The sequence below is a fragment of the Megascapheus bottae genome, chromosome 11 (assembly GCF_031878675.1).
Source record: "Megascapheus bottae isolate mThoBot1 chromosome 11, mThoBot2.hap1, whole genome shotgun sequence".
NCBI lineage: Eukaryota > Metazoa > Chordata > Mammalia > Rodentia > Geomyidae > Megascapheus > Megascapheus bottae.
This window is the reverse complement of record NC_143519.1, coordinates 3,242,671-3,385,754: the sequence shown is the minus strand read 5'-3', so window position 1 is coordinate 3,385,754 and position 143,084 is coordinate 3,242,671. Positions and strand designations below refer to the sequence as shown.

At 45.6% G+C, this 143,084-nt stretch overlaps 3 protein-coding genes and 1 long non-coding RNA gene across 8 annotated transcripts; 3 read left to right on the top strand and 1 right to left on the bottom strand.

Moving 5' to 3' along the window:
- Positions 1-46,600: 46,600 nt before the first annotated feature.
- Positions 46,601-83,740, bottom strand: Lig4 (DNA ligase 4). 5 transcript variants are annotated; one of them, XM_090341890.1, is made up of 3 exons: positions 81,201-83,740; positions 72,128-72,294; positions 46,601-46,947 (listed from the first exon to the last, which is right to left on the bottom strand). In XM_090341890.1, exons 1-2 carry the CDS (start codon positions 83,708-83,710, stop codon positions 72,288-72,290), a joined length of 2,517 nt encoding a protein of 838 aa, XP_090198016.1. In that variant the 5' UTR covers positions 83,711-83,740; the 3' UTR covers positions 46,601-46,947; positions 72,128-72,287. The 5 variants fall into 5 exon arrangements, with proteins under 5 accessions (XP_090198016.1, XP_090198015.1, XP_090198018.1 ...); XM_090341889.1 differs by lacking the exon at positions 46,601-46,947 and adding an exon at positions 68,203-68,323; XM_090341892.1 differs by lacking the exon at positions 46,601-46,947 and adding an exon at positions 68,203-68,323 and having other exon boundaries at positions 82,672-83,740.
- On the top strand, positions 47,909-52,765 carry LOC150056690 (uncharacterized). Its single transcript, XR_016536969.1, has 3 exons — positions 47,909-48,001; positions 51,024-51,107; positions 52,679-52,765. It is a non-coding gene; the product is annotated as an uncharacterized LOC150056690 (long non-coding RNA).
- A 6,049-nt stretch (positions 83,741-89,789) lies between the features above and the next one.
- Positions 89,790-107,435, top strand: Abhd13 (abhydrolase domain containing 13). The gene is made up of 2 exons (XM_090341888.1): positions 89,790-90,061; positions 101,705-107,435. Exon 2 carries the CDS (start codon positions 101,725-101,727, stop codon positions 102,736-102,738), a length of 1,014 nt encoding a protein of 337 aa, XP_090198014.1. The 5' UTR covers positions 89,790-90,061; positions 101,705-101,724; the 3' UTR covers positions 102,739-107,435.
- An 8,356-nt stretch (positions 107,436-115,791) lies between these two features.
- On the top strand, positions 115,792-137,702 carry Tnfsf13b (TNF superfamily member 13b; the record flags this gene model as incomplete). Its single annotated transcript, XM_090342451.1, has 6 exons — positions 115,792-115,989; positions 116,064-116,151; positions 122,716-122,772; positions 132,650-132,762; positions 132,851-133,001; positions 136,957-137,702. Coding segments are annotated over 6 exons (720 nt in total), but the record flags the coding sequence as incomplete, so codon positions are not given.
- Positions 137,703-143,084: the final 5,382 nt, after the last annotated feature.

The window sequence follows — 143,084 nt, the reverse complement described above, 5'->3', positions numbered from 1 at the left end:
CCTGCCCCAGCCCCAAGCTCTACCCCAACCCCTGTCCCAGCCCCAGACTTTTGGCCTCTTTCTGGAGTTATTTTAAGTCCCTTCCCTGCCCATTTGTCCGGAACCTATGCTGGCCTTCTGATTCAGCAAACCCACCTCTTTACAGATTCCTGGCCTTTACGTTGGCCCTGGTTTCTCTCGTGGCCCAAATGGTGTGATGCCTCTTCGTTTGGCTCCTTGCTTGAGCCTTGTCCAATGCCCCAGCCCCTGTCCCTGCCCCTGCCCCAGTCCCAGCCCCAGCACCAGCCCCAGCCCCAGCCCCAGCCCCAAACCAGCCCTGCCCCTGCCCCAGCCCCAGGCCAAACCCAGCTCCAGCCCCAGCCCCAAACACAAGCTCTGCCCCAATCCCTGTCCCAACCCCAGATTTTGGCCTTGTTTCTGGACTCATTTTAAGTCCCTTCCCTGCCCATTTGTCCAGAGCCTAAGCTGGCCTTCTGATTCAGCAAACCCACCTCTTTACAGATTCCTGGCCTTTACCTTGGCCCTTGTTCCTCCCGTGGCCCAAATGGTGTGATGACTCTTCCTTTGGCTCCTTGCTTGAGCCTTGTCCAATGCCCCAGCCCCAGCCCCTGTCCCTGTCCCTGCCCCAGCCCCAGCCCCAGCCCCATTTCAGCCCTTGCCCCTGCCACAGCCCCAGTCTCAGCCCCAGACTTTGGCCTTGTTTCTGGACTCATTTTAAGTCCCTTCCCTGCCCATTTGTCCGGAACCTCACCTAGGCTTCTGATTCAGCAAACCTACCTCTTTACAGATTCCTGGCCTTTACCTTGGCCCTTGTTTCTCTCGTGGCCCAAATGGTGTGATGCCTCTTCGTTTGGCTCCTTGCTTGAGCCTTGTCCAATGCCCCAGCCCCTGTCCCTGCCCGTGCCCCTGCCCCAGTCCCAGCCCCAGCCCCAGCCCCAGCCCAAGCCCCAAAGCAGCCCTTGCCCCTGCCCCAGCCCCAAGCTCTACCCCAACCCCTGTCCCAGCCCCAGACTTTTGGCCTCTTTCTGGAGTTATTTTAAGTCCCTTCCCTGCCCATTTGTCCGGAACCTATGCTGGCCTTCTGATTCAGCAAACCCACCTCTTTACAGATTCCTGGCCTTTACGTTGGCCCTTGTTTCTCCCGCGGCCCAAATGCTGTGATGACTCTTCCTTTTGCTCCTTGCTTGAGCCTTGTCCAATGCCCCTGCCCCTGCCCCTGCCCCTGCCCCTGCCCCTGCCCCTGCCCCAGCCCCAGCCCCATTCCAGCCCTTGCCCCTGCCCCAGCCCCAGTCCAAGCCCAGCCCCAGCCCCAGCCCCAAGCTCTGCCCAACCCCTGTCCCAGCCCCAGACTTTTGGCCTTGTTTCCGGACTCATTTTAAGTCCCTTCCCTGCCCATTTGTCCAGAGCCTAAGCTGGCCTTCTGATTCAGCAAACCCACCTCTTTACAGACTCCTGGCCTTTACGTTGGCCCTTGTTTCTCCCGTGGCCCAAATGCTGTGATGACTCTTCCTTTGGCTCCTTGCTTGAGCCTTGTCCAATGCTCCAGCCCCAGTCCCTGTCCCTGTCCCTGCCCCAGCCCCAGCCCCAGCCCCAGCTCCATTTCAGCCCTTGCCCTGCCCCAGCCCTAGTGCCAGCCCCAGACTTTGGCCTTGTTTCTGGACTCATTTTAAGTCCCTTCCCTGCCCATTTGTCCGAAACCTCAGCTGGGCTTCTGATTCAGCAAACCTACCTCTTTACAGATTCCTGGCCTTTACCTTGGCCCTTGTTTCTCTCGTGGCCCAAATGGTGTGATGCCTCTTCGTTTGGCTCCTTGCTTGAGCCTTGTCCAATGCCCCAGCCCCTGTCCCTGCCCCTGCCCCAGTCCCAGCCCCAGCACCAGCCCCAGCCCCAGCCCCAGCCCCAAACCAGCCCTGCCCCTGCCCCAGCCCCAGGCCAAACCCAGCTCCAGCCCCAGCCCCAAACACAAGCTCTGCCCCAATCCCTGTCCCAACCCCAGATTTTGGCCTTGTTTCTGGACTCATTTTAAGTCCCTTCCCTGCCCATTTGTCCGGACCCTAAGCTGGCCTTCTGATTCAGCAAACCCACCTCTTTACAGATTCCTGGCCTTTACGTTGGCCCTTTTTTCTCCCGTGGCCCAAATGCTGTGATGACTCTTCCTTTGGCTCCTTGCTTGAGCCTTGTCCAATGCCCCTGCCCCTGCCCCTGCCCCAGCCCCAGCCCCATTCCAGCCCTTGCCCCTGCCCCAGCCCCAGTCCAAGCCCAGCCCCAGCCCCAGCCCAAAGCTCTGCCCCAACCCCTGTCCCAGCCCCAGACGTTTGGCCTTGTTTCTGGACTCATTTTAAGTCCCTTCCCTGCCCATTTGTCCGGAACCTAAGCTTGCCTTCTGATTCAGCAAACCCACCTCTTTACAGATTCCTGGCCTTTACGTTGGCCCTTGTTTCTCCCGTGGCCCAAATGGTGTGATGACTCTTCCTTTGGCTCCTTGCTTGAGCCTTGTCCAATGCCCCAGCTCCAGCCCCTGTCCCTATCCATGCCCCAGCCCCAGCCCCAGCCCCATTTCAGCCCTTGCCCCTGCCCCAGCCCCAGTCTCAGCCCCAGACTTTGGCCTTGTTTCTGGACTGATTTTAAGTCCCTTCCCTGCCCATTTGTCCGGAACCTCACCTGGGCTTCTGATTCAGCAAACCTACCTCTTTAGAGATTCCCGGCCTTTACCTTGGCCCTTGTTTCTCTCGTGGCCCAAATGGTGTGATGCCTCTTCGTTTGGCTCCTTGCTTGAGCCTTGTCCAATGCCCCAGCCCCTGTCCCTGCCCCTGCCCCAGTCCCAGCCCCAGCCCCAGCCCCAGCCCCAGCCCCAAACCAGCCCTTGCCCCTACCCCAGCCCCAGGCCAAACCCAGCCCCAACCCCAAGCTCTGCCCCAATCCCTGTCCCAGCCCCAGATTTTGGCCTTGTTTCTGGAGTTATTTTAAGTCCCTTCCCTGCCCATTTGTCCAGACCCTAAGCTGGCCTTCTGATTCAGCAAACCCACCTCTTTACAGATTCCTGGCCTTTACGTTGGCCCTTGTTTCTCCCGTGGCCCAAATGCTGTGATGACTCTTCCTTTGGCTCCTTGCTTGAGCCTTGGCCAATGCCCCTGCCCCTGCCCCTGCCCCAGCCCCAGCCCCATTCCAGCCCTTGCCCCTGCCCCAGCCCCAGTCCAAGCCCAGCCCCAGCCCCAGCCCCAGCCCCAAGCTCTGCCCCAACACCTGTCCCATCCCCAGACTTTTGGCCTTGTTTCTGGACTCATTTTAAGTCCCTTCCCTGCCCATTTGTCCGGAACCTAAGCTGGCCTTCTGATTCAGCAAACCCACCTCTTTACAAATTCCTGGCCTTTACCTTGGCCCTTGTTTCTCCCGTGGCCCAAATGGTGTTATGACTCTTCCTTTGGCTCCTTGCTTGAGCCTTGTCCAATGCCCCAGCCCTTGACACTGTCCCTGCCCCTGCCACTGCCCCAGCCCCATTCCATCCCTTGCCCCTGCCCCAGCCCCAGTCCAACCCCAGCCCCAGCCCCAGTCCCAAGCCCTGTCCCAGCCCCTGACTTTTGGCCTTGTTTCTGGACTCATTTTAAGTCCCTTCCCTGGCCACTTGTCCAGACCCTACTCTGGCCTTCTTATCAGCTAAACCACCTCTTTACAGATTCCTGGCCTTTACCTTGGCACTTGTTTCTCCCGTGGCCCAAGTGGTGTGATGCCTCTTTGTTTGGTTCCTTGCTTGAGCCTTGTCCAATGCCCCAGCCACTGCCCCACCCCAGCCCCATTCCAGCCCTTGCCCCATTCCAGCCCCAGTCCAAGCCCAGCCCCAGCCCCATCTCCAAGCTCTGCCCCAACCCCTGTCGCAGCCCCAGACGTTTGGCCTTGTTTCTGGACTCATTTTAAGTCCCTTCCCTGCCCATTTGTCCAGAGCCTAAGCTGGCCTTCTGATTCAGCAAACCCACCTCTTTACAGATTCCTGGCCTTTACCTTGGCCCTTGTTCCTCCCGTGGCCCAAATGGTGTGATGACTCTTCCTTTGGCTCCTTGCTTGAGCCTTGTCCAATGCCCCAGCCCCAGCCCCTGTCCCTGTCCCTGCCCCAGCCCCAGCCCCAGCCCCATTTCAGCCCTTGCCCCTGCCACAGCCCCAGTCTCAGCCCCAGACTTTGGCCTTGTTTCTGGACTCATTTTAAGTCCCTTCCCTGCCCATTTGTCCGGAACCTCACCTAGGCTTCTGATTCAGCAAACCTACCTCTTTACAGATTCCTGGCCTTTACCTTGGCCCTTGTTTCTCTCGTGGCCCAAATGGTGTGATGCCTCTTCGTTTGGCTCCTTGCTTGAGCCTTGTCCAATGCCCCAGCCCCTGTCCCTGCCCGTGCCCCTGCCCCAGTCCCAGCCCCAGCCCCAGCCCCAGCCCAAGCCCCAAAGCAGCCCTTGCCCCTGCCCCAGCCCCAAGCTCTACCCCAACCCCTGTCCCAGCCCCAGACTTTTGGCCTCTTTCTGGAGTTATTTTAAGTCCCTTCCCTGCCCATTTGTCCGGAACCTATGCTGGCCTTCTGATTCAGCAAACCCACCTCTTTACAGATTCCTGGCCTTTACGTTGGCCCTTGTTTCTCCCGCGGCCCAAATGCTGTGATGACTCTTCCTTTTGCTCCTTGCTTGAGCCTTGTCCAATGCCCCTGCCCCTGCCCCTGCCCCTGCCCCTGCCCCAGCCCCATTCCAGCCCTTGCCCCTGCCCCAGCCCCAGTCCAAGCCCAGCCCCAGCCCCAGCCCCAGCCCCAAGCTCTGCCCAACCCCTGTCCCAGCCCAAGACTTTTGGCCTTGTTTCCGGACTCATTTTAAGTCCCTTCCCTGCCCATTTGTCCAGAGCCTAAGCTGGCCTTCTGATTCAGCAAACCCACCTCTTTACAGACTCCTGGCCTTTACGTTGGCCCTTGTTTCTCCCGTGGCCCAAATGCTGTGATGACTCTTCCTTTGGCTCCTTGCTTGAGCCTTGTCCAATGCCCCAGCCCCTGTCCCTGCCCCTGCCCCAGTCCCAGCCCCAGCCCCAGCCCCAGCCCCAGCCCCAGCCCCAAACCAGCCCTGCCCCTGCCCCAGCCCCAGGCCAAACCCAGCTCCAGCCCCAGCCCCAAACACAAGCTCTGCCCCAATCCCTGTCCCAACCCCAGATTTTGGCCTTGTTTCTGGACTCATTTTAAGTCCCTACCCTGCCCATTTGTCCAGAGCCTAAGCTGGCCTTCTGATTCAGCAAACCCACCTCTTTACAGATTCCTGGCCTTTACCTTGGCCCTTGTTCCTCCCGTGGCCCAAATGGTGTGATGACTCTTCCTTTGGCTCCTTGCTTGAGCCTTGTCCAATGCCCCAGCCCCAGCCCCTGTCCCTGTCCCTGCCCCAGCCCCAGCCCCAGCCCCATTTCAGCCCTTGCCCCTGCCACAGCCCCAGTCTCAGCCCCAGACTTTGGCCTTGTTTCTGGACTCATTTTAAGTCCCTTCCCTGCCCATTTGTCCGGAACCTCACCTAGGCTTCTGATTCAGCAAACCTACCTCTTTACAGATTCCTGGCCTTTACCTTGGCCCTTGTTTCTCTCGTGGCCCAAATGGTGTGATGCCTCTTCGTTTGGCTCCTTGCTTGAGCCTTGTCCAATGCCCCAGCCCCTGTCCCTGCCCGTGCCCCTGCCCCAGTCCCAGCCCCAGCCCCAGCCCCAGCCCAAGCCCCAAAGCAGCCCTTGCCCCTGCCCCAGCCCCAAGCTCTACCCCAACCCCTGTCCCAGCCCCAGACTTTTGGCCTCTTTCTGGAGTTATTTTAAGTCCCTTCCCTGCCCATTTGTCCGGAACCTATGCTGGCCTTCTGATTCAGCAAACCCACCTCTTTACAGATTCCTGGCCTTTACGTTGGCCCTTGTTTCTCCCGCGGCCCAAATGCTGTGATGACTCTTCCTTTTGCTCCTTGCTTGAGCCTTGTCCAATGCCCCTGCCCCTGCCCCTGCCCCTGCCCCTGCCCCTGCCCCTGCCCCAGCCCCAGCCCCATTCCAGCCCTTGCCCCTGCCCCAGCCCCAGTCCAAGCCCAGCCCCAGCCCCAGCCCCAAGCTCTGCCCAACCCCTGTCCCAGCCCCAGACTTTTGGCCTTGTTTCCGGACTCATTTTAAGTCCCTTCCCTGCCCATTTGTCCAGAGCCTAAGCTGGCCTTCTGATTCAGCAAACCCACCTCTTTACAGACTCCTGGCCTTTACGTTGGCCCTTGTTTCTCCCGTGGCCCAAATGCTGTGATGACTCTTTCTTTGGCTCCTTGCTTGAGCCTTGTCCAATGCCCCTGCCCCTGCCCCTACCCCTGCCCCTGCCCCAGCCCCAGCACCATTCCAGCCCTTGCCCCTGCCCCAGCCCCAGTCCAAGCCCAGCCCCAGCCCCAGCCCCAGCCCCAAGCTCTGCCCAACCCCTGTCCCAGCCCAAGACTTTTGGCCTTGTTTCCGGACTCATTTTAAGTCCCTTCCCTGCCCATTTGTCCAGAGCCTAAGCTGGCCTTCTGATTCAGCAAACCCACCTCTTTACAGATTCCTGGCCTTTACGTTGGCCCTTGTTTCTCCCGTGGCCCAAATGGTGTGATGACTCTTCCTTTGGCTCCTTGCTTGAGCCTTGTCCAATGCCCCAGCTCCAGCCCCTGTCCCTATCCATGCCCCAGCCCCAGCCCCAGCCCCATTTCAGCCCTTGCCCCTGCCCCAGCCCCAGTCTCAGCCCCAGACTTTGGCCTTGTTTCTGGACTGATTTTAAGTCCCTTCCCTGCCCATTTGTCCGGAACCTCACCTGGGCTTCTGATTCAGCAAACCTACCTCTTTAGAGATTCCCGGCCTTTACCTTGGCCCTTGTTTCTCTCGTGGCCCAAATGGTGTGATGCCTCTTCGTTTGGCTCCTTGCTTGAGCCTTGTCCAATGCCCCAGCCCCTGTCCCTGCCCCTGCCCCAGTCCCAGCCCCAGCCCCAGCCCCAGCCCCAGCCCCAAACCAGCCCTTGCCCCTACCCCAGCCCCAGGCCAAACCCAGCCCCAACCCCAAGCTCTGCCCCAATCCCTGTCCCAGCCCCAGATTTTGGCCTTGTTTCTGGAGTTATTTTAAGTCCCTTCCCTGCCCATTTGTCCAGACCCTAAGCTGGCCTTCTGATTCAGCAAACCCACCTCTTTACAGATTCCTGGCCTTTACGTTGGCCCTTGTTTCTCCCGTGGCCCAAATGCTGTGATGACTCTTCCTTTGGCTCCTTGCTTGAGCCTTGGCCAATGCCCCTGCCCCTGCCCCTGCCCCAGCCCCAGCCCCATTCCAGCCCTTGCCCCTGCCCCAGCCCCAGTCCAAGCCCAGCCCCAGCCCCAGCCCCAAGCTCTGCCCAACCCCTGTCCCAGCCCCAGACTTTTGGCCTTGTTTCCGGACTCATTTTAAGTCCCTTCCCTGCCCATTTGTCCAGAGCCTAAGCTGGCCTTCTGATTCAGCAAACCCACCTCTTTACAGACTCCTGGCCTTTACGTTGGCCCTTGTTTCTCCCGTGGCCCAAATGCTGTGATGACTCTTTCTTTGGCTCCTTGCTTGAGCCTTGTCCAATGCCCCTGCCCCTGCCCCTACCCCTGCCCCTGCCCCAGCCCCAGCACCATTCCAGCCCTTGCCCCTGCCCCAGCCCCAGTCCAAGCCCAGCCCCAGCCCCAGCCCCAGCCCCAAGCTCTGCCCAACCCCTGTCCCAGCCCAAGACTTTTGGCCTTGTTTCCGGACTCACTTTAAGTCCCTTCCCTGCCCATTTGTCCAGAGCCTAAGCTGGCCTTCTGATTCAGCAAACCCACCTCTTTACAGATTCCTGGCCTTTACGTTGGCCCTTGTTTCTCCCGTGGCCCAAATGGTGTGATGACTCTTCCTTTGGCTCCTTGCTTGAGCCTTGTCCAATGCCCCAGCTCCAGCCCCTGTCCCTATCCATGCCCCAGCCCCAGCCCCAGCCCCATTTCAGCCCTTGCCCCTGCCCCAGCCCCAGTCTCAGCCCCAGACTTTGGCCTTGTTTCTGGACTGATTTTAAGTCCCTTCCCTGCCCATTTGTCCGGAACCTCACCTGGGCTTCTGATTCAGCAAACCTACCTCTTTAGAGATTCCCGGCCTTTACCTTGGCCCTTGTTTCTCTCGTGGCCCAAATGGTGTGATGCCTCTTCGTTTGGCTCCTTGCTTGAGCCTTGTCCAATGCCCCAGCCCCTGTCCCTGCCCCTGCCCCAGTCCCAGCCCCAGCCCCAGCCCCAGCCCCAGCCCCAAACCAGCCCTTGCCCCTACCCCAGCCCCAGGCCAAACCCAGCCCCAACCCCAAGCTCTGCCCCAATCCCTGTCCCAGCCCCAGATTTTGGCCTTGTTTCTGGAGTTATTTTAAGTCCCTTCCCTGCCCATTTGTCCAGACCCTAAGCTGGCCTTCTGATTCAGCAAACCCACCTCTTTACAGATTCCTGGCCTTTACGTTGGCCCTTGTTTCTCCCGTGGCCCAAATGCTGTGATGACTCTTCCTTTGGCTCCTTGCTTGAGCCTTGGCCAATGCCCCTGCCCCTGCCCCTGCCCCAGCCCCAGCCCCATTCCAGCCCTTGCCCCTGCCCCAGCCCCAGTCCAAGCCCAGCCCCAGCCCCAGCCCCAGCCCCAAGCTCTGCCCCAACACCTGTCCCAGCCCCAGACTTTTGGCCTTGTTTCTGGACTCATTTTAAGTCCCTTCCCTGCCCATTTGTCCGGAACCTAAGCTGGCCTTCTGATTCAGCAAACCCACCTCTTTACAAATTCCTGGCCTTTACCTTGGCCCTTGTTTCTCCCGTGGCCCAAATGGTGTTATGACTCTTCCTTTGGCTCCTTGCTTGAGCCTTGTCCAATGCCCCAGCCCTTGACACTGTCCCTGCCCCTGCCACTGCCCCAGCCCCATTCCATCCCTTGCCCCTGCCCCAGCCCCAGTCCAACCCCAGCCCCAGCCCCAGTCCCAAGCCCTGTCCCAGCCCCTGACTTTTGGCCTTGTTTCTGGACTCATTTTAAGTCCCTTCCCTGGCCACTTGTCCAGACCCTACTCTGGCCTTCTTATCAGCTAAACCACCTCTTTACAGATTCCTGGCCTTTACCTTGGCACTTGTTTCTCCCGTGGCCCAAGTGGTGTGATGCCTCTTTGTTTGGTTCCTTGCTTGAGCCTTGTCCAATGCCCCAGCCACTGCCCCACCCCAGCCCCATTCCAGCCCTTGCCCCATTCCAGCCCCAGTCCAAGCCCAGCCCCAGCCCCATCTCCAAGCTCTGCCCCAACCCCTGTCGCAGCCCCAGACGTTTGGCCTTGTTTCTGGACTCATTTTAAGTCCCTTCCCTGCCCATTTGTCCAGAGCCTAAGCTGGCCTTCTGATTCAGCAAACCCACCTCTTTACAGATTCCTGGCCTTTACCTTGGCCCTTGTTCCTCCCGTGGCCCAAATGGTGTGATGACTCTTCCTTTGGCTCCTTGCTTGAGCCTTGTCCAATGCCCCAGCCCCAGCCCCTGTCCCTGTCCCTGCCCCAGCCCCAGCCCCAGCCCCATTTCAGCCCTTGCCCCTGCCACAGCCCCAGTCTCAGCCCCAGACTTTGGCCTTGTTTCTGGACTCATTTTAAGTCCCTTCCCTGCCCATTTGTCCGGAACCTCACCTAGGCTTCTGATTCAGCAAACCTACCTCTTTACAGATTCCTGGCCTTTACCTTGGCCCTTGTTTCTCTCGTGGCCCAAATGGTGTGATGCCTCTTCGTTTGGCTCCTTGCTTGAGCCTTGTCCAATGCCCCAGCCCCTGTCCCTGCCCGTGCCCCTGCCCCAGTCCCAGCCCCAGCCCCAGCCCCAGCCCAAGCCCCAAAGCAGCCCTTGCCCCTGCCCCAGCCCCAAGCTCTACCCCAACCCCTGTCCCAGCCCCAGACTTTTGGCCTCTTTCTGGAGTTATTTTAAGTCCCTTCCCTGCCCATTTGTCCGGAACCTATGCTGGCCTTCTGATTCAGCAAACCCACCTCTTTACAGATTCCTGGCCTTTACGTTGGCCCTTGTTTCTCCCGCGGCCCAAATGCTGTGATGACTCTTCCTTTTGCTCCTTGCTTGAGCCTTGTCCAATGCCCCTGCCCCTGCCCCTGCCCCTGCCCCTGCCCCAGCCCCATTCCAGCCCTTGCCCCTGCCCCAGCCCCAGTCCAAGCCCAGCCCCAGCCCCAGCCCCAGCCCCAAGCTCTGCCCAACCCCTGTCCCAGCCCAAGACTTTTGGCCTTGTTTCCGGACTCATTTTAAGTCCCTTCCCTGCCCATTTGTCCAGAGCCTAAGCTGGCCTTCTGATTCAGCAAACCCACCTCTTTACAGACTCCTGGCCTTTACGTTGGCCCTTGTTTCTCCCGTGGCCCAAATGCTGTGATGACTCTTCCTTTGGCTCCTTGCTTGAGCCTTGTCCAATGCCCCAGCCCCTGTCCCTGCCCCTGCCCCAGTCCCAGCCCCAGCCCCAGCCCCAGCCCCAGCCCCAGCCCCAAACCAGCCCTGCCCCTGCCCCAGCCCCAGGCCAAACCCAGCTCCAGCCCCAGCCCCAAACACAAGCTCTGCCCCAATCCCTGTCCCAACCCCAGATTTTGGCCTTGTTTCTGGACTCATTTTAAGTCCCTACCCTGCCCATTTGTCCAGAGCCTAAGCTGGCCTTCTGATTCAGCAAACCCACCTCTTTACAGATTCCTGGCCTTTACCTTGGCCCTTGTTCCTCCCGTGGCCCAAATGGTGTGATGACTCTTCCTTTGGCTCCTTGCTTGAGCCTTGTCCAATGCCCCAGCCCCAGCCCCTGTCCCTGTCCCTGCCCCAGCCCCAGCCCCAGCCCCATTTCAGCCCTTGCCCCTGCCACAGCCCCAGTCTCAGCCCCAGACTTTGGCCTTGTTTCTGGACTCATTTTAAGTCCCTTCCCTGCCCATTTGTCCGGAACCTCACCTAGGCTTCTGATTCAGCAAACCTACCTCTTTACAGATTCCTGGCCTTTACCTTGGCCCTTGTTTCTCTCGTGGCCCAAATGGTGTGATGCCTCTTCGTTTGGCTCCTTGCTTGAGCCTTGTCCAATGCCCCAGCCCCTGTCCCTGCCCGTGCCCCTGCCCCAGTCCCAGCCCCAGCCCCAGCCCCAGCCCAAGCCCCAAAGCAGCCCTTGCCCCTGCCCCAGCCCCAAGCTCTACCCCAACCCCTGTCCCAGCCCCAGACTTTTGGCCTCTTTCTGGAGTTATTTTAAGTCCCTTCCCTGCCCATTTGTCCGGAACCTATGCTGGCCTTCTGATTCAGCAAACCCACCTCTTTACAGATTCCTGGCCTTTACGTTGGCCCTTGTTTCTCCCGCGGCCCAAATGCTGTGATGACTCTTCCTTTTGCTCCTTGCTTGAGCCTTGTCCAATGCCCCTGCCCCTGCCCCTGCCCCTGCCCCTGCCCCTGCCCCTGCCCCAGCCCCAGCCCCATTCCAGCCCTTGCCCCTGCCCCAGCCCCAGTCCAAGCCCAGCCCCAGCCCCAGCCCCAAGCTCTGCCCAACCCCTGTCCCAGCCCCAGACTTTTGGCCTTGTTTCCGGACTCATTTTAAGTCCCTTCCCTGCCCATTTGTCCAGAGCCTAAGCTGGCCTTCTGATTCAGCAAACCCACCTCTTTACAGACTCCTGGCCTTTACGTTGGCCCTTGTTTCTCCCGTGGCCCAAATGCTGTGATGACTCTTTCTTTGGCTCCTTGCTTGAGCCTTGTCCAATGCCCCTGCCCCTGCCCCTACCCCTGCCCCTGCCCCAGCCCCAGCACCATTCCAGCCCTTGCCCCTGCCCCAGCCCCAGTCCAAGCCCAGCCCCAGCCCCAGCCCCAAGCTCTGCCCAACCCCTGTCCCAGCCCCAGACTTTTGGCCTTGTTTCCGGACTCATTTTAAGTCCCTTCCCTGCCCATTTGTCCAGAGCCTAAGCTGGCCTTCTGATTCAGCAAACCCACCTCTTTACAGACTCCTGGCCTTTACGTTGGCCCTTGTTTCTCCCGTGGCCCAAATGCTGTGATGACTCTTCCTTTGGCTCCTTGCTTGAGCCTTGTCCAATGCTACAGCCCCAGCCCCTGTCCCTGTCCCTGCCCCAGCCCCAGCCCCAGCCCCAGCCCCAGCCCCATTTCAACCCTTGCCCTGCCCCAGCCCCAGTGCCAGCCCCAGACTTTGGCCTTGTTTCTGGACTCATTTTAAGTCCCTTCCCTGCCCATTTCTCCGAAACCTCAGCTGGGCTTCTGATTCAGCAAACGTACCTCTTTACAGATTCCTGGCCTTTACCTTGGCCCTTGTTGCTCTCGTGGCCCAAATGGTGTGATGCCTCTTCGTTTGGCTCCTTGCTTGAGCCTTGTCCAATGCCCCAGCCCCTGTCCCTGCCCCTGCCCCAGTCCCAGCCCCAGCCCCAGCCCCAGCCCCAAACCAGCCCTTGCCCCTACCCCAGCCCCAGGCCAAACCCAGCCCCAACCCCAAGCTCTGCCCCAATCCCTGTCCCAGCCCCAGATTTTGGCCTTGTTTCTGGAGTTATTTTAAGTCCCTTCCCTGCCCATTTGTCCAGACCCTAAGCTGGCCTTCTGATTCAGCAAACCCACCTCTTTACAGATTCCTGGCCTTTACGTTGGCCCTTGTTTCTCCCGTGGCCCAAATGCTGTGATGACTCTTCCTTTGGCTCCTTGCTTGAGCCTTGGCCAATGCCCCTGCCCCTGCCCCTGCCCCAGCCCCAGCCCCATTCCAGCCCTTGCCCCTGCCCCAGCCCCAGTCCAAGCCCAGCCCCAGCCCCAGCCCCAGCCCCAAGCTCTGCCCCAACACCTGTCCCAGCCCCAGACTTTTGGCCTTGTTTCTGGACTCATTTTAAGTCCCTTCCCTGCCCATTTGTCCGGAACCTAAGCTGGCCTTCTGATTCAGCAAACCCACCTCTTTACAAATTCCTGGCCTTTACCTTGGCCCTTGTTTCTCCCGTGGCCCAAATGGTGTTATGACTCTTCCTTTGGCTCCTTGCTTGAGCCTTGTCCAATGCCCCAGCCCTTGACACTGTCCCTGCCCCTGCCACTGCCCCAGCCCCATTCCATCCCTTGCCCCTGCCCCAGCCCCAGTCCAACCCCAGCCCCAGCCCCAGTCCCAAGCCCTGTCCCAGCCCCTGACTTTTGGCCTTGTTTCTGGACTCATTTTAAGTCCCTTCCCTGGCCACTTGTCCAGACCCTACTCTGGCCTTCTTATCAGCTAAACCACCTCTTTACAGATTCCTGGCCTTTACCTTGGCACTTGTTTCTCCCGTGGCCCAAGTGGTGTGATGCCTCTTTGTTTGGTTCCTTGCTTGAGCCTTGTCCAATGCCCCAGCCACTGCCCCACCCCAGCCCCATTCCAGCCCTTGCCCCATTCCAGCCCCAGTCCAAGCCCAGCCCCAGCCCCATCTCCAAGCTCTGCCCCAACCCCTGTCGCAGCCCCAGACGTTTGGCCTTGTTTCTGGACTCATTTTAAGTCCCTTCCCTGCCCATTTGTCCAGAGCCTAAGCTGGCCTTCTGATTCAGCAAACCCACCTCTTTACAGATTCCTGGCCTTTACCTTGGCCCTTGTTCCTCCCGTGGCCCAAATGGTGTGATGACTCTTCCTTTGGCTCCTTGCTTGAGCCTTGTCCAATGCCCCAGCCCCAGCCCCTGTCCCTGTCCCTGCCCCAGCCCCAGCCCCAGCCCCATTTCAGCCCTTGCCCCTGCCACAGCCCCAGTCTCAGCCCCAGACTTTGGCCTTGTTTCTGGACTCATTTTAAGTCCCTTCCCTGCCCATTTGTCCGGAACCTCACCTAGGCTTCTGATTCAGCAAACCTACCTCTTTACAGATTCCTGGCCTTTACCTTGGCCCTTGTTTCTCTCGTGGCCCAAATGGTGTGATGCCTCTTCGTTTGGCTCCTTGCTTGAGCCTTGTCCAATGCCCCAGCCCCTGTCCCTGCCCGTGCCCCTGCCCCAGTCCCAGCCCCAGCCCCAGCCCCAGCCCAAGCCCCAAAGCAGCCCTTGCCCCTGCCCCAGCCCCAAGCTCTACCCCAACCCCTGTCCCAGCCCCAGACTTTTGGCCTCTTTCTGGAGTTATTTTAAGTCCCTTCCCTGCCCATTTGTCCGGAACCTATGCTGGCCTTCTGATTCAGCAAACCCACCTCTTTACAGATTCCTGGCCTTTACGTTGGCCCTTGTTTCTCCCGCGGCCCAAATGCTGTGATGACTCTTCCTTTTGCTCCTTGCTTGAGCCTTGTCCAATGCCCCTGCCCCTGCCCCTGCCCCTGCCCCTGCCCCAGCCCCATTCCAGCCCTTGCCCCTGCCCCAGCCCCAGTCCAAGCCCAGCCCCAGCCCCAGCCCCAGCCCCAAGCTCTGCCCAACCCCTGTCCCAGCCCAAGACTTTTGGCCTTGTTTCCGGACTCATTTTAAGTCCCTTCCCTGCCCATTTGTCCAGAGCCTAAGCTGGCCTTCTGATTCAGCAAACCCACCTCTTTACAGACTCCTGGCCTTTACGTTGGCCCTTGTTTCTCCCGTGGCCCAAATGCTGTGATGACTCTTCCTTTGGCTCCTTGCTTGAGCCTTGTCCAATGCCCCAGCCCCTGTCCCTGCCCCTGCCCCAGTCCCAGCCCCAGCCCCAGCCCCAGCCCCAGCCCCAGCCCCAAACCAGCCCTGCCCCTGCCCCAGCCCCAGGCCAAACCCAGCTCCAGCCCCAGCCCCAAACACAAGCTCTGCCCCAATCCCTGTCCCAACCCCAGATTTTGGCCTTGTTTCTGGACTCATTTTAAGTCCCTACCCTGCCCATTTGTCCAGAGCCTAAGCTGGCCTTCTGATTCAGCAAACCCACCTCTTTACAGATTCCTGGCCTTTACCTTGGCCCTTGTTCCTCCCGTGGCCCAAATGGTGTGATGACTCTTCCTTTGGCTCCTTGCTTGAGCCTTGTCCAATGCCCCAGCCCCAGCCCCTGTCCCTGTCCCTGCCCCAGCCCCAGCCCCAGCCCCATTTCAGCCCTTGCCCCTGCCACAGCCCCAGTCTCAGCCCCAGACTTTGGCCTTGTTTCTGGACTCATTTTAAGTCCCTTCCCTGCCCATTTGTCCGGAACCTCACCTAGGCTTCTGATTCAGCAAACCTACCTCTTTACAGATTCCTGGCCTTTACCTTGGCCCTTGTTTCTCTCGTGGCCCAAATGGTGTGATGCCTCTTCGTTTGGCTCCTTGCTTGAGCCTTGTCCAATGCCCCAGCCCCTGTCCCTGCCCGTGCCCCTGCCCCAGTCCCAGCCCCAGCCCCAGCCCCAGCCCAAGCCCCAAAGCAGCCCTTGCCCCTGCCCCAGCCCCAAGCTCTACCCCAACCCCTGTCCCAGCCCCAGACTTTTGGCCTCTTTCTGGAGTTATTTTAAGTCCCTTCCCTGCCCATTTGTCCGGAACCTATGCTGGCCTTCTGATTCAGCAAACCCACCTCTTTACAGATTCCTGGCCTTTACGTTGGCCCTTGTTTCTCCCGCGGCCCAAATGCTGTGATGACTCTTCCTTTTGCTCCTTGCTTGAGCCTTGTCCAATGCCCCTGCCCCTGCCCCTGCCCCTGCCCCTGCCCCTGCCCCTGCCCCAGCCCCAGCCCCATTCCAGCCCTTGCCCCTGCCCCAGCCCCAGTCCAAGCCCAGCCCCAGCCCCAGCCCCAAGCTCTGCCCAACCCCTGTCCCAGCCCCAGACTTTTGGCCTTGTTTCCGGACTCATTTTAAGTCCCTTCCCTGCCCATTTGTCCAGAGCCTAAGCTGGCCTTCTGATTCAGCAAACCCACCTCTTTACAGACTCCTGGCCTTTACGTTGGCCCTTGTTTCTCCCGTGGCCCAAATGCTGTGATGACTCTTTCTTTGGCTCCTTGCTTGAGCCTTGTCCAATGCCCCTGCCCCTGCCCCTACCCCTGCCCCTGCCCCAGCCCCAGCACCATTCCAGCCCTTGCCCCTGCCCCAGCCCCAGTCCAAGCCCAGCCCCAGCCCCAGCCCCAAGCTCTGCCCAACCCCTGTCCCAGCCCCAGACTTTTGGCCTTGTTTCCGGACTCATTTTAAGTCCCTTCCCTGCCCATTTGTCCAGAGCCTAAGCTGGCCTTCTGATTCAGCAAACCCACCTCTTTACAGACTCCTGGCCTTTACGTTGGCCCTTTTTTCTCCCGTGGCCCAAATGCTGTGATGACTCTTCCTTTGGCTCCTTGCTTGAGCCTTGTCCAATGCTACAGCCCCAGCCCCTGTCCCTGTCCCTGCCCCAGCCCCAGCCCCAGCCCCAGCCCCAGCCCCATTTCAACCCTTGCCCTGCCCCAGCCCCAGTGCCAGCCCCAGACTTTGGCCTTGTTTCTGGACTCATTTTAAGTCCCTTCCCTGCCCATTTCTCCGAAACCTCAGCTGGGCTTCTGATTCAGCAAACGTACCTCTTTACAGATTCCTGGCCTTTACCTTGGCCCTTGTTGCTCTCGTGGCCCAAATGGTGTGATGCCTCTTCGTTTGGCTCCTTGCTTGAGCCTTGTCCAATGCCCCAGCCCCTGTCCCTGCCCCTGCCCCAGTCCCAGCCCCAGCCCCAGCCCCAGCCCCAAACCAGCCCTTGCCCCTACCCCAGCCCCAGGCCAAACCCAGCCCCAACCCCAAGCTCTGCCCCAATCCCTGTCCCAGCCCCAGATTTTGGCCTTGTTTCTGGAGTTATTTTAAGTCCCTTCCCTGCCCATTTGTCCAGACCCTAAGCTGGCCTTCTGATTCAGCAAACCCACCTCTTTACAGATTCCTGGCCTTTACGTTGGCCCTTGTTTCTCCCGTGGCCCAAATGCTGTGATGACTCTTCCTTTGGCTCCTTGCTTGAGCCTTGGCCAATGCCCCTGCCCCTGCCCCTGCCCCAGCCCCAGCCCCATTCCAGCCCTTGCCCCTGCCCCAGCCCCAGTCCAAGCCCAGCCCCAGCCCCAGCCCCAGCCCCAAGCTCTGCCCCAACACCTGTCCCAGCCCCAGACTTTTGGCCTTGTTTCTGGACTCATTTTAAGTCCCTTCCCTGCCCATTTGTCCGGAACCTAAGCTGGCCTTCTGATTCAGCAAACCCACCTCTTTACAAATTCCTGGCCTTTACCTTGGCCCTTGTTTCTCCCGTGGCCCAAATGGTGTTATGACTCTTCCTTTGGCTCCTTGCTTGAGCCTTGTCCAATGCCCCAGCCCTTGACACTGTCCCTGCCCCTGCCACTGCCCCAGCCCCATTCCATCCCTTGCCCCTGCCCCAGCCCCAGTCCAACCCCAGCCCCAGCCCCAGTCCCAAGCCCTGTCCCAGCCCCTGACTTTTGGCCTTGTTTCTGGACTCATTTTAAGTCCCTTCCCTGGCCACTTGTCCAGACCCTACTCTGGCCTTCTTATCAGCTAAACCACCTCTTTACAGATTCCTGGCCTTTACCTTGGCACTTGTTTCTCCCGTGGCCCAAGTGGTGTGATGCCTCTTTGTTTGGTTCCTTGCTTGAGCCTTGTCCAATGCCCCAGCCACTGCCCCACCCCAGCCCCATTCCAGCCCTTGCCCCATTCCAGCCCCAGTCCAAGCCCAGCCCCAGCCCCATCTCCAAGCTCTGCCCCAACCCCTGTCGCAGCCCCAGACGTTTGGCCTTGTTTCTGGACTCATTTTAAGTCCCTTCCCTGCCCATTTGTCCAGAGCCTAAGCTGGCCTTCTGATTCAGCAAACCCACCTCTTTACAGATTCCTGGCCTTTACCTTGGCCCTTGTTCCTCCCGTGGCCCAAATGGTGTGATGACTCTTCCTTTGGCTCCTTGCTTGAGCCTTGTCCAATGCCCCAGCCCCAGCCCCTGTCCCTGTCCCTGCCCCAGCCCCAGCCCCAGCCCCATTTCAGCCCTTGCCCCTGCCACAGCCCCAGTCTCAGCCCCAGACTTTGGCCTTGTTTCTGGACTCATTTTAAGTCCCTTCCCTGCCCATTTGTCCGGAACCTCACCTAGGCTTCTGATTCAGCAAACCTACCTCTTTACAGATTCCTGGCCTTTACCTTGGCCCTTGTTTCTCTCGTGGCCCAAATGGTGTGATGCCTCTTCGTTTGGCTCCTTGCTTGAGCCTTGTCCAATGCCCCAGCCCCTGTCCCTGCCCGTGCCCCTGCCCCAGTCCCAGCCCCAGCCCCAGCCCCAGCCCAAGCCCCAAAGCAGCCCTTGCCCCTGCCCCAGCCCCAAGCTCTACCCCAACCCCTGTCCCAGCCCCAGACTTTTGGCCTCTTTCTGGAGTTATTTTAAGTCCCTTCCCTGCCCATTTGTCCGGAACCTATGCTGGCCTTCTGATTCAGCAAACCCACCTCTTTACAGATTCCTGGCCTTTACGTTGGCCCTTGTTTCTCCCGCGGCCCAAATGCTGTGATGACTCTTCCTTTTGCTCCTTGCTTGAGCCTTGTCCAATGCCCCTGCCCCTGCCCCTGCCCCTGCCCCTGCCCCAGCCCCATTCCAGCCCTTGCCCCTGCCCCAGCCCCAGTCCAAGCCCAGCCCCAGCCCCAGCCCCAGCCCCAAGCTCTGCCCAACCCCTGTCCCAGCCCAAGACTTTTGGCCTTGTTTCCGGACTCATTTTAAGTCCCTTCCCTGCCCATTTGTCCAGAGCCTAAGCTGGCCTTCTGATTCAGCAAACCCACCTCTTTACAGACTCCTGGCCTTTACGTTGGCCCTTGTTTCTCCCGTGGCCCAAATGCTGTGATGACTCTTCCTTTGGCTCCTTGCTTGAGCCTTGTCCAATGCCCCAGCCCCTGTCCCTGCCCCTGCCCCAGTCCCAGCCCCAGCCCCAGCCCCAGCCCCAGCCCCAGCCCCAAACCAGCCCTGCCCCTGCCCCAGCCCCAGGCCAAACCCAGCTCCAGCCCCAGCCCCAAACACAAGCTCTGCCCCAATCCCTGTCCCAACCCCAGATTTTGGCCTTGTTTCTGGACTCATTTTAAGTCCCTACCCTGCCCATTTGTCCAGAGCCTAAGCTGGCCTTCTGATTCAGCAAACCCACCTCTTTACAGATTCCTGGCCTTTACCTTGGCCCTTGTTCCTCCCGTGGCCCAAATGGTGTGATGACTCTTCCTTTGGCTCCTTGCTTGAGCCTTGTCCAATGCCCCAGCCCCAGCCCCTGTCCCTGTCCCTGCCCCAGCCCCAGCCCCAGCCCCATTTCAGCCCTTGCCCCTGCCACAGCCCCAGTCTCAGCCCCAGACTTTGGCCTTGTTTCTGGACTCATTTTAAGTCCCTTCCCTGCCCATTTGTCCGGAACCTCACCTAGGCTTCTGATTCAGCAAACCTACCTCTTTACAGATTCCTGGCCTTTACCTTGGCCCTTGTTTCTCTCGTGGCCCAAATGGTGTGATGCCTCTTCGTTTGGCTCCTTGCTTGAGCCTTGTCCAATGCCCCAGCCCCTGTCCCTGCCCGTGCCCCTGCCCCAGTCCCAGCCCCAGCCCCAGCCCCAGCCCAAGCCCCAAAGCAGCCCTTGCCCCTGCCCCAGCCCCAAGCTCTACCCCAACCCCTGTCCCAGCCCCAGACTTTTGGCCTCTTTCTGGAGTTATTTTAAGTCCCTTCCCTGCCCATTTGTCCGGAACCTATGCTGGCCTTCTGATTCAGCAAACCCACCTCTTTACAGATTCCTGGCCTTTACGTTGGCCCTTGTTTCTCCCGCGGCCCAAATGCTGTGATGACTCTTCCTTTTGCTCCTTGCTTGAGCCTTGTCCAATGCCCCTGCCCCTGCCCCTGCCCCTGCCCCTGCCCCTGCCCCTGCCCCAGCCCCAGCCCCATTCCAGCCCTTGCCCCTGCCCCAGCCCCAGTCCAAGCCCAGCCCCAGCCCCAGCCCCAAGCTCTGCCCAACCCCTGTCCCAGCCCCAGACTTTTGGCCTTGTTTCCGGACTCATTTTAAGTCCCTTCCCTGCCCATTTGTCCAGAGCCTAAGCTGGCCTTCTGATTCAGCAAACCCACCTCTTTACAGACTCCTGGCCTTTACGTTGGCCCTTGTTTCTCCCGTGGCCCAAATGCTGTGATGACTCTTTCTTTGGCTCCTTGCTTGAGCCTTGTCCAATGCCCCTGCCCCTGCCCCTACCCCTGCCCCTGCCCCAGCCCCAGCACCATTCCAGCCCTTGCCCCTGCCCCAGCCCCAGTCCAAGCCCAGCCCCAGCCCCAGCCCCAAGCTCTGCCCAACCCCTGTCCCAGCCCCAGACTTTTGGCCTTGTTTCCGGACTCATTTTAAGTCCCTTCCCTGCCCATTTGTCCAGAGCCTAAGCTGGCCTTCTGATTCAGCAAACCCACCTCTTTACAGACTCCTGGCCTTTACGTTGGCCCTTGTTTCTCCCGTGGCCCAAATGCTGTGATGACTCTTCCTTTGGCTCCTTGCTTGAGCCTTGTCCAATGCTACAGCCCCAGCCCCTGTCCCTGTCCCTGCCCCAGCCCCAGCCCCAGCCCCAGCCCCAGCCCCATTTCAACCCTTGCCCTGCCCCAGCCCCAGTGCCAGCCCCAGACTTTGGCCTTGTTTCTGGACTCATTTTAAGTCCCTTCCCTGCCCATTTCTCCGAAACCTCAGCTGGGCTTCTGATTCAGCAAACGTACCTCTTTACAGATTCCTGGCCTTTACCTTGGCCCTTGTTGCTCTCGTGGCCCAAATGGTGTGATGCCTCTTCGTTTGGCTCCTTGCTTGAGCCTTGTCCAATGCCCCAGCCCCTGTCCCTGCCCCTGCCCCAGTCCCAGCCCCAGCCCCAGCCCCAGCCCCAAACCAGCCCTTGCCCCTACCCCAGCCCCAGGCCAAACCCAGCCCCAACCCCAAGCTCTGCCCCAATCCCTGTCCCAGCCCCAGATTTTGGCCTTGTTTCTGGAGTTATTTTAAGTCCCTTCCCTGCCCATTTGTCCAGACCCTAAGCTGGCCTTCTGATTCAGCAAACCCACCTCTTTACAGATTCCTGGCCTTTACGTTGGCCCTTGTTTCTCCCGTGGCCCAAATGCTGTGATGACTCTTCCTTTGGCTCCTTGCTTGAGCCTTGGCCAATGCCCCTGCCCCTGCCCCTGCCCCAGCCCCAGCCCCATTCCAGCCCTTGCCCCTGCCCCAGCCCCAGTCCAAGCCCAGCCCCAGCCCCAGCCCCAGCCCCAAGCTCTGCCCCAACACCTGTCCCAGCCCCAGACTTTTGGCCTTGTTTCTGGACTCATTTTAAGTCCCTTCCCTGCCCATTTGTCCGGAACCTAAGCTGGCCTTCTGATTCAGCAAACCCACCTCTTTACAAATTCCTGGCCTTTACCTTGGCCCTTGTTTCTCCCGTGGCCCAAATGGTGTTATGACTCTTCCTTTGGCTCCTTGCTTGAGCCTTGTCCAATGCCCCAGCCCTTGACACTGTCCCTGCCCCTGCCACTGCCCCAGCCCCATTCCATCCCTTGCCCCTGCCCCAGCCCCAGTCCAACCCCAGCCCCAGCCCCAGTCCCAAGCCCTGTCCCAGCCCCTGACTTTTGGCCTTGTTTCTGGACTCATTTTAAGTCCCTTCCCTGGCCACTTGTCCAGACCCTACTCTGGCCTTCTTATCAGCTAAACCACCTCTTTACAGATTCCTGGCCTTTACCTTGGCACTTGTTTCTCCCGTGGCCCAAGTGGTGTGATGCCTCTTTGTTTGGTTCCTTGCTTGAGCCTTGTCCAATGCCCCAGCCACTGCCCCACCCCAGCCCCATTCCAGCCCTTGCCCCATTCCAGCCCCAGTCCAAGCCCAGCCCCAGCCCCATCTCCAAGCTCTGCCCCAACCCCTGTCGCAGCCCCAGACGTTTGGCCTTGTTTCTGGACTCATTTTAAGTCCCTTCCCTGCCCATTTGTCCAGAGCCTAAGCTGGCCTTCTGATTCAGCAAACCCACCTCTTTACAGACTCCTGGCCTTTACGTTGGCCCTTGTTTCTCCCGTGGCCCAAATGCTGTGATGACTCTTCCTTTGGCTCCTTGCTTGAGCCTTGTCCAATGCTCCAGCCCCAGTCCCTGTCCCTGTCCCTGCCCCAGCCCCAGCCCCAGCCCCAGCTCCATTTCAGCCCTTGCCCTGCCCCAGCCCTAGTGCCAGCCCCAGACTTTGGCCTTGTTTCTGGACTCATTTTAAGTCCCTTCCCTGCCCATTTGTCCGAAACCTCAGCTGGGCTTCTGATTCAGCAAACCTACCTCTTTACAGATTCCTGGCCTTTACCTTGGCCCTTGTTTCTCTCGTGGCCCAAATGGTGTGATGCCTCTTCGTTTGGCTCCTTGCTTGAGCCTTGTCCAATGCCCCAGCCCCTGTCCCTGCCCCTGCCCCAGTCCCAGCCCCAGCACCAGCCCCAGCCCCAGCCCCAGCCCCAAACCAGCCCTGCCCCTGCCCCAGCCCCAGGCCAAACCCAGCTCCAGCCCCAGCCCCAAACACAAGCTCTGCCCCAATCCCTGTCCCAACCCCAGATTTTGGCCTTGTTTCTGGACTCATTTTAAGTCCCTTCCCTGCCCATTTGTCCAGAGCCTAAGCTGGCCTTCTGATTCAGCAAACCCACCTCTTTACAGATTCCTGGCCTTTACCTTGGCCCTTGTTCCTCCCGTGGCCCAAATGGTGTGATGACTCTTCCTTTGGCTCCTTGCTTGAGCCTTGTCCAATGCCCCAGCCCCAGCCCCTGTCCCTGTCCCTGCCCCAGCCCCAGCCCCATTTCAGCCCTTGCCCCTGCCACAGCCCCAGTCTCAGCCCCAGACTTTGGCCTTGTTTCTGGACTCATGTTAAGTTCCTTCCCTGCCCATTTGTCCGGAACCTCACCTAGGCTTCTGATTCAGCAAACCTACCTCTTTACATATTCCTGGCCTTTACCTTGGCCCTTGTTTCTCTCGTGGCCCAAATGGTGTGATGCCTCTTCGTTTGGCTCCTTGCTTGAGCCTTGTCCAATGCCCCAGCCCCTGCCCCTGCCCGTGCCCCTGCCCCAGTCCCAGCCCCAGCCCCAGCCCCAGCCCAAGCCCCAAAGCAGCCCTTGCCCCTGCCCCAGCCCCAAGCTCTACCCCAACCCCTGTCCCAGCCCCAGACTTTTGGCCTCTTTCTGGAGTTATTTTAAGTCCCTTCCCTGCCCATTTGTCCGGAACCTATGCTGGCCTTCTGATTCAGCAAACCCACCTCTTTACAGATTCCTGGCCTTTACGTTGGCCCTTGTTTCTCCCGCGGCCCAAATGCTGTGATGACTCTTCCTTTTGCTCCTTGCTTGAGCCTTGTCCAATGCCCCTGCCCCTGCCCCTGCCCCTGCCCCTGCCCCTGCCCCAGCCCCAGCCCCATTCCAGCCCTTGCCCCTGCCCCAGCCCCAGTCCAAGCCCAGCCCCAGCCCCAGCCCCAAGCTCTGCCCAACCCCTGTCCCAGCCCCAGACTTTTGGCCTTGTTTCCGGACTCATTTTAAGTCCCTTCCCTGCCCATTTGTCCAGAGCCTAAGCTGGCCTTCTGATTCAGCAAACCCACCTCTTTACAGACTCCTGGCCTTTACGTTGGCCCTTGTTTCTCCCGTGGCCCAAATGCTGTGATGACTCTTCCTTTGGCTCCTTGCTTGAGCCTTGTCCAATGCTCCAGCCCCAGTCCCTGTCCCTGTCCCTGCCCCAGCCCCAGCCCCAGCCCCAGCTCCATTTCAGCCCTTGCCCTGCCCCAGCCCTAGTGCCAGCCCCAGACTTTGGCCTTGTTTCTGGACTCATTTTAAGTCCCTTCCCTGCCCATTTGTCCGAAACCTCAGCTGGGCTTCTGATTCAGCAAACCTACCTCTTTACAGATTCCTGGCCTTTACCTTGGCCCTTGTTTCTCTCGTGGCCCAAATGGTGTGATGCCTCTTCGTTTGGCTCCTTGCTTGAGCCTTGTCCAATGCCCCAGCCCCTGTCCCTGCCCCTGCCCCAGTCCCAGCCCCAGCCCCAACCCCAGCCCCAGCCCCAGCCCCAAACCAGCCCTGCCCCTGCCCCAGCCCCAGGCCAAACCCAGCTCCAGCCCCAGCCCCAAACACAAGCTCTGCCCCAATCCCTGTCCCAACCCCAGATTTTGGCCTTGTTTTTGGACTCATTTTAAGTCCTTTCCCTGCCCATTTGTCCAGAGCCTAAGCTGGCCTTCTGATTCAGCAAACCCACCTCTTTACAGATTCCTGGCCTTTACCTTGGCCCTTGTTCCTCCCGTGGCCCAAATGGTGTGATGACTCTTCCTTTGGCTCCTTGCTTGAGCCTTGTCCAATGCCCCAGCCCCAGCCCCTGTCCCTGTCCCTGCCCCAGCCCCAGCCCCAGCCCCATTTCAGCCCTTGCCCCTGCCACAGCCCCAGTCTCAGCCCCAGACTTTGGCCTTGTTTCTGGACTCATTTTAAGTCCCTTCCCTGCCCATTTGTCCGGAACCTCACCTAGGCTTCTGATTCAGCAAACCTACCTCTTTACAGATTCCTGGCCTTTACCTTGGCCCTTGTTTCTCTCGTGGCCCAAATGGTGTGATGCCTCTTCGTTTGGCTCCTTGCTTGAGCCTTGTCCAATGCCCCAGCCCCTGTCCCTGCCCGTGCCCCTGCCCCAGTCCCAGCCCCAGCCCCAGCCCCAGCCCAAGCCCCAAAGCAGCCCTTGCCCCTGCCCCAGCCCCAAGCTCTACCCCAACCCCTGTCCCAGCCCCAGACTTTTGGCCTCTTTCTGGAGTTATTTTAAGTCCCTTCCCTGCCCATTTGTCCGGAACCTATGCTGGCCTTCTGATTCAGCAAACCCACATCTTTACAGATTCCTGGCCTTTACGTTGGCCCTTGTTTCTCCCGCGGCCCAAATGCTGTGATGACTCTTCCTTTTGCTCCTTGCTTGAGCCTTGTCCAATGCCCCTGCCCCTGCCCCTGCCCCTGCCCCTGCGCCTGCCCCAGCCCCAGCCCCATTCCAGCCCTTGCCCTTGCCCCTGCCCCAGCCCCAGTCCAAGCCCAGCCCCAGCCCCAGCCCCAAGCTCTGCCCCAACCCCTGTCCCAGCCCCAGACTTTTGGCCTTGTTTCCGGACTCATTTTAAGTCCCTTCCCTGCCCATTTGTCCAGAGCCTAAGCTGGCCTTCTGATTCAGCAAACCCACCTCTTTACAGACTCCTGGCCTTTACGTTGGCCCTTGTTTCTCCCGTGGCCCAAATGCTGTGATGACTCTTTCTTTGGCTCCTTGCTTGAGCCTTGTCCAATGCCCCTGCCCCTGCCCCTACCCCTGCCCCTGCCCCAGCCCCAGCCCCATTCCAGCCCTTGCCCCTGCCCCAGCCCCAGTCCAAGCCCAGCCCCAGCCCCAGCCCCAAGCTCTGCCCAACCCCTGTCCCAGCCCCAGACTTTTGGCCTTGTTTCCGGACTCATTTTAAGTCCCTTCCCTGCCCATTTGTCCAGAGCCTAAGCTGGCCTTCTGATTCAGCAAACCCACCTCTTTACAGACTCCTGGCCTTTACGTTGGCCCTTGTTTCTCCCGTGGCCCAAATGCTGTGATGACTCTTCCTTTGGCTCCTTGCTTGAGCCTTGTCCAATGCTACAGCCCCAGCCCCTGTCCCTGTCCCTGTCCCTGCCCCAGCCCCAGCCCCAGCCCCAGCCCCATTTCAACCCTTGCCCTGCCCCAGCCCCAGTGCCAGCCCCAGACTTTGGCCTTGTTTCTGGACTCATTTTAAGTCCCTTCCCTGCCCATTTCTCCGAAACCTCAGCTGGGCTTCTGATTCAGCAAACCTACCTCTTTACAGATTCCTGGCCTTTACCTTGGCCCTTGTTGCTCTCGTGGCCCAAATGGTGTGATGCCTCTTCGTTTGGCTCCTTGCTTGAGCCTTGTCCAATGCTTGCCCCTGTCCCTGCCCCTGCCCCAGTCCCAGCCCCAGCCCCAGCCTCAGCCCCAAACCAGCCCTGCCCCTGCCCCAGCCCCAGGCCAAACCCAGCCCCAGCCCCAGCCCCAACCACAAGCTCTGCCCCAATCCCTGTCCCAACCCCAGATTTTGGCCTTGTTTCTGAACTCATTTTAAGTCCCTTCCCTGCCCATTTGTCCGGAACCTAAGCTGGCCTTCTGATTCAGCAAACCCACCTCTTTACAGATTCCTGGCCTTTACCTTGGCCCTTGTTTCTCTCGTGGCCCAAATGGTGTGATGCCTCTTCGTTTGGCTCCTTGCTTGAGCCTTGTCCAATGCCCCAGCCCCTGTCCCTGCCCGTGCCCCTGCCCCAGTCCCAGCCCCAGCCCCAGCCCCAGCCCAAGCCCCAAAGCAGCCCTTGCCCCTGCCCCAGCCCCAAGCTCTACCCCAACCCCTGTCCCAGCCCCAGACTTTTGGCCTCTTTCTGGAGTTATTTTAAGTCCCTTCCCTGCCCATTTGTCCGGAACCTATGCTGGCCTTCTGATTCAGCAAACCCACCTCTTTACAGATTCCTGGCCTTTACGTTGGCCCTTGTTTCTCCCGCGGCCCAAATGCTGTGATGACTCTTCCTTTTGCTCCTTGCTTGAGCCTTGTCCAATGCCCCTGCCCCTGCCCCTGCCCCTGCCCCTGCCCCTGCCCCAGCCCCAGCCCCATTCCAGCCCTTGCCCCTGCCCCAGCCCCAGTCCAAGCCCAGCCCCAGCCCCAGCCCCAAGCTCTGCCCAACCCCTGTCCCAGCCCCAGACTTTTGGCCTTGTTTCCGGACTCATTTTAAGTCCCTTCCCTGCCCATTTGTCCAGAGCCTAAGCTGGCCTTCTGATTCAGCAAACCCACCTCTTTACAGACTCCTGGCCTTTACGTTGGCCCTTGTTTCTCCCGTGGCCCAAATGCTGTGATGACTCTTCCTTTGGCTCCTTGCTTGAGCCTTGTCCAATGCTCCAGCCCCAGTCCCTGTCCCTGTCCCTGCCCCAGCCCCAGCCCCAGCCCCAGCTCCATTTCAGCCCTTGCCCTGCCCCAGCCCTAGTGCCAGCCCCAGACTTTGGCCTTGTTTCTGGACTCATTTTAAGTCCCTTCCCTGCCCATTTGTCCGAAACCTCAGCTGGGCTTCTGATTCAGCAAACCTACCTCTTTACAGATTCCTGGCCTTTACCTTGGCCCTTGTTTCTCTCGTGGCCCAAATGGTGTGATGCCTCTTCGTTTGGCTCCTTGCTTGAGCCTTGTCCAATGCCCCAGCCCCTGTCCCTGCCCCTGCCCCAGTCCCAGCCCCAGCCCCAACCCCAGCCCCAGCCCCAGCCCCAAACCAGCCCTGCCCCTGCCCCAGCCCCAGGCCAAACCCAGCTCCAGCCCCAGCCCCAAACACAAGCTCTGCCCCAATCCCTGTCCCAACCCCAGATTTTGGCCTTGTTTTTGGACTCATTTTAAGTCCTTTCCCTGCCCATTTGTCCAGAGCCTAAGCTGGCCTTCTGATTCAGCAAACCCACCTCTTTACAGATTCCTGGCCTTTACCTTGGCCCTTGTTCCTCCCGTGGCCCAAATGGTGTGATGACTCTTCCTTTGGCTCCTTGCTTGAGCCTTGTCCAATGCCCCAGCACCAGCCCCTGTCCCTGTCCCTGCCCCAGCCCCAGCCCCAGCCCCATTTCAGCCCTTGCCCCTGCCACAGCCCCAGTCTCAGCCCCAGACTTTGGCCTTGTTTCTGGACTCATTTTAAGTCCCTTCCCTGCCCATTTGTCCGGAACCTCACCTAGGCTTCTGATTCAGCAAACCTACCTCTTTACAGATTCCTGGCCTTTACCTTGGCCCTTGTTTCTCTCGTGGCCCAAATGGTGTGATGCCTCTTCGTTTGGCTCCTTGCTTGAGCCTTGTCCAATGCCCCAGCCCCTGTCCCTGCCCGTGCCCCTGCCCCAGTCCCAGCCCCAGCCCCAGCCCCAGCCCAAGCCCCAAAGCAGCCCTTGCCCCTGCCCCAGCCCCAAGCTCTACCCCAACCCCTGTCCCAGCCCCAGACTTTTGGCCTCTTTCTGGAGTTATTTTAAGTCCCTTCCCTGCCCATTTGTCCGGAACCTATGCTGGCCTTCTGATTCAGCAAACCCACCTCTTTACAGATTCCTGGCCTTTACGTTGGCCCTTGTTTCTCCCGCGGCCCAAATGCTGTGATGACTCTTCCTTTTGCTCCTTGCTTCAGCCTTGTCCAATGCCCCTGCCCCTGCCCCTGCCCCTGCCCCTGCGCCTGCCCCAGCCCCAGCCCCATTCCAGCCCTTGCCCTTGCCCCTGCCCCAGCCCCAGTCCAAGCCCAGCCCCAGCCCCAGCCCCAAGCTCTGCCCCAACCCCTGTCCCAGCCCCAGACTTTTGGCCTTGTTTCCGGACTCATTTTAAGTCCCTTCCCTGCCCATTTGTCCAGAGCCTAAGCTGGCCTTCTGATTCAGCAAACCCACCTCTTTACAGACTCCTGGCCTTTACGTTGGCCCTTGTTTCTCCCGTGGCCCAAATGCTGTGATGACTCTTTCTTTGGCTCCTTGCTTGAGCCTTGTCCAATGCCCCTGCCCCTGCCCCTACCCCTGCCCCTGCCCCAGCCCCAGCCCCATTCCAGCCCTTGCCCCTGCCCCAGCCCCAGTCCAAGCCCAGCCCCAGCCCCAGCCCCAAGCTCTGCCCAACCCCTGTCCCAGCCCCAGACTTTTGGCCTTGTTTCCGGACTCATTTTAAGTCCCTTCCCTGCCCATTTGTCCAGAGCCTAAGCTGGCCTTCTGATTCAGCAAACCCACCTCTTTACAGACTCCTGGCCTTTACGTTGGCCCTTGTTTCTCCCGTGGCCCAAATGCTGTGATGACTCTTCCTTTGGCTCCTTGCTTGAGCCTTGTCCAATGCTACAGCCCCAGCCCCTGTCCCTGTCCCTGTCCCTGCCCCAGCCCCAGCCCCAGCCCCAGCCCCATTTCAACCCTTGCCCTGCCCCAGCCCCAGTGCCAGCCCCAGACTTTGGCCTTGTTTCTGGACTCATTTTAAGTCCCTTCCCTGCCCATTTCTCCGAAACCTCAGCTGGGCTTCTGATTCAGCAAACCTACCACTTTACAGATTCCTGGCCTTTACCTTGGCCCTTGTTGCTCTCGTGGCCCAAATGGTGTGATGCCTCTTCGTTTGGCTCCTTGCTTGAGCCTTGTCCAATGCTTGCCCCTGTCCCTGCCCCTGCCCCAGTCCCAGCCCCAGCCCCAGCCTCAGCCCCAAACCAGCCCTGCCCCTGCCCCAGCCCCAGGCCAAACCCAGCCCCAGCCCCAGCCCCAACCACAAGCTCTGCCCCAATCCCTGTCCCAACCCCAGATTTTGGCCTTGTTTCTGAACTCATTTTAAGTCTCTTCCCTGGCCATTTGTCCGGAACCTAAGCTGGCCTTCTGATTCAGCAAACCCACCTCTTTACAGATTCCTGGCCTTTACCTTGGCCCTTTTTTCTCCCGTGGCCCAAATGGTGTGATGACTCTTCCTTTGGCTCCTTGCTTGAGCCTTGTCCAATTCCCCAGCCCCTGTCCCTGCCCCTGCCCCAATCCCAGCCCCAGCCCCAGCCCCAGCCCCAGCCCCAAACCAGCCCTTGCCCCTGCCCCAGCCCCAGGCCAAACCCAGCCCCAACCCCAAGCTCTGCCCCAATCCCTGTCCCAACCCCAGATTTTGGCCTTGTTTCTGGACTCATTTTAAGTCCCTTCCCTGCCCATTTGTCCGGACCCTAAGCTGGCCTTCTGATTCAGCAAACCCACCACTTTACAGATTCCTGGCCTTTACGGTGGCCCTTGTTTCTCCCGTGGCCCAAATGCTGTGATGACTCTTCCTTTAGTTCCTTGTTTGAGCCTTGTCCAATGACCCTGCCCCTGCCCCTGCCCCTGCCCCAGCCCCAGCCCCAGCCCCATTCCAGCCCTTGCCCCAGCCACAGCCCCAGCCCCAAGCTCTGCCCCAACCCCTGTCCCAGTCCCAGACGTTTGGCCTTGTTTCTTGAGTTATTTTAAGTCCCTTCCCTGCCCATTTGTCCGGAACCTAAGCTGGCCTTCTGATTCAGCAAACCCACCTCTTTACAGATTCCTGGCCTTTACGTTGGCCCTTGTTTCTCCCGTGGCCCAAATGGTGTGATGACTCTTCCTTTGGCTCCTTGCTTGAGCCTTGTCCAATGCCCCAGCCCTTGACCCGGCCCCTGCCCCTGCCCCTGCCCCTGCCCATGCCCCTGCCCCTTCCTCAGCCCCAGCCCCAGCCCCAGCTCCATTCCAGCCCTTGCCCCTGCCCCAGCCCCAGTCCAACCCCAGCCCCAGCCCCAGCCCCAAGCTCTGCCCCAACCCCTCTCCCAGCCCCAGACTTTTGGCCTTGTTTCGGGACTCATTTTAAGTCCCTTCCCTGCCCATTTGTCCAGAGCCTAAGCTGGCCTTCTGATTCAGCAATCCCACCTCTTTACAGACTCCTGGCCTTTACCTTGGCCCTTGTTTCTCCCGTGGCCCAAATGCTGTGATGACTCTTCCTTTGGCTCCTTGCTAGAGCCTTGTCCAATGCTCCTGCCCCAGCCCCTGTCCCTGTCCCTGTCCCTGCCCCAGCCCCAGCCCAGCCCCAGCCCCAGCCCCATTTCAGCCCTTGCCCTGCCCCAGCGCCAGCCCCAGAGTTTGGCCTTGTTTCTGGACTCATTTTAAGTCCATTCCCTGCCCATTTGTCCGGAACCTAAGCTGGCCTTCTGATTCAGCAAACCCACCTCTTTACAGATTCCTGGCCTTTACCTTGGCCCTTGTTGCTCTCGTGGCCCAAATGGTGTGATGCCTCTTAGTTTGGCTCCTTGCTTGAGCCTTGTCCAATGCCCCAGCCCCTGTCCCTGCCGGTGCCCCTGCGCCAGTCCCAGCCCCAGTCCCAGCCCCAGCCCAAGCCCCAAACCAGCCCTTGACCCTTCCCCAGCCCCAAGCTCTACCCCAACCCCTGTCCCAGCCCCAGACTTTTGGCCTTGTTTCTCGAGTTATTTTAAGTCCCTTCCCTGCCCATTTGTCCGGAACCTAAGCTGGCATTCTGATTCAGCAAACCCACCTCTTTACAGATTCCTGGCCTTTACGTTGGCCCTTGTTTCTCCCGTGGCCCAAATGCTGTGATGACTCTTCCTTTGGCTCCTTGCTTGAGCCTTGTCCAATGCTCCTGCCCCTGCCCCTGCCCCTGCCCCTGCCCCAGCCCCAGCCCCATTCCAGCCCTTGCCCCTGCCCCAGCCCCAGTCCAAGCCTAGCCCCAGCCCCAGCCCCAAGCTCTGCCCCAACCCCTGTCCCAGCCCCAGACTTTTGGCCTTGTTTCCGGACTCATTTTAAGTCCCTTCCCTGCCCATTTGTCCAGAGCCTAAGCTGGCCTTCTGATTCAGCAAACCCACCTCTTTACAGACTCCTGGCCTTTACGTTGGCCGTTGTTTCTCCCGTGGCCCAAATGCTGTGATGACTCTTCCTTTGTCTCCTTTCTTGAGCCTTGTCCAATGCTCCATCCCCAGCCCCTGTCCCTGTCCCTGCCCCAGCCACAGCCCAGCCCCAGCCCCAGCCCCATTTCAGCCCTTGCCCTGCCCCAGCTCCAGTGCCAGCCCCAGACTTTGGCCTTGTTTCTGGACTCATTTTAAGTCCCTTCCCTGCCCATTTGTCCGAAACCTCAGCTGGGCTTCTGATTCAGCAAAGCTACCTCTTTACAGATTCCTGGCCTTTACCTTGGCCCTCCTTACTCTCGTGGCCCAAATGGTGTGATGCCTCTTCCTTTGGCTCCTTGCTTGAGCCTTGTCCAATGCCCCAGCCCCTGTCCCTGCCCCTGCCCCAGTCCCAGCCCCAGCCCCAGCCTCAGCCCCAAACCAGCCCTGCCCCTGCCCCAGCCCCAGGCCAAACCCAGCCCCAGCCCCAGCCCCAACCACAAGCTCTGCCCCAATCCCTGTCCCAACCCCAGAATTGGCCTTGTTTCTGGACTCATTTTAAGTCTCTTCCCAGGCCATTTGTCCGGAACCTAAGCTGGCCTTCTGATTCAGCAAACCCACCTCTTTACAGATTCCTGGCCTTTACCTTGGCCCTTGTTTCTCCCGTGGCCCAAATGGTGTGATGACTCTTCCTTTGGCTCCTTGCTTGAGCCTTGTCCAATTCCCCAGCCCCTGTCCCTGCCCCTGCCCCAGTCTCAGACCCAGCCCCAGCCCCAGCCCCAGCCCCAAACCAGCCCTTGCCCCTGCCCCAGCCCCAGGCCAAACCCAGCCCCAACCCCAAGCTCTGCCCCAATCCCTGTCCCAACCCCAGATTTAGGCCTTGTTTCTGGAGTCATTTTAAGTCCCTTCCCTGCCCATTTGTCCGGACCCTAAGCTGGCCTTCTGATTCAGCAAACCCACCACTTTACAGATTCCTGGCCTTTACGGTGGCCCTTGTTTCTCCCGTGGCCCAAATGCTGTGATGACTCTTTCTTTAGCTCCTTGTTTGAGCCTTATCCAATGACCCTGCCCCTGCCCCTGCCCCTGCCCCAGCCCCAGCCCCATTCCAGCCCTTGCCCCAGCCCCAGCCCCAGCCCCAGCCCCAAGCTCTGCCCCAACCCCTGTCCCAGTCCCAGACGTTTGGCCTTGTTTCTTGAGTTATTTTAAGTCCCTTCCCTGCCCATTTGTCCGGAACCTAAGCTGGCCTTCTGATTCAGCAAACCCACCTCTTTACAGATTCCTGGCCTTTACGTTGGCCCTTGTTTCTCCCGTGGCCCAAATGGTGTGATGACTCTTCCTTTGGCTCCTTGCTTGAGCCTTGTCCAATGCCCCAGCCCTTGACCCGGCCCCTGCCCCTGCCCCTGCCCCTGCCCATGCCCCTGCCCCTTCCTCAGCCCCAGCCCCAGCTCCAGCCCCAGCTCCATTCCAGCCCTTGCCCCTGCCCCAGCCCCAAGCTCTGCCCCAACCCCTCTCCCAGCCCCAGACTTTTGGCCTTGTTTCGGGACTCATTTTAAGTCCCTTCCCTGCCCATTTGTCCAGAGCCTAAGCTGGCCTTCTGATTCAGCAAACCCACCTCTTTACAGACTCCAGGCCTTTACCTTGGCCCTTGTTTCTCCCGTGGCCCAAATGGTGTGATGACTCTTCCTTTGGCTCCTTGCTTGAGCCTTGTCCAATGCCCCAGCCCCAGCCCCTGCCCCTGCCCCTGCCCCAGCCCCAGCAGCCCCAGCCCCATTCCAGCCCTTGCCCCTGCCCCAGCCCCAGTCCAAGCCCAGCCCCAGCCCAGCCCCAAGCTCTGCCCCAACCTCTGTCCCAGCCCCAGACTTTTGGCCTTGTTTCTGGACTCATTTGAAGTCTCTTCCCTGCCCATTTGTCCAGATCCTACTCTGGCTTTCCGATTCAGCAAACCCAACTCTTTACAGATTCCTGGGCTTTACCTTGGCCCTTGTTTCTCTGCTGGCCCAGATAGTGTGATGACTCTTGGCGTGGCTCCTTGCTTGAGCCTTGTTCAATGACCCAGCCTCATCCCCAGCCTAGACCTTGCTCCTGCCTCTTCCCCAGCCCAGCCCCAGCCCAGCCCTTCCCCTGCCCCTGCCCCTCCCCAGCCCCAAACCCAGCCCCAGCCCCAGCCCCAAGCTCTGCCTCAGCCCAACTCTAGCCCCATATTTGGGCCTTTTTCTGGACTCATTTTAAGTCCCTTCCCTGCCCATTTGTCCGGAACCTAAGCTGGCCTTCTGATTCAGCAAACCTACCTGTTTACAGATTCCTGGCCTTTACCTTGGCCCTTGTTTCTCCCGTGGCCCAAATGGTGTGATGCCTCTTCGTTTGGCTCCTTGCTTGACCCTTGTCCAATGCCCCAGCCACTGCCCCTGCCCCTGCCCCTGCCCCAGCCCCAGCCCCATTCCAGCCCTTGCCCCTGCCCCAGCCCCAGTCCAACCCCAGCCCCAGCACCAGCCCCAAGCTCTGCCCCAACCCCTCTCCCAGCCCCAGACATTTGGCCTTGTTTCTGGACTTTTAAGTCCCTTCCCTGCCCCTTTGTCCAGACCCCAAGCTGGCCTTCTGATTCAGCAAACCCACCTCTTTATAGATTCCTGGCCTTTACCTTGGCCCTTGTTTCTCCCGTGGCCCAAGTGGTGTGATGACTCTTCCTTTGGTTCCTTGCTTGAGCCTTGTCCAATGCCCCAGCCCCAGCCCCTGTCCCTGTCCCTGCCCCAGTCCCAGCCCAGCTCCAGCCCCAGCCCCATTTCAGCCCTTGCCCCTGTCCCAGCCCCAGTCCCAGCCCCAGACTTTGGCCTTGTTTCTGGACTCATTTTAAGTCCCTTCCCTGGCCATTTGTCCGGAACCTAAGCTGGGCTTCTGATTCAGCAAACCCACCTCTTTATAGATTCCTGGCCTTTACCTTGGCCCTTGTTTCTCCCGTGGCCCAAATGGTGTGATGACTCTTCCTTTGGCTCCTTGCTTGAGCCTTGTCCAATGCCCCAGCCCTTGACCCTGCCCCTGCCCCTGCCCCTGCCCCTGCCTCAGCCCCAGCCCCAGCCCCAGCCCCAGCTCCATTCCAGCCCTTGCCCCTGCCCCAGCCCCAGTCCAACCCCAGCCCCAGCCCCATCCCCAAGCTCTGCCCCAACCCCTGTCCCAGCCCCAGACTTTTGGCCTTGTTTCTGGACTCATTTTAAGTCCCTTCCCTGCCCATTTGTCCAGACCCTACTCTGGCCTTCTGATTCAGCAAACCCACCTCTTTTCAGATTCCTGGCCTTTACCTTGGCCCTTGTTTCTCCCCTGGATCCGGTGGTGTGATGGCCCTTGGTTGGGCTCCTTGCTTGAGCCTTGTCCAATGCTACAGCCCCAGCCCTTGTCCCTTCACCTGCCCCTGCCCCTGTCCCTGTCCCTCCCAAGCCCCAGCCCAAGCCCCACCCCAGCCCCAGCTCTGCCCCACCCCCAACCCCATGCTAAGGCCTTAGTTCTGGACTCATTTTAAGTCCCTTCCCTGCCCATTTGTCTGGACCCTACTCTGGCCTTCTGATTCAGCAAACCCACCTCTTTACAGATCCCTGGCCTTTATCTTGGCCCTTGTTTCTCCCCTTGATCCGATGGTGTGATGGCTCTTGTTTTGGCTCCTTGATTGAGCCTTGTCCAATGCCCCAGCCCTTGACCCTGCACCTGCCCCTGTCCCTGTCCCTCCGAAGCCTCAGCTCCAGCTCCAGCCCCCGCCCTGCCCCAGCCCCAGCCCCATACTTGGGGCCTTGGTTGTGGACTCATTTTAAGTCCCTTCCATATCCATATGTCCCGACCCTCCACTGGCCTTTCTAATCAGTAAACCTACATCTTTACAGATTCCTTGCCTTTACCTTGGCCCATGTTTGTCCCCTCGCCCAGATGGTGTTGGTTTGGCTCCTTGCTTGAGCCTTGTCCAGTTTCCAGCCCCAGTCCCTGCCCCTGCCCCATCCCCAGGCACAACCTAGTCCCAGCCCCAGACTTGAGGCCTTGGTTGTGGACTCATTTAAAGTCCCTTCCATGCCCATTTGTCGAGATCCTCCTCTGGCCTTTGACTGAGCAAACCCTACATCTTTACAGATTCCTGGCCTTTACCTTGGCCTGTGTTTCTCCCCTGGCCCAGGTGGTGTTGGTTTGGCTCCTTGCTTGATCTTTGTCCAATGCACCAATCCCAGCTCCATCCCCAGCCCCAGCCACTGCCCCTGTTCCTGCCCCTGTGCCATCCTCAGCCTCAACCCAGTCCCAGCCACAGAATTGAGGCCTTGTTTCTGGACTCATTTAAAGTCCCTTCCCTTCCAATTTGTCATGACCCTCCTCTAGCCTTCTGAATCAGTAAACCCACCTCTTTACAGATTCCTGGCCTTTACCTTGGCCCTTGTTTCTCCCCTGGCACAGATGGTGTGATGACTCTTGGTTGACTCCTTGCTTGAGCCTTGTCCAGTGCCCCAGCCCCTGCCCCAGCAGGGACCTTGTCCCTGCCCCTGCCTCAGCCCCAGCCTTTGCCCCAGCCCCAGGCCCAACCTCAGCCCCAGCCCCAGCCCCAAGCTCTGCCCCAACCCCTGTCCTAGTCCCAGACTTTTGGCCTTGTTTCTGGACTCATTTTAAGTCCCTTCTCTGCCCATTTGTCCAGACCCTACTCTGGCCTTCTGATTCAGCAAACCCACCTCTTTACAGATTCCTGGCCTTTACCTTGGCCCTTTTTTCTCCCCTTGATCCGATGGTGTGATGGCCCTTGGTTTGGCTCCTTACTTGAGCCTTGTCCAATGCTGCAGCCCCAGCCCTTGACCCTGCACCTGCCCCTCTCCCTGTCCCTCCCAAGCCCCAGCCCCCGCTCAGGCCCCAGGCCCCAGCCCCTGCCCAGCCCCAGCCCCAGCCGTGCCCCAGGCCCAGCGTCCTACTTGACGCCTTGGTTTTGGACTCATTTTAAGTCCCTTCCATGTCCATATGTCCCGACTCTCCTCTGGGTTGTCGAATCAGTAAACCTACATCTTTACAGATTCCTGGCCTTTACCTTGGCCCATGTTTCTCCCCTGGCCCAGATGGTGTTGGTTTGGCTGCTTGCTTGAGCCTTGTCCAATGCCCAGCCCCAGCCCCTGCCCCAGCCCCACCCCTGCCCCACCCCCAGACTTGAGGCCTTGTTTCTGGACTCATTTCAAGTCCCTTCTCTGTGCAGTGATGGCTACTGGTTTTGCTCCTTGCTTGAGTCTTTTCCAAATCTCCAGCTCCTTTTTGTGCCTCAGCCCTAGACTTTTGGCCTTGGTTTTGGACTCATTTCAAGTCTCTCCCCTGACCGTTTGTCATTTGTCCTACACACTTGTTGCCTGAGAGTGCAGTTCTTGGTTGAGTTCCAGCCCAGCACATTGCCTAATCCTGGGCACTTTTGTGTATAAGACCTTGCCTCCATATGTATTCAAAATATTAAGTTTACCTTGTACCTTGTTTTGAAGGCACCCATGTCTTATACCTACTGCTTACTCTCTGCTTTTTTGTCCTTGTCTGTTGGTTCTTCAATCCCTTGCCTTGTTTACCTTTCCTCTTTCTTATTTCTCTGTGATGTTCGTATTTCTTTCCAAATAGGAGGTTTTTTTCTAGGCTTTTTCTCACACAATGTTTTAATACCCATTTCTTTTGTTTCTCGTGGAATTTCCTCTATTTTTGGCCTGCTTTATTTTTTTTCTTATTTATTTGTTTAGTATTCTATTATACATATCTTGGCCCTGTCCTCTCTTACACATAAGTGAAAGTGAACCGTAACTTTTCTTTTTCTCTGTGTGCTTACCCTAACTTGTCCTTAGTCTCTTTCCAGCATTGAAATTCTATAAATTCTTTCTACCAATCCAAGTATTCCAGTGAGTGTGAGTTGCACAGAGATCATCTCAATTTCTTTTTTCAGTGTTGTATTAGGAATGATGTAATTGTTACTTTTAGTTGTGTCTATTTTGTCGTAGTTGTTCTTTGGGTTTGATATATGTGCTTCTAAAACTTTTAGATATTCCTTTTATAGAGAAATTTTGACACCTACAATGGAGTCTTGTTGGAGTTCACCTGCTGTAGATTTTTCCATTTCCTCATGGGAAATTATGGTATAGCCTTGCGCATACTCACCACCACTTGATAGTTGTCAATTTGCTGTTTTCTAGTGTGTAGCTCGATCCTCCTAAATTGAAATTTCACAGAAAATATATGGTGTGAAATGAAGGTGTTTTATATTTTCTGATGATTTCCCCTGTAATGAGCATGTTATCTTCTTACAGTTGTGAAGCTGGTTTTTGTAGGAAATTCTTGTTTGCTTTCTGCTGTGATGGAACCAGTCAGGAAATGGTTACAGTTGACTTGGTAGTCCTTGTAAATGGCAAGGAGACTTTACCTAGTGTTTCTCTACCTTCCACTGCCCTGAATTCTATGCAATTTCATATGTAGGCCTAAAAACTTCTCAATATGACTTTTTTAACTTAAAAACTTTTAGATTGTTATTCAGAGGGGTTGCAGTTACATATATAAAGTAATGACTACATTTTTTCTCGGAAGCCATCCCATTGCCTATTTTCTTTATGTATTTATGTTATTATGGAATTTTGTTTCTCAATTAGTGTGTAACAGTCTCTCCATTTTAAATACCAGGTAAATGTTTGTTTCATTATTGATTAAGACTCCATATATGGATACATTTTATCCTGATGTGTGGTAAGCATGCTCTTCCAGGGTGTGTTTTGTTGGTCTTCGTCTTAGTTGGATTTTTGCTTTGAGCAAGCTGCTTTTTCTTCTTTGTCTGAGAACAAAGAATCTTCTATGGTTTTCTTGAAGGTATATGGGACTGACATTTCTGGAATGATTTATTAACTCATTTTCAAATGTCATTATGTGCTGTGTTGTATATTTTCTGAATTTCAGTGTAAATTCTACTGATAGAAACAACATTTTCTCAGCTTTATTTAATATTGAGTTTGCAAGTTCTGACCTTTTCCCGCTGGTGTAGCTGAAGTTTTGTAAGAATACTGCTTACTGTTCTTACTGTTACTGAGAATAATCTATTGGATTGCAATGGAAGTATATCGGGAATTTTTTTCCTGGTAGAGGTAAGGAAACATAATTCAGCTAATCTGCTCATATTTGAAGTTAGTGTCCTTTTGTAGTATCAAAGAAAGAGAAAGAAGAAATCATGGGTTATTTCTATTTCTTTTAAACAACACTAATAAGTAACTATATCCTTTGTTGATTTTTTATGGCTTCTACGAAATTGTATGTAATTAGAGTTCAGTTCCCATTGCACTGGACATGGTTACACATCCTTAACATTGTGTTTCAAGGTCTTGATGTAACAACAGTTCTCTTGAGATTGCTGTTGTTGTTGGGAGAAGCAATTTAAGAAACTTGTATCCCTTTCTGTTTAATCATCTTCCAGTTTGTGCAGTTACAGACAGGAGAACATCCACGATCATGTTTATTTGTGCTGCACAAAGAGTGATTCTCTTTGTTGGAGTGAAGTTATAAATAATTATGGAGAACCGGTGCCGTGTATTTTGTTACATTACTGGAGAAACATTACATAAGTCGTTGCTTTGTTGAGAAAATCACTTTGAATGGAGGAATTCTGATGAAGTCGTGTGAGCGATGTGAGAGCCACAATGTCTGCTGTCTACATTGAACCCTCAAGTCCCCAAAGCACTCTAATGGTATGCCTTCGATGTTGGTAAACATTCTGCATTTTCCACTTACTGTTATGTTTTAATGTGGTAATCTTATATTTGGCTATTCCTATCCTGGAATCTGAAATGTCCTCTAGGGAAATAAGTCAGGAAAGACATCTTCCATTTGACATGCTGCCCCACTCTTTTCTTACTTTGTTTTAGGCGTTCTTCATTGTATGCCAGAAGAGCAGTGTTCTCTTCCTCCCTCATTCATAGCCATCTTGGCTGTAGGATCTGTTTCCTTGTAGATCTCCAAGTGGATTGTGCTCAGCATCATATCGGAGACAGAGCTGCAAAACTGCCTGGCTTCATGACCTCATCTATTCTATGTGTGGGTGAGACTATCATTTCCTGATCCCAGGGACTAATGGCCTATTATCTTTTCTTTTTTTTTTTTTGCCAGTCCTGGGCTTGAGCTCAGGGCCTGAGCCCTGTCCTTGGACTTTCTCAAGGCTAGAGCTCTACCACTTGAGCCTCAGCACCACTTCTGGCTTTTTTCTATGTATGTGGTACCGAGGAATCGAACCCTGGTCTTCATGCATGCTAGGCAAGCACTTTAACCACTAGGCCAAACTCCCGGCCCTAAGGTCCTACTATCTTGTTCCATCTCTACTCCCTTCCAAGCACTAGATGAATTCCTCAGTGCCTCCCTTGGATCCTTGATTTCAAATGTGGATAGCTGTTTTTACTTTTCCCCATCCTTGGAGAACTGTTAACTTCATTATGTGAGTCTTCAGTGTACTTTTCCTTGCATGTAAAGCACAGTCTTAGCATTCCAGGTTTGTGATATTATATCACAGTTATTTGTATTATTTCATATTTCCCCAGAATTGCTTTTAAATTTCACTAATTCAACATTGCATATTTTCTGAATTATTTCATATTACTGGATGTTTCTCTAAGTTATTTAGTGTTACCTTGATGAAGCTCAAGTAAGAATAAAGTGCCTATTTGTCTTAAAATGAAATCTAGAATTGGTATGCATTTTAATTTCTGTTGTAAACATGTAATGTTTTCATGGATTTTAGGCTTTGTATTTGTCCTTAGTGAAACACATGTACTTTGATGTCTACTGAGTAATTCAGAGCAGGAGTATAATTGGAGTTATTAAGACAGGAGATCCCGATGGGAACTTATTTTTTACTGGAATCTGGTACGTATCCCTTTCAGATATCACCTGTCCTTTATTTGTCTTAAGTGATTTCTTAGCATTTATTGTTTCTTTTGGCCACAATGCTGCTGTGGGAATACACAGGCAGCTAAGTTTTGTTTCCCGTGTTGGATAGCCTGTGTTTTCTATATAGGAGCGTGTTCTTCCATCTGGTTCCTTATCATTTTGCCTGCTTGTGTTTAAAAAGCAGATAATATACCCTTACTTTTTTAGTAAGTTTGTCTAGAGATTTTAAGTGTCCTGGATGCACAGGTATGTTGCCCGACAAGCCCTTTCCTATTTTCTTATCTGCCCCCCCCCCCCACAGGTGCATTATTGTGTTTGTTTCTGTGTTCATTCCTGAGATTTTATAGTTTGTTCTTCCTTACACCCCTTCACGTTAATGTTAAAAGTCTCATTCTGGGTCTCTTGTGGTTTGTTGAAGTCTATGCTATTTGAACCACATCCCACAGCCTACTTTTTACAGTTAATTTACTGTCATTCTTGCTTTTTATTTACGTGTAGGTAGCTTGAATGTTGCTTTCCCAGTCCCAAGAAGTTCCTTAGAGAAGACCCCGGGACCATCAATATGCCCTTGGACTGTGTTGTTGCAGAGATCCTAACCATGTCACAATGGGGAACCAATGTGTTTCGCATTAGAAATATGGGTGAGTGTCCAATGTCTTGGGTATCTTTCAAGGTACGTAGCCTTTGTGCACTGGTCTATCTGAGTTGTTACGGTGTTTTAGCAGGCTTGTAGATTGGGGAGGAGGAGATTATGGAAGTGTCCCTAGGACGTAGACCGAAAGGAAAATGCTGTAATATATTGGCAGGCAGTAAGATCTCTACCTTCGCCAGTGTGTTGTTGCCTTCATAACCTGTCCTCACTCTTGGATTAGCCATCCTCTAGACACTTAAAGCACGCAGTGAATGCGCACCTTGTCCCAGCTTTGTAAAAGGAATGGTTTGCTTTGCCTATATAAGCATGAAAAATTTTGGTCATTTTGATGTTTATTTAATATTTGTAGTATTATAGGGTTGTCATGGAGGCAGATTTGAAAAGCGTGTCATCGATCTTCTTTGTAGCCGGAAAAATGGTATTCTATGCATCGCCAGGCAGGCCCATCATATTGAAATGCTACAAAAGACTGAACTGCCAGATTATTGTGACTTCATTTACCTCTGAGAGGTTATGGAATAGTCTATGGAAGGGAGAACTATACCCTGAGGTAGTATGTAAAAATGAGGCATTTCCAACTCATTGGTTCAGTTCATGAAAGTACTTGTTGGGAGACATTTCAAGAGAATGATGATTAGGGCTCATGTCTGTCAACAAAAACTATAAGGAAGAGCTTGGTCAAATGGAGTAAAGCAAGTATCCTTTGGAAATTAAAGGATATCTGCCTTTCTCTTTCTTTCCCGAGAGAGGTTTAAAGAATGTTTTACGTCAAGGTTTCTTCAGTTCCCTCTTTTCCTCCATCCTTGAGACCCGCTGGCTATCCTTCACAGCATTTCAGTATCTGATAATTCCCCTTTTGAGTACCATGACATTGTTAACAGTGAATTTTCCATGCTAATCTGTGGAATGAAAACTGAGTTAATAATTACTAGGGAGGATTCTTGTTACTGTTTATGATGATGTGTCCCTAAATATTAAAGTTGTCTTTAGCCTGTGGGTGTTCCTTGTGACAAGGCATAAATAGGTGTCACATTGTGAGGAATATGTGCAACAGATTCCCAAGTGTGTGTGTGTACAATGGGTAAAGGAAAATCCATGTGGACAGTGGTTTGGTAATAGAGACCTGTAGGAAGTAATGCTGTTTGCTGCCTATGTTGCTTTCTTTTCTCCCATCTATTTTCCTCCTCCTTATACTTGTTGGCATCATTCGTAGCTTTTTGATTATATATAGGCAGTTGAGAATGTTGGAGACAGTCTATATCACTCAATGTATTTCCTTCTGGTCCGCGAGGCTATGAGGAATGTAATTACAGCACACTATTGAGGATGCTTCACATGGAAGTGGAGGGCTAGCCTCCCATCGGGCAGTGCCGTGCAGTGGGTCCTGGAGATTTCGATCGTGCCAATGGATCTCTTAGTTGGAAGTCATGGATTTGACAGAGATCAGGTCCTTTTTCAATGTGAAAGTAAGAGCCATCTGACTCATCGTAAGAAATGAAAAGCGTAGAAGAGCCTAAAGGCAATTGAGTGGGAGTCTTGTAGGATAGGATTTTTTGTACTATGGGGATTCAGGTGCAAAGAGGTAGTAGAGTAGGTATGTAGCTGGGTGCGTTGGAAATAAGGGAAAGAAATTGTGACAGGGTTTCGAGCATGGTGTTTAAGGCATTGTGTTGGGAATAGAGAAATAGGAAGGTGATTCTTTTTTTTCTTCCATATATTTTTTATTGTAATTAATAGAAGTGTTACATTATATTCATCAGATAGAAGGTGCATTACTTGACCTTTCTTTTCTCATGTCTTGGTCCCGATTTCCCTCCCCCGCCCCCACCCCTCATCTTGTTTTCCCCTTTAGGGAGATGATTCATGGGAACATTTTTTCCAATTACTGTTGATGTAGTTATTAAGAAGTGTGAGCCTGGCATGATAGCTTATGCCTGTAATCCTAGCTACACAGAAGGCTGAGATCTGAGGATCACAGTTCAAAGCTATCCCAGGAAGTAAATCCCATGAGACGGTTATGTCCACTTAACCACTAGAAAATGGGAAATGGCGCAGTGTCTTATGAGTTAGGGCAGTAGCCTTGAGCTGAAGAGCTCAGGGATAACACCTACGCGCAGGGGAAGGGCAGTAGCCTTGAGCCTGAAGCATTCAGGGACAGTGTCCAGGGCCCAGAGTTTAGGCCCCATGACCACATCAAAAAACCCAAAACTTTAGAAATGTGTCCCCTTCGTTAAATAAATGACATTTTAACTACAGAAGTTTATTTTACTCTCATTCCACTGAATAGTTGCGTGTGAATATTAGGTTCATAAATTTAAAAAGTTATCTATCTTGGCAACTGAGGGATTAATATACTTACATTGTTACTGAATAAAATGTATTTCCATAGCCCAAGGTGTTGCTTAATGTTAGGGAAGAAAACAATTTGAATTACAAACACCTCTTATTTTGTATTCATCAGTATTTAGAAGCTATTCCTTAAGTTTTGTTTTACATACATACATAGATACATAGATTGAGTGATAGATTTTCATTTTTGCATGTATTTTAATGTATATAAATACATAAATTTTTGTGTTTTTATGTACTTTTTGTCCATATCTGTATATACATCGCTTCTCTTTCTGATCTTAGAATAGTTTGGGCATTTCTTTCTTTTTAATTTTTTTCCTTTTTTCTTTTAACCTTGGTTATAGGGCTTGAACTGTTGGCTTAAGTGCTGTCCTAGAGTTCTTCATCTCAATACTAGTGCTTTACCACTTGAGATACAGCGCCATTTCCAATTTTCTGGTGGTTATTAAGAGATGAGACTCACAAACTTGAAGTTTAGTGCCTGGGCCGAATTTGAACTGTGATCCTCATCTCAGCCTCTTGAGTAGTTAGGATTGTAGGCATGAGCCACTGGCTGCCAGCTGTGTATTTCTTTAATTATAAGAAATGCAGTTAAACACAATGAGCTTGTGTTTTAATGTATATTAGAATTTCCTTGTGAATTGCTTGTTTGTTTGTTTGTTTTGGTGGTCGTGGGGCTTGAACTCTAGGCCCTGGCATTCTCCCTGAGTTATGAGAATATTTTAGTGTCTTATTGTGTAACCCATTTTGGCTTTAAAGTCATCATCCTCTTCTCTTAGCCTAATGTATTCTAGCTTATAAATGTTCCAAATTTTCCGAGTCAGATCAAAAGCATGTTGTCACTGGATATGGCATTGTATTGAGCAAACTGACAGAAGAAAACAGTTCTGTTATAAACAGCGTACTATGTAGCACCATTTCCATGAACAAAAGTGCTAGAGAATGTTATCTATCTTTACTAGGTGCTTGGATTGAGGGATAAGTAAGGGGACATCTCATTTAAGGGCACAAATGAGAGTCCACAATAAAGCCATTTGTGACACAGACTTTCCTTGCCCAAATTTGAGGTCACAACATGTTTTTTTTGTGGAGAAACATCTACTATGAATTGTGTGAATTGATTTGCAGTCATAATCATTCAAAAGAGAATAAATTTGTTAGGTTTTTTAATTATCATTTTTGCTGCCAGTATATGTCTATATCTGATGTATTTTATTGTTCACTTTCTAGCTTATCTCCATAGGTGTGAAGGTCTTGATGACTGCTGCCAGCCAACTATCATCTGGAGATGGCAGCTCACTTAGGTTGAAGTTCTTGACAGCCAAATATTTCCTCAAGAGGTCATGTCCTTTGTAGGCGTGTTTCTGGCTCAGATGATGAGTGAGTGGGAAGAGAATTTTATTCCCTTCTCCTCAGCCTCTCCTTGTCTCCCCCAAGGGGGGTGCTAAGAGAGGCTTCTGATGAGCCTTCTTTAGTGAGGAGACTGATGGTTTTGCAGTTTGTTGTTTTTGCCATTCTTCCCAGGCTGGTGATGTGAGAAGGATGTGAATATGAGGTTAAAAGATAAAGAAGACCTCAAAAAACAGGCTAATGACTTGTCCATTGGAAGAGAGTTCATTTCAAGTATCCAATTGAACTCCGTTTTTATTCCCTTGGCCTGTTGGGAGGTTATATAATCAGAAGAATCTGTGATTTCCTGCTCATCTTTATCTGTAAGTTGTTATTTGAAGTTATACTATTGGAATACTTTGTCATTTCCCTAGTTTTGTTTGTGAAAACTAGAATACAACCATGTGCACAGGTCATTTTAACTCAATTGTGGGAATGTTGTTTGCAGAATATTCTTCAAACCCACTTGTCAAATGGCATTAGCTTTAGGAATTTGTAATGTAGATATTCCTGGGTCTCATTTGAAATTTTAACCTTAACTTTCAGTTACATTCATGAAAGAAAATATTTGTTTAGAATATATATATTTAATCTTCTTATGAAAAGGATATTTTGATTGCATCTTTTGATTATGCAATATGATTCTCTTAAGAGAATAGAATGTTTACTTGTAATTGTTAAATAGCTACTTTGTTACAGGTCTACCTTGAACAAGATCGACTCAAGATTTTCCTAAGGACATTTTTTTGGATTTTTTATTATATTAATTTAATGTATTATTGACATATTTATATTTCATATTTTACCGTAATTTTAACCATTCTGTGATAGTTTATCTTAAGTGAATATCAAAATTTACTTAAATAATCCCCTGAATATTAATAGATGACATTTTCTTTCATAAAGGAAGCATTTTAATAAATAAATTTCTACAGAAATCTACAATACTTTACAACCTGAATAAACTATTGCAGATAAAACCATTATCAAGAAGAGGCTGGGAGTATAGCCTAGTGGTAGAGTGCTCACCTAGAATGCACAAAGTGCCGGATTTGATTATTTGGTACCACATACTCACCAAAAGGACAAATTGGTGCTGTAACTGAAGTGGCAGAGCACTAGCCTTGAACAAAAAGTGTCCATGGACAGTGCACAGCCCGTGAGTTCAAGCCCCAGGACTGGCAAAATACAAAACAAAACAAAAGGCATAAGAATTCACATCATTTAAAGAATATAACCAACTATTTTTCATGGTGATGTGCCAATTTACAAATGCAGTTTATACAAATGGCCATTACTCTGTAGTATTGATTTTAGTCTCAAATCTTCACCCCCCCCTACAGTTTTAGATATTGATGAGGCCCACAAAGAACTTGACGTATATATTACACATAAATTAATAATTATCATCATAAATTTAAGATTATAAATGTTTACAAATAAATTTACCTGTGAACATTTATTAATGAAATAATACAAAAAGTAACTATTTTCTAAACCAAAAATGATTTCATTTTGCAAATCTCTTTAATATTGTGAACTAAAGAATGATGTTCATATTCACTTATATAAACCAATCGACTTTTGATTAAAATATATGAAAGAAATTCTTATTTACATACATAAGTGTCTGGGAAAGGGAGAAGTATTTTTATAAACTTTTCATATAATTTCAGATAAACCTTGATACTACTCAGAACCCAGCTTCTTCTTTTTTTTTTCCAGTCCTGGGCTTGAGTTCAGGGCCTGAGCACTGTCCTTGGACTTTCTCAAGGCTAGAGCTCTACCACTTGAGCCTCAGCACCACTTCCAGCTTTTTGCTATGTACGTGGTACCGAGGCATCGAACCCGGGTTTTCGTGCATGCTAGGCAAGCACTATACCACTAGGCCAAACTCACAGCCCAAGTAGCAGCTTCTTAAAGTTCGTTACAATACCAAATCTGAATGAAGTTTTTATAAACCATTGAATTAAAATTGAGTTTTGTTTCCTTTACTCATTCATGATTGTGTAAAGTCACAAGGTTGTCATTTGAAAATATTGCTTTTCAGAGTTATACAGATAATTCAATGTTTGACACATTGCATTATTTACTATCCAAAAGTAATGTTTTTTAATGCCAAACTTATGTTTGTTCATGTCAGTCTCATCAGAAAAATCAGAGAGTTGTCTAGGCGTTGTCTCTTGAAAGCTTTACTTTTATTATTGGTAGGAAGTACAGTGATTCCTTTTCCTTGAAACCAGGCTCCATTTATTTCCAAAACACCCACCTTTGTTTGTCTTTCTTTTGTCTCTCAGGGAAAGATGGTGGCCTTACAGCGAGGGCTGGTCTAACTGATCACTGTTGTGGTAGAGCTTCAACTGGAAACAGTCATCACACACTGGGCTGTGGGACAGAGATGCTTCAGATGTCCTCCTTCGTGACGGAGTGTATCAAGAAGACCTCCATGAAAGGGTTTGGAATGTATGAAAATTATTTTCATCAAAGACTTTCGTTTACAAAATTGTTTACTCTTATCCCTACAAATAAAACAAAGGAAAGAATATCATTGCTAGGTGCAAGGGGCTCATGTCTGTAATCCTAGCTTCTCTTGTAAGGTCATTTTCTATGAATAATGAAGTATGAATGTAACATGTTATAGCCTTTTCTATATAAAACAGACTTGAGCTACATAACACAATATCTGTTTATAATATCTTATGTCTTTTTCAATTACTCCTTCCATAAGTTTGAAGAAAATGGTACTGAATACAGTATTTGTATAAAGAAATAAAACCAGTAACTGACGTACATGTAATATTTGCTTCTGGATTGTCTGAAACTATTTCCAACCTTACATTATTATCTTATTGAAATACACTACTAGTGCTAAATTAAATGGATAACTTTCTAATTGGAATAGAGAAGTGTTCTTCAAAATAAGCAGCAGAATTTAGGGCTAGTCTCATTGATTTTTTCCTATTAGATTTCTTTTAGGGAGCATGAGTTCCCCGGTATAAATGAAGTTTTAGAAGAAAAAAATAGACAAAAAAAATAAGCCATTGTTACCATCACAGGTCAGTAAGTATATGGATTGGTTTTTTTTATCTTGTGAACTCTCAGCTATTGACTAGCATAGTACTTCATAATATTCCTGTCTTTAGATTACTTGTGATACTTAAAAACAATATATGTTTGATGTAAATAATGGTTTGTCGCAGCACTTATAAAAATGTATGTATTCATTACAGATCCATTTTGTTGTCTTTTTTCTATAGGTTTGAATCCCTGCTTTCAATATATCTGCCTCAAAGGATCTACTGAAGTTTTTAGAAGACCTACAAGAAACTCTGAGAAACAGATGTTTAGTGTTTTAAGTTTGTCTACCCTTCTTCCTGCATGGGGATTTATTAAACCTTTGTTCTGCTCTGTGTTTCACTGATATTGTTGATTATAATTTTTGCCCTGCTGAGAGATTTCTTCTTTCCCACCCAGTGCTCACTCTAGGTGGATGTAGTGATGTTTCTCTGCATGTGCAATCTGCTCTGAGGAGGTGGGAGTAAAGAAGTTTCAACCTTGCAAGAATAACCCGAGGTAGAGTGTCCTCACTTGTTTTTTTCACTTTTATTCATCTTTCTTGGCTTACGATTTCTCTATCAGACAATTTCTTTAGTATGTTCAGTGAGCCCGTATTTCAAGTTCAACTTTACAGCTATCTCCTTTAGGAAGGAAATCCATTGTATGTACTCTTGGGTGTCACTTTTAAAATGTCTCACCCATAGCATTGGCATTATTGTAAAGAATTTTGTAGTCTGTAGCCTCTGGTGCTTCGTGCACAGTAGTATTGTAGGATCTGAGGACATGTGGAGTTGACTGTTGTCTACACATGTGTTGGTAGTATGCCTTTCATTTTATTAGATCTAGGGCACGGATATATTGCAGTCACCCAAGAATCAGTGTTATAATTATCCAACATTTTGATTATGTTTTATGTCGTTTATAGATAAGCATGCACCCGGGATCCTCTCTGAAAGAACCATCTTCATTTCCCCTACCTGTTTCCTCAGTGTTGTGAGAGCTATGTCTGTGGTTTATTTATGGTGGGTTCAAGGTATAATTTGGGGGATAGCTAACCTCCTTAGTCTCTACCACACTTCGGATGTATCTATTACCAAATGCTGCTTCCACCTCAATTTATTTCTGTATCCATGGTGCAGTCCTCTACAAAGTGTGGCTGACATTGCTTTAGTACATGATAAATGAAAGATGTAGTGGTCCACAATCTGTTTACTCATCAGATTTGTATTTTGTTTAGCAAATTGCATTTTTGGATGTCTTGTGTTTACCCGTAAAGATGACAGATACAATTTTTAAAAAGTAATTTGTTTTCCTACTGTATTTTTGTTTCCGAAAAATATGCAGCGAAAATATGTGACTTTTTTCATATTATTTATTAAGTTGGAAAGCTAATGTTCATTCGTTTCATAAAGGGAATATTCCGATTTTTTGTTCTATTTTTGTGACTGGTTTGACAGATGGATGGTAGTCTGCTTCAAAATTTCTTTTATCAGTTTGGAGCTTGAACTCAGGGCCTGAGCACTGTCCATAGGCTTTCTTAAGTCTTGAGCTCTTTCACTTGAGCCATAGCAGTATTTGCAGCAATCCACTTCCAGGTTTTACCATGTATGTGGTACCAAGGATTCGAACCCAGATCTTCATACATGCTAGACAAGCACTCTACCAATAGGCCACACTCGTTGCCCTCAGATTTTATTTTAGAGCACATTCCTATGTAGCAAGAATGCCCCCAGTCTCATCACACTTCCACAGGAGCTGGAAGTCTGCTGAAATGACCATTGTGCTCCATTCCTCCAGACTCAAAAGGACTTTTCACATGTCTCCTCATTTTCTGCCTCCCGACACATTTGAAACTTACACTGAGTAAGGTAATTCATTGATTCCTGTGGTTTGACTTGATTGTAGTGTTGAAGACTTGTCCCGATGAGCACTCTGAATGTTCAGAGCCTTCGGGTTTAAAGATAACATGTGTTCTTTGTAGATTACTTGGTAGTCTTTCACACAAAGGTTATTTCAGTCCTTTCCAAATACACTTGTGCCAATATTAGTGTAAATATTATTGATGCTGTTAATCTTATCAGGAGTTAAGACCCATAGAATCACAGATAGAAGGCAGCCCAGTGTGTTTGTCTTATTAACTAGTAAAACCCTAGCCAGCATGTTTGACTCATGTGGTAAATTGCCAGAAAAGTCTATGGGAGTTGGAATCCTGAGAGAAAACACATTTACTGTTACATACACACATACACGCATGCACGTACCCCTGATCATTTAAATATATGCAAAATTGGCATATAACATATTTCAGCCCCACACTGGAGTAGAATTATGGCTTATTTCCTGGCTTCTCATTTTATGTTAACACTACTTCTTTCCTTGGCTTAGGAAAAACAGAGATGGCCTCAGATTCTTGTCTTTGTCTTTCAATGAGATTATGCCTGGAAATAATACATTTGAAGACCGAAAAGTTCCCAAGTTTGGTCCTTTTTAAGAAGTGAATTCAATTCAAGAAGCTGGTTTCATATTGATAATATAGGAGAGAAATTAGAAAGTTTGGCCTGCTTTTCACTTTGAGAGATAGCGGCTTAATGCTCTGGGTTCCATCTTCATGAGCTTTAGATTATTGGAAATGATAAATATTAGCTACCAAGATGTAAAATCATTTGGAACAGACTACTTGGAGTTCTTACACTGCACTATTATTTGTTTGGGGATTTCAGTGAGACTTTGCCTGGGAAGAGATAGTTGTTTTCAGTTAGACTTCCCTTGGGAACTCTCTGGGAATACGTTTTGAGTGTGATGTGGCCTCACTTGGCCATGAGGATTTTTAAAGACCATAGAGGCATTCCTGGAGTTGCTGGTGACATGAAAAGAAGGAGAGCTCAGCTGCTGGTGAAAGGCAGTGGTAGTGCCCAGAGCCACATTTACTCAGTAGTTTCTGTTTAACAGCTTTATGATTGTGAGTTGGGAGAAGTTGGTAAAGGTTGCAGTCCGTTGGTGTGTTGCCTCCAGAAATGGGAAGTTCAGAAGCATCAAGTGGAGTTCTTCCATCTAAAAATGATGACAGCTTGTTATTATGTTCCCATTTAAGGAAGTTTTTGTAATAAGACATGTAGGCAGAGATCCCCCTAGTGGAACTCTTAGGAAGACAGAGACTGTAGATTGAAGTTATGAACAGAGATTTCCTGTGTTCCTGTGTGAACCACTAGTCCATTCTTGACTGCAGTGTTCTCATCCACAAAGGGCACTGTTGCTTTACCCCCACTCCCACCCCCCTCTCAATGCCATTTCTGCTTTCTTTTTCCATTCATGTTCATGAAATATTGTCATTTGCCAGCTGATAATTCAGTGCCATTTTGCGCAATTTTTATTTATTCTATGTTATAAGATTCTGGGTTTTGTTGCCAAATGTTATAATATTGAGATCTGTTAAATAATATATACATATATTTGTGCATGTGGATATAAATATAAATATACATATTTTACCCTTGAAAATGATTTGCATTTTTCATCCTGTTTGTATGTCTCCATCCAGTTTCATGTGGAAAGATGAATTTGATGCTGTCCAGAGTGGACGAAGAATGAGACCTCAAGCCCGTCAATCATTGTTGTCTTCAAGGTACACATTCCTTTTTAGTCTTGTTCGTATTTCTTTATTTTTTTTGCCAGTCTTGGAGCTTGATCTCTGTTCTTGGTCTTTCTCAAGGCTAGCCCTCTACCATTTGAGCCACTGCCCCACTTTTGGCTTTTTCTGTGTATGTGGGATCACGGAATGGAACCCAGGGCTTAATGCATGCTAGGAGAGCATTCTCCCACTAGGCCACATTCCTCGTCCTCTTGTTTATAGTTCTTATCATGACTTTATGCCAAGAATGAAAGTGTTCTGAGATTCCAGTCATTTGCTCTTATTTTTTTTTCTGTCCTGCATTAAGAAAGAAAGTTAGGTGAAAAAGTGAATTTTTTTAATTTTCAAAATTCATATTGCAATTAGCCAATTTACAACTGATCCATATAGTGCAAGTTTAAAAGTCCTGGCATTTAAAAGTCCTTGTTGGGATTGTTTTGTACTGGTGATTATGTTGTTTTGGAGGTCTATTGTAATTTTATATTAAATGATTTCACAGGATATGAAATCATTTTAATGCTGTAGCTTGTAATGTAGTAAGGGGAGATTTACCTCCCTTAGAAAAGGAAGAATATGTTCCTTTATGATAAATGTAAATATTTTGGAAATTTAGAAATATTTTATTGGGGGCAAGGAGTTTGGCCTAGTATTAGAATGCTTGCCTACCATTCACGAAGACCGTGATACTATATTACTCAGTATCACATACATCGAAAAATCCGATAGTGGTGCTGTGGTTAAGTGGTAGTGTTCATTAGCCTTGAGAAAGCCCAAAGATAGTGTTCAGGCCCTTAGTTCAAGTCCTAGGACTTGAAAAAAATTTATCAGTATTTATCCCTATTTTAAATGTTTTCTGTGGATCTTATGTGAAAGAACATTGTAAGCCATTTGGATGGTGTGTGTGTGTGTGTGTACACTTGTGTGCATTGCACCTGTGCACGTGTATGTTTGTGTATGAGATGATTCTTTGGCTGGAACTCAGAAAATGGGCACTGAGCCTGAGTTTTTCTTTTCAGGGCTGATTGAGTCACATCGCAGTTTCTAGCCTTTTTTTACTTTATGACGAGTTTCATGGTTGTTTGGTGTTGCTTTCAAAGTGCATCCACAGATTTCAGAGTACTGAGTATGTAGTATTATAGTAGTGAGGGTGTTCAAGCAAGTTTTGTTGATGAACTTTAATTGGTTCTTTTGTTTGAACTTACACCTCCCTGGTACTTGCTGTACCACTTTCAGAAATGTTTCCCCACTTTTAGAAATGCCTCAGCCTTCTTTTGCATTTCCAGTTTTTGAGGGTCTCACATTTTGTCTAGTTTGGCTTAGACAAAATTTTCCAGTTTATTCTTTCCAAGGTTAAATGATAGTTCTGATCTCTTCTCCCATCTTTTCTGTTGAGATAGATTCTCATGAATTTTATTTTTTTCAGGATACCTTGATCCTTCACAATCTTAGCCTTCCAACCATAGCTAGAATTTTGTGTGTCTTTTATGTCTGTGAACCAATTTCTTTATTTCAAGTTATAAAGCTGTTTTTCTCACCACTGGTATTGTATTTTGACATTTGACCAGGTTCTAGACGACCAGAACTGAAGAATTTCCAAAAGCCGCACAGTTGGCATTTGTCAATGACTGGACCAAAGACGTTTTGACCTGTATTCTGCCCTTCCGACCCCTGGAATGTTCCTTTCCTTTGTTCCCCCATGTGTGTTCCTCCTTTGAATCTTATGTGGTTTTTGAAATAATAAATCATTTAAAAAATGTAATTTATATAGTCCTCGTTATTTTAGAATCTTATCATCACCCTCATTATGTTTAAAAATCTAATATAGACAGGGTGCCAGTGGCTCAAATCTGTAACCCTAGATAGTCTGGATGCTGATATCTAGAGATTGTAGTTCTAAGCCAGTATTGGCAACAACGATCACAAGACTCTTATGTCCATTTAACTGCCCCAAAACTCTTAGCTCAAGTGATGGGCCTGAACAAAAGCTTAGACACAAAGTCCAAGTCCTAAGTTTAAGTTCCAGGACCAGTACTGGATTTACAATTAGCAGTAGTTTTGAAATGCGGATTGCATTGTCTTTATCATGTCATACCGTCGGTGTTGATCAGGTTTAATTGAAACTGATGCTTTCAAGGCAGAGAAATCCGCTATCTAAATCTGTAACAATGGAAGGCTAAAAATGTATTCTCATAGTAATATGTTAAAGGCTTGGATGTCGATACATCTGATGTGGCGTTGCAGGGAGAGAGTTGTTCCAGTGAGTTGAGTACACCTGAAGAAGTCATGAGAATTCTTAGAAAATATAGCCAGGTGGACAACATTGCCAGAAGCTTGGGGACCCTGAAACTCATATCTGGTAATTAAATCGAGGTCATTTTTGTGGAGTATCTGTTGTATCTATTCATGAAATTTGTCTCAACATTGACTTATTGGTACCAAAAATCATCAAAGTCTATCTTCTGTTAGGTTTTCCATCACTTATGCACACAAATCCCTGGTTCAGTAAGTGGAGGTCATGCAGCATTGATACTCCCTAGACAATATGTTGGAAATTAAGTATATAACTTGGGTGGGGTTCAGGAAGGGGAAAAAAGAATGAAGGGGTGATGCTGTTGAAAAACAAATGCACTCAGTACCTGACTTACATAACTGTAACTACTCTATATCACCTTTAAAATAAACTGAACTGCAGGTAATTATCTACATTGTTTGTTTACTTATAATAAGTTAGAAATGAAAACATTGTATTATTTTAATTTATTAAATAAAGTATTAAATGTATTCAAGCGTCCAAAACACTTTATAAATCATTTTGGTAAGAAATTATCTTATCAAAACAATGAGAAAGTCCCTTTTTTTGAACCTTTTATGTGTACTTTTAATAGGAGATAGCTCAGTTCTCAATTCTCTGTTAAACATGATGAAGTACATTGTTTTGGTTGAAGTAGAGGAAGGAAAGTGGTCATCATTCGGAGAGGGTTGCTAAGGTGCATGTTATTCATTATTGCTGGTATTCTTCTGTATTACTGTTGAAATCATTGACATAGGTAGTTTTTGAGATTACTTCCATTTCCTAAATTGGAAAGATACTTATAGTTTTTTTCTCTGATATTGGAAAATCTGTTTTTCTCTTTTATTTTGAATACATATTTTTCCAGTATAGTTTTTGTAAACATCATGTATTGGTCATGTAAAAACATCCATTTACTGAGTCACTGAGATCACTCTATCTTTCTGGGTAATTTTTTAAAATCATTTTTGTTGAGATTATCATCTGAGAATACACTTCAGATGTTAGAAAAACTCACATTAATGGAGGTAGAAGCAAATTACAAATTCTATTTTAGCTTGAATCCTGAAAGTTTATCACTGGCAACAAGCACTGACAGTTTTCTTTGAAATGTCAGACTTATTTTCTTTGTTTTCGAGGGACTGTCTTTCAAATTCCCGGATCTAAAAAACCACAGTTTGTCTGCCATCCATTCTTTCAAGTCAAAATAAAAAGTGTTTGTTTTGCTCCTGAGTAAAATAGTAACACTCATGTCTTCCCTTGAGAAACCCCTACTACTTTGGGATGAAGCACAGTGGTTTATTTATACATGCCATGTAACCACATAGAATATTTGAAAAGATAATACTCAAAGGTTAGGGTTCAATTAAAATAGTATTTACTGCTTCATCAGAAAAAAGTGAAACTTTTTCCTTTTATGAAGCATCAAGAATATTTTTTTTAAAGAGGTAACAACAGACTCCCCGGTGTAGGGTTTTTTTGGACATGTTTACCTAGCTGTCCTCCCTCAACCCAAAAGGAAAATTCAATTATGTAATTAGTGTATTCTCAGATGGCATCGCACAAACTTAGCAGCACAGATCTGTTCCCCCATTTCCTGGTCGAGGTTACTCTTTTTTTTTTTTTTGCCAGTCCTGGGCTTGAGCTCAGGGCCTGAGCACTGTCCTTGGACTTTCTCAAGGTTAGAGCTCTACCACTTGAGCCTCAGCACCACTTCCGGCTTTTTTCTATGTATGTGGTACCGAGGAATCGAACCCGGGTCTTCGTGCATGCTAGGCAAGCACTTTAACCACTAGGCCAAACTCCCGGCCCCTCGAGGTTACTCTTGTATGTCAACTAGTGGCTTGGGTTTCAAAAGTCATACCTATTTCACTAGTTTCCCTAGCCATTAAAAATGCACATAAATTGCACATGATGAATGTGTAACAGGGAATTTCATGTCATCCATATGTGAAACTGTAACCACCCTGGTTTTAATGTTCCCCTAATTAAAGCCTGTCCACTACTGAAGACCAAACGGGCTCATTTTTAACACAAAATATTCAAATTTTATCTTTTAATGGTTCCATCCATGGGAAATGTATTCTTTGCAAGTGTAGATATTCCCAAAGCACATCATCACAAAAGAATGTCTCTTGTGGGCTGGGAGTTTGGCCTAGTGGTAGAGTTCTTGCCTAGCATGCACGAAGACCCGGGTTCGATTCCTTGGTACCACATAAATAGAAAAAAGCCGGAAGTGGTGCTGAGGCTCAAGTGGTAGAGCTCTAGCCTTGAGAAAGTCCAAGGACAGTGCTCAGGCCCTGAGCTGAAAAAAAAAAAGAATGTCTCTTGTTATTGTGTCAGTATTTTGTGACAAAGCAATACAAGATTCTTTAGATGCTTTTGGGTTGCACTCTTGCTTTTGCCCCTAATGGTGTTCTTCACCAATGTGCTGTTTTCCCGGGCAACTTTATTGTCTACACTTTATAACAAATTGCTATTTATTGTATGAAAATGCCCTATTTTTTGCCAGTCCTAGGTCTCCTGAGCACTGTTCTTGGGCTTTCTCAACCCTAGAGTGTTACCACTTGAGCCACAGCACCATTTTAAGCTTTTTTCTGTGTACGTGGTACTGAGAAATTAAACCCAGTTTTTATGCATGCTTGGCAAGTACTCTACCACAAGACCAAACTCCCACCCCCAAAACGACCTTTTAAGCTGTTAGTGTGAGCCTCGCGCTGGTGTCTCCTATCTGTAAATCTAGTTTTGCAGGAGGCTTAACTTAGAAAATCATAGTTTGAAGCTAGCCATGGCCGAAATGTGTGTGAAACTCTATTTCCATTATAAAAATACAAAAAACAAACCCGGAAGGTTCAACTCTAGCTTAGAAAATGCCAAGCCCAAGGATGAGCATCAAATGGTAAGTATACAGGGTGAAACATGTTATGTCCCCTGAACACATTCTGGTCATTTTGTGTTCAAATATAATTGCCTCCCGTTCCAATTATGGGTCACTTAGAATAAGATCACATCAGTACCCTTTGAGTTTTGTGTATGACCTACTCTCCAGCTCTGTTCACTTCTAAACCTTACCATTGAAGCCATGTATTCATTAGATTTCTTTCCTAAGGCAAAAAGCAGAGAAAAGTCTTGTACAGAAAATATGGATTTGGCTTACACTTTACAGTTTCCAGGATATGATTATTTGGTCCCAACTGCATTCCACAGGCAACTTTGGGCACTTGTGCATTGGGTCTGTAGCAAGACCGCATGTTATTGTTGAACCATTCACCACAATAACCATGATGTAGGAGAAAGAACTGTGGTCACTCTCGGCCCTTTGTTCCACAGCCCCTCAAAAACTACGACACACCTTGTGAAAGTTTTGCCATCTCCCAAGGGCAATAGAGGGGTTAGAATATTTTCAGTCAAATATAAAGCTGGACATAATAATCACTGCCCATTACAAAAATGATTTTTCTAGGAGCTGTCGTCAGTGCTCTAGTGATAGAATACTAGCTGCGAATTCATGCTTTGGTCAATTTTCCTAGTTTGGTTGATTGCTAGTATAATCTTTTATCCCCTTTCAATATACATACTTGTATAAGATGTGAAACTAAATTTTTACAAATCTGACACAGGACAGTAACCTGACAAGATCACAACCAGGGGTACTGTCTATCCAGTTTGTTTCCTTACTTGGATTCCCCGCAGTATCCTGTCCTTGTGCGAAAGTTCACTGCTTTGACAAGGGCTTTCAAGTTTATGTCCTTCTTACACTGTACCTCAATATTCCACGATATTCAACTACGCTAGGCCCTAACTGAAATCTTGTTGTTCGCCTATGGTATTTTATCGTTTTTAACATGCAACATAATTTTACCCTTTGTTTTTCTAGCCATTTTTATTCATTGTAGTACTAATCATAATAAATGCCTTTTGCTGTTTATCAGAAGGAATAATATCATTTAACTTTGTTGTTGATGACCTCATGTAGTTCTTGGAATTAAAAAGAAAATAGCCCCTTAGCTTATTTGTTTCAACAATTGTGACATTAGTTTTCTGAGAAAATCACAGTTTACTTTCTAATTATCTTTGATACATCAAGAAACATAGGCTCATGACAATATTTATATCCAAGAGTAGCTGTGAAATTTCTAATGCTAAGTAAATCCTATGTGGAATAGTTGCACAAAAACAACGAAACAGGAAGGAATGTAGTGAATATCTCTATTTTTTTTCAGTTAAGAAAAAAAATACAGAAAATAGAATGCTGTATCTCCTGCCTCTTAAAGTGTTTTCTTTGGTCCAGTCACATCTGGGGTATTCTGAGCTTGTTCGAAGTGCAAAATATCAATGGAAATCCATGGGTTATTTAATTCTAGTCATCCAGGAGGCTGAGATCTGAGGATCTAGGTTCAAAGCCAACCTAGTCAAGAAAGTGTGTGATACTGTTATACCTAATAAAAGGGTTGAAGTAGAGCTGTTGCTCTATTGTGTCTCAAGGGATATTGTTATCCCTGAGCAAAAATATTCAGACTGTCCTTTAGAGCCCTGGAACCAATATGTGGGAGTGCACACACACATTTTTTCATATTTTTTTTATTAATAGAAGGGTTACATTATATTCACCAGGTAGAATGTGCATTACTTCATCAACATTGATATTCTCATGTCTTGGTCCCCATTTCCCTTCCCCCACCCCTGCCCCTCATCTTGTTTTCCCTCCTTCCCTATCTGATTTCAAATAACTAAATAAACCTATATACAATAGATCAGATAACAAGGTAAAATACTGTAACAATATGAGATAATCAAGGGACAGCAAAAGAGATGAGAGATAACATAATACATTAAGGACAACAATCACTCATTATATGGCTTTTGTTTCTATATCCTGAATGTCCTTTCATTTAATGTCATACTATATAACCTTATTATCTAGGTTTTGCTCTATTGTAAATCTTTGCTAGGAGAGCCCAAGGTTTCTACTGATTATGACAAATGAGGGAAACCATTGAGCCTCTGTTCCTTTGAGTCTGGCTTACTTCACTTAATATGATTTTTTCTAAGTCTTTCCATTTCCTAACAAATGGGTCGATGTCGTTTTTTCTGATAGCAGCATAGAATTCCATTGTGTACAAATACCACATCTTGTTGATCCACTCATCAATTGAGGGGCATCTGGGTTGGTTCCATATCTTTGTTATGGTAAATAGTGCTGCAATGAACATCGTTGTGCTAGTGGATTTAGTATGTCCATGTTTACGGACAAGTGGTTAAATGCCAAGTAGTAGAATTGCTATGTCCTAGGGGAGCTCTATGTTTAGTCTTTTGAGGAACTGCCATATTGCTTTCCATAGTGGTTGAAGGAGTTTGCACTCCCACCAACAGTGTAATAGTGATCCCTCCTGGCCACATTCCCTCCAGCATCTGTTATTAGATTTCTTGATCCTGGCCATTCTAACTGGAGTGAGGTGGAATCTCAGAGTTGTTTTGATTTGCATTTCTTTTATGGCCAGAGATGTTGAGCATTTCTTCATATGACCATAAGCCATTCTTTTGTTTTTTTTTTTTTTTGCATAGGCCATTCTTAATTCTTCTTCAGAGAAGACTCTAAGTCTTTGGCTCATTTTTAATGGGATGATTTTTTTCTTTGGAGGTTAGTTTTCGAGTGATTCAATTTTTTGAGCTGTTGATATATTTTAGATATGAGGCCTTCGTCTGTTGTATGGTTAGTGAAAATCTTCTCCCACTCTATAGGTTTTTTAGTTAGTTTGCTAGCTATGTCTTTTGCTGTATAGAAGCTCTGCAGTTTGATGCAGTCCTACTTACCCAGACTTTCTCTCATTTGTTGACACACACACATTTTTAAATGTCATAGCCAACTTCCCTTACACATATCTTTAACAAAATCCCTGGTAAATTTGTTTATTCATTATTGAAAATCAGTGTTCTGACTTCTTTAAATTCATTTTCATTCCTTTTCCAAAATCGCTGTAAGGAGCATTACTGAGGTATCCTAGTTAGTATAATCCCAGCTCATAATTTGCAGTTCAAAGTCATCCAGGTATGAAAGTCCATGTGTCTCCTATGTTTAATTACTTTTTATCCTTCTAAATTAGTTTATTTTTTATTAAAGAATTTATTAGCATTGATTTTTACATCATATTTCAAATGACATATTTAACACACAAGTATTCAAGAAGGGAATCTCTACATACAATCACTGGCACTTAGATTTTAGAACATAATTGAAATTAGGCTGAGGGTTTGTATATCACAGATACATATTAATCTTACATAGATTATCTTACATAATCAATTATCTTAGATAATCTATGTAAGATTAATATGTATTATCTTACATAATCAATGTAAGATTAATATGTATCTATGACATAAAACAGTTTATATGGAGCTTTAGCTCAAGTGATAGATTGCCAGTCTTGAACATAAATAGAAGCTGAGGAAAACCACCAGGCCCTGAGTCCGTGCTCCCATTTAGGCACAAAGGAAGTGGTGAGTTGGGGGAGAACAGATAACAAAATTCATCAAGAGCCATTGGTCTTATAACTAATAAAGCTTTGTGATGCTAAATTTATACTTACTAAAGTTATTTTTGGAAAGGAAAACAAATCCTAATGTTAGCACAAATTCCTAAAAAGAAATTAATGACAGTGACTAATGGAATAAGGAAGGAGGCAGAATTATTATTCTCCTAAAGGAGGATCATAATTTCTCAAAATCTATCTATCTATCTATCTATCTATCTATCTATCTATCTATCTATCTATGTCAATACCGGATGGGGCTAAGTGACATGAATTCCAGGATATGGAAACAAGAGGTTTGTCTTTATGATTGTTGTTTTTAATGTACTATGTGAATGTATTTCTTTTCCTTTTCCCTTAAGGTTTATCTCATGTGTTAATGTTTCTGAACTTGGTACTTGGTACATTATATATATGTTTATTTGTTTATTTCAAAAAGGTAAGGTCAGGGAAAAATAAGATGAGTAGGAGGGCATAGAGGCAGGGAAATTGGTAACATAGCATTGGAGGGAGCAACAGTGTTCAAAGAGTCATGTACTCACTACCTAATGAATGTAACCGTAATCCCGCAGTGCATCACCCCTGTAATAAAAGTTTTTAAAAAGGAAAAAAATAAGCAATGAAACAAAAGGAAGTTGGAGAATGTGAGAAAGATTCACTCCATTGCGTTCATGGTTTGTTATACCATTAGTCAAAATAGAACCAGTTGTATTTTTTACCTTTCTTTCAGCTGTACGCTTTTCAATAAAATCCAACTTAGAATGTACTAGAATGCAGATTACTCAGATTCAAGGTTTTCTATGTAATATTAAAAAAGTGTACCACTGTGATGTAGTCATGAGTTCACAACAACACTTCAATAGCTCTGGTCTTGAAGGAGCAGGTTAGTGAACTATTAATTTACTATAATTATTTTCACCTCACCTGTATATAATGTGAGTTAGCAACTCAAAGGAGGTTATTTTCCTTTTTCTTTTTTTTTATTTTATTGTATAAACAGGTTACAGTTATATTTGCCAGAGAGAAGGTGCATTACTTCTCACACATTGATACCCTTCTCATGTTTTTGTCCTCATGTCCCTCTCTTGTTTTCCCCTCCTATTTCAAATAAACAAATAAGCATATATAAATCTATAATATATCAGGTAAAAAGAAGTCAGATACTGTAACATTATGAGATTAACCAAAGGCTAACAGAAGAGAAAAAAACAGTACATTCAGAACAACAGTCACTCATAATTAAGCTCTTGTTTCCATGTCCTGGAGGTTCATTAGTTTGGCCTCATTCTAAATGGCCTTGTGTATGTAGGATTTGAGCTATTGTAATCCTCTTTTAGGAGAGGTCTAGGTTTGTAGTAATTATTACAAATGAGGGAATTCACTGAGCCTATGTTCCTTTGGGTCTGGTTTACTTCATTTTTCCAAGTTCTTCCATTTCCTTACAAATGGGGCGATGTCATTCTTTCTGATGACAGCATAGGATTACATTGTGTATAAATACCATATCTTGTTGATCCAATCATCTACTGAGGGACATCTGGGTTGGTTCCATATGTTTGGTATGGTAAATAGTGCTGCAATGAACTGAAAAAATCCTGACAAAGAGCTGTGTCCTGGAGTGCTAAAACACTACACTGAAGTAAATAATGAAGAGAAGGAAAAGATTCCTTAACTGTACAATGTGATGTGCTTCTCTGTTTTATTATGATCCTCACTGGGCAGCTGAAGGCAGCATTTCCTCCCAGAGCAGTTGCCACATTACTGCCTCCAATGATAGTCATATTTTCACCAAATTAATCATTTCAGTAAATAATTTCTCCAAATAAAAATAAAATTTACAATAGAATTGTAGATTTCTTGATTCCATGTAGACACACTGGATCTCTGCAGTTGAGGCCATGTTTGGATCCTCAAAGAATCTTTACTGGTGATAATTGTACATGCCAACATGCCAACATGCCCCCATCAGTAGCTCCCAAAGAGAAATGAATTTGCTTTGATGTTAATTTGGAGGTGCTTGCAATATCTAGATTCTGGTTTCCATTTTAGGCAAGGTGAAACAAAATTTGTAGTTATAGTAACTGCAAGTTTTTGTTTTTATCCTGATTGCTCATGAGAAACCAGATGTCAAAACCATGTCAGTGTCTATTACTTAAATGATCTTTACAATAAAAATTAAGATTGTTTTTCTTTTATTTTTCTTGCTCCTCTCAAGATTCTCTTATTATTCAGGTTTTAGAAGTCTTTGAGATTCAAAGGTTAGCTTTCTGTTCCTCAAAAATGTGAACCCTCTGGCGGTAGTAACAAAACCACTGAGTAGGGTGTGAATGTGACCTTGTAGTAGAGTGCTCGACCAGCATGCACGGATACCTGAGTTCGATTCCTTGGTACCATATTTACAGAAAAAGCCGAAAGTGATGCTGTGGCACCTTGAGAAAGCTCAAGGGAAGTATCCATGCCTTGATTTGAAGCCCCAGGACTGGAGAAAAAAATAGGAAGAGAGGACCACAGTTGAAATCAGAAACTGGTGAGTGAGAACTAGAAACATGTATTTTAACAAGCTCTCTGTATAATTCTAATGTAATCTTTCATTTGAGAAAGATTTTAATATAAAAATATTGTATTCAAAAATGAACTCAATGCCTTAATGATTTATTGTTGACAATGAAAGAAGCATCATATTTTCTGTGTTTTCCTGTTTTCCTTTTAGGTGTGTGTTGTCAATATTGGTGAGAGTAGCAACATTTTAAATGTAAGCTGTGCAATGTCTGGGATCAGAATTGAGGACATCTTTGAAGGTCAATTTCTCTCAAATATTTCCTCTCCAAGACTGTGTGTCAGTTCATGATTTCTAAGCAAATGCTTTCCATCATTTTGCTTCTGGGTCATAATAGAATCTCCATGGTTTTCAGCTGCCATGGCATCCAAAACTTTTTTGGTCTTCAGAGAATAGTATACAGTTCAGAGGTGCATGTCCCCCCCTCCCATTGGAAATGTTGATATACCAAAGGAATTGATAACTATTCCTTGGATAGATTAGCAGCAAATTTGAAAGATCAAATGTATTAGATATGTTTTATCTGTTGGTCACTAACCCTGTTTTCACTAAATCTTCTAGACAAATAAAGATCCTGTTTTAAATGTAGCAGTGTTTATAAATGATCAAAGTTATGCTCTTTAATGCAGAAGAAAAACCTTCTACAGAAAGGTAGACAAAAAATTTTATGCTTTTTGCTTTTCATTTGCTATTTTCCAATTCTTAGTTCCTAAAAATTGGAAGAAAGTATTAATTTGCAAGACAATGATAACTTATTTACATATTCTTGCACACTATACATGTAGCATCTAAATTGTTTTTAATTTCATTTCAGAACATATGATCTATGGTATAAGATTTTACAAGCAAAATGTATGGGTGTAAAATATTTTCAGAACTTAGGTCCTTTGAAAAATGAACCAATTATTATTTTTAAATTAAGTCAAGAGAACGAGGTATTTTTACTGCGAGTATGTTTGGATATGATAATTTTTCTTTCAAGTACTATACATATCCTAGTGAAATTATGTTCTGATTGGTTTGTTACCATGTGAGAATGAAAATATTTCAATTCGAATTATTTTTATCGATGGTAATTGCTTGCAATTCTAGTAACCTGGAATTTAGATCAAAGTATAATGCTCATCCATTAGGCTATAAAACCTAACTCTTTTTTACTATAACAATGATTAGAGAGGGAACTCTGATTTCTATTTGAGTTTATAATATTACTTTTGTCTTTGAACAATTTTAATTAATTATAATCATTCTGGTACACACATATCTCTGGTAGTCAATTTAGCCCCAGTTCTTAATTCATTTATTATTCAATTTAGCATATCAGTTTATGACTACACCCCTCCCATTTTTCTCTATTCGCAACCTCACCCATTAACTCTGTAGTCAGTTTTTCTGTTTCAAATGGAACAATTAAGAATTACAACTGAAAATTGAAGGTGTTTCCTTCTCTCTCTTCTCTCCCTCTGTCCCTCTTTCTCCCCTTACCCCTTTTCTTTGGGACTTAGGCTCAGGGAGCCCTGAGATCAAGTGCTCTGGGCTGAACACTATCTCTGAGCCTTTTGGGTTTTTTTGGTGGTCCATGGGGCTTGAACTCTGGACCTGGGCACTGATCCTGAGCTGTTCAATGCAAAGCTACCACCTATCCCTGGGCCTGGGTATCATCCCTGTGCTCTTCAGCTCAAGGCTACCGTCGTACCCTTTGAACCACAGCATCACTTCCCATTTTCTAGTGGTTAATTGGTCATAAGTGTACCATGGACTTTAGTTCTCGGCCTGGCTTTGAACCGTGATCCTCAATTCTCAGCTTCTTGAGTAGCTAGGATTACAGGTGTGAGCCACCATGCCCAGCTTCCCTGAGCCTCTACTGCTTGGAGCCACAGTTTTTGTCTAATGGACTTCTCATACCAGGGTGACTTAGAACCATGAACCTTAGATCTCAGCCTAGACTTATAGGCATGAGCCACCAGTGCCAAGCAATATGTTTTGTTTTTATTATGCTAAAAAGTATAAAATTCTGTACTTCCTTAAATTTTCTGAATTATAGTCATTTATCACTATCAACATTTTGACTTTCATGTCTATATTATTTCTGCATCACAGTTTATGTACTTTCTGTAGTTCAAAAGTAGTTATTTATTTGGTATATCTATATATGGCTTGTAGTATCTAGTTGAATAATTGTTCCAGATATATTTGTAATAATCAATTCAAATTAAATATTGTTGTTCCCTGAAAATTCTAATTCCAATATTATAATGTGTTAACCTAATACCAATCTTCTGGAGAATAAAGTACGCCGGGTGCCAACGGCTCCTGTCTACAGTCCTCGCTTCTAAGGGGGGCTGGTTCTGAGGATCGTGGTTCAGGGCCGGCCTGGGCAAACAAATCTAAGAGGATTCTCTATCTAGCTAGGAAAGGGAAGTGGAGGGCCGAAGTAGTAGATTGGCAGCTGAAAATGAAAAAGAAGAGTACACATGCATGTGCACACATGTGTCGCTACAAATATGCACACAAACACACACACTATAATTCCTTTAGAAAATGAATGGATTCATGTGGGTCCAGAGCCGCTTGTCTCATTCATAGATTTTTAAATATTGTAAAATCAGTAGAGATGATGTTATAATCTGAAAACAAGAAACAAAATTGGCAACAATGCATGTGTTAGCTAATATTCTGCCTCAACATTTGCCTCCATTGACTCTCCTGTGGTAAATACGCTTTGTTCACCTTTTACTCTGCCTAAAAGTATAAATTAAATTTTTGAACGCATGAAGGCTTCTTACCAAAGAGAACATTTTATCCCCACAAGCAGATGAAGCTTAGAATACTCCTGCCCCAGCTATCTTCATTCTGTTCTACCCCCCTTCTATCCACCTCCCTCCGTCTCCAGCTCTCTGTGTTGGTCTTGTATGAAAAGGATACTCATAGAATTTCAGAGTTGAAATAATCTTGAGAAGTTTTTAAAGCATAAAGTACAATTCCAAATGCTGTGAGCATCCAACAGCACAGTGTGAGGCTGGCTTGCCAGCCGACTGTTTTTTTAGAGAATACAATCCCTGCCGAGAGGGGGCAGTAAAGACTCTTTACTGCCCAAAGTGAATACAGGCCAGCTAAGCCATTTTTTTTTTCAAGAGAATCCAGAAATGGGTTTTTACTAAACAACCAATTTTAAATGTTAGTGACTGACAGACACAAAAAAGAGAATTGTCTATCAAAACACATCTTCAAGGTGAATTTATCTTGTGAGCTCAAGTTTTCTAAAATACTGAATTCTTATTTTACCTAGAAGGAAACTGAAGTCCAAGCTGATATAAAAGTTTGACTAGGGGCCGGGAGTTTGGCCTAGTGGTTAAAGTGCTTGCCTAGCATGCACAAAGACCCGGGTTCGATTCCTTGGTACTACATATATACAAAAAAAAAAGCCGGAAGTGGTGCTGAGGCTCAAGTGGTAGAGCTCTAGCCTTGAGAAAGTCCAAGGACAGTGCTCAGGCCCTGAGCTCAAAGCCCAGGACTGGCAAAAAAAAAAAAAAGTTTGACTAAAATCATCCCATAACTTAGTTTAACAGTCCAATACTCTTCATCAACAAATTTTTGTGACTTGTTGAAGATGAATTCTCTGGCAACTGCTTCATCATGGATTAAGGATGGATTTGGAGGAGGGGGCATTTCATAAGTTGGTGATATGGTTTGCATTTGTGAGACAGGCACAATCTTAATGTTTAACTGCTTGTTCTTTCATGCTTAGTGATCTGGTCACAGTAGAACCCACCTGACAGAAGATTGAAAAAAGGTTTCAATGATAACCACACAAACAAAGTCTACACAGCAGGAATATGTACCTTTTTTGGGGGGAAAAAGTCCTTTGAAATCTGTCTCAAAGTTATATTTTTATAACAAAACACTACTTTCTCAAAATCAGGTGCTTATTTGCAATATAACAAATTATAGTGCTGTGAGGGGCGGACAGAGATTATAGGGTTTAACCACAAACTGCACAAGTGTATGTGACTGCCGTGTGAACTGGCTGCCCTTCAAAAGCCATGCTTGAAATCCAGAGAGACCAGGAGAGGAAGGGAGAATCCTGCAGTATATCTACTACCACAGATGTATGGGAAATAACAGCCTCCTATGTACCTTGCAGTTATTTCCTACTTGAGACTAGGTTTGATTCCAGAGTGTGATTGTTCGCAGAGTTCATTTTTTTTTTCAGTTTTCCAGCACAGTACTAGCTCTAGAAAGTACCATCTTATGGATTCAGATTATTCATCTTCTACTTACTCTGAGAATAATGGTTATCACTATAATTGTTATTGTGCTGGTACTGGGGCTTAAACTCAGGGCCTTAAGCTCTTGCTTGCATTTTTACTCACAGCCAGTCCTCTGTCATTTGAGATCTGCCTCCACTTTCAGCTTTTTTTGATAGTTAACAGGAGAATCAGGAAATTTTCTGCCCTGGTTGGCTTTAAACTGAGGATCTCAGATCTCCAGCTGTGATCAATTAATTAATTTTTAACACCTCAAAATAGCAGAATTCTTTCTGATCTTATCTATAACAAGACTTGCTGGGTCCTTGTTCCTCTAAGGAAAGTTAGTCTCATGGATTCCATGACAATTTTCTGTTCTTATATTCAAAGAATTATCTTTTGTCACTCCATAGAATAAAAATAAAAGTTATAGATTTATTTATAGTTAAGCCATGAGAAATTTCAAATGTAATCCTCATTCGCAAATGAGCAAAATGTCTAGCTTTTAGTGATATAGGGATTTTAATATTTCACTATACCAGATTTTGTCTAGTGAGTATAAATTTTTAATTTGTTTTCTTTATTTTGTGTTGGTTGTGGGGCTTGAACTTAGGACCTGGATGCTATTCCTAAAGCTCTTTGTGGACAAGGGTAGTCCTCTACCACTTGTGCCACAGCACCACTTCCTGTTTTTGAGTGGTTAATTGGAGGAATATGTTACATAGTGACTTTTCTGCCTGAGCTAGTTTTGAACTGCAATCAGTAGATGTCAGTCTCCTGAATAGTATGAATTAAAGGCATGAGATACTAGCATGAATTTTTAATTTTACTAAATGTTTCCTGCAGCGATTGGTTTCTATGGTTTGTGAAGTCTCTAGAAAACACTCACATGTATACCTATGTAGATTTACTGCTGGAAGCAGTATTTCTGAAGCAATTCATTATTCTGAAGCAAATTATTTTAAAAGTGCAAAAGGTTATGTCTACTAGGAAGACAGATTTTAAATAAGTAAGTAATTCATTTAGGAAGATCATGTGATAAGACTCATTGTTTTTTTTGTTGTTGTTGTTGTTTTTCTTTACAAAGAATTTCAGAAGCCAGGTATAGTAAAATGTGCATGTAAACCTCAACTGTGTGAAGTGCAAATGTGAGGATTGTAGTTCAAATATAGCCAGTGAAAAGTTACCAAGACACTTTCTGTCTCAGAAAAGCAACCTGAGTGTGGTAACGATCACTTAGTCTTTCCAACTCCTAGGTAGACCTGGGAGGGTGATAATCTGAGGCTAGCACAAGACCGGAACAGAAAAGTAAAGAGAGACAAAGGATTGAGTGAGTGGCCAAAGTGGTGCAGCAAACACCTAACAAGTGTTCAATTCCTAGTACTACATGGAGAAGGAAGAAGAAAAGAACAGAAAGAAAAACAACAACAACAAATAATCTTCAGAAAATATATTCAGCACTGGGGAACAACTGGCTTCAAATCCCAGATGACTGCAAATTCTAGCTGCCTCTTCCCAGCCTTGTGATTATGGTCAAGCTTTTTGATTTCTTCAATAAACGATATCTGCCTCGCAGGGTTTCACTAAGATTAAAAGAGATGGATTATGTAAAAAAAAAACTTCAAAAACAGAGGTCCTCTGCATATCAACAAAGCAAAATTCTTTTCCTTCCTCCTCTGCATAGTCTCTTCTGATACATGCACACAGTATGTATTGATAAGACTCTAAACATGTTTCCCGAGAGAGTCTTGTTTTTATTCTACTTATTTACTCTAAATGTGAGTCTACATTAACAGATTCCGTAAAACTTATTAGTCAGCTAGTATTGCTTGATATGAAACAGTGGCTCCATTGGACAATCATTTATTGTGGGACCTTTGTGTTATTTCAGATTGTCTCTTTCAAAAACAGCTTTTCATGAATGGCTTGGAACAAAAAACTCATTAGCTTTTGGATTATTTTCAAATAGTCTATACCCCAAAGTGAAATTATAGGACAAAAGGAAAAGTAATATATGGGTTTTTTCACAACTAGTAATGAAGAAATTTTGAACCAATTTATTTTATTTGACATGCATAATCCTAACTAGACACCAATGGCTAACATCTGTTTTCCTATCTTACCAGCAGGTTAAGATCTGAGGATCTCAGTGCAAAGTTAATGGAGACAACCAACAAAAATATTTAAGTGGAGACATTGCTTTGCAAAGTAAATGCAAAACATAAATAAATAATCTAAGCTACATCATGAGGCCCTGAATTCAAACCTGACTAAGCCAACAAACAAAAATCTTAACAAAAGTCTCACTTTTTATTTTAATATACCACCATCGGATTTTTTATTTTTGCTACATTAAGGGGTACATACACATATTTTCATTTCATTTAAAATAATTTTAAGTTTTGATATAATGTGCATTTTCAATAGGCTCATTTATTTTCTTCTTTTTTTTCCTATGATGTGTAAGCTGTTTACTCTTACATATTTGACATACTTAACAAGATTCTAAATTTCTGGATCATCAAATCTCCAGCCAACCTCACATTTTAAGGTATTTTTGGTGGACAATCACTTCTTTTTTATTGATTAGGACGTTTTCTCCTTTGATATACACCATTTTCCTTGTCTGAATTTGATAGAGATTTATGGATCTTACATTTTTAATCCAAGAATAATGTCTCCAAATACATAATACTTTAATCCCAAGTTGTCCATGAGTCTTTGTGATGGCAATATGTTTCTTACAAACCAGATGAGCCATGATCCTTAGCTTGTAGAAGATTTCACTATGTGAAATGCTGCTAATTTTTAACTTAATAAGTAAAGGAGTCAACTAGAGTAGCCTATATAAGAATATTCTAAATGGCTGACTCTGTCTGTAGTAACTTTTCCCCTATTGCTAGGGCCATTCAGCCACTATTTTGTTCTGTTCTTCAGGAGGGATCTAGACAGCAGGTTAGATCTCAGTGATCTCTAGTTTAGCAATAAGGCCCTGTTCTTGCTAGGCTATTTCTGACATGTGCTTCAGAACTGAGAACTGATTTATCTCTTTGGAATACAAGGATGAAGGAAACACCTCGGTTTCGCCTACATAACCATCCTACGGCCTTAGTATTTATGTTATCACTTTATCAAATACCAATAAGATGAAGAGCTAGATAATCACAACCCTAATATGGGAGTTTTGACATTATTTTCCAGAGAAAAGTGTGTCATTTACTTTTTTATTTATTTAGCGCTCGAGTTGGAGGTTGGACTCAATTCCCGTGTTCTTTTGTAATTCAGTCCTTAAAGCAGGTACTTTATCACATAAGCCACATCTCAATTTTCAGCTTTTGGATAGTTAATTGGAGATAAGAATCTCTTGCGTGTGTCTGTTTATGCTAGCTTTGAACACTAGTTCCTGGTAAGTGGATGTATTATTTTCATATCTTAAAGAAAATCTTTCTTTTGCCAAGATGCTCCAAGTAAGGATGCAGTTATAGTAAAAGGGGTGACTCAAAAACTGGTTCCTATGTTGATAAAACACACATGTTTTTTCAAAGAACACATGTACTTAGGACAATGTACTGATATTTTTAAGCCAGGAGAATCATGAAAAAGAAATTAGTAAAACTGAGCACGGATTGTGATGCCTATAATTCTAGCTACTTAGGAAGCTGAAATCTAAGAATCACAATTTGAAGCCAAACCAGACAGAAAATGTCCTTGAAAATTTTATCTCCATTTTACAACCAAAAGCAAACAAATAAACCTCAAAGTAGACTTGTGGCTCAAGTTGTAAAACACTAGTCATGAGCAAAAGGAGCTCAGAGATAGCACTCAGCCCCAAGTTCAAGACTTAGGATCAACACACACACAAACACACACACACACACACACACACACACACACACACACACACACTCCCCAGACTGTCTTCCTCATAAGATGAGGAATAATGTTGTAGAATGTATCATCTCACTAGGTACCAATTTTCTTATCAATTGAATTAAGAAGTTATTGCCAGAAACTGACAGTTCATTCCTGTGCTCTCAGCAATTCGGAAGGCTGAGTCCTAGAGAATGAGTTAGAAGTGAGCCTAAGCAAAAAGAAACCTATAAGACATTCTCCAATTAACAAGCAAAAGCCTGGGCTAGAAGTGTTGTTTAAGTAGTAAAGCATTAGCCAAGGAAGCAAGACAAATACACCTAAATTCCCTGAGTCCAGCCCTGGTACTGGTGTGGGGAAAATAAAATTTTACATGATTACTAAGTATTCCTAATAACAATACTTACACTGACTTTACTGTATGCATTGTATCTAAGTGGAACTATATATAGCATATTATATACAACAGGATATTATGATAATGTATTATAATTTAACTACTGTTGGTTTAATGATTTATCATTTGAATTATGGACAATCTCTCACTTTGAAAACTCCTTCAAATGTTTAGATGAAATTCATTCACACATTCCTCAGCTCAAATTACAATTGACTGTTTTTTGACCTTTTTCTATTTCTTATTTATATTCAGAATGCTACAAAATCAGAAAATAACATCCACCTCCTGCTTCTGGCCTATTCTAAAAGAGTAAGAAAACTCTGGATTGGCTGCCACGGGGGAAGAGAAGCGGAGACCCCGCGGTTGACAGTAAACTAATCTACCCTGAGCATGTGTGTTCACGGTCTCTACCAGCACTGTCCAGACCAGGGCACAGGCCCTGGACTCTGAGTATTCCACAGTCCATGGCCAAAGCCCAGCGATGCCATTCAAGTGATGCGATTTGCTGTTAATTGAAGAAAAGTGGACATACTCCCAATCCGCTGCCTAGGTCCCAACAGGGTGGATGTCCCAGCCTCCTCCAGTCACCCAGCCTCCATATTTTCCTGCCATCCCAGGGTGCAGCTCAATCCCAAAGCCTGATTGGCAGCTAGCAACTGGTGGCTACTGAATGCTCAGTAGCAGAGCTCTTAACCAGCAAAGTGAAGTCCTGTATTGTAGTCAAAAGGTTAGCCTCAGGCTGTGAGCATTCCAACAAGGACGGAGTCCACACCCCTCTCTTGGGGTCCACCTCAGAATCACACTGGATCTCTAGCCTTGTTGGGGTGCCACTGAGTCACCGAGCACTGGTGGGACCTGTGTTTCAAGTCGTCAGTCAGGTCAGTGTCTCAGGGCTTGGCTGGCTATAAGTAGCTTACATGAAGTTAATGCAATCTGCTATCCAGAACATCTCAGTCTCAAGCAGGATAAAACAGGGTGAAGCTCTCTGAGATCTGGAGAGCTAAAGGATGTCCCATCTGATGTCAGCCTGGGGAAGACACTGGCCCAGAAGATCCCTACTAAAGGGGATGCTGGGAGGTGTGGCTTTGGCTGCTAATAGGTCATGAGGTCAGCTCACCTTGTAGTGGTGGCTTCAGCTTCTCTTCCCGGGCTGGAGATGGGAACTGTTTCCTAGGTTCCCCTGTCACTTTCCAGCTGTCCAGCTCCTCTCTTGTCATTCTCGGAGCTGTTCCTCAGTTTTGCTCTCCCCAAAGCACTCATCTTCTCACCTCTGTTCTTCAGGGTCTGGAGAGAATAGGAAATGAAAATCGAGTTTCCCTGGTGAAACGTCAAGGTTTTAGTGGAACCAAAGTCAGCAATGTGAGTATTGAGCTGATTCCCGACTTGCTACACTCTTTTGTGGGAATCTGACAAAGCCAGATCCCGCTGCTCTGAATGATGTTTCAAGAGGGATACCAAGCTCACATGGATCCCAGTAGCTGCCAACCAAAACTCTATCCATGCTTTACTGAGTTCATTAAAGAGAGCACTGCTGGCATTTTGCCAGAACACAGTATATAATAAATGAGTAAATCCACGCTAGCCTTTCTGTTCTAATAGCAAATGACAAGATCAGTCAGAACAAACTGAGAGCAACCTTGAAACTTTAAAGCATTCACACTATCCAAGTATAAGATGAAATTCACAAGACAGGATTTACACTTCATATATGAATGGGGGGGTAATCAGATCAAAATTCAGGGTCTTCAGGGGATTTCTTAGTGTTTTATAAATGATTTTATTATGTTCCTCTTACCAAACCAATTATGGTATCACTGTGACTCATGGGACAAAGAAGAGCAGTTCGTAAATATAAGTAACTGACTTATTTCCCTGAACTATTTCATTTTTCTATAATCATGGAAATTTGTTTCCTACTTCTTATACATACAGTATTGAAAGTTAGAATAAATTTGTTCTAATACAGAAAACATCTCAAAGCAAAACTGATAGTTTTCCTGATCTTAGTGAGCCTTTCCCATTTGTATACAGTGATACTCCTGCTATCTGAAATTGGTTTAGGTACCTGATGCTTATCTTTCTCATTATAAATGTTCCAACTTACCCCAAATAATTTGATATTGCTCAGGTACTTTAGGCTTGGCTGTGATGGAGAATAGGAAGAATCACAGCTTAGGTCTCCAGAAGCTAATTAATAATCAGTGGTACTGACATAGATAGGACTTTACATCTTCAAAGGACTCTGCAAACACTAATTAACCCACATATTGACCCTTTTAAAGGCAAACAAGCAGGGATTAGCATGTTTTATGGATGGAAAGCTGAATTGTAATATAGCTGTGACTATGCATGGCCCAGGGCTTATTCAGAGCCATGCAGTGTCTTTAGAGGCTTCTAGATGACGTTTGCTCAACCTCTGCCCCATTAACATTTTAGTTTAGGTAATTACTTCTTGTATGTGACTTCTAGAGTCTAACACTTCAAGAGATACTGAGCGGAGTGCACATTTTCTAGCCAGATTCTGATATCAAGAACCTTGGAATTCACCAGCAGAAAGTTTGTCTTTTTGGCTACTTTTACTACAAGAATCTCTGATTGTTTCCTCATACCATCTGCAAAAATGACTCTCTCTCTCTCTCACGCACATACACACACACACACACACACACACACACACACACACACACACACACTCTTCATCCCCTAAACAACTCATTAAAATAGCCACTCTAATTATGCTAATGCACAGAAGAAAAGTTACATGGGTTGCCTGAGTAGAGTCCCGATTCCAAACACAAACTCAGTTTTCGTCAATGGATGCACCTTCTAGAACTGATTACCTGAATTATGAAATGGTAACCCCTCTGTACAACACCATAGCAACAAGAATAAAATTATATTTCACGTATAAAAAGTAAAAATACAACAGTAGAATTGTACTTCTAAGATATTCATAACACCTTCAATAAACACAAAACCCACTGAAACAGGAAACATACATATAGAATTATTTGTATTGCCCTAGAGATAAACAAAAAATAAGTTTAGATAAAAATTTTAAATGCTGAAAATTATTACAAAAATTCAAGTTTCTCAGGATATAGATCGAAAAGTATTTATGACTGGGAATAATTTTATTGGATAAAGATAATATTGGAATAACTTTGTGGATAAAGATTATGTAAGACCTGTGACTTTAGAGACTAATTTGATTTAGAAACATAAGTCATGGCAAACACTAATGAAAGGTAGTCTAAGTAGAAGGGACAGGAAACTTAGAGAATTAGAAAGAGTGACCTGCATGGAGTCAATCAGTTGGGGAGACTTAGCCAAGCACCAAGAGGTTAGAAGGAAAAATCAATTCAAGACTGTTCACAATATACCAGGTAATAAAGTCAGATGTAGTAACAATATGAGATTAGCCCAAAGACAATAAAGGAGAAGAGAAATAGCATAGTACATTAAGAAAGCTCTTGTTTTCATTTGCTAATTTGAAATACCTAAGGGAAGGAGGGGAAAACAAGATGATTGGGAGGAGGTGAGAAATGGGGACAAAAACATGAGACAGGGTATCAACGTGTGAAAAGTAATGCACCTACTTTCTGGCGAATGTAACTGTAACCCCTCTATACTTTACCTCTATCATAAAAAAAAGATTGTTTGCAAATGAATTACTATTAAAACCACATTTTCTATCCTGGAAGTTCCACAACTCAGGTCTGTTCACTCATCCCCACATGCCAAATAAAGAGAGAGAGACAGTAAATGGCAGAGAATGGGACTTATGTGCCAGCTGTGAGAAGACAGAGCTTAGGTATAAATGTGATTGTTTTCCAGGAATATGCACATTCACCTGTGATTATCAAGGAAGAAATGCCAGGGAACAGGCTGAGGAGAGAAGGCATGCATGATTAAAACAGGCTCACGTCTCAAGTATGGCCAGGGGATCATTACTGAACCTCACCTGGTATCATGGAGGAGCTCTGAAGCAAGCTGTATACCTACACTTTAGGGGCACTGGCAGGTAGTATGCCGTGTTAGTTGCTCTCACTGGGGCAATTTTGCCTTTTGCCACAAGATTGACATTTTCTCTCTTTTTTTGCCAGTCCTGGGCTTGAGCTCAGGGCCTGAGCACTGTCCTTGGACTTTCTCAAGGCTAGAGCTCTACCACTTGAGCCTCAGCACCACTTCTGGCTTTTTTCTATGTATGTAGGACTGAGGAATTGAACCCGGGTCTTCATGCATGCTAGGGAAGCACTCTACCAATAGGCCAAACTCCCGGCCGATTATGACATTTTCTGTCTCCTTTGTCACAGATGCTTATCCGTGGTAGATCCTATCCTCCCTGTAGTCTCAGGAGATTGCAAAGTAACTGCAGGATGGAATAGCTCAGGCCATTGGCACAGGTGCAAAGCAAGGAGATTTAAAATGTCTACCCTTTGTCCTTTCAGGTAACCGTGGGTCTAACTAAAGCAGCTTTTAAGTGGCCTCTGTTCCAGATCTTATTCCATTAGGCCTTAGCAAAGGAAGAAGGAAAAAAAAATAGAAGGCCTTGTTTCATACTCCTTTATGGCACAGACTGCTGTCCACCTTGAAACCATTAAAGGTTTCAAGATGAGAGCATGGGTGGAGGTGTGCAGATGCTGTCTGCATGTGGTAGCTCAGCCTGGACCTCCCTGTTCTCAGGCTTCTGGATTACAGCTATGGGATCCATGACAGCTCCTCCCAATCAGTGTCTGCCAGATTTCCATAACTGTAACAAACGCCTGTGATAAACAACTTACGAAGAGGAAACGCTGTACTTGAGATCATATTTTGGAAGCTCTAGTCTATGGGTGGTCATGGTAGGAGTGAGTGGTAGAGAGCACCCTCTTCTATCATGAGCTAAGGAGACAAAGCAGAGATAGGGCCAATATTCCTTTGTGAAAACGTGCTCCCACAGACCTAGAGATGTCTACCGAGCTCCTAGCTTTTAAAAAGAGTCCATACCTCGTAGCAGTACCATCAATCAAGTCCCTAGAGCACGGTTCTTCAAAATCCAAATGATAACAGCAAGGTGGGAGGATGGGACAGAGAGGAGGGCAGGAGAGAGAGGGAGGAAGAAGAAAGGAAGAGGAAGGAAGAAGAGAGAGAAAAAGACAGACTGGGTATGTCTGGTTATGAATGACTTATAATCATGAGTGACATTCTATCACCTTTCTCATAGTTGATCAAAAGGAAGACAATTTCAGGTCTGCCCGTTTCCAAATCAAGGGACTTCCACAGGAAACACGGGAGGCCAGCATATGTATGGTGTGCATTTGAAAATGTATTTAATAAAAGCCAGGTGAGGTAACATAATCTATAATCTCAGCACTCAGGAAGATCATGAGATTGTGGTTGGCCAGGTGTATACAATATCCTGTTCAAAACACAACACAAAACATCTGTCCAGTTTGTCCATTGATTGCTAATGATATATTCCTAGCTGCATATTAAGCTTTCAAGTTCAACTACTTGTCCCAAAGTGAAGCGCCCAGAGATTCACAGGAACCCGGTTCACCTAGATCCCAGACAGAGCCTCAGTGTGAAGCTGCTACTCCAGCCATCGGACTTTCCAGGAAACTATTCTGAGTCTGAAGAAATGAATGGGTTTTCTCAGGACAGTCTCCAGTCATCGGGGATACAAGAGAGGGTAGATTTCTTTTCTTTTTTGTTGTGGGTCATAGGGCTTGAACTGGGCCTGGGCACTGTCCTTGAACTCTTCAGCTCAAGGTTACCTTCCTGACCTCTGGGCCTGGGCATTGTCCCTGAGCTCTTCAGCTCAAGGCTACCACCCTACCCTTGAGCCAAGCCCCACTTCTTGTTTTCTACAGGTTAATTGGAGATGAGAATCTCAGGTCCTTTTGGGCCTGGGCTGGCTTTGAACCTTGACCCTCAGATCTCAGCCTCCTGAGTGAATGTAGCTAGGATTACAGGCGTGAGCCACCGTGCCCGGCTGAAGGTAGATTTCTTAGTGAACCTGTTACCCTGCTTTCTGGCAAGAAACTGGGGCCTAGGAGAATAAGAGCGGCGTGTTTCCCAGAGTGGTGCAGCACACTATTCCTGCACAGTTATGAGCAATCATGACAGCACAGCCAAGGCGTCTTCTCGCTTTGAGCTTCCGTTCTCCGGGCAGGAAATGATGGTACTTTGGAAAAAACAGGCAGAGTAAAAGGATAGGAAGTGCTGGTGGTATAGGTGTGGTCCTCGGTCAAGGTGAGCAGCAGGGGTGGACAGATACAGGAAGGAGAGCATAGGGTAGACAGAGCAAGTCGGGCTTCTCTTCGAAGGCCTGGGGCCTGCAGGTCCCACTGACTGGGACACAGCTGGCTTGGCACATCCATGCAAATTTGAGTCATACTTGCAGGCACTGCCTTAAGTAGTGTGTAGCCTTGAGACGCAGTGCGGTGCATGCGTGCGTGCGTGCGTGCGTGCGTGTGTGTGTGTGTGTGTGTGTGTATGTGCGCGGCCCCGCCTGGCCAGCCTTTGCCTAGTGAGGTTCGGATAAGCACCTGTCACTGTTGGATGAAATGCTGCTGGGGTGAGAATGCAAACCCTGGACAGACTGAAGCGAGGGCTGCTAAGTGTGTGAGTCTAGGCCAGAGATGCATGGCCAATGACCAAGATGCCATTTATGATGCCAAGGCTTGACGCTCTTGCTACTGCTTGTGGTGAATCTATGGATAGGAAAGCTTTACATAAGCATGACCTCCATCCCCACCTTCCTGGCATCCGTCTGTGGCCTGACTAAATCCAAGGATAGCCTGGGGGAAAAACCCTTAGGAACACAGCAGATCAGAGTACTAACCAAAGCTGGGCAATGCGCAGCCATGATTCTGAAGGCAAGGTCGCTGTTCTGTCACTGGAGTCAGGTCACTGCATCTGAAAGGCAAAGAGTTCTGGGTTGCACTGAAGAAAGAACTCAAAGATAGACTTATGCAAGCACAGGCTTATTAGTACAAAGTGAAAGTAAAGCGAAAGTGTCCTATCTAGATGCGAGTGTGGGCAGACTCAAGAAGGAACTACCCTGGGGGTATTAAAACCCTCATGCTTCATTGCAGTCTGCAGACACAGTTGTCCCTAGAAAACTGGGTTATGGATGGGTGCTTGTAGCCCACACTTGTAATTCTGGAGACTGTGAAGGCTGAGACCTGAAGATCCTAGTTCAAAGCCAGCCCGGGCAGGAAAGTCCATGAGCCTCTTATTTCCAATTAACTACCAGAGAACTGCAGAGCAGTGGCTCAGCCTTGAGCACAAAGGCTCAGAGACAACACCACCCAGGCTGAGCTCAATCTCCATGACCAAAAAAAAAAGAAGGAAAGAAAAAAAAGGAAAGAGGGAGGGAGGAAGGAAACTGAGTTACTAACCTCTAAAGTCATCCATTCTTCCCTCCTGAAGTGTGGCGGGCAGGGGAGTTTAGTACCTTGTTGGTCCAGCCAGGGCTGCCATTTTCCATGGGTTGTGAAGATTGTAGGTCTCTTGAGAACTGTCCTATTTGTTCTGTTACTATTGGTGGGCCAGGATTCGATAGAGTTTAGCTAATGCCCATTCTCTCAGTCTCAGCCATCTCAGCAACTCCCTACCTAACTTCAGGAGAGCCACACACCCTCACTGGCATCTCTGAAAGCAAAGTTCTCTTCAAGAGAAGGAAGCAGTAGAGAAAGAACACAAGGAAGACTGTCTAAGTCAGTCTTCAACAATGGAGTAAGAGGCATATGACAGTTGTCACCACGGCAAGAGGCCACATACTGACCGAAACGCTAACACATTTACTACGAACTGGAGGCGAGAACAGATTGTGAAGTACAATGAAGTCTGCTTGAAAAGCTCAGTGAAGAGGGATCCTGTATTTGGTGAGGAAAGGAGAGCACATAGGGAAATCCACTCCTGTTATCTAATATCTGCAGATGACAACCCAGAATCCAGGAACAGTTTAAAATAACATGGAGACATAAGTAGGAAAGAGGGATCACCGAACACTGTTCAGACTGGGTGAAGAATAGTTTTAATCTTCTTTTGCATATATTTTCTTTAGTAAAATTTTAGAAGTAGGTCCAGCAATAAGCAAGTTAACTGCCCAACACCTAAATATGAGGGAGATGAGAGAAATCAAGAAAGCCATTTTTAAAAAGGGTTTTCAGTGTACAATGTAACTTTGAATCAGCAGTTCAGACCAGCAGAAAGAACCAGCAGCTATTTTTTTCTAAGAAATAAGAAGACTGATGTACATAGATTACAGAAAAGATCTGCCACACTGGTTCATGGGAAAGTAGATGTAGCGTGATGAAGCATCCTGAAAGTTAAACGATAATGGGTTAGGCATGTTACAGTGATTCAACAGTGTATTAAGTGATGGCATACTTGGTAACCTATAAATATTCTTGACATTTATTTAAAATCAGTAATTCTGGTTAATTTTATGACTTGTTACTTTGAATAGTGGATTTACACTTACTATGGATAACTTAAAATAACAGTACTATTATCTGTGTGGTAAGATTATAGATTATACTCTTTTCTCAATAATGACAAAAATATACAAGTTTAAAGTATTACTAAAGCTTATTTGGCATTGCAAAATGCAAGGACCTGAAAAGGTACTTGATTCAGCAGACGTACAAGCTGGACATGGAGTTAAAGATCTGTAATTCTAGACCTAGGAGGATGACAGTTCAAAGCTAGACAGGGCAGTATGTGAAAACTCTTCTCAACCAATAAAAAGCAGGGAGTAGTGATTCCCCCTGCTAATTCAGCTGTAAGAGAAGCATAACTATGAGGAGGGTGGTCAAGGCCAGCCCAAGCATAAAGATGAAATCCTATCTCAAAAGTAATCAGAGCAAAAAAGGCTTAGATGGTAGAATGCCACCTGAGTTCAAGCACTGTATATTAACATCATGATTGAGTGAAGTCAATGCTATAAAAAAATAGGAGAACAAAAAAAATAGAAGAATATAACATAGGTTAATTTAATATATTAAATATTTTATTTAAGTATAGCAATCAAACATGGTTCCACTGTTTCAATAAAACTTCAAATTACTTGCAAATAAGCCATATACAATAAATACCTAGACACCAAATGCCCCTCTTTCAGGACTAGCATGAAAGCACTTTTTAACATATGCTGCATCTAAAGTTTGATTCACAAATTCAGAAACCAAGATGCACTTACACACTGTACCCATCAACTTTAAATAGCCTATTCATAAATGCCAGTGTATAAAGTAAAAGCAGAACTAGACTTCTCTCTGATGAAAATTACAAATAAGATTATATCATTTTCATACCTACTCAATGGATTGTATCTAGGGAAAATGACTCTAAGAGTACCATTCACATTGGAGGATAAATTCACATAAAATACTTTTATTAAATATTGTTTTAGAAAAAGAATTAAGTGTGACTATTAAAAATCAGTTCAGTTTTAAAAGCTTAAACTATTATGTCTCATTCAAATTCCTCAAGCTAAAAAATATGACCAAGTATGATTTATTGGTGTATTTATTATTAGAATTATAAATATTTTTAACATTTCTCATTCACAGGAAGCATTTATCTTCAAGTAAAAAGACATAGTTGCGCGCCCTTTCTTATACAATGCTTTTATTAGCCAAAAAACTATCAAAATTTTTAACTGACTTTAGAAAAGTCTACTTAATACTTTTGATGACACTAAATCTCCAACTGTATTTTTTTAAATATCTGGGTCAAAAGTTTAGATTCTTTAAACTCATTTTATAAAAATCCTAAATACTCTGCTAAGAGAATTTCTAGGCTTTGGGCCATTCAGTTCATTTTCTATGTTAAAAGGTGAAATTGTTTATAATACGTAAAAGCACTTTTTAAGTACAGGTTTTCAAAGGGAAAAATGAAATACTGCTTAATGCTTTACATTCACCCTTGTGAAGAGTATCAGATCCAAGGTTTTCCTCAGAAGCCAACTTTAAATCAAATACAGATTTTCTTCTTGTAATTCGCACTGGTCTAAGGAATCGGTTACCCAACTTTCCTTTAAGATTTTAAACTTTTTCTTAAACGTTCTTCTAAAAGCTTTAAATTTCCCAACACGACTGTGGTCCTGTCCAATGATCACAAGAGACACCCCCTCAGCTAAACGGGAAACAACTTTTGCTCCATAAAATTGAAGTTCTAGGGCAGTAATGGCTAACCTTGCTCCCACCATTTTGGTACTCAAGTCACTGATGACCGCATACAAGTCCACATAAACAGTGTGGTGCCGAAACATAGCAAGCGGAGAGCCGTCCCACGAGTAACGGTACTCCAAATCGGCGATCGCAGACGTCATTTCCTCTGGAGTCTGCTCACTAGAATTCTTTATTCCTGAAAACACTTCTTGCAGTTGGTTCAGATCAGTATCAACAAAATAACTATCACCATAGCAATCGTATTCACGAGCAAAATGCTGTTTTGTTGATGGACACATGTGAATCATAAAACGAGGTTGCCAGGGCACACAGCTTTTGGTTTTAAAACACTCCAACAGCCAGGTGGGCTTGACAACGTCGTGTTTATCTGAAGAAATAATGTTCTTCACCCTGATGTTCTCAGACCCTGCAATTACGCAGTAAGTGTCTGGCCCTGGATTCTGTACTATGTAACCGCCCAGTTCTGCAATTCTGCTCTCCAGCTCTGGCTTTGGATGTTGGTCGGTTCCGCTCATTACACAAAACTCAACATCTTCAAATACATTAGAAACTTTGCTTACATTAGACAGGTTGGGTGCTTGCAAGTGTTCAATAATTCCAATAACTTTCTTCATCTTCGGGGCAGCTTTCCGCTTCTTTTCTCGAGGTTCCTCATTTTCACCTACATAGAGGTGTTTCGATGCGAGCTTTCCCGATGCCTTTCCTCTCAGTTGTTCTAAGTCATCCAGCGTCATGCATTCATGCCACTCTTTGTCCTCTCTTATCTTCTCAATTCGTGGAAAACGCAGTGTGCTGCCAGTTTTGTACATTTCACTGGGGACGATCTCTGCTGCCTTAACCTGAACAATGACAGAATTACACGGTTCAATATATACTTCTGGCTTCTCTGTTCCACATAAAATGCAACTTGGTGGGTTTTTCCTGTGGAAAGGCTTCCAATGTTTGGCCAGTTTCAGACCCAGATCATACAGTTCTTTCATAGTGTACCCTGAGCCAATACGACAGAGGCTGTGAAATATGGATGGTTTCTCCCCAGGGGGGGGCTTTTCTGCCACAGCACACAAAAAGTGAGACATCATTCCACCTCGAGCACCTTTACCCCAGTAGCCTCCCACAATTAAGATGTCCAATTCATCCATTAGGCCTGTGACATATTCTGGTTTTATTTTCAACCATCCTTCACCTCTTTTGTCTGGCTTATAAATAGACAGAGGGTGTTTTATCATGATCCCCTCTTCTCTTTTATCTATTGCTTCGTTCAGTGCATCCACTACTTCATTTTTACTATGAGCCTGTCTTTTCTGTACTATTTCTAGTCTTCCTTGTATTGGTATAAAAGTACTGCTAAGAATCTCACACCTCTTTCTCAGGGTCTCACGTCCTAGCTTTTTATTATTAACCATTAATACATCAAAAACACAGTAACAAGTTTGAAGATCAGAATCTTCTACCATTCTTTTAATATCAAACTTACTTCCCTTCTGCATAAAAGTTTGAGTATTGGGGTTGTAAGCCATCATCTCGCCATCAAGGATACAGACTTGCACATCAGGTTTGAATGCAGCATGAATGAAAGGGGTAAGAGAACCTTCCAGTGGAGAGGCACCAAACTGATCAGTGTAGTTATACCCATTTCGGGAGAAGTACTTATACTCGTCTCCTTTTTTGTGCATCTGCATACGCTCTCCATCCAGCTTCATCTCGATGTAGAAGCCCTGATTTTTCATGTCCTTCTCGATACGTTCGATGTCTGCTATGGCAGCTAGCATTGGTTTAAAGGCCGAAAACAACGTGATGGAGATGTCACTGAGGCCCACTGAGGGATCATGCAGTTGCCTACATACTTTTTCCAGATCTGTGGTCACATTGTGCAACTCAACAGCATCATTATGGAAAACTGAAAGTATAGTTTGTTGGCTAACACCAAGCTTCAAGTCCTTGACAATCATTCGGATGAGCCACTTTTGCTCAAGTGCTGAGCTCTGGGTTATCAGCTGAAGCAGACTCTTCTTAATTAAGTCTTTCCTTTTGTCAGAATTACTGCTGGCCACAGAGTCTAAAAGTTTGTTTACCTGCTGTATGGTCAAGCTTCCTTTCTGTAAGCATCTTGGTTTCAATACAAAGTACGCAATCATTGCAAAGTCTCCAGCATCGCTTCGAGCACCAGTGGGTGTTCTGTAATTCAGGAGTTTGAGGGCATCTTTTCCATCCTTTGGTAAATTAAGTAATTCGATATAAAGCTTAGCAAGCATCGTTTCTTTGATCCCATAAGCCATTCTTTCCCTTTCTAGCTGAGGAAGAATAAGTCTCATTGCGGGATAAAAAGAGTCTGGAACATCTTTTTGGTTCTTATGAAGGGCATCATGAAATTTTCTCCAAGAATCCAAAAATTCCCTGAAGTGTCTGACTTTTTCTTCACGACCTTTACTTTTCTGTATTCGTTCCAAAGTTGAACATAAATCCGCAAAGGGAACATGAGCTGCAACTGTCTGTAAAGTTTGTGGTGTAGCCATGGAGGTAGGTATAAGCGAGTAAATCCTCTGATTTAACTAATAAAGAAGAAAGAGAGTATCTTTAAGGGAAAGGTAAAATTCACCTAAATAACATTGGTGATCTTATAGATTTCATTTGGATAATAAGGTTCATTAATGCTTACTAAATGAAAAAGATCAATGCTATAAAAGATCAACTTCTACATTTAATGATTTTTTTTTCTTTACACCTTAACCAGTAAGTTACCAAAAGTGTCACTTCACATCCTGCATTTGTAATAATGACAGATAATCTAAATGATCTTACTCCCTAAAGGTCAACATTTACAGTTAAACATTCTATCTCTATTCTACTCAGCACATAACACAACAGACTATTGCTTAAATTAGCAAAGAAAACAAAATTAGATGAATCCTTTCATTTCTAGGCAGTCAGGTCGTCTTTGGTATGCCTTTCTCTCCTAAGACCCTTATAGAACTACAGAAACAACTGCTTTAACTAGTCTCTGAAGAGATCTCTCTGCTCTGAATCGAAACCTGGCTTCCAAGAAATTTTGAAATCTTCAAGAGTGTAACCAAGTAAAAACAGGAATCCTCTTCTAGCCACCCAAGCTCAATCTATGTCTACTTTCACATCTGCATTCCAAGTGTTGCCAAAAGACTGGTGCTCAATACCCAGCTGCAAATGCCTTCCTCACATTTACCTAAACATTTTTATCACAGTTACTTACAGTTTTGAAAATACAAATTCACTTATGCACTGCTTTCTGTTCATATTTTCACGCCATTTATTTCCATGTATTCAATGATTACTTATTGGCCAGAATGGTACTACAGCAAATAGTATGCTTCCACGTCTAAAAATTATATTCTGTAAAGAAAAAAAGGATGCAGTGAGAACTAACTATAATAAGAGGCTGAGTGTGTTTACAAACACAAAAATAAAATATCTTGAGACAAAGCCTTTTCACTCAAGTCTTCTCAAGTCACAGGACAAATCATGTGCACTATTGAGGAATATTTCCTCAATACATGTGCACAGGAATATTTCCTAAAGTAGTTGCAATAAACGTGAAATTTCTTTGAAGTTAAAACTACCTTGAAAGTGCTACTGAAATGTGTAATGCTCAAGTTGTTTCAATGTGGTTTCTACTATAGAACATTGAAACCAAGTTTACTAAAATGATGTCCAAGTAAAATGTGGGAATAAATGAAAACAATGGTTTGTATGATGGTTGCAGACGCCTGCTGGTCCGCCAGCATACTTAGTTCCCACAGTGGGGAGTCTAATGTGCTGTTTTGGTTGTATTGAAGGTCTTGACATTACTATGCAGGCATTTTACCAACTGAGAGACATTCCCAATCCATTTTGCTTTACTTACTTTTCAAATAGTCACCCATTTATACATTTATACAGAGGAGTTGATTACATAAGTTAGGAAATGGTTAGGAAATAAGTTAGGGTGGTTTTTCGTGGGGGGGGGGACAATGCTACCCCTTTCCCTCGCTCTTTCCCAGTTTTCCCTTTCCTCCCATGTAATTGCTGTATAGTTCATTTTCAAGTGTCTAGTGAGGATCACTGCTGCATTTATTCCAAACACCTACTTAAGGAATACAGAAATCTATTGTGGTGCAAAGAACACGAGCTTCCATGTGTTCCAATTCTCTACCCCAGTAAAAAAAAAAATCACAAACACACACACACAATCTCTAGACACCAGAAATTATGGTATATTTATATGACCAGTAATGGGATACATAGTATGTTTCTTTGCTGAATGAAGTGCTGAATAACTAAAATTGAGTTCTGGAGAAAGTACATTATAAAAAGTCATGGGCAGAAGGGAAGAAAACAAGATGAGGGGCTGGGGTGGGGGAAGGGAAATGGGGACCAAGACAGGAGAAAGGGTATCAATGTAAGGAAGTAATGCACCGTCTATCTGGCCAATATAATGTAACCCTTCTATCAATTACAATAAAAATATACATTTAAAAAAGTCATGGGCAGGTTGAACACACTTGATATGGCTGTTGAGATGGAATTTGGTTCTGACTGCACTGGCAATGGTTCACAACAGCCACTTACTGGGCACAAGAGAAAAAAAATAATCACTTCTCAGTCTAATTTCTGACAAAGGAAACACCAGTTTCTACTGAGGGAGTTAGACCAAGACATAAAACCACCTGGGACTCTTAAGACTTTTATCTACCATTACAGTAACGGTTCCCCCTTGCTGAGTCTGGGGGGGCTAACGGACACCACCACCTGGTTCCCTTAAGTGGGTTCTTCATGATATATGTTGTATTTATAGCCCATTCATAAAGTAGGTAACATGACATTAAGAAATACTTTTCTGAATGTTCAAGTACCAGTCTATAGTTTCAATAGATGCATGCGTAGATTTGATAGGTGCCAAAAATCCCTTCACCAATCCCACCAAAACAAATTACAATTATGGTGAAATTTATGTAGTGGCTTGTATATGCATGTATCCTAAAATGACCATATGTGATAACAGGATTACAAAATTACTGTAAAATGAATGGACATAAACATTCTTGCTTATTTAAATTACATAAACAAGTATAAGGACTGCCGTTGTATTTTACATGCTAATTTTATTTTGTTGCACGTTGAGGATATTTAGGTGATGCTTCCCATTTTCATTAGGAGAAAAGAAATTTTAAGTTCAAATGTAAATGTTTAATAGTTGAGTGATACAAGACATTTCTCTAAGCTGCCATTTCCACAAGTGTGAAATGGGATAAAGACTGGGTTAAAAACATCTAATATTGACCAAACACTCAGCATTCAGGAATGGGGGAATCAAAAAGGAAATGCTTCGCTTTTTAGCACTGATAAGACAGTGCTTTCAAAAAAAAATACTGGTAATTAGTGCACAACAATGACTCATCTATGTGGATGCTGCCAATGGCCGCAACAGACAAAGTAGCAGGTTTTACTTTGTGAAGTCAGAGGCAAGTAAATGCCTTTTATCAGAGTAAAAGAAAGTGACAGTAAAAATAAAATTCCTCTCTAGCAACCGCAGACACATTGTCTCTGAGAGAGAGGGCTTAGAGGAGCCCTGGACTTCCACAGTCCCTAAGTCCCCAAGTCCTACTGGGGGAGTCAGTGGAAAGGAAGCAGAGGCTGGGCGAACGCCAGGGTGGGGAGGGGGGAGAAAGTTAATGAAAGACCAAGTGCAAGAGGAGGTACAAGACAATTCCCCCCAAACCTGGCATTCCAATGGCTCCTGGAGCCCCAGCCAGGTCATCCATCAACCCTCTCAACCCCCTGTCGAGGGACCACTCCCAGGGGTGGGGATGCCCCACCACAGCCACCCCTCCTCTGTCCACATAGCCTCCGGGCCCTGGTCCCCTCACAGCTGATACCCCCACAGCTCCGATACCCCCACAGCTCCGATCCCCCCACAGCTCTAATCCCCCCCACAGCTCTGATACCCTAACAGCTCTGATCCCCCCCACAGCTCCGATCCCCCCACAGCTGATCCCCCCACAGCTCCGATCCCCTAACAGCTCTGATCCCCCCACAACTCCGATCCCCCCACAGCTCTGATCCCCCCACAGCTCCGATCCCCCCACAGCTCCGATCCGCTCACAGCTCTGATCGGCTCACAGCTCCGGTCCCCCCACAGCTCCGATCCCCCCACAGCTCTGATCCCCCAACAGCTCTGATCCGCTCACAGCTCCGGTCCCCCCACAGCTCTGATCCCCCCACAGCTCCGGTTCCCTCACAGCTCCGATCCGCTCACAGCTCCGGTCCCCCCACAGCTCTGATCCCCTCACAGCTCTGATCCCCCCACAGCTCTGATCCCCCCACAGCTCTGATCCCCTCACAGCTCTGATCCCCCCACAGCTCCGATCCCCCAACAGCTCCGATCCCCCCCACAGCTCCGATCCGCTCACAGCTCCGGTCCCCCCACAGCTCCGATCCCCTCACAGCTCCGGTCCCCCCACAGCTCCGGTCCCCCCACAGCTCCGATCCCCCCACAGCTCCGGTCCCCCCACAGCTCCGGTCCCCCCACAGCTCCGGTCCCCTCACAGCTCTGATCCCCCCACAGCTCTGATCCCCTCACAGCTCCGATTCCTCCACAGCTCCGATTCCTCCACAGCTCCGATCCCCCCACAGCTCCGATCCCCCCACAGCTCCGGTCCCCCCACAGCTCCGATCCCCCCACAGCTCTGATCCCCCCACAGCTCCGGTTCCCTCACAGCTCTGATCCCCCCACAGCTCCGGTTCCCTCACAGCTCTGATCCCCTCACAGCCCCGATCCCCCCACAGCTCCGATTCCCCCACAGCTCTGGTCCCCTCACAGCTCTGATCCCCACACAGCTCAGATCCCCTCACAGCTCCGGCCCAGGTCCCCACAGCCGGGCGGGCCGGGCAGCCGGGAGGAGCCGCGCCCAGTCCTGTGACGCGGAGGGGCGGAGGCCGGGTCCTGCGGACTGAGAAGTGGGGACGAGGCGCCTCCGGACCGCGCCGCTCGCCAGGTTCCCGGCCAGGTGAGCGGGAAGACCCCCGGCCGCTGCCGCGCGGAGCACACCGAGGCCCCGCTGCCCCGCCGGCCGCCCCAAACTCACACGCGACCCGCCTCCGCCACTGCCGCACCGGAAGCTGCCGCCCGGAGAAGCCGGGGCGCTCTTGGGCTGAGGGCGCATGCGCACCGGGACCCACGGCTCCGGTCTGTGACGTCACTGGGCGCGGTGGGCGGGGCGCCTCTGGGGCGTGGCCTTGCCGGGGCGTGGCTTTCAGGGCGTGGCTTTCGGGGCGTGGTCTGGAGGGGCGTGGTCAGGGAGGGCCCCGGGAGTTCTCTGGAACTGATTAAATGTGTAATCAGGCCTAGGAATTAACTAAAAGCAGTGGAAAGCTTGGCATCTTTCTTGCCAACAAACTCCTTGGGTTCCAGGAAGGACACCACTGATGATATCCTTAGACAATGGACTGAAACTATCGCGAAAGAACTATCTCCAGCTTCCTGCCAAGCCTTCCGCCCCCCAAAAGAGGAGAAAGACCGCAGTCCGATGGCTGCCATCTCCTGAGAACAGCTTGTTCCCCTCCAGAGACGACAGCGATCAACATTTCCCTGGTACCCCCCAGAACCCAAGTGATAGTGACCAGCCAAGCCACGCTGGCACTGAGACTACTTGATCCCGCACACCCCTCTCCGCTACCCCAGTTCTTCCTTTACTTATTACTGTGGCTTGTGTCTTCTTCCATCTCTACTGAGCTCCTTCCTACAATGCTAGAGACCTGTCTCACGAAGGCAAATTATGAAGATGAACAAACTCGAATTGATTCAAAGCTCTGTTATTTTATTTTATTGTTATTTTATTCGTTTGGGCCACAGAGAACTAAGGTTTTTCACTGATTACCTTCATAGCTGTGATTATTCGCTTCTTTATGTAAACAGTATGCTTTCTTGCAGTTACCAGGTAGTGAAAATGAGATACTAGGATACACTCACCAACTAACAACAACAACAAAGAATACAATGATCCATCTTCCGTATATATTCACTTGGGCACAAAGGATCCACCAGGGGAGGGGGAGCGCAAACAAACGTCTGTAATCCACTCTCAGACCAAATTCGGTGCCAAGGGAGTTGACGGGGAAGCCCGTGAAATTCGAGATTCCCGGGCTGCAGTCTGGCTTGTTCCCCTGTTCTCGTACTTTTGTAAAATCTGAAGAAGGAAAAAACAGAGAGAGAGAGAAAAGAACAATATTGCGTTCTCTTTCCATCGACAAGGCCCGCATCTGCCCTTGAGGGTTCACTCTGGCAGAGGGTTAAGAAAGGAAAATAGGACAACGCTTTGAATGCTGGAACTGGGGCAGCCTGACAAGCCCGCCAGACAGACGCCGCCGGGTCGGACCAGCCCCGCGCCCCCTCGCCGCCTGCGAACCCCGAAGCCCCAGGCGGTGGGTATGAAACATCCGCCGGCGTTTCCAGCCTCCGCGTTCACCGCGCCTGGGGTCTCTTGTCCAACGCGGCCGCCGTCGCGCGACCCGCGGCTTCTGCGCATGCCCGCGGCTTCTGCGCATGCCCCGCAGGCCCGGGGGCTCGTTTCCCGCCCCCTCCGCCGGGAGGAGGAGGAGGAGGAGGAGGACGGCGCTCAGGTGATGTGGGGAGCCGGCGGGGACGTTTGCGGGCGACACCCGAGCGCCGGCCGGAAGTGGGGCCGCGGAGCGCAGCGCCGCCGGAGCTCCGGGCTAGACGGCGACGACGACGGCGGCCCCCGGGCTGCGGGAGGACGATGAGGAGCGAGCGGCGCGGCGCGGGGCGACGCTGCTGCTGCTGCGCGGCGCCCGGTTTCGAGGCCGCGGCCGGCTGCGCGGCCTGCCGGGTGGTCTGAGTAAGTGAGAGCGGGGCGGCGGGGCGGCGCGGGAGGCCCGGGGCCGGCGGGGGGGCGTGCGCACCGCGGGGCCGTCGTCCCGGCCTCCCCGCCGACCCCCCCACCCCCCCGGGCGCGGGCCGCCGAGCTCCGCCCCGGTCCCGGCGCCTCCGGATCCCCAGCCCAGACCCCCGGCGGCCGGGGCGACCCACGTCCCGGGCGGCGGCGGCTCCGGGGCACGGGCGCCGCCCCCGGCCTGGGGGGGTTCGCGGCCCCGGGGCCGCGCTCCGCCTCCCGGTTCACGCGTTGCCCGTCCGCGTCCGTCGGTCCGTCCGGAAGACGTTTGCGTGCGTGGTTCCCCTTGCGCGTATCCCGCCGCGTTCACCCAGACAGCTTTCAGCTACTGAGTTAGAGTGGATTCCACCGCGATGCCCGGAGCCCCGTCCGCGTCCTCACGTCCGTCCACCCGCGGGTCGGGAGCTGTCTGTCGGTGCGTGGGTTCATTTTTATGGCGTGGGATTTGAAGTCTAATGTCTCCATCCCCCCCTTGGTAGGGGATCTACCACTTGAGCCACGCCGTTGCCTTCTTCCCCACCTTTTCAAGTCGGGTGGCTCGCTCTGCCTCTCCCCTCGCCCCCCTCTCTTTCTCTCTCACTCTTGCTGTCTGTCTGTCTGTCTGTCTGCCTGCCTGCCTGCCTGCCTGCCTGCCTGTCTGTCTGTCTGTCTGTCTGCCTGCCTGCCTGCCTGTCTGTCTGTCTGTCTCTCTCTCTCTCTCTCTCTCTCACACACACACACACACACACACACTTACTCTTTCTCTCTCTGCTTCCCCCCTCCCCCCCATCTCTTGTCTCTCTCTTTTCTGGGTGGGCCTCAGACAAAGTCTCCTTACCCATCATCTCCCATAGTGGGATAACCACACACAGCGAAGCCTGGCTTTAGTGACAGACTCAGTCTTGACTGTTTCTCAGTTAAGGCTCCTGAAACCTCTGACGACGACTGAAAATGTAGAGTGGACTAACACGAAGTCACTGTCACCACAGAACTGACAGCCTCCGTCGTGGCAGGTTATCAACACCAACACCACCACCACCACCACCACCCCCCAGAGTAAGTGGTTCCCCGCAAGTCTGCACAGACTGCCATTGGGGAATGGCTGCAGTGGGAGTCAAGCCAAGGAAAGCATTCATTCAGGGCACTCTACCCTCTGAGCTTGGCGTTTGCAGAAAATAAAGGGAATGCTTGATTATTCCTGTCTGCATAAGAGTAACCTCGTTTCGTTCCATTATTTATATCCAACTCAGGTAGGCCTCTCAGTGTACTCGCTTTCACTTACCCTGCTACAGGAGGTAAGAAATGTCAGTGAGATGATTAGCACAGGATTATGTTTGATCTCCAATATTTTGGTTAAATTGATTCAATACTTTTACATAGGAGGAAATTTAGACAGGCCAAGTAAGTTGGCTAAAGATACCTACCTATTAACCAGTCACTCCCCCAAACAGTCTTCTTTAGCCTGCACCATACTGACTCTCATTGGTAGTAAACTCAGAATGATGAAAGCAAGGCAGCTTCCACACCCAGGCCTGTAGGTAGCTCTTGGCTCACTGCTCCTCTTCTCAGATACAGCCAGGATCCCTTGTCATGTGAGTAAGAGGGTTTACTGCCCAAGTTATCCTTGGCCAACAGTGTGACTTAGTTGTTGTCTGTCCCTTGTGACTTTATTTCAGGGGAAAGTGTTTCTGTTTCTTTGTTTTCACTAATTTAGAACTCATTTCTCAAAGATTCTAAAATCTAAAAATTTTTAATTTCTCAATTGTCTTCTTTAATTATCTCAGGAAGATCAGAGCTACTTTTAGAATAGATGCTAAAAGGCTTTCATTTTAATCTAGTTGGTCTTTTCAAGCCACCTACTTTCTAGAACATTACTAGGTCTTATCCTATTTAATCTTCACTCATAGTAATCATTGACAGTGATTCTTCTGGAATCCTTACATCTTATCCTATTCAATCTTAACTCATGGTAATCATTGATAGTGATTCTTCTGGAATCCTTTAGGGCTTTATTGCCAGGGCGTGGACTGAGCACCTTTCCTGAATCTTGAAGTGGTTTCATAAGAAAATAAGTTCCATTTATCTAGTTCATAGGTTACATAAGCTGCAAACTTCCTCAATTTTATTATAGTATAAATTCTAATAACAGCCATTGCTGCATTTTTAAGCTTGTGGTTTTCTTACTGTTGTTTATCATTTTTGTATTTGAAGGGACTTATAATGTCAGAACAAATTGTAATTGGCTTCCATGGTGATAATCTGTCCTTTTAGTTTTTGTCAAAAAGTACTCTGCCAAGTCTTTAGCATTTCAGGAAAGAGGAAAATACAAAATAGTAGTAAGTTCCAGCCTCGTAGAATTTCTGATGGATATGTTCCTACAGGTTTAATTGCTCTCTGAGCCCCCCTCACCCTGCAGCATCTCCCTGGGCGTTTGCTGTTCATTCGTCCCCAGGACCTATTAATACACTTGTTCATTACTGATGGCATGTGGGTAGCAGTGAGGGAAATGGACGGCTCATTCTGTGGTGTCGTCTCCGGCACATCAAGAGCAGCTATTTGTGTTTTCATGTCAGCTGTGCAGCTGGCACGGTTTCCTCCTTTCCCAGTGCTGAGCAGGTGTACTTGCTGGAGGGATGCTGAGTCTGAGTGTTTTGTGCTTGAAAGGCAATGGGAGGCTGCCATCAAGAACCACAAACCCTGCACTGGCTTTACTTGAACCTGCACATTCCGTAGACACGCATTTTTAAATCTTTTAGACATACTTACCCTATGATACTATAAAGCTATAATGCTTCTATAATTCTACAGATAATACAGACCTCTCATTATCAATTTAAGACAGACTTTTAAATTACATGTGTAACTCTTTAGTCATTAGGTAAATTTTATTATTTGAGAAGTCTCTTATGGTTTACATATGGGTAAGGAGTTTGTGTGTTTCAGAAATTTTCTGTTATTGGTAGATCCAGTATATACTGGGCAATACAATGTGTACTGTTTTAGTTAAAAAATAACTGGAGTAATGTAGAATAAGTATTAAATGATTTTATTTGTGGGGCACTTTTGACCCTCATTAAAATGTACTTTTATCTGTGGGAGAATAAGAGACTGATCCAGTTTCCACTGCTAGATAATAGGGAAATATTCATTAAAATGTATCCATATAGTTTGAGATTGAGTTCTTGATATATTTGTTGGCATTTAATTTTTAGATAACAGCAAGTGAAGAGCATTAGATATATTTGTATTACAAATTGAAATTATATGATATGCAGTCTTGAAAGAACCAAGGATTCTAATTTGAAAGAATCAAGGGTCTGAGAGAGAAAAAGCAATAAAGTTAGTGAAGTGTTTAGTCTCTTGACCAATTTACTACCCCAAATATTTTTGCAGTGTGTGGGTTATAAGTGTATTTATAGTGTTGGAATTTAATACTGGGCATTTATAAATTAATAGCATTGTCAATTGCATATTGACAAATATGTGTGGCAACACAAAAAATGACTGAGTTTTTTTTTTTTTTTTTTTTTTTTTTTTTGTGGGTCATGGCGCTTAAGCTCAGCCTGGGCGCTGTCCCTGAGCTCTTCAGCCCAAGGCTACCGTCCTACCCTTGAGCCAAGCCCCACTTCCCATTTCCTTGAGGTTAATTGGAGATAAGAGTCTCAGGTCCTTTTGTGCCTGGGCTGGCTTTGAACCTTGATCCTCAGATCTCAGCCATCTGACTAGGATTACAGGCGTGAGCCACCGCAAACATGGCATTCTTAAACATTAAAAAAATTAGTATCTCCTTATATAGCAGATAAGCATAGTACCTTGTTCTGCACTTGGGCTGTTGAAGTGAGTTAAGACATGAGAAGCAGAGAAGTCATGCCATGTCATCGCTGAGAATTCTGGGTCCCTCACAGTATGGTTCCTATCCTGTTGGTTACCATGTCCAAAAATGCATGCCAGAGAGGTTTTGCATAGCGTATCAAAATCCATTGGTTGAGCCAATGATGAGCACTTCATTCAAGCTGGATTGGATTTGTGACGGTATTCTTTGGTCATTTTAGAATACAGTGGCTTATTGAGTTATGCTGTTTCTTGTAAATTGTGTTATCCAAATGTACATGTACATGTGCTAGTATGACCCTAGCCACAGAAACATCAGAAAATTCTCTTACGTGTTAGGAGCAATTAGAAACTTTATTCATTTATCCAGAAAATGTTTGCCAGATGGCTAAGTCTAATAACCAGTTTGTCAGCTGTCTTTTTAAAATGAAAATATTGCTACCTAAAAAATAAGCAATACACCAGTTTACAAGTGAAATCTCAATCTACGGACCACGTATCTCACACAGCATACTAAGAAGATATATGCCCACTGGTTGAAATACAGTTGATTTTTACTCCATCGTTAATGCCATTTGCAAGTGAACCTGACGTCCCCCTCCTTTCCATGAGTTGATGGATGTGGTTCCTGATCACGCCTGGGCCTTCGTGTTGAATGTTGGCTAGGCTCCAGCTCTTCCTGAGCTTGTGGTGATAGGAATTGCAGTCACCCCAGTCCACTGACTTGATTCTTGGTAAGGCTCTCACTTCTCCCTCCACATAGTTAGAGACAGTTAGTGCAGGTGTCAGTCAGTAAAGAGGTGGACCATTATTGGTAGGCCGCCGCTTAAGAGACTCCTTTGCAACCTTTTTTTGAGAACAACTGGCATAGATCCATCTCTGATTTGGAGCCTTCAAGTTCATAGCGTTCAATGCTCTGGTTTTGTGTACACTCTCCTTGCCAAGTGTGTATTTAGATGATTCTGAATTATTTCCAGTTCCTAAATAATTCCAGGATAATTGTGCTCAATGATTCAAAATATGTGACCTAGACAGCTGTTTCATAGAAAATAGTAAAAATATTTAACTCTGAAACTGCGCTTTGTCCTGATATTTTTAAAGTTTGGTTAAGTTTTCCTCCAAAGGAAAACATCCATAAGCAATCGAGCTTGATGAAATCCAAATAAAGTACTAGAATTATGTAAAGCTTTGGTTTTTCTGCTGAGGTATTCAGTCGCAGTTGTCTTCAGTTTTCTTTGTGTCCTCTGTAAATGAACTTGAACTGGACATGTCTAGTCATACGGTCACGCACCTGTTTCCTGAGTAGAAACACATGAGAGCAAAGGCTTATCATTTGTAAATGGCTTGCACAAGTGTTAAAATAGCAAACCATTCTTATTCACATAGCAGGTGTCTCCACATATTGTTTGTGGTGTTATCTTTAAATAGTGTAGTAGGGTATGTGAGAACCTGATAGCCAGTGCTTAAGGAGAAGGTTGGGAATGAACTCTGGAACCTGCAGTGGTGTTCTGTGGACACAGGCCACTGTGCTCAGATCTCAGTCTACTGAGTAGCTAAGATTATAGGTGTGACTTCCAGTACCTGACTATAATTAGTGACTTTTGAGGCTTACCTATATATGCAGACTGATAATCAAGCTTATACTTTTGTGTGTGGGGGGGGGGTCATGGGGCTTAAACTCAGAGTCTGGGTGCTGTCCCTGAGCTCTTTAGCTCAAGGCTGCCACCCTACCCTTAAGCCAGGCCCCACTTCCCATTTTCTAGAGGTTATTTGGAGATAAGAGTCTCAGGTTCTTTTGTGCCCAGCTAGCTTTGAACCTTGATCCTCACATCTCCGCCTCCTGAGTAGCTAGGATTACAGGCAGTAGCCACCACACCCAGCTTGTGTTTTTAAAGCTTGTGTCCATGCCTTTTTTGTTCGTAATTAATGTACTTGGTGTGAAACATTGATGCAAAGGAGGATGAGTTCCATTTTTGAGATTTGGGGGGACTGTTCAATTCCAAGTAAGAAGTAAGGGGTAGATGTAGACAAAAATCCTGCAAACTGCCTACAGGAAGAAGGGCTGGAAAGAAACCAGAATTTGGGTGCACTGGCCCTGGCGGTGGCAGAGGGGAGAGACCCCACTACAGGATGTGTATTCCCATGTGTATCCATGGGAAGACCCATGAGTACAGTGGGTATAATGGTGAGGACCACCATCTCTAGGAGAGGGCTCACAGGAGCTCACCCAGCAACTTTTCCATGCATACAGTTACCGGGGAGTGACCAAAGCCACTACCTGATGAGCTCTAGAGAGGTTGTGTGGCTTGTGAGATCAGCTCTGAGGTCATGCCAGAGACAGAACTGAGGAACAGCCAGCCTTTCCTTGGAAACAGGCACCAGGTAAACATTACCCAAGAATAATCCAGAAGAAGGCTAAGGGAAGATTTTTGGCTGCCTCTGTTCTTCGTAGCACACATCTATTTTCTTTCTCACGGAGCAGCCCTTTTGGAAGGAACTAAGTAAACACATCATTCCTCTCATTCCTCTTGGTGATTTACCAAGCTGTGATCTGCGAGCGAACCTCAACAGGCAGAAGACCTGACAGAGGTCCTTGTCTTCCCATGCTATCTCTCATAAATGTCTTATCACTGAGTACCTACTTTATGGGACAGTGAATTAGTTCATTCACCTACATGACCAAGTCTTGAGGTTACCTGGATGTTCACAAAACCCAAATACCACACTGAGGGGCAGCCATGTCTGCTTTGTCGAAAGGCACAAGCCAGGAACCCCTGTGAGCACAGGTGGCTGGGGACTGTGGGAAGGTGACACTTGACAGGGAGCGTGGCACATGGCACAGCATCAGCACCGAGAAGCGCCTGCGCACTGTCCCTTTGGCCTTTGTGCACAGCCCTTCCTCTGCCCTCCAGGCCAATAGTAGCTCACCAGGAAGAGCCTTTTTCATGAGAAATAGTGTTGCTTAGAAACAACATTAATATTTCAGGTTATCAGGTTTCCCGGGAAACTCTCTGGAAGGTTAACTGGAGGCTGCTTTTGTATGGAAAAGGAGAAAGGCTCTATTACCCCCCCCATTAAATGTGTAACAATACATTTATATGGAAATAGAAAACATGAAGAAAGAAGGGCTTAATACTTAGAAAGGGGCCAGAAGTTTTGCCTAGTGGTAGAGTGCTTGCCTGGCATGCACAAAGACCCAGGTTCGATTCCTCAGTACCACATACATAGAAAAAAGCTGGAAGGGGTGCTGAGGCTCAAGTGGTAGAGCTGTAGCTTTGAGAAAGTCCAAGGACAGTGCTCAGGCCCTGTGCTCAGGCCCAGAACTGACAAAAAAAAATATATATATATATACATATATATGTGCATATATATATCAAGAAGCCACACACAAGTTTAAAAAATAGGAAAAAATAAAAGAAAAGAGTTCAACATGGTTACCTTTAAGTTTCTTGTCTTCTTTGAATGTCTTCTTTTTGGGTCCAAGTAAGTGTCGCTGTTGTTCATAGAACAGGTCATAGGTGGAGAGCAAACCTGCACTATAGTACTACTGGTTCTGCTGCAACTGAAGCAAGTGAAGACCGTCATGAACCTGCCTTCCAGTCTTCATTATAAAGGGAAAGCGGAGCTCCTCATCTTCCCACAGAGAGCAATCATTCATTTGTTGACATGTGGGGCCAGAAATTTGGCCTAGTGATAGAGTGCTTGCCTAGCATGCATGAAGACCTGAGTTCGGGCAGAACTCTAGCCTTGAGAAAGTCCAAGGACAGTACTCAGGTCCTGAGTTCAAACTCCACCACTGGCAAAAAAAACAAAAAAAAACTTAGAAAGTGTTGATCAGGTAGTCTGCATGCCAAAATCACAAAAACGTTTGCACATAATAAAACTTGGAGGCAAATTAGTATGCTTGAAAATAGTTACTGTGGGATAAAAGAAAAGCAGTTAAACGCATCATCTTAGAAATGAGTTTGCTGTTAAATTGTAATCTTGATTTTCCAAAATTTGAAAAAACAGCACCATCTCTGAACAGACACATCAGTTGTGTCAATAATCAATATTGCCTTAATTTTCTTAGAGCAATACAATTCTTTCATCTACATGAATCTTTTAATATGATTTCTTTCTCTCAAGCAGTTCTAAGAAATATTGACCTAGTTGTATGTTTTTTCATCCAAAGTAGAACATTATAAAGGTAAGTATTTTACCCTGATAAGACCATAAAGAAAAGATACCCAGGCACTGGTGGCTCATGCCTATAATCCTAATCCAAGAGGCTGAGATCTGAGGATTGTGGTTCGAAGCCAGCTTGGGCAGGAAGGTCCATAAGACTCATCTCTTAAGTAGTTACAGAAGAAAGCTGGAAGTGGTCTTGTAGCTCAGATGATAAGAGTGCTAACCTTGAACAAAAGATGCTTAGGGGCAATGCCTAGGTCCAGAGTTCAAGGCTCAGGACTGGGAAAGAAAGAAAAAAAGAGAGAGGAGGGGTGGAGGGGGAGAAAGGTAAGAAGAGGAGGGGAAAGCAAGAGGGAGAAAAGAAAAGAAAAGCTAGGTGCTAGTTGCTTACTCCTGTAACCTTAGCTACTCAGGAGGCTGAGATCTGAGAATTGTGGTTCACAGCACCCGTCAGACTCTTATTTTCAACTATATAAAACCAGAAGTGGCTCTGTGGCTCAAAGTGGTAGAGCACTGGCCTTGAGTGAAAAAGCTCAGGGACAATGCCTAGGCCCTGAGTTCAAGCTCCATGACCAAATACATATCTAACCCATGTATGTGTTACATACGTATGGTATGTTGTTTGTGTATGGTGTATATATGTTGCGCATGTGTGTTACAAAAATGCATATGAAAATATGTAACTCTCTAGATACATAAGACATCTGGAAATAAAAAAAACCCAGTATTGTAAAAGAAGTGATTGAAAGGCAGTAAACTAGATTTCCGAAATCATTCATGATATGTATGTAGAAATTGTTACAGGAGCTACAGTTTATCCAGGTCTAAAAAGTCAACACATATATCATCCCTCAAATCAAAATGCTCTCTAGTACCTATGGCTTTGATCAGTGTTAGATAATTTCAGTACTGTAGCTCCTTAATTCAGCAAAGTGCAGTTGACTAGTTAGTACAGGCAGTATTCTGTTTCCTTGACTATCAGACCATCAGGGTCTATAAAAGGATATGTCTAAGTGGTTGACTTGTGGTAATTTCTTTTTTGGCTGTCAGCAAATTTAGTAAATAACTTTTCTAACGGGGCCTATAGGAAGTTCACATATTTAGTTTCTATAAGAGTGTCCTTGATGACATGTTGGCTCAGATGAGACCAAGGCAAACGGAGCAGACTACTCTACAAACACTGGAGTGTCAAGGAGGAGACACAACCTGCACACACCCTCTGCGGAGATTTTACTTTTTTTTTTTTTTTTTTTTTTTGCCAGTCCTGGGCTTGGGCTCAGAGCCTGAGCACTGTCCTTGGACTTTCTCAAGGCTTAGCACTCTACCACTTGAGCCTCAGCACCACTTCCAGCTTTTTTCAATGTATGTGGTACCGAGGAATCGAACCCGGGTCTTCGTGCATGGTAGGCAAGCACTCTACCATTAGGCCAAACTCCCGGCCCCTTACTAACATTTTTAAATGAACATTCAATTGACATCACTTGAACTGTATTCCTTATTTTTTTCTTTCAGTATAGATCCAAGCAAATGTACCATTTTCCTGACATTCAGTCTTAAACATAGTTACTCCCTGATGAGAATATTTTTAGACACCTGATAGTTCAGATACTGCTGAAAACATAGTGAGCATATATAACCATGAGGAGATTTGCTACTGAAATGAGAGAGTTGCTAGTTCTACAGATGGAAATTCAGTGTTTACTGGAATTGGAAGAGCTAAGACTTCTAAAAAGGTAATTTTGAATAACTAAAATTTTAGTTACATAGGTTTAACCTATACTGATGTAAATACAAGTCTGGAATTCCATAATAAAGCTTTCTCTGTATATTTGAAGTTGTGTATTTCTGATGTCATAACTTTCGTTAATAAAAACTTGGATTTAAAAACTTGAGTGGCCTCCTACTTCTCAGGGTGTGTATGTCCAACATACTTGGTAAATTCTGATATTGATATTAATTTCAACAGAACACAGTTATTAATAGAGACTGAAATACTGATTATGAAAGAAAGTGAGATTAACATAGCATATTTTGTGCTTTTATTTTTATTTTATGGATTGCATGTCTTATGCAAGCATTTTAAAAATTCTCATTGAAGAAAACATTTTGAGTAGAAGGTAACAAATGCAAAGTTATTCAGCAACAACTTTAAGGATAATTTAATTTTTCCTTTGGAATCACCAAATACATATCTTTGATATCTCTCCCTCCCATAAATGATTGGTTTAGATATATAAGAAAAAAATAAAGTTTTTATGCTTTTAAAGAAATAGTAACCTATTTGTTATCTCCTGAAGTGCTGTAACATATGAATCTGCCTCTATATGTAAAGAGTATGTAATAGTCTTTATGTGGAAATAAGGTCTATATTTTGCATGCATCCTGTATGTTATTAGAATTTATGAATTCACACTTCATTTTGGCATTCACAGATTAATTTTAAAATTAAGTCTCTGTTTCTGCTTTGATTGTTTCATGGTGCAGGGGAAAGAATCTGCTTGGATTGCACAGATGCAATCCAATACTGACCTTTATCCCCAGCCAAACTTACTTTGATGTAAGATGTTAATGCCAGTTTACTGTCAAATTAAAAATTCTGGGAACAAACCAAAATCTTGCAGATATTACTTGTGCTTAAAAACAACCAAGTTAGGGGCCAGGAGAGTGACCTAGTGGTAGAGTCCTGGCCTAGCATGCACGAAGCCCTAGATTCAATTTCTCAGTACCACATAGAAAGAGCTGGAAGTAGCTCAAGTGGCAGAGCACTAGCCCTGAGAAAGCCTAAGGACAGTGCCCAGGCCCTGAATTCTAACCCCAGGACTGGCAAAAATTTAAAAAAAAAAAAACAAAAAACAAAAAAGGCTGAAACAACCAAGTTAAAATGTATGTCACTATGCATACTGTTGTTGATTTGCTTTAAAGGAATATAGTAGCTCTGTTGTAAGCTGTTGGCAAATAACAGTGGTAGATGGTAAAATAATCCATCATTGTCCATATTTAATCGTTAGAGCATTGATTATTGTTTATAAGAAAGCTTATATACCTGTTATTCCACCTGCTGCAGCTAGGTGGCAGTATCGGTTTGTGAGAATCCAAAAAAGATGATGTGCTTTCAGTTTAAGTTCAAACAAATTCATTATTCCATTATATTTTTTTCTGTGTTGTGAAAAGGAAATGGCATTCAGCTGTATCAGATTGTTCTTGGTCAGAACATAGCAGTTTGCCCAGGGGTGTTGGGACTGTGCTGTTTGCTTCCTGCCTCTTCTGCCTAGAGCACTGGGGCATGGCCCTCAGCTTCAGCTGGGAAAGCGTGGAGATGGAAGTGTGTCTGGAAGTAAGCGTTTGTTATAGTCAAATTCATTATTTCACTAAACATAGGCTCTCGTGTATGGCCTTTTAACAAGCCGGCAGCACTGGAATGTTAGCCCTTCCTGGGTAATGGTTTGGAAAGATTGGGTAGACCGGAGAGTATTGAGAAGTGACGAGGCAAGGAAGTACATCAGGCAGTTTCAGGGGGAGTGACGTCAGCTCCCATCTGTATTGTAGGTCAGACTTTTATAATAAGCGGTGTGTGTGAATCATTGATACTGTCTCTCTTTTCCTCTCTAGGGTCCCTACAGAGAGCTACCATGGAAAAGTCCTGGATGTTCTGGAACTTCATTGAAAGATGGCTGATAGCCTTGGCTTCCTGGTCTTGGGCTCTGTGCCGTATTTCTCTCTTACCTTTAATAGTGACATTCCATCTGCATGGCGGCATCATCTTGCTCTTGTTAATCTTCCTGTCCATAGCAGGTATCCTGTATAAGTTCCAGGATGTGTTGCTTTACTTCCCAGAACAGCCTTCCTCCTCGCGCCTGTATGTTCCTATGCCCACCGGCATTCCTCACGAGAACATTTTCATCAGAACCAAAGATGGGGTGCGTCTGAACCTCATTTTGGTACGATACACTGGAGACAGCTCCCCCTACTCCCCAACCATCATCTACTTCCATGGGAACGCAGGCAACATAGGGCACAGGCTGCCCAACGCATTGCTTATGTTGGTAAACCTCAAAGTCAACCTTCTGCTTGTCGATTACCGAGGCTATGGGAAAAGCGAGGGTGAGGCCAGCGAGGAAGGACTCTATTTAGACTCGGAAGCCGTGCTGGACTACGTGATGACGAGGCCCGACCTTGACAAGACGAAAGTGTTCCTCTTTGGCCGTTCCCTGGGGGGGGCAGTGGCCATTCATCTGGCTTCTGAAAATTCACACAGGATTTCAGCCATCATGGTGGAGAACACCTTTTTAAGCATACCCCACATGGCCAGCACTCTGTTCTCATTCTTCCCAATGCGTTACCTTCCTTTATGGTGCTACAAAAATAAGTTTCTGTCCTACCGAAAAATCTCTCAGTGCAGAATGCCTTCACTCTTCATCTCTGGACTCTCTGACCAGTTGATTCCACCAGTCATGATGAAGCAGCTCTACGAGCTGTCCCCCTCTCGGACTAAGAGGCTGGCCATTTTCCCGGAGGGAACACATAATGACACATGGCAGTGCCAAGGCTATTTCACTGCACTGGAGCAGTTCATCAAAGAGGTGGTGAAGAGCCATTCTCCAGAGGAGATGACCAAAACTGCATCCAACGTCACCATCATATAGTGTCCCCATTTCTGATGAATGCACTGTTTTAATTTGTGCAGAATGATAAAGAATGTTCCTTTCTAGAAATGTGTCATGCCTGTACTTGTCTGAAGAGTGACATTAACTTTTGAAAGGACCTCAGTGCTCCTTTATGATCATCCAGATAGTTTGGTTTTTACGTTTGAAGAACTGTAATTCTTGGGTTATTTCATACAAAACTTTCTATGTGCTTTGTATCCGTAACTTTAGTTTAATATGTCAGTATAGTAGAGATTATTCAAAAGTTTCTTGTTGCATAAATGGTATGATCTGTGTTCACTTAAGGTATGATGGAGGTAGGAGAACAAGAAGCCGTTGGGTGTTATTCTTTACTGGGACAATCATGGTAAGCAAACTTAGTTCTGTAACTGCATTTTTCACTTTAAAAGTTAAAATGAAATGCATGACGGTATTTTACTCCTTGACTTACTCAATGCAGCATTTTTAATGTAAATAAAAAGCACTGGACATCTACCAATGTATATGGTTACCTGGGTTATATCTATTTTTTATGTAAACTCTATTTTGTTTTTGGCAAAAAGTGAAAGTGAAGCCTCTGTGCAGGTTGCCCTTGAATTTTGCTCTGGTAAAGGCTGAGATCCAGTTTCTTCTTATGAATAAATGGGACCTGTTTTCCAGTATACATGTACTGTGTTTTTGTTAGGCACAGTCTGGATCGTGGCCTGTAGAAATAGAGAACTTTATTGCGGCTCTTTGTGCATAGTTAAACTTTTTAACGTTTGTAATTTTGGTGGCAAAAAGTTTTAGCTTCTGTTAATTTTGTAAGTCTACAGCTGAACTACTAACAGTAGTCACAATGAAGATTAGAACTTAACTAACTAATGTTACACGATTGTACATACTAGTTTATCAAAGTCCCACATTCAGTGTCTAGGGTACACCTACCCCGTCAGAAGCAAGATACCATTTCTTAGGATTTTTTCACAGGCTAGTGCTCTACTACGTCAGCCACACACCTCCTATTGGGCTTTTTGAAAATAAAAGTTACAAAAGGTTAAAAAAAATGTTGGCTTAATATTTTAGGTGATGTGAAATATAATTAAATCAAGAGACTATTTTAGGAAACCTTATTTATTTCTAGTTTTTTATTACATGGGATGAAAAAAAATCCCAAGCCTTCTGACATAGAACCTATTACTACATTAACAGTTAAATGGCAGTAGGTGAGAAGTAGTATTTAGACATAGAAAAGTAAGAAAAACCTTAATGCAAAAGGAAGCCCCTCGAAACTCGCAAGACTTCCTTTAACAAAATATAAGCTACAAATGAATGGTATGACAGGCTATTGTAAGTGGTCTTCAAACATTAGACATATTTGTGTTCTGCACCTTCTTCTGTCAGCTTGAGCATAGAATATTTCAGCTGTATTTATTGGCTTTCTTCAAGCAGCTAGAGCAAAAAAAATAGGAGTCAGTAATCTTCACCTTAATTTAAAGCCTTTCCATGGAGATAGGGCTAGAGGTACTTTGCCAAGTAGAATTCTCAACATTCACTTTATGCCAGTGTTTAGAAAGAGATTATATAAAGCGTGATTTCTAAAGAATGGTTTTCTATAAATTATTGTAAAAAGCCCTGTTTTTTAAAAGAGTTGATAACTCGTTATGAAAGGTGTATTTTGTATGTATAAATTCACCACAATTAAAGGCTACTTTTTATCTTGTCATTCCTTGTTATGTAGAATGACTATTCTAACCAGTGATGAATTAAAATGGGAAAACAATAATACAACAAAATACAGTTTATTTGAGAATGAGCTTTCATGGTACACCTTACCTTGTCTCATGTTTGCAAGTTTACAAAGTGCTGTATCCACCTCATGTTTGCATGTCACCACTTAATCTGCCCACTGGAGGGATTCTATCTGCTTTAGTTATAAACATTATGCTGATGATCTATAAAAACTGCATCAGTGATTCTTATGCCTTCCCTTTTCTTTCCCTTTATTCTTCCTTCCCTCTCTCCTTTTGTTTTTCTTTGCTTTTTAAATTTTGGATCTCTTAGGTTTGCACACTTGTGCAATCTCTGTATTCTTCTGTTAAGGCCTTTACTTCTGTAGCTGAAGGGACAGGCTATGTTTAAGGTTGTACAACATCTTTATTTACCGACTAATATGTTTGAGCCTTTCTTTGTGTGTGTGTGTGTTTGCTTTGGTCAGTCATGGAACTTGAAGTCTGGGCTAGGGCTCTGTCCCTGAGCTCTTCAGCTCAAGGCTAGCACTCTACCACGTGAGCAGCAGCACCACTTGTGATTTTCTCGTGGTTAATTGGAGATAAGAGTCTCTGGGGACGCCCATGCCTGGGCTGGCTTTGAACCTCGATCCTCAGATCTCAACTTCCTGAGACCCCAGAGTTATAGGCATGAGCCACTGGCACCCGGCTTGAGACTGGTTTTTAGACAGTAGGGGTACAAACAAGTACGCATTTTCCAGAACCATGTAGCCTCTGACATAAGTTCTGAAGCCTGTTCTGCTTTTATGGCCAGAGACTTTGGTCTTGAAATAGGACTTCAGCATTAGTCACACCTTTTGTTTTTGCCCTATCTGTAGCTGGAATGGCATTGTGTCCACCCTGCATGCTAACTTCTGGCATATCTGTACAAGATCAACTAGAGAAGTTAAGGAACTACTTTAAAGCACTGGAAATTTGGGAATAGTAATCTTAAGTATGACAGGAGAAACTCGGTTAGGAAAATGATTGATGTGGTGGGAGAAGACAGTATGTGCGGTTACAAACAGTAGTCTAAAAAGAACAGTACAAACTGCAAGGAGAAATAATTTGTGACAGGCCCAAGAATACCGACAGGATAGACTCCACTAGGCAGGAAGTGTTACACGGTCCCTAGTTAACTGATAAGGTAGGCTTCAGCTACCCACTTGGGGGGCTTATGTTGCAGAGGATATGTGCCATATGATGCTTACATTTCTGTTACATGTGTAAGATTTGGCTCTGGTGGGAGTAGGTCTGATACAATCAGAATGAGGAGATCATAGTTGATTTTTATATACACTGTCTTGCAAGGGCAAATAGCAGAGTAGTGGTTCGTATGGTTCTCTTCCCTCCTGAGGTTAAGAGTAAATCTGAGCTTTTAGAAGGATGTCACTGACGCCACTTTGATTTAGGTCACAACTGGGGTATTGAAATCCTCCTCAATCTTCACCTATCCTTTTTTCCTCTTATACTCGATAATGATGGAAAAGAACTGTGAAAGGGAAGATTGGTAATAAATAGCCCTTTGATTATCCACTTCAAGTTACATGTGTTTTCATATCACTCAGGTAAAGTTGGGAATGACAGAACAGGTGTCTATTTTTTAAATTGATGGGGTAGAGAATTTTATTACCATACCTGCACATCATCTTAGCCAGTCAAATAATCCATTTGTAGGACAACATAAATACAGTTGTTCTAATTCTGGTCGACTCATTTTTGCCAAATAGAGGAGATAAACCTCCATTTATATTTTGTACCTTAAAAATAGAGATGAAAATAAGATTATGTATAACCAACACTTTTTTTAAACGAAGAGTGCCATAAATACATATGTGATGAATATGAATAATTTATAACAATTTCTGTCAGTGCAGCATATACTGAATAGTAAAGTTATTTGCAACATTCAGGTACATTCACAGTAAGTTCAATTTCATGGTGTGAATCATATTTCTGTTATCTGCCGTATTTTACTGGAAATAGTAAAAAAATTTATAACTCGAAATGGAATGTCAGAGTACATTGTATGCAAACCATGGCAAGGAAACATTTACATTTGTTCGTTTGTTTTTTTACAATAAATTTCTTTTGAAATATTCTATCTTGATGTACTGACAAATGCAATAAATCAATACACTGAAAGTTCAATTCATGTCTTAAGATAGTTTGTATGAGTCTTAAGAAGTTTCTGTTCATGTAAATTCTTACTATAGGATATTTCCTCCAGATGGATAAATAAATTTCCTGAGTTTGCACTCCAATGAAGTGACTATAATTCTAATGATGTAGATGAAAACAGAAATTAAGTTTGTATCTCCCTCAAAAGTATTACCCTCCTATGTGCATTTAAGGTAGTTAACCTTAGAACTGTTCTCTGTGAACTACAGCTGGACCAGTGGGGCAGAACCCTCCCTTTTAACTGGCTCTGGGAATGGATACACTGTGACCATTCTAGTTATGTTCTAGCCTTTAGGTTCACAAAGTACTTTTCTAAGAAATACCTAGGCTGGGACTTTTTTTTTCCCAGTCCTGGGCCTGAACTCAGGGCTAGGCACACTGTCCTTGGGCTTTCTCAAGACCAGAGCGCTACCACTTGAGCCACAGAACCATTCCCAGCTTTTTTCTATGTATGTGGTACTGAGGAATCGAACCCAGGGCTTCGTACATGCTAGGCAAGCACTCTACCTCCAGGCCAAACTCCCGGCCTAGTTTTTCTTGGGATGTTATCAGATAAAGTGGTGTGGAAATAAATGCTGGGATTAGAAGTAGACTCCCTTGCAGTTAACTGCTGGGAACTGAAAATTAGCAGAGTGTATTCAAGTACATTTCCTTTAAAGTAGTTAAATGTGTATAAAAATGTAGATGCTGACATAAAATTTATCCCTCCTCCTTCACCTCATAAATAACCAAACCTCAAGAAATTTAGGAGTCATCCTAATAAAGTAATTCCTGATGCTTTCAAATGTGGTCTTGCTGTTTCTTTTTCCAATAGGATTCATTGCACAACCTTCCCACTGGTACTACACCAGTCCCTTTCAGTGTCCCCCAGGGTCACTGAACATGGAGTCACCCTGTCTCTGATTCCTAGAGGGGGTTGGGGGTTTACAGGCAGGCCCAGCAGCAGAAGGCTTGTCATGTAAACAAATGGTCTACAAACTGATTTCCACTTCCCTGGTGCCATGGCTCTGTGACTGTCTCTGTTCATCCTAGCATGGCAGGAAAACTATCCAGTCTCAGTGCTCCTCCTAAATGAGCAGGAAAAGGATCCATTCTCATGCCTCAGCCTAACCTAGGAAAACTCCATTCGTTCTCATGCCTCAGCCTAACTTAGGAGGAAAGCTACATTCTCAGTCCTTATCTATCCATTCTCAATCCATAGGTGGCCTGTGGTTACATATCCTAGCCAGGTCAGGTTTTCTTTGTCTCCTTGTTGATTCATACCTGATGTTTTTCCCTCACAGAGAGATGTCCCTACTTCTCAGAGTCTCTGAATCTGACTTAGATGTACAGCATCTCAATGACAATTCTCCCCTCCCTCAGTTTCCACTGCTTTCAAAATATTTTGTATGTCGACACTTGGTTATATGATCGCATTCTGTTTGTTTCTTACTGCACACTGCCCTATTGGGGTTGTCTTTGTCTTGCTGCTGCAACAAGACCTATTCTCTCCCTTTCTCATTGCTAAGCATTTTGAACTCACTAGCTATCAAAGTTCACACGAACTTTCTAAAGGAGGAAGAGATGGAGACGGCAAAGAGGCGATTACGATAATGTTTTATATTTCTTACAAGCTTAGATTTAGACTTTGACCCAGCGAACCTGGGAGTTCAGCCAATACCTCCTCAGTCAATATCCAATTGGAAGTTACCATGTGAATGAGTCACTTTAGAAAACAGAAGTGGTCTTCGCGCAGGTCATACGTCACTAGAAGGATTTAGTTTACACGAAAAAACCAAGAAACCTAAGAAGAGATGGAGACAGGAAAAGGACCATGGATAAAGGACAGCTGGACAGTAGCCAATCCGACCAGAAAGAACAGGAGGGGCCACCAAGGAAAGCCGGAGCCCTGGCCCTGTGGTTCTCTACCCGAGGATCCCTTTGAAATAAATCTATTCTCACCACTGCTAACTTGGGTTAAAGTAACCCAGTGACATTGCTCTTGGCCTTCATGTATCAAAGCTGCCTCCCAATCCAGAATGGACTAAGATGGCTGTGAGGGGCAGGGGCGGGCAAGGGGAAAGGATAGACAGGCGGTCAGGGTTAGACAGTCCGCCCTCCACCCCTCACACGAGATGGGCATGCTGAAGGCTCACCTCCACTGAGAAGGCATGAGAGGACAAGTCGATCATTAGGGTGGGGAGGGCCAGGGCTAGCCTGTCAAGCAAGGGTGCAAAGAAGACTGCTTTCAGCAAACTAGAAAGAGGCCCTCACCGGATGTGCCAGCAACTTGATCTTGGTCCAGCCTCCAGAACTGTTGAGAATACACTGCATTTGTTCCGTCAAGTCTATAGAAATGTGCTGTAGCCTTCCCAATCAAACCACTGGGCTACTTACCTAAGACAGTTGATTTCCCACTCAGGTCCCCATCTTTCCAGTCTATTACTGTCCCCACCATGGTTTACCTTACCTTAGCTGTCAGCATTTTGTGTTAGAAAGTCACCAGAGCAGTTTCACTCCTTGGAAATTTTATGAATGTCGACTTGTTTATCTGCCCTCAGTGGAGAGGCCGATATGTTGGAACAAATAGCTAGAAGTCAATAAGCATGAGTATCGAGTCCCTGACAGATAGTAAATACTCCCATTTGTGATCACGTTGGTTCTCCAGGGGCAAAAAACTGTGGAAAGCCAGTAGTGTTTGCCTGGTTCTGCAGTCCCATCGCTTGTAAAGGCTGCAGGAAGCAGGATGTAGCTAATGTAGGCATTAAACTAGATGATCATAAAGGTCTTCACCCAGTATAAATGATAATTATACTTCCTGATCCAATCATATAATTAAAGCAATCATTTTTATTAGTAAAACATTCATCAGAACTCAGTTTACCTCACATAGTTTGCTGACTGAGCTATAAGATAAGGTAGGTGGCTCATAGGTCTTATTTTCTATTTTAAAAGTATTATTTATGGGACAATTTCAAGTATTTCTTAAGCAAAGTTACCTCCCATGTAGTACATACATTGTATTGTATCTTTGTGTGTGTGTATTTTGGTATGTTATTTCTTTTATTTGTTTTTATGGGTGTGCTTATTTGTGTGTATGTGCATGTTAGTTGTGTTATGATTTTTCCTAAAGGTGGACATATGTGGATATATATGTATTTGTGAATTTGTGTTGTTATTTTTCTAAGGTTGTACATATATGTGTGTGTTTGTGTGAACATTTGTGTTCTACTAGTACATCTGAGGATAATTATTGCTATTCAGAGCCTTAAATTCACAACAGATGCACGGTTGGGTTATACATTTCCATTTTATATGACTATAGAAATATGAATAAAACTGGAAGAAGACAGAGCCTGAAAACAGCTCTGTCTGAGGATCTGGTCCCGGAAAGATCATGTCAGCAAAGTGTGCTCTTATGTCCTACCAAGAAATGGATACAGACCTAGACTGGAACATGAGACTAGCACTCACCTGGATTCCTGTGTGGCTCATAAAAGCGCCTGCCTTTTGATGTTGATGATAGGACACACAGGCGGGCCTATGAAATTACCTTCCTGCTTGGGCCTCTGGCTTCTACCTCTCTGCCTCCCAGGAGTCTTTGGTTCTGTTGGGCTCATCAGTTCTTGTTCTCTTGACTATGTTTTGTCCCACAGCTTGACATCCAGTATGTGAGTCAACTTCTGGCTGTGACAATGCACCTGAGAGAAGCAGAGTCAAAAGGAAAGTCAGCCGGGCTCCTTTCAGCTGCTTTGGTTCGCAGTCAGCAGCAGTTACCTTGGGGCTTAGGCAGAGTAGAATGTCAGGGTAGAGAGGGGGCCTGGAGCACTGCGGCCCCCTCGCGTCTGCGTGGGTGGACGGGGAGAGGGTCTGGGGGACAATCCATCCCCTCCCACACGCGCCAGCGGCGACCTCCTTCCCCTGGCCAGCTGGCACTCCAGCCACCCTGCTACCCCGTGCCCCCGGCAGAGCCAGGGCTGGAGACAGTGCCTTGAAAGCCCTTGGGGCGCACTTCCCAGCCAAACCACTGCCACACGGGCCAGTCCACCCGTGCCTTTGAGTTTTTCGGCATTATTCACGAAAATCCCAGAGCCTGGGTAGAACATTTTGAACACTGGGTTCCCGGATCACTTTCAGGTCTCGCCTTCTGTCCTGGCAACCGCTTTCACAGCGGAGGGAAATGGGTTCCAAGCGCATGGTGCATTCGTGTCCAGATGAGCCGTGGATCTGAACACAGGCTCCTGTCTGTGGAGTCTGCACGGGAGGATCTTGACATGTTCGGATTAACCCCGGGCTCACTGGCTTTAATCACAGGTTCCAAGACAAGCAGAGGGTGGTTTGAAATCCACAGGCAAAGACACGCGCACGCATACAGGAACCTGTGACAATCCAGTTCTGTGAAACAGGAATTGACTCTCATAATAAAGAGAATAGCCCCTCTTCCTAACCAACCCCCCCTCCCCAAGCCTCCATCCCTCTCACTGCCATTCCATGAGAGATCCAACCTCAACACAAGAAAAGCTGTTTAGACTGCTGGTGTGGGGGTCTCCTGTGAGGAGCTTGAGGACACGTGGGGGTTTACAAAATGAAAGAGGGCCTGTTGTCAGGGGAGGGGATACTGAAGAGAAAGTGAAGAGTAGCTTTAAAAGGCGATTGATTGGGAAAAAACTATGTTCGTTTTGCCACTTTTATAAAAGTCAAAATGTCTTTGCTGAGAGATTTAAAATTAGCATTCTACGAGTTGAAGGAGTTTAGCAGGGATAGCAGGAGGAATTTGCCTTTCTTGGTTTATCACTCAATGTTACATCACAGTGAGAATTTCACATGAGTTTTGCACTGCACCAAAAGTGCTCTGGTTTGGGGTTTTACTGTAGACTTGATAGTTTAAAAAAAATAAAACTATATATGACATACAACTGAATTTCACTGAACAGCGCTCATGAGAAATTCCACAGGCTGCATGTTTATGTCAACAAACCAGAAAGGAAAATCAATAATTTAATGCTCATCCAAAGAAAACACAATACAACAAAATCAAACTTAAGAGAATCAGTTAAATAATAGAGATTTGTAAAAAATCATTTGCTGATTTTAGGAGAATAATAATAAAATTATTTAAGCACTTTTGAAAAAATAGAAAAGTTATACATAAATTTTAATACAATTAACCACAGATACAAAGAAAATTAAAAAGAGATGAAATTTTTGCCTAGATCTAGCAAATAAAATTTGAAAATACTTGAAATACTTTCACAAAATAGCATTTAAATTCCCTAAGACAGATTACAATTTTTCCTTTCCCTATCTTTTTTCCTTGCTTTTTATTTCCATTTTGTCTTTTTTGTATTCCAGTCTTCAGTCCATTTCTAGAATGAATGCTCAAATTTCTTGCACTGTTTTGTTTCATTTGGGATAACAATGTTTACCTTCCAGAGTTCCTGTTCTTGCTACAGTATAAATTTGTTCCAAATTCCTGCTCATTGTCTTTTTAGTGTCTGAAAGTGACCCAACTACCTTCTGTTTTTGCTATTGAAAATTTTTGATTCTCTATCTTTAAATAAATGATCATATTCTATCATGTATTGTATCGTTGCTTTTTCCTGTTTTAATTACTTTCTTCTATTCCACTGGAGCATATATCTAAAACAATGTGAGTCTGGATATGATAGAAGCACTTGCATAGCCATGTTTATGATAGCTATTGAGAGCTTGTGACATACCCGGTAGGGTTCTGCTGTAATCCTAGCTTCTTAGCAGATGGCATAATCTCAGTGTAATATGGAGGATTACCCTTCAAGGTCATTGCAGGCAATAAAGTTTGCTAGACTCCATTTCCAAGACAACCAGAAAACAATCAAGGCTGGCGATATGGCTCCTGTGATCGAGTTCCAGCCTAGCCAGCTTGGATTCCAAACCCAGTGTCTTCAAGAAAGTGAGAGATGGGCTGGGAGTGTGGCCTAGTGGTAGAGTGCTTGCCTAGCAAGCACGAAGATCCAGGTTCAATTCCTCAGTACCACATACACAGAAAAAGCCGGAAGTGGTACTGTGGCTCAAGTGGTAGAGCTCTAGCCTTGAGAAAACCCAAGGACAGTGAGTTCATGCCCAGAACTGGCAAAAAAAATTTAAAAAATGGAGAGAGAAGGAGGAAGAAGAGGAGAAGGAAAAGGAAAGCTGAGCAAAATATAAAAAAATGCCAGAAGAAAGAAAATGTAGTGTGTCATTTGCAGGAAAACAGAGGGATCTGGAGATCATTAAGTGAAGCAAATCAGATTTAGAAGGACAAAAGTCACGTTTTCTCTCATATGTGGATACTAGACCTAAAAGAGTAACACGTACAAGATAATACACAGAATTACACAATATACTATGCGCATATATGAGCACAATTATAGGACACTTTGAGGGGGCACTACCAAAATCCCAAAATACATTGCATCTGTAAATAAAATTAACAAAATGAATTAACAAACTCACTAAAACTTCAGAAAGTGAATGATGAGGGAAGTGAGAACCAGTGGGGGGTTCAATGGGATTAAAACACTATTGATTTGTGAGACACAACTATGAAACTGCTGTGAGCCAGACAGGTGCGGTTGGGGTGGGTATCAGAGGCGGGACCTCACAGAAGGGGCGAAGAGGAGTGCACACAGTCAAAATCCATGTTTGCAAATCACAAGGTGAAGGGTAACAGGGAAGGAGGGAGGGTGATTCGAGGAGGAATCTGATCAAGGTACATTGCACATATAGGAACATGTCAGAATGAACACCCATGTACAGCTAATTGATGTTAATACAACATAAGCAAAACAGGAATCACACACACACGCACACACACACACACACACACACACACACACACACACACACTATGCTTCACAAGCATTAGATACAGAAGCAGGTAGATTTTCCAAGAACTTGAGGTGAAGCTCTTAGAAGAGGTTGACTTTTTGCTCATCAGTGACTAAAAGGTGAAGTGCAAACACATTCCTCCTTTAGTATAACGCCATCCACCTGTGATCTCCTTGTTAGGTGAAACATCACAGCTGTCCATCTCATCATTACTTTGTGGCTACACTACCCTGAGAGAATGGTATTTGGCCTTCTAAATCATATATGCCATTTATATATAATATCACATGCATATGTATAAATAGAGCAAGAGTGCAATCACTGCTATCAAGCCATTTCTCTGAGAGCACTGAGGGTGCCAGATCTATGGAGTCATCATTTCAGCATGGCTAGTCACAGAAGAGTGTTGTCCCTGTGCTTACCGGGAGACAATGCACCTCTTTCCTCGGTACAAAAGGGCTGCAGGAGAGAACTCCGAGCCTGCTAATGCTCCCTAGTTTTCATCAACAAGTTCATAACGAAAGGCGGTGAACATTTTTGGAGTTGCCAGTGTGAGAAGCAAGTAGTCAGAGTGTGAATGCCTGTCTTGTCCTGTCTTGGCTGTCTCTTGAATAAGCTCATTGCCCTCTTGCAATGCACAGGTCCCACCTCAATTCATTTATGCCACATTACCTATGCTACAGAAGAATAAGCCACACATGTGTAAGACACTGACAGATATGGTTTAGGTCCTCAGATCCCCTGCTAACCATCTCCCATGGTGTTATGTGACACAAGGGAATGAGTTCTTTGCTTGACAGAATTCCACTTAAGACACACAGTCAAGACAATTCCTCTCAGGAAAGCGGACACGTGGTTCATGTAATAATGCCGTGTGCTCATCTAATAAAGTCAAGAGCTAAGAACGTCTCTTAGATATCTACCTGTTTTTAGAGACAATTTAAACCTTTTGTGATTTCTATAGGTCACAGTCATTCGCCAATGCAGGCCAGAGGGAGGCTGCCCAGCCTCCTTTCCAGAAGAGGTGGTACCCCACAGAAGTGCTCCTTGAGTGATTAAGCCATGGTTAAACTAGGAAGTGAGGCCATTCTCTACACCCTGAGGGGCCTGGGGTACAGACAAGAAAATGGGACTGAGTGACGTCTCGTGAAAATGAGTTTGCACATGTACTTGTGGAAGAAGATTACCCCGAGAAGATTACCCCTTCTGTGGGGGTGAGGAGGTTAACAACATGGCTTTCAAAGGCCTTCAATACCTGCAGAAGTGAAGGGGAAATATACAGTCCAGGTGGGTGAAAGTGACTCAATCTGATGTGTTTACTCTGTAGATGAGATGAGGGCCCGCAGTGACACCCAGTGACCATGCATACTGAGGCCGGTGTCCACTGGAATCCCGCGGTGTGACAACGTCTGCTGCAGCCCTGGCTGTCGGTTGGCAATCTTGTACTTGTCCTTCGGGTGCTGTGGATGTCGGGGAACGACAGAGTGGATGTGCTCTGAGGAAGGCTGGTGCCACCTTCCTATGAGCTCACCATTCCTCTTTCAGAGGGGGCTCCGTGTCACCAAGAGGTCTGGTCCCCAGAAGCAGACAGAAGACACGGATTGCCACTGCAGAAGCATCTGTCTGTGTGGAACGGGGCTGGAGAGAAGGGCACTGGGTGGCAGCCAGCACGCTCAGGGTGCACCCCGCGCCGCCACGTCCAAGCGCAGACGCCAGCGGGAAGCCCCCGGGGTGGACCCTGGAGGCTCGAGTGGAACCCACTGAACACGGGGCCCCAGGGTGCCGGGCCAGTGGAGGTGAAGCGGGGGGGGGGGGGGTGGGGGGGGGAGGGCACAGGCGCCTCTCGGGCCAGCCTGGGGGTCGGAGCCTCCAGCCACCTCGATCCACTTCGTCCCGCGCCCGGTCTCCTCGAGGGAGGGCGCAGGCCTCGAGGGTGCGGCGTGGACGCCTCGAGACGGCGTGGAAAGCCTGACAAGAACTGAAAGTGAAATGAGGAAGGCGGATTGAGCAATCCACGGATGGCGAGCGCCAGGGAAAGCTCTGCGCCGCGGGCGGCCGGCCATGCTCCGGGGCCGCGAGGAGCGAGGCGGGAGGGCCAGAGCCCGGCCCGCCGCGCCGCGCCCCGGGCCCCGCACGGTCGCGCGGGGCAGGAGAAGAGCCGGCGGCCCCGGCGCTCGCGGCTCCTCCGCGTCCCACGCTGCAGGGCGCAGGCCGGCACGGGGTGGGGGGAGCGGCCACGCCTGGGCTCGGGCGCTGAGACCCCGGCGCGATGGGGCGGCGGGGCGCCGGCATCCTTTCGCCCCGGGGGGCGGCGCGCGCCCGGCTCTCCCGCGGGGAGAAGCTGCTGGCGGCCGCCGTGTTGCTGGCGCTGCTGGCGGCCGCCCTGGCGCTGCTGTCCGTCTACCGCGTGGCCGCCCTGCACGGGGAGCTGCGGCGCCTGCGGGCGGACCTGCAGCGCGCGGCCGCCAACCGGCCGGGGGTGAGTGGAGGTCGCGCGGGGGGCGGCGGCGGATCGAGCCGGGCCGCCGCCCCGACGCCCGTGCGTAACCGGAGCTTCCTCTGTTCCAGGCGAGCGTGGCCCTGGCGGCGGCGGGACGGAGCAACGCCAGCCGGAGTGCCCGGCCGAAGCGCGCCCTGGACGGGGCCGAGGAGCCCGGTGAGTCTGGGGCGGCGCGTCGGGAGCCCGGGGTGGCGGGGCCGCGGCGCTGAGCTCGGCGGGCCTGGGGGACGGAGGTCTTTGCTGGCCTCCCAAGCCAGCGGCGGCTTTGCAGCTCCGTCCCCGGCGTGGGGAGACAGGGAGCGGCCGGAAAGGAGCCCCGGGCGCCGGCGAGCGCGGGTCCCGCGGAGGGCACTGCGCGGCCGTGGAGATGGCGCGGCGCGCGCGCGCGCACAGGTGCGCACACGCCCGCGGGGCCGGAACACGCGCGTCCGTGCCCACGCTCCCGCGGCCCGCCAGCGCACCGGCCCTCCCAGGGCCCGGGCGCCCTCGGGGGTGTGGGCGCCGGCCATGCCCCGCGATCGGAGACCTTCGGCTCGGCCCGCGCTGGACCCGGGTGTCCGCCGAGGGTTCGATGCCACCCACCCCCCGCTCCTCCGCGGTCCCCGGCCCGGCTTCCTTTCCTGAGCATCTGGAACAGGCAGCGCAGGTTTGGGCTGGGCAGGGAGCGGCCGGCTGGCCGGGGTTTGCGCACCCCAGGGGCTCGGGTGGCCGGGCGCCGGCCCTGTCCACGGCCCGCCCGGAGCCGGTGCTCATTTAAAAATCCCCTCTGCACGCCAGGGGTGTAGTGTGCGTTCCATCTCGTCTCCACGACGCGGACAGCCACTGCGCCACAGGCGTCACCATGCTGCAGCACGCCATCCGTCTACTCGTCCTTCTCCCCGGTGCTTCCCTTAACTAAGCTTTAACGTGACAAGTTTTATTTCTTCCGTGGTATGGGATATACACGCGTGTGTGTGCACGCACGCGCGCGCGTGTGCGTGGCTTGTTTCTGGTGAATTCGTATTTGGTATCATTTCTATACTGTGAGCTATTCCGCACTAAAGAGAATACATGTGCTATCCTTGTGTTTTCTCAAGAGTTTTGAATGTCATTTATAAGATAAAATGCAGTGTACCCCCACTTTTTCCCAACCCCCCGTCGGTCATGGGGCTTGAACTCTGGGCCTGGGCACTGCCCCAAGCCACGTGGCCATGTTCTGGTGAAGGTTTTCGTCCACCTTCTTGCTACAGCTTTGTTATTCAGTTTCTGTTCTGGCTGGCTGTGCAGTTATAGAGTCTCCACTTCATTTTACCCTTGGAAGGTGGCACTGGTAATAATGAATACCTTTCGGCTTTGTGTGTGCCAGCCCGGGTCCTGGGTGCTGTCCCTCTCCTTTTCTGCTCAAGGCCAGTGCTCTACCCCTTGGGCCACACAGCTCAGCTTTCATCTTCTGTTTTCTCTTTCTGTTCTTTCCTTCTCCCTCTCTCCTTCCCTCCCTCTTTTCTTTCCTTCTCTCTTCCTTTTTTGCTATTTACCAAATAATTCCTTCACAAGCAGAGGCTCACAGACTTTCTGTCTAGGCTGACTTCAAACCAAGAACCATAGATCTCAGCCTCCTGTATAGCTAGGATTACAGGCGAGAACCACCAAAGCCCGATATTTTTGTGCATATTTTGATTACTTCTAATTTTGTCTGCTAATTTTTATTTCTAACTTTTCATTATCTTACTTTTCATAATTTTGAAGACACCTCTAATTAGGCATGTTTATAATTTTTTTTCAGAATTTTGTCCCTTTGAAAACCCTTGTGCACAGATTTTCCCATGTTTTCCTTTGACTTTCTCTAACCCCTTATTAAAAATATATTTGCCCATGATCTTTTAGTTTGCTGTATTTCCGGCTACTTTGACCATTTTATGACTGTTTTGTTTGATTTTAAATCAGGAATCTTTCTGGTGTTAGTGTGAGTCATTTTATACTGGCATTAACTTCCTCTTTCTTCCTTTCTTTCTTTCTTCCCCCCTTCTAGACTACTGTCTACAGCAAATTGTATTAAATGATTTTCACCAACTTCTTCATCTGGAAAATTTATTACATTAAGTTTCTTATGTAATTTGGGTCTGTTTGAGACCATTTTTTGTATTGATTTATTATTCTGTTCATTGGCTTTAAATAAAAAACATCCCTTCAGCACATTTTTAATTTTTATTTTTATTTTTATTTTTTTTTTTTTACTTTTTGTGGGTCATGGGTCTTGAATTCTGGGTCTGGGTGCTGTCCCTGAGCTCTTCAGCTCAAGGTTACCACCCTACCCTTGAGTCAAGCCCCACTTCCCATTTTTCTAGATGCAAATTGGAAATAAGAGTCTCAGGTCCTTTTGTGCTTGAGTTGCCTTTGAACCTTGATCCTCAGATCTCAGCCACCTGAGTAGCTGGGACCAAAGGCTTGAGCCACTACACCTGGCTACTTTTTTTTTGTCAGTCGTGGGGCTTGAACTCAGGGCCTGACCACAGTCCTTAGACTTTCTCAAGGCTAGAGCTCTACCACTTGAGCCTCAGCACCACTTCTGGCTTTTTGCTATGTATGTGGTACCGAGGAATTGAACCTGGGTCTTCATGCATGCTAGGCAAGCACTCTACCACTAGGCCAAACTCTTGCGCTCCCCCCCTTTTTTTAATAAAGGGCTTCATTCTCTAGTATGGTATGTAGTCTTCAACTATCTTTAATTTTCCAGGCAACTATTATCTTGCTTCTAGCTAGTGATCAAAATTAACCTTAATTTTAACCTCCATTTGAACGAGTGCATTTCAGCAGATATTAGGGGGAAAAAAAGAAAAATAGAGTTTAAATGAATATTTACGTAAGTCACAATTTGCCAAATACCCCATACTGATACTTTGAAATTTCCCTCCTATTTGCCTCTTTTACATTCAAGTGCTGTTACAGCATGCAAATCTTATAGAGGAATGAAAATTCATCTGCAATATAGTTTGTAATTTGTAGACAGCTGGTAAGAGAATTCTCACAGAGCAAACAAAAATTACTTAGATTCTACATCTGATTTATACTCACCGCCATAAGTAGACTTTTTTCATATTTTTACTGTAATTAATAGAAGGGTTACATTATATTCACCAGATAGAAGGTGCATTACTTCACATACATTGATACCCTTCACATTTCTTGGTCCCCATTTCCCTCCCCCCACGCCTGCCCCTCATTTTGTCCCCCTTCCCTATCTGTTTTCAAATAACCAAATACACATATATCCAATATATCAGATAACAAGGTGAAATACTGTAACAATATGAGATAACCAAAGCACAGCAAAAGAGATGAGAGATAACATAGTACATTAAGGACAACAATCACTCATTATATGGCTTTTGTTTCTATATCCTAGAGGTCCTTTCATTTAGACTCATCCTATATGGCCTTATGTATCTAGGTTTTATTGTATTGTAACTCTCTGCTAGGAGAGCCCAAGGTTTCTACTGATTATGACAAATGAGGGAAACCACTGAGCCCATGTTTCTTTGAGTCTGGCTTACTTCACATAAGTAGACTTTTTAAACCAACTTTTAATATAGAAATAATGATTATACATGTAACATAATATATATGTGTCTATGTGACATGAATATATCTGATGTGTACACAAGTATGTATTACTTATATCACTATGTATGTATTATTTGTATATAAGTATGCATGCAAAATTCATAGTATATGCATATATAATCATATGTGCATGCATAACACATAGTAAATATCATAACATCCGCAGATCCAAGATAGCTGTTTGAAGATAAGAATTTTGGAGACAGGTGGGTCTACCAGGCCTTAACATTGAACTTGACTTAAATGTTCAACCTACTATCTTTTCAGTAGATCTATCTCGACTCTACAATTAATATCTATGAATCCAAGAAAGCTGTCTGAAGCATAAAGATCTTTCCCGTTTTCTGACCAGTACATTCTGTCTTTGGAATAGGGAAAAGTCTACATAGCTTACATCTAGACACAGATTTTTATTTTTGTTATCTTTCTAGTTGTCTTATTTATTTGAAGACTCAAGAGCCTTAGATTGTTTGTTTCCTTTAAAAGTGTCTATGCCTTCATCCATTAGCTGGCTGCATCCATTTCAGACACGTTAGTGTTTAATTGGAATAAAATATCTGTTTTTGGCAACAGAGAGTAAACAGATGGACTTGAGCATGTTCCAGTCTTCCCAAAAGCACACTGGGCTCTTATTTAATTTTAAAAGTTAGCAAGTTGGCTCCACTTTGGCTTTTCTTAATTTATTTTTTGTGTCAAATTAAAATTTTATTAAGCTTAATGTGTTTCAGAAGGTCAGCTTTGATTACAGTGTAATACACAGAAATGTGGGGAAATCCATGATTTAGAAAATTGCCAAATAACTCATCATGGCCAAAAAAATCATTTTTAACCCCATCAGTAAATAAATGGGAAGATAGTCTCAACTGAAAAAAATACCTGAAGTTATGTTGCTCTGAAAATATTACCTAATACCACTTCTTTACAAATGATCATGATGACTTTGCTTTGAACATTCACCTAAATTTAATTCATTTCTGAGAATTTAAAGATATGCACCTTCAGAAACTCTTAGGTGAGTTATTTCAGAGTGTTTACTACCAAACTTAAACAGCTTATTGATCCACTCAGGTACCTTTACATATTTTTCCTTCGTCGGTCAATTGGAATTTATAAGCCATTAAGAAGGGACTTGGAATGTGGCTTAGTGCTGGAGTGCTTGCCCAGCATGCAGGAAGCCCTGGGTTAGATTCCTCAGTCCACATGCACAGAAAAGGCCAGATGTGGGGCTCAAGTGATAGACTGCTAGGCTGTACTAAAGAAGCTCAGGCATAGCGCCCAGGATTTGCGTTCAAGCCCCAGGACTGGTAAAAAATTAAGCCATTAAGAAATATATTTGCTTTAGAGTATAGAAAAAATGAAATTACAATTATTTCATCGATTAGTTTTATTAACAATGCTTATTGTAGCTCTTTGATCACTCATAGATTGGCTTTTTTTGTTTTTTTTTGTGCCAGTACTGGGGCTTTAACTCAGGTCCTCTTGATCTCACTTGACATTTTCATTCATGACTGATGTTGTTCTACTCAAGCCATGCCTCCAGTTCCATCTTTTTGCTGGTTAATTGGAAATAAGAGTCTCAAGTATCTGTCTGTCCAGGCTGGCCTCAAACCAAGAATCTTAGGTCTCACCTCCCTGAGTAGGTAGAATTTCAGATGTGAACAACCAGCACACAGCTTCTGCTCTCCAATGTAACAGGAAAACACTCCTGAACCAATTAATCCCATTTTATCCTTGGCATATGTGTGATATTTGTTTCACGCTAAAAGAAAAAGGACCCACAGGGTAGAACGAAATGTGTTGCAGAAATACAGTGTATCTTATGTATTTGTTTCTTAACTACTTAAGTTTCAGAACCATCATTATTTCTGCTGCAATTAAAAGGATCAGATTCACAAAGTAATTTGTAAAGAAAATGTTATTTTCCGGGGACATTTCTCAACAGACTTTCTTATGCAATTGTCTCTCTCTCAGATTCAGAATTGTAAATAGTACTGTGTTATTCTGAACATACATTTTAGAAATGTTCAGTTAAACACTGAGTTTATAAATTATCCCAGTAGTTCTGCTCCCCCCTTTAAAAACATAAGTGTGCGTATAAAGTGCTCCTCTGACTCTAAATAAAATGCTTGTTAGGCAGTATGAGAACCTATGCTTGTTCATTAGTTACAATAAACAAGCTAGATTTAGGCTATGCATTTTTGCAGACACGAAGTGCTTTATTTTTCCCTTGCTGCATCTGCACTAGAAAGTTCTAGGGCATTTTCTTTATTCCATCATTACTTTCTCCCTTGAGCATCTTCTGAAGTCCTTCACCTGTGGCATATGTTGTGAATTGATGTTTCCGGGAAGCCTTTTCAGATGTGCAGCCTGACAAAAAGCTCGTGTTCCTTTTGAATAAGGTCTCGCTCTCCTTCAAATATCTTGCCACAAAGCTTGCCTTGGGCTTCCGAGTGAAACAGATATGACTTAAATACTGATTCATTTCTAATAATGCTGAAGCCCTCAGCTGGGTGTCCAGGCTTCCTTGTCCTCAGTTTCTGAGGCTTGGAAGATAAAGGCAGATAGACAATGCATACCGAACCTAAATTGCTTACAGTTTACATGTCTAATACGTGCTAAACAGTGTTTATGTTTTAAGTGGTTGCAGAAGTTGTATATTCAATAGCAGTGTTTCAGGTGTGCAATGGGTGTATTCAGTTCATCATTATTTAATTAGGTACAACCCCTCTGCCCCACTACACTGTTTTGAATGATCTGACAATGTTTATTATGCATTTGGTAGACTTGAAAGACCAAAGGACTAAATCTGTTTTCTACACAGTCGTAGGAGTCAATGTGAATTAGATTCAGTGGTGCGATGGTATCTTTACCCATCTCAATGGCAGATAAAGCTTTCAAAAGTTTACTGGGTTTTCAAATCTATCTATCTATCTATCTATCTATCTATCTATCTATCTATCTATCTATCTATAATTAAATAGGCTTATTTCATAACTGGAATAACAGCATGCAAGCAAGGTAAAAAGTATCATTGTTTAGCATTTGTGAGAAAATGAGCTCACAGACTTGTGTCTTATCACCTTAGTTCCCCGAGGAACTAAATTGTGTTTTGCTTTTCAGTCTCTCAAGACTGCCTGCAGCTGATTGCCGACAGTGACATGCCAACTATCCGCAAAGGTAATGCCAGCCTCTCCCTCCACCTCCCAGGGTCCCCCACCCACCAGTGCCCTCGCCGCCCAGGACTCTGCCCAGTAGGACTTGCATGCATGTCAAGTCCACCATTATGTTACTACTATATCCTAGTCTTCTGCCTCAAAACTTCTCGCAACCAGCTGTGACACAGCAACATTTAAATGACTCGCAAGGACTAGGGAATAAGTAGTTCAACTTGTGAGAATGTGATAAACAGAATTAGCAGCCAGCCACTACATTTATAAAGTTTCAATAACGATACTCCTAATCATAAGTGTTAGAACTTCTATTCGAAGTAATTTTGGCTCCTGCAGGGATACAGGATGGTCTTCACACACATGACTACTCTTGGATTTGGTTGTAGAAACGTTATCTGGTAAAAGTGAGCCTGAGCAAATCGTACTGTTTTTCTTTTTCATGGATTTTTGATTGTTTTGTTAAGGTGCTGGGCAGAGGGGTTATAGTTCCGTGAGTCAGGTGGTGAGTGCATTTCTTGAACCCCAGTCCTCCCTCCCTTGGTTTCTCCCAGTTTTTCCCTCCTGTCTCCACTTGCGGATGAATAGTTCATTCTCAACATAGTGGTCCAGTGAGCGTCATTGCTCACTCCCTGTCCTTCCATTTCTGTGCCTCTTTTTGCAGTCCCAAAGATAGAGAAACAAACAGGACCAAAGAAAAGAAAAGAAAAACAGTAACAGCCACAAAACGATTGTTTCCTTTGATTCATCTGGATACATGGTATTTTATATGCTCCGCTGCGCACAGGTAGTGCGCTTTCATGTCTCCTAAGAATATCCTGCTTGGCTCTCACTCGTGTGACTGTCCAGAGCCCTGTATAATTCATCATGTCCCAGTATGTTTTTCTAAACTGCCCAGTATGTTTCTTTGTAGATTTATAGGTGCATTCTAGCTATGTGGAATGGCTGTGCCGGTAGCTTGAGTGTGGCCTTGTTTGGGTTCTATTGGATAAAAGCCCAGGAATTACAGGGTCAAAGGCAGTGCTAGGTTTACTTTTGAGAGAAACCTCCACACTGCTTTACATACTGCTTTTCCCTTCAGTCCACATCCATGAGAGCATCTGTTATTGATAGTTTTCCTGATATTGGCCATTCTTTTTTTCTGTATTTTGTATTTTTAAATGTATTTTTTGTAATTAATAGGAGGGTTACATTATATTTGTCAGATAAAAGGTGCATTGCTAACTGGGATGAAGTGGAATCTCAATATTGTTTTGATTCGCATGTCCTTTGTGACCAGAGATACTGACCATTTTTCTTCATGTGTCTATTCGTCATTCTTACTTCATCTTCTGAGATGCCTATCTTTAGTCATTAACCCATTCATTAATTAATTAAGTTGTTTCTTTGAGAGTTTATTTTTTTGGGGGGAGGTTAATCTTTTGAGCTATAAGTATATTTCAGATGTTAAGCACTTGCCTGACATAGGTAGTAAAAATCTCTTGTCTTTGGGCTTTCTATTTAGCTTGACAACTATGTCATTTACCATGTAGAAACCTGTAAATTTGATTCAATCCCATTTGATAAGGACACCAAAACACAGGCTGGAAGACAGACAGCCTCTTTAACTAGTGCTTGTAAAATTGGCTATCCACATGCAGAAAACTGAAGCTAGACCCTAATATATCATCTTGCAAGGGAATAAATTCAGAGTGAATCAAAGACCTCAATATAAGGCAACAAACCATGAAATTATTATAGGAAGGACCCCTAGCATTCCTGAGCATAGGCAGAAGCTTCCTAAGTACATGTTTTTCAAAGCAAAGAAAGATTGGATAAATGGGATTGCAAAAAACATTTTTATAATTCTCCAACATCAAATTATTACTTGATTATTGATTATTTTCTCATTCCTATATTCCTAGCTTGATTTTCAGTTTCTTAAAGCTTTCTGTAGATTTAACCCTAGATGACTAAATGTTTTCTGAACCAAGGTTTTGTGCAGAATTAATTTTCTTTCTTTTTATACATTTATTTTTTATTAGCATAGTGGTGAGGGGTTGCAGTTAACACTCGTAAGGTAGTAGGTACATTACTTCTTGAACATTGTTACCTTTTCCCATGTTTTTCTCCCACTTTCCCTCCTAAATTGTAGAGGTCATTTCCAACATATTGTCTTGTGAACATTGTTTGTTACACTGGTTTATCCTTTGTCCTTTGTTTTACCTCTTCTCTCCCCTATTCAAACAAGCAAGTAAATGCACCCAAGTGAGATATAGCAACAACAGAGGATAAACTTTCAATACCATTTTCCAAACAAAGCACAGCCTCTAAAATGAATCCAAAGAAATGACTCTAGAAATAAGAGATTCAGAGCCAAATAAATTTTTGAATGTCAGACTACGGAATTGCTAATATACAACAGCTTCAGATATTACAAAGTAATTAATACGCGAAAGTGTGCTAGAGGGGAGTATGTGATGTCTTCGTGCATTTTACATGTGTTGAGAGACAGCACAGGCCGGTTCAATCCCTATGGGGTCCTAGTGAGAGTATAGGATAACAGGTTTAATTGTTATGGTGTTGGCATTTACTCTCTGGTTGGAGAAAACAGAAAAAGGAAATAGGCCACACCACGTGAACTGTGGAGTGATGAATTGAAGTATCTGCAGTAACTTTATGATGGGAGGAGCAGGGAATTTCTGACTGTAAATCCCAGAGTGGGAGTCTGAGATTACCAGCAGATTAAACTAGGGCTGTAGGAATGAGGAGAAGCATGGAGTGCAGATAAAGAATGTGGGTTGGCCTTCTCATCATTCCTTAGGACACTGCTTGGCATCTGTGCTTTCCTGTGTAACTTTAATTCTCATAAATGTCAAAGAAGTACTGAAGAAAACCATTAGAAAATCCATGATTGCTTACTGCTCTACTTTCTCCTAAATCATGCTTGCAACTTTTAAAAGGAATCAGACTATTTCCTAAGAATGAAAATAAAGCCAGAAGAATGCCCTAAGGGATAAAGAATAATGAGAAAAGATTTTATACATCTTGACACAGAAAAAAAAATAGATGGAATTCTCCATCCAGTCCACCCCCGTGTGCATGCAGTGTGGGGCGTCTATCTTACGGGCTCGGGATGCTGCTGGCCCCATTTCCTGGACCTTTCAGAGGCCTGGAGCAGCTTGTGAGTATCTGCAAAACCTTTGAATAGTATTCACCTGTTACCACACAAGGGCATTTTACCCGGGAGATAGGTGGATCTCAGTGAAGACAGCTTGTACTCATTGAAACAGTTTCTCATGCCAGTCATCACAGTCATTGTCTTGTTTATTGGCTTCACAATCTTCTGTGGAAAATCAGATGTTTGGAATCACGATGTGGAAATTCTGGCAGACCCACGTACACACTTCTGCAGACTTTTTCGTTGCTTATTGTCGTAGGCTGCAGCTGGTTATTTGGTGAGTGACATTCCGTGAGGTCTGTGTCCCTGTTCTAGCTGACCACTGAAGACTTTGCTCTACCATCTTAAAGACGGACGGATAGAATACTTCTACTCTTTAGTCCGCATTTTTATTTTCTTCACATCAGCACTTTCTGGTTTGCAGCCTGGCTCTGTGCTGTGGCATTCCTTCAAAGATGGCCACGTGGCCTGTGGCTCTGCCTCAGTCCTCACCTTCGCCTTGCATCAAGCCTGCCATCAGCCGGAGCTGTAAGGCTAGCGTGCACTCAGCACCTCGTTGAGCACGAAGCTGGACTTGGGCTGGTTCATCGCACTCAGAGCCTCTGGATGTGCGGTGCCTTTCAGTGCCTCCCCCCTCGGCCTCCTCCTCATGGTTTACAGCAACGGGTCAGCCCTCCATGCTGTGCTCACTGACAAGGGAGCTGCCAGCCCGCACCCTGGTTATTTTCTCCATCACTGCTGACGGTTTGGAGAATTCCTTCTTGCTGCTGCTCTTTCTCACTAAACATTATCTTGCCAGGTAGGGTGGCTCACGCCTGTAATCCTAACTACTTAAGAGGCTGAGATCTGAGAATCATGGTTCAAAGCCAGACCGGGCACTAAAGTCTATGAGACTCTTATCTCCAATTAACCGCTAGAAAACTGTGGCCCAAGGGGTAGGGTAGTAACCTTGAGCTGAAGAGCTCAGGGACAGCAACCAGGCCCAGAGTCCAAGCCCAACAACTGACAAAAAACCAAAACAAAGTGGAAACACACACGCGCACACACGCATGCACATTATCTTGGTTACTCTAAATTTTAATTAGTGTGCACACATTAAAAAAGTTGATTTTATTTGGTGTTGCCAGCTTATTGATTTAGTGAAGGGATAAAGCCTTCGAGCTTTCTTGTATTTTTCACAATGTCATATTGGCATCTATAATGGTTAGACAGTATCGATTGATTCTTTAGTCTAATAGAAAATTAACAATTTTTTCTTTTAAACATTTTTTTATCTTTTCTATTCTTTGTGATAGATTTTTGGAAAACAAGATGATATCTTGTATTTATTTATGTACAATCAAATATTTCTATTTCTATTATGTGCTCTGTCAATTCATATCTGTTTGAGCCTCAGCTGTTACAAATGATGACTTATCAACATACCTTGCCCCTTAATTCCCAATATTGTTATTGTATAAACCCCACCTTATTATGATGGCATGTGTTTTGGTGCTGGCTTTATTGATGGCTATATTCACTCATCACAACAAGGCCTATGGCTCCGATTCTCTTCTTATTTGCTACTTGCCTGAGTCTTATTCTATGTTATGTTCAAATGAGCTAATGAGAACGTTCATTAAGTGCTCAAATTAACACTCTTCCCTTTGATTTTTACACATAGATGGTGGCTGGTTAAACAAATTCTCAGTTTATTTTTTGTTTACTTGAATATTTTAGAGGAAAACTGAGAAAGAGCAAGCTTTCTTCTCAGAAATGGCGTGGCCTGACAACACAAGAGGATTCTTTCGTTTTTGTTCCTGTTTCTTGTTCCCATTTGGTAATGAGATTTGAACTCAGGACTCTGAACTTTTACTTGGCTTTTTCCACTCAGGACTAGTGCTCCGCCGCTTAGTAACAGATTACACACGTGACTCAAGGTGCCTAGGTTCTCTGTGCTTTTATGGATGGCCTTGAATTCAGTTCAACACACACACACACACACGCACAAGAGTTTTGCTGTACACCCCCTGTGACTAGTCATCACTTTAAATCCCACGGAAATTGTAGTGAACCCAAAGTAAACAATCCTTGATCTCTAAGAATGAATGTGAGTTACATATTGTCTTAGTGGAAAAAGAGCACAAAATCAGCCTTATCTTTTCCCATCTTCTTTTATTAGCATCAGTGTGTTGTACAAGGGGGCTTCATTTTGACATGTTACGGTCACATACAGTGCACCTTGATCGGACTCCCCTCTGCATCACTCTCACTCATCCCCCTCCCCTTTCCAGACGAATCTGTACCAGCCTCAATGCCCAATTGCTGTGCATATATATATATATATATATATATACACACACATAAATGTGTGTGTGTGTGTGTGTGTGTGTGTGTGTGTGTGTGTGTGTGGTGTGTACATGTGGAATTGGAGCTTGAGCCCAGGGGCTTGTTCTCATTAGACTTCTTCCCTTACGGTTGATGCTTTGTCCCGAGCCATGCCTTCAGTGCCAGCCTTCTAGTTAATTGGAGACGAGTCTCTTGTATTTGTCAGCCTAGACTGGCTCAGATCTCAGCCTTCTGAGTAGCCAGGATCACAGGTCTGAGCTGCCAGTGCCCTAGTACATAATGCATTCTGATTATCCCCCCCCCCACACTTTACCCTTTGTCTTTTCTCCACCTGCTAGAACCTAGCCTTTTGACAGGACCAAATTTAATTCCTGTCATTTTTAAGTGCATGGGAATCTTTCAAAGGGGTTTCATACCGTGTTTCCCACATATATATGCAGTATGTACATAATCAGTTAAGCCCTAATAGACTCTCACATTTTCCATTCCCATACTCGTTATTATTCAATGCTTCCAGTTTTGCTAACTGCATTCACAGAAACAATGAATTTTGGTATTATTCATGCCAATGTCCCAAGCTTGTATTTACAACAATCACCATTACATTAATTATTCTTCTTCATTGGTTTTAGCAGTCAATACTTAAAAGTGTCTTGGCCATGGAATCGCACTTAAATGAAATTACACACTATGTTTTTGCATCAGGACACTGGGATCACATTGTATGTGAGCAGAGAGACATGTGCTTGCATTTCCTGTGTATAATGGTGTGACAGTGTCTGGTGTGCTGATGGCTTTTTCTGTAAAACCCTGGGGAGATCTTCACTTTGGAGACAATCTTGGCTGGAGGAAACCTTCCCCAAGCTCTTCTTTAAGAAAAGAACACAGGGACAACCTTCACCTAAGGGGAGACAGGGATGGGTGGCTCTTGGGAGGGAACGCAGACATATGCGAGACCAGGGAGGTCTCTAGGCTCTTTCACCCTTTAGCTTCCTGGTCTCCTTTCCCCCCAATCTTCATCCTTTCCTAGGGTATTGTGACTTGGAAGTTGCTTAAAACATTTTGTCCATTATAATTTTTGTTTTGTTTTATTGTTTTTTTAAATTTTTATTGTAATTAATAAAAGGATTACATGATATTTGCCAGATAGAAGGTGCATTAATGCACATACATTGATACCCCTTCACATGTCTTGGTACCCATTACTCTCACCCCCAGCCCTCCCCACCTGTCTTGGTTTTCCCCCTTCCCTATCAAATTTCAAATAACCAAATACAAATAAATTCAATATATCAGATAACAAAGTGAGATACTGTAACAATATGAGATACCCAAGGGACAGCAAAGGAGATGAGATAACATAGTACATTAAGGACAACAATCATTCATTATATGGCTTTTGTTTCAATATCCTGGAGGTCCTTTCAATTAGCTTCATACTGTATGGCCTTATGTATCAAGATTTTGCTCTATTACAGATCTCTGCTAGTAGAGCCCAAGGTTTCTACTGATTATGACAAATGAGGGAAACCATTGAGCCTAAGTTCCTTTGAGTCTGGCTTACTTCACTTAATATGATTGTTTCTAAGTCTTTCCATTTCCTAACAAATGGGGCGATGTCGTTCTTTCTGGCAGCTGCATAGAATTCCATTGTGTACGAATACCACAACTTGTTGATCCACTCATCAACTGAGGGACATCTAGGTTGGTTCCATATCTTTGCTATGGTGAATAGTGCTGCAATGAACATTGTTGTGCTAGTGGATTTAGTATGCCCTTGTTTCTGGATGGTTGGGTAAATGCCAAGTAGTGGAATTGCTGGATAGCCTTTTGAGGAACTGCCATACTGCTTTCCATAGTGGTTGAAAGAGTTTGCACTCCCACCAACAGTGTAGTAGTGATCCCTCCTGGCCACATCCCCTCCAGCATCTGTTGTCATTCGTTTTCCTGATCCTGGCCATTCTAACTGGAGTGAGGTGGAATCTTAGAGTTGTTCTGATTTGCATTTCTTTTATGACCAGAGATGTTGAACATTTCTTCGTGTGTCTATAGGCCATTTTTGTTTCTTCTTCAGAGAAGACTCTCTTTAAGTCTTTGGCCCATCTTTTAATGGGATGGTTGTTACTTAGGAGATTAGTTTTGGAGTGATTCAATTTTTTGAGCTGTTGATATATTTTAGATATGAGGCCTTTGTCCACTGTATGGTTGGTGAAGATCTTCTCCCACTCTGTAGGCTTCCTAATTAATTTACTAGCTATGTCCTTTGCCATACAAAAGCTCGCAGTTTAAAGCAGTCCCACTTATCCAGCCTTTCTCTGATTTGTTGTGATTCTTGGTCCTTATTAAGAAAGTTTCAACCTGTGCCAAGGAGGCCTAGTGTATCTCCTATTCCTTCCTGTAAAGTTTTCAGTGTGTCAGCTTTTACCTTGAGGTCTTTGATCCATTTGGAGTTAATTCTAGTGCAGGGTGACAAAGAAGGATCCAACTTTAGTTTTCTGCATGTGCTTAACCAGTTCTGCCAGCACAACTTGTTGAAGAGGCTGTCTTTCTTCCATTCTATTTTTTTGGCTCCCTCCATTATAATTTGAACTTAAAGTGCAGTGTACTTTATTTTTCACCTAGAGTTCTTTAATTCTTTAGAAATCTTAAGAAAATGTATGGCTTTTGTTTTTTTCTTTTTTTTTTTTTTTGCCAGTCCTGGGCTTGAGCTCAGGGCCTGAGCACTGTCCTCGGACTTTCTCAAGGCTAGCGCTCTACCACTTGAGCCTCAGCATCACTTCTGGCTTTTTTCTATGTATGTGGTATTGAGGAATCGAACCCGGGTCTTCATGCATGCTAGGCAAGCACTTTAACCACTAGGCAAAACTCCCGGCCCTGGCTTTTCTTTTATATGCATCTTACAAAAATTATATTTGGCATGGGTCCATGAGTACAGACATGACACAAAATAGTATGAAAGTCCTTAAAAACAGAGGAAGTAGGGCTGTGGCTCAAGGGGTAGGGCGGTAGCCTTGAGCTGAAGAGCTCTGGGACAGTGCCCAGGCCTGATTTCAAGCCCCATGACTGACAAAAATTAAAAAATAAAAACAGAGCTGCCTCAAACTCAGCAATTCTCCTTCAGGGTTTGTAGATAGGAGATGAAATCAGTGAGAATATCACAGAGTCACTTGCACATCAGTGCTAACCCACCCCACAGTCAGCGTAGTCAAGTAATATAGCCAAAGTAAAAGTTCAAGACATACATCGGTAATAATCATTCATTAAACGGGAATATTTTAAACAATTATTTAGACTGTGAGGATTTTGTTATTTGATTCCCCTTTTCTATCCACATCTCTAAATTTCGATTTACTTATTTACATCATTTTTAGCATCTCCTCAAATCTCCCAGTCCCTAGCATTGAGTTCATCATCACACCATTGTTTAAGTAACATAGCTGGGAGAAATCCAGTTCATAAAAGGAAATGTTTATGTTGTCGTAGCAGCATTGATTTTGGTAACCCTTGCCCATTCACTCGGTGGCTGCTTTCTGACTACTCCTTCATCCAGCTCTGAGCAAACGCTGAGAAATAATGTAAAGAATAGACACCACTTGAATTTGAACATGAGTGATTACTATCGTAAAGTTCTCGGTGACATTCCCTGAACTAAAATTTATGTCTTAGGGCCGGGAGTTTGGCCTAGTGGTAGCGTGCTTCCCTAGCATGCATGAAGACCTGGGTTCGATTCTTCGGTACCACATACGTAGAAAAAAGCCGGAAATGGTGCTGAGGCTCAAGTGGTAGAGCTCTAGCCTTGAGAAAGTCCAAGGACAGTGCTCAGGCCCTGAGCTCAAGCCCAAGACTGGCAAAAAAAATTTTATGTCTCAGTGACTTCCCTGGTGAGTTTTGTTCTGTTGCAAGATTGAGAGGAAGTTTTTTTTTTATTATTTAGAGAATACTTTATTAGTTTCTGTAATCAAACCCACGTAGATAAGACCTTACATATTTAATACAGTGTGTTTACTCCTAGAGGAGTTTTTTTAATACTTTTTCTAAGCTTCACATAATCACCCTTCTCAAGTAAACAGAGAAAATTCTCTACTAATGTGTTCGAGAGATTTTTGTCCATTCTTTACTTCAAGCTCTCCCATACTGACCAGTCTTTCATAAAAGAGCTGATGTGCAGAACCATAAAAAAAAGTATACATTCACCCAGAATGCTGGTTCCTGGACTTCTGTACTTGTCCAGGAGCATAATAAACAGTGAAAGAAAACAGACGAGAAGATTGTAATTTGTCTGATTTTCCTCTTTGTATGAATTTCTCTTCCAAGTTTCTACTTTCATTTAGCCTCTAAGTAGAGGTGGAAATTACATTTCTCAGTTTGCTTTCTCATGAATAATTCTCTTCATTTGTAGGGTCTTACACATTTGTTCCATGGATACTCAGCTTTAAAAGAGGCAGAGCCCTAGAAGAAAAGGAGAATAAAATAGTAGTGAAGGAAACGGGTTACTTCTTCATTTATGGTCAGGTAAGTCTAACCCTGAATTCTGCCTCCACATTCCAGCCCCATCCATTCTGTGCCAGCTTCTGACAGTGTTCCTTGGTTTGTTTCCCAGGTTTTGTACACTGATAGCACTTTTGCCATGGGGCATCTAATACAGAGGAAAAAAGTCCATGTCTTTGGGGATGAGCTGAGCCTGGTGACTTTGTTCCGATGCATTCAGAATATGCCTGAAACACTACCCAACAATTCCTGTTATTCAGCTGGTAAATAGGAGTTCTTATATCTGCTTTTTGGGAATGAAGATAGAGTGTATGGAAGCATGTGGCTGAACGGTGGAGGCAAGGAAAGATTAGGGCCTTAGAGTACAAATAGGCAAAAAAAGTTCTCCCTCACTATATATTACACTTTTTAATCACAATCAGTGAGCTAGCCTGTTTCAATTGCAAAAATTCGAAAGATTGCCACTAAGTATACCATTTTTTGTAAATTAGGAAAGTCGTCATTTTATCCAATTTTACCTTGGCAGCAATGGAAAGATACATTCTCTTCCATTATTTATAACAACAGTTAGAGAACCCTCCCTTTCACCTTACCTGGCCCTGAATTCAGTATCCAATACTATAAAATAAAACAAATAAACAAAAACCACAGCCAATTGAAAAAAAAGTATTAATTTAGAACTGAAAAAAATGATTCAAGTGGTAAAGTGTGAAACTAGCTAGTACCAGTCCCTGGTTTCAAACTCCTTTAACATGTCAAAAATATTAAAGGGTCTGGGAGTATGGCCCCTTTAATAGTGGTAGAGTGCTTGCCTTGCATGCACAAAGCCCTGGGTTCAATTTGTCACTACCACACACAGCGGAAAAAGCCAGAAATGGTGCCGTGGCTCAAATGGCAGAGTGCTAACCTTGAGCAAAAAGTGTCCAAGGGCAGAGTGCAGGCCCTGACTCATCAAGTGCCAGTCTGGCAAAAAAAAAAAGTATCTATTACAGGGGCCGGGAGTTTGGCCTAGTGGTTAAAGTGCTTGCCTAGCATGCATGAAGACCCGGGTTCGATTCCTTGGTACCACATACATAGAAAAAAGCCGGAAGTGGTGCTGAGGCTCAAGTGGTAGAGCTCTAGCCTTGAGAAAGTCCAAGGACAGTGCTCAGGCCCTGAGCTCAAGCCCAGGACTGGCAAAAAAAAAAAGTATCTATTACAAAAGAAACAATAATTTCAATTTCTAACAATCACAGACAATCACCACCTACCAAGCTGCTTTCTGTCACTCATTTAATCTGCTTATTTTAGGAAGCCTCTGAGACAGAAAGACATTGCCTAATGTCTTCTAGATTGCCCAGCTACAGTGTCACCTCTCTAGGGGTACCAGGGTTTGATTTACACAGGTCAATTCAGCTTCATAATGGAAGCCACCAAAATCCTACATGTTGTGAACGAAGAAACTTTGTCAAGCCTGGAGCATCAGGGTATGAAGGGGGCAGCTTCCCAGGGGCTTCCTCTCACTTTCAGACAGTGACCTCCAGTGGATATGGGCACTTCACAGATGCCTCTGGATCCTGCAAGTCAAAGAGAAACCCTGCCTTTCAGCTCAGGAACAGAGCAGAGGTTCAGGGAAGGAAGGAAGGCTGTATGAATTCCATTCCTATAGGGCTCCAATAGCTAACGTTTTGTTCGTTTTATTTTACAGGATAGCTCCAGATTGATCAGGGATAGGTTTAAAAACTGTATTCGCATTGGAGGTATTTATTCCTCTCTAGAGATCTTGTCAAAGTTATCTGAACCTGATGGAAAGCCTTCAGCTGGAAACAGTTTTGGCAAATGGCAGTGTAGAGCCCAGCATTGGGAAATCATACTCAAGTATTTCAAAGAAGTTCACAGATGCCCAACAGACCAGTTAGAACCAAAGGAAGCTAATTCACAGTAACTCAGTCGACGTCATCCTAGATGGGGAGCTGACTGGCTTGGAGAAGGGGAATGAGGAAGTCTGATAAATCACAAGTTCCTAATTTCCATAAAACCCTTCTCTGTGTCCAGCACTGATCAGCATTTTATATTGCAAAACATTTAGAGCCAGTCAAGACACTCTGGCTCATTATGTGCTTATTCCTCAGTACATAGAGTTTTACGAGTCACCCTCACGAGCTTTGCTGTCCCCTGTTGTTATCTCGGCATTCTTAGACATGTTCTGCCTGGTTTTCTGGGTGCCTTCGTTATTTGAGGAGTTACCCCAGTTCTAAATGTATTTCTCCATATGAACACCTGAGAGTTGATAGGTGAGAGACCCATTGTCTTAAGAAGTTTCAAGTTGGAAGTTTTTATCGGTGTGGGAAAAATTTTGTTTAAAATCACTTTCAAGCTACCTTGTTATACACAAGTACATCAAATGAACTAAAAATTATCCGAACAGATTCAAGTATATGTGACTAAGGAACTACTTTATACCAACAAGTGCATCTTACTTATTATTTTAATAATGAATTAAATGTGCTTAGTGTAGAAAAAGTTTCAACTGATTATGATAAGCTGGAAGCATTGAAAAGCCCAATACCTTACTATTGGATTAAAAAAAACCCTATAGTATATTCACACTAACTTATTTTTCCCCTTATTTGTATATTTTGTATATTTGTATATTTTCCCCTTATTTGTATATTCGGAGTTTGAACTCAGGGCATCAGTCTTACTTCTTTGCTTGATTGGTGCTCTACCACTTGAGCCTCACCTCTCATCCATTTTTGGCTGCTTATTTTGGAGATAATTTCTCATGGACTTTTCTCCTGAGCTTCCTTTGAAACCTAATTTCCTATAATAAGGTTGCAGGTGTGAGACACTGGCCCCTGGCTATGAATATAAAAGTTACTATTGCTTAATGTTCCATGATCTTTAGTCAATAAGTTTAAATTGGCATGGTAAAGACAAATCTATTCAATAAATAAATCCTAATTAAGAAATCTTTATTGACTACCCAAGCTGCTGATATTGAAATGCTTTGTTGATTTCAGGAATTATACAGTGTTTGTCATGGAGTTAGCATGTTCCAATAGCAAGCATCTTGAAGACAGGAAAACACTGCCATTCTTGCCGTTCCCTGCTCTCTGCCTGCCTGGAAGGGTGACTGACACCCACTGTGGAGGTTCCATTCATGTCTGAGGCAGCCTGAGTGTGCCCAGCTTAGGACAGGAGAGGCCTTAATATCACTGTGTTCAGGAACATAAATCGTTATTGTCTCTTAATGAGACAGTACTACACCCTTTTAAATTGTTAGTTATGCGTCCTGATAAGTCAGATACTAATTGTTTGTTCATTTCTTTACTCCTTCTCTTCCCTGTATCCTCTTTTTTAGAGGTGTGGCCAGTGGTTCCCTAACTCACCAAATGTAGTCTCTGAACTGTATTTTACTCTCCAAATTCGCAAAATATTCCACTGACTGTTAGGCACCCACAGATAAATACTTCCTTTTTTAGGAGCTTGTTTTTGTGGTACTTGAGATTATAAAGACAAATGTGGCGATGTAAGGAAATCTAAATTATTGAAGGTAGCTCAAAGACAGACGATCTGGACTCTACAGAAAAACTATGGTAATAAATAATTTGTTATTTTACACCTGGTAATATTTATCCTTTAAACTCATACTGTAAAGTGTGATTAGGACTCTCTGGTGAGACTATATGTACATTTTTATTTGTCAGCATTATTATATTTATTCAATAAAATTAAACACAACTCACCTCCCATTATATAATAGTCTATCAAGAAGCATGGTATGAGCCGAACGCGATGGCTCCCGCCTGTAATCCTAGCTATTCAGGAGGCGGAGATCTGAGGATTGCTATTCAAAGCCAGCCCAGGCACAAAAGTCCATGAGACTCTTATCCCCAATTTACCACCAGAAAACCAGAAGTGGTGCTGTGGTTCAAGTGGGTAGGGCGATTGTCTTGAGCTGAATAGCTCAGGATCAGTGCCCAAACTCAGAGTTCAAGCCCTATGAATGACAAAAAAAGAAGAAGAAGCATGGTATGATGTATTTAGTTTTTAGCTTTGTTATTTGAATCCCTTAGAGAATCTCTTTTTATAAACAGGAGATGGTAAACCTATTTTATCAGTTTATCTGGTATTTGCTTTATTTTTCAGAGTGGTAACTAGGTTAGATGCCTTTTCATTATCCTTTTTTCTTTAAGCGAACAATCACTGAACAGCCCTTGAACCCCTCTTTCCCAGGCATCGCAAAACTGGAAGAGGGAGATGAACTTCAACTTGCAATCCCCCGGGAGAATGCACAGATATCACTGGATGGGGACGGAACCTTCTTTGGAGCTCTGAAACTGCTGTGACCTGTTTACTCCGCCTGTGTGGCCCCTCCCTGTCTCTCTCTGTACCTAAGAGGGAAACGTCTGACTGGAACTACCAAAAGGGGAAAAATGTAGTAACCATGGCCTTTTCTGTGTGCTATTTGTTTTGGTTTGCTCAAACGGATCCAAAACAGGAAATTTAACAGACACACTCAGCCAAAGAGTGTCATGTGAATTATAAGAAACAGTGCTGATATTCCAAGAGGCAGAATTAAGAAGACATTTCTCTATGAATCTGTATACAACACTTCAATCCTAGATGATTTTTTTGGAGGAAGAAAACAGTTCAAAGAGCAATCAGGATGTCTTCAAAATGTGGAAACATTGTACTTGCAAGTACAATTACTGCCACTGTTCAATCAGAACAAACAGGAATAAGAAACTGTAATCATCCTACATTAAAAGTTTCTGAAAAAAAAAGTTTCTTAATATGGCAGGCAGTGTTGCCTAGTGGTAGAGTACTTGCCTAGCATGCATGAAGACCTGGGTTCAATTCCTCAGTACCACATACACAGAAAAAGCCAGAAATGGTTCAAGTGGCTCAAGTGGTACTGAGCTAGCCTTGAACAATGCTCAGGCCCTAAGTCCAAGCCCCAGGATGGGCAAAAAAAAAAAGTTTCTACCCATGTATATGTACTATTAGGATTCATTTTCTCATTTCATGGCAAATAACAATCCTCTTTTCACTTAATCATTTAATTTTTCATCAGGTACATAAAAATAATTAAAAGTTTATGTTTTTATTACTGCTATAAGTTTACTGTAAGCACATTGAAAGTTCAATATTAAATCAGTAGACTGAAAGTAGGATCCATATAATATTTAATTATTTTTTAGTTTAGCACATCTTGCAATTTTTATATCTAAGTGTATCCAGGCATCTTTGTTTGTGGGATGGAAGAATTTCTTCTGTTGTATATACAGATAAGTATTTTTATAGTTAATTTCAATTATTTCAGAAACTTGCAATGAAGAATAATATATATATATATGTGCACTAATTGAAGAGTCGCTATAATGACACTTAGAAATTAAACTGTCTAGGGAGTACATTTAGGATACAATAATATAATTTCCCTTTATTTCCTGTTCCTCTGTTTCAACCTACTACCAACTTTTGAAAGACTTTCGCATTATTTGCTTTGCAAATTGGAGTGTTAACCAAACCTCTTAGCATCCTGTGGTAAAGAAAAGGCTCTTGCTGGGTACCACGGGGGAACACAGCTTCACCCTCATTTCATAAAGACTTGTCTTTAGGGAGGCTGGACGTGTATCTGCCTTCACACGTCATGACTTCACAGCTGCTTCCAATAGGCAGCTTACTGCACTGGTTTAGACAGTAGATGGAAGGAGACACTCCAGCGGCCTTTATTTTCCCATCTGCACTAAAATATGTTAAGGGACACTTTTCAAAACAAAGAAAATAACTTAAATTTTGTTTGTAAAACTAAACTGTCTAAATCTCTGGATCCTATAGTGTTGTTTTATTATTATGATTTTTTGGTGCAATAAAACATGAGCAATTTACTTTGTTTTAAAACTTTCTAGTTAAACAAAGAGGAAACAATAGGTAGGGAGGAGTTTGGGCTTTGAAGGAATGGTTGGTAATTTCCCTAGGGTTGCTGCTAACTTAGATTGCCAAATGTAAACATCTCTGCCTCATTGTCTGACTGAGTGTCTTTGATAACCATCTTGTGGTTTGTTTTATATAAATGTAACTTTCAAAATCACATGAGAAACATCAGGAAACAGTATAAAGTAACATGTTTATATATTACAGTATTGTCATTAGAATATTTTCCATATCTGCAAAAAGATCTGTTCCTATTTACTACATTGTTGTATACAATGAAACATGAATTATAATAGGCTCATGTAATATTCATTGTAGCCAGCCCAGTGCCTGTGGCTCACACCTGCAATCCCAGCTACTCAGGGGGCTGGGATCCGAGGGTCTCAGTTCAAAGCCAGCCCCGGCAGGAAAGTCCTTGAGACTCTCATCTCCCGTGAACCTCCAGAACACCAGACGTGGTTCCGTGGCTCAAGTGCCAGAGCACTCTCCTTGAGGTGAGGAGCTCAGGGACAGCACCCAGGCCTAGAGTTCAAGCCCCATGACCACCACCAACCACCAACAAAGATCATTGCAACCTATAGCTTGCAGTAATACTCTGCAAACAACAATTTTAAAATTAATTTTAATTTAATTTTTAATTAGCATGCACTAATTGTGTGAGGGTTTCCCTGAGTGAATTCCATCGACTTTGATCAAGTTCACCTCCCACTTCAGTCCCATAAACGTCTCTCTTATGCCCCACTTTTCCAGGAGCATTGGGTAAGGCTCATTACGTTATCTACACACACACACACACACACACACATTCTTTTCATTGATAGTTCTTTCCTGCACCATCTTCCCGATTCACACCAAAATGGACCCTTTTTATACTGATGCTCCATCATCATCACCATCATTTGTGGTCGTGCAAGCATCTTCTCATATGGAATATCCAGGGTTAACGAAAGTAAAATGATTAGGAGCTGAAGAGCGTAGCAAGTAGCCCCTGACGGTAAGGTTCTCTGAGTCTTTGTGCAAGGTGGAGGTCTTCCGGGTATGAGGTATTTTGGATGCTTCTCCTCCTCCTCCTCCTCTTCCTCCTCCCCCTCGTCCTCCTTCTTTATTGCCAGTCCTGAGCTTGACCCAGTCAGGGCCTGGACGCTGTCCCTGAGCCTCTTTCTGCTCAAGGCTAGAGCTCTACTACAATGGTACCACAGTGCCACTTTTGGCTTTTTCTGTGTATGTGGCGATGAGGAATCGAACCCAGGGTTCTGTGCATGCTCAGTAAGCACTCTACCACTAAGCCCCCTTTTCCAGCCCTGATGTACTAATTATTGCTTCAAGGACACCTTCTTTTTAGATCTCAATTAAATCAAATGTGCGATGCCTTTTTACAAAGCAGATTCCTGTCACCAAACTGCAGCTGTAAGTAGGATTTGCCCTAGCCTCTCTGCATCTTCCCCTCCCTCCATGTTCCCCAGTTCCATCCCTAGCCTCCTATGGCCATCACCTCCCCTCATGAAAGTTCACTTCAGCTCCCTAGGCGGCTGGGAGAAGAGATCTAAAGACCAAGCTGTGAAAGCTGGGTGGGTCCTCTCCTCCAGGGTCAGCTGTGCTGGAGGAGGCAGGGTTCGCAGGACTTGCCCGAGGAGGAACCAAAGTGGCATGGCATGGCCTCTGACAGGAGAGAAAGGAAAGCAGGCAGAAGGACGAGAGCCAGGTGTGGGCCAGAGACCGGCCTTGGCCAGGGCCATTCCCTTGAACTCTAGCTGCTCTTCCTGGGGGCTCCCTGCAAGGGAAGGCCTGCTAGCCAGGCCAAACAGGGGTGGGGACCTGTGAAGGGCAGTGCAGAATGGGAGGCTTAGGGTCCCCGACAGGAAAGAAAACAGTCAAGTTTAATTTGCATTTCTGATAAGATGATTGCCTAATTTACCCAATTTGACTCTTGGATTTGAAGACAAAGAACGTTTTCCAAGTGTAAGCATCAGAACTGAAATGCCTTCCAGATCAAGTCCAAATGTTACAGGAAATAGGAACAGGCATTTCTAAACAGGCAGTCAAGCACTGCGTCCCCTGGGCCCGCTGGGGAAGTTCAACTCTTGGTTTAGAATGAAGGCTGTGGAGGGCCTCTGCCTGGTCTTGGAGATCCATGGGCTGTGAAGGACCCGTCCCAGCAGCTGCAGCTCTGTCTGCCAGCACTCCTTCTTGACTGAGTACGAGGTAGATTGTGCATGCATTTGTGAGCATCTCCTGTGGGAGGCAGGCCCACCACAGGATGAGTTTCATGGAGAAGGCTAAAACTGAGCAATTTACTTCATTCGCCTGGGGCCCTGCTTAGGAAGGGATAAAGTCACAAAACACAGTGCCCAAGGTGGCCGAAGAGAGCCTAATGCTCAGGCACTCAGGGTGAGATACAAGACATGAGAGGGTATGGCTCCAACCCAGAGTCTCCTTTACCACTGGGTGACAGTCCAGCCCAAGGTGCAAGATACTTCCACTGTAATTTGATTCAGAGGCTATGTGTTGGTGGAATTATGTAGCAAGTACATGTTGTGATATGGATTCCAAAGGTCAGAGCAACCTCCCCTGTTATCTTTGCCTCCAATCCCCCCATTGCGTTGTTGGGAGTTGGCAACCATTTCCTCTCATATTACTAATAGTTCTGAGAATAGCCAAGACTTTGGCTTTAGACCTAACTGCTAAAATGATCTACAGTGGATTTCATGCTTAGAGCCTTCTCCGGGTTCTGGGATGTGACTGGGGACCACAAGCAGAGAAGGAAAATGTAGAAACTGTCAAATAACGATGGAGAAGGATCTAGAAATTTCTATACAGAAAAAGATACTCATTAAGATTTTAGAAAGAGAAGAAAGAAGCAAGAATAGATAAAAAGGAGGAGATTAAGGGAGGGAGAGAGGGAAGGAGGGAGGAAGGGAGGAAGGTTGGAAGAAAGGAAATGAGGGACAAGGGAAGGAGGTAAAGAAGGAAGGAAGCATGGAAGGAAGGAAAAGAGGAAGATAGAAAGGGAAGGAGGGAGGGAGAAAGTGAAGAAGGGAAGGAAGAAGGGAGAGAGGAAGGAGAGGAAGAAGGAATAAAGGAAGGAAGAGACAGAATAAGTAAAGGAAGAAAGAAAAGGCCAAAAGAGTTAAACTTAATTCAAAGCAAGAATTACAATAAGTGCATGGAAGGTAGAGTTTATTACAATTTTTGAATTATAAAATAAACATAAATTTTACTTATTTTATGTGTAAAAAAATCAAGCTTTTAACACGTTGATAGTGCTCTGAAAGAAGCCTCATGAGTTAAAGTACAGATTTATGATAGAGCATAGGAAGACACTTCAAAGAAGTCGTGAAAAGAAGGAAAACAATTTTAGAAAGATTCAGAAGCCTTTCTTGAGAACATGTTTTCATTTTCCTTTAACGGAGTTGGGTTTTAGAGTGAGACAGGAGTGCAGTTCTGATCCCACTCATGTCTTGCCTATGTGAACCCACGTCTCCATGTCTGTCACCACTGAAGTACAGCCCTGCAGTATCGTCGTTACATGCACGTCAGTCGGATTTTTACTAGTATTTGTTGTTGTTGTTGTTGTTTGTTCTACTTCTGAAGTTTCGTATTCCAAAACACAGCCCTTCGCACCTTGTCCTGCTCACTCCCCAGGGCCTGTCCAGGCCCTCTGCTATGGTGTCCTGGTCTTTCCTGGTCACCAGTGCGTGGGGTTTGTCATTGTGTGTTCTTCAGTGGGGTTTGCCAGATACTTTTCTCATGGCCATGACAGAGCTCTGCCTTTTGGTTGTAGAATTCATCAAATAAAGTCAGGGACACAGTCACCTGGCCAGATAGAACTTGCCATATTCCTCAGAGATGACTTTTATTTTAAAGTTTATATCTTTTTTCTTTTTTTTTTTTCTTAAGTCATGAAATAATTGTACAGGCTACTATCTGTGGAGACAAACCAGCCAGCTATCCAGGCCAGCAATGTAGAAGTCCTGTTGTATACCTATGTGACCTCCAGAGGGAGACACTTGAACAATGTAAGGCCATCATATACTTCACAGTTAAATGAAATAAAAAAAAATGAGTTAAAATGATTTAAAAAAAAAATCATGATCAGAACAGTTCAGAGAACAAAAAGTCTTAGGGTTCTTTTTTTTGAAAAAAATCTATGTTCCTTACCTAATGAAAGTTTGAGATACTATCCCAGGTCTTCCTTTCTTCTTATTTTCTGGAAAAAGTATTTCTAGTTCAATTGTTTTAATCGAGTTATATATCAGCCTCCACCATCTTCACAGGCATGTCTTCTTATCTCTAAGACTATCTAGATCCATCCTAGGTCTACTTGAGAATTCTTCCTAGGATTTATCCTCGATTGGATTTTTTTTTCTGTTTATTCAGTATCTTGAGTTTCTTATACTTTTCTAGACTACTCATCCTTTCTTTTT

Bases quoted from the DNA above. Each gene is read 5' to 3' on its own strand.
- Lig4 (XM_090341890.1), bottom strand. From the start codon at position 83,710: ATGGCTACACCACAAACTTTACAGACAGTTGCAGCTCATGTTCCCTTT.
- Abhd13 (XM_090341888.1), top strand. From the start codon at position 101,725: ATGGAAAAGTCCTGGATGTTCTGGAACTTCATTGAAAGATGGCTGATA.